This window comes from Grosmannia clavigera (assembly GCF_000143105.1).
Source record: "Grosmannia clavigera kw1407 unplaced genomic scaffold GCSC_160, whole genome shotgun sequence".
Classification (NCBI taxonomy): domain Eukaryota; kingdom Fungi; phylum Ascomycota; class Sordariomycetes; order Ophiostomatales; family Ophiostomataceae; genus Leptographium; species Leptographium clavigerum.
This window is the reverse complement of record NW_014040779.1, coordinates 481,513-595,886: the sequence shown is the minus strand read 5'-3', so window position 1 is coordinate 595,886 and position 114,374 is coordinate 481,513. Positions and strand designations below refer to the sequence as shown.

The 114,374-nt window shown below is 51.5% G+C and overlaps 34 protein-coding genes across 34 annotated transcripts; 16 read left to right on the top strand and 18 right to left on the bottom strand.

The window, feature by feature from the left end:
* Positions 1-15,748: 15,748 nt before the first annotated feature.
* Positions 15,749-16,172, bottom strand: CMQ_4944 (uncharacterized protein; the record flags this gene model as incomplete). Its single annotated transcript, XM_014315880.1, has 2 exons — positions 15,749-15,927; positions 16,127-16,172. The coding sequence occupies 2 exons, from the start codon at positions 16,170-16,172 to the stop codon at positions 15,749-15,751; spliced, it is 225 nt and encodes a 74-aa protein (XP_014171355.1).
* A 1,316-nt stretch (positions 16,173-17,488) lies between these two features.
* CMQ_5087 (uncharacterized protein) lies at positions 17,489-22,003 on the bottom strand (the record flags this gene model as incomplete). The annotated part of the gene is made up of 6 exons (XM_014316023.1): positions 17,489-17,613; positions 17,668-17,749; positions 20,068-20,140; positions 20,214-21,109; positions 21,477-21,632; positions 21,686-22,003. The coding sequence occupies 6 exons, from the start codon at positions 22,001-22,003 to the stop codon at positions 17,489-17,491; spliced, it is 1,650 nt and encodes a 549-aa protein (XP_014171498.1).
* Positions 22,004-22,521: 518 nt separating this feature from the next.
* CMQ_5023 (nb-arc and tpr domain containing protein) lies at positions 22,522-26,657 on the top strand (the record flags this gene model as incomplete). The annotated part of the gene is made up of 5 exons (XM_014315959.1): positions 22,522-22,876; positions 22,943-25,172; positions 25,233-26,242; positions 26,347-26,521; positions 26,633-26,657. The coding sequence occupies 5 exons, from the start codon at positions 22,522-22,524 to the stop codon at positions 26,655-26,657; spliced, it is 3,795 nt and encodes a 1,264-aa protein (XP_014171434.1).
* Positions 26,658-30,740: 4,083 nt separating this feature from the next.
* On the bottom strand, positions 30,741-32,666 carry CMQ_4922 (cholinesterase precursor; the record flags this gene model as incomplete). Its single annotated transcript, XM_014315858.1, has 3 exons — positions 30,741-30,754; positions 31,038-32,135; positions 32,204-32,666. 3 exons carry the CDS (start codon positions 32,664-32,666, stop codon positions 30,741-30,743), a joined length of 1,575 nt encoding a protein of 524 aa, XP_014171333.1.
* A 617-nt stretch (positions 32,667-33,283) lies between these two features.
* Positions 33,284-34,606, bottom strand: CMQ_5040 (aspartic proteinase; the record flags this gene model as incomplete). Its single annotated transcript, XM_014315976.1, has 2 exons — positions 33,284-33,789; positions 33,850-34,606. The coding sequence occupies 2 exons, from the start codon at positions 34,604-34,606 to the stop codon at positions 33,284-33,286; spliced, it is 1,263 nt and encodes a 420-aa protein (XP_014171451.1).
* An 896-nt stretch (positions 34,607-35,502) lies between these two features.
* Positions 35,503-36,223, bottom strand: CMQ_4962 (ketosteroid isomerase-like protein; the record flags this gene model as incomplete). The annotated part of the gene is made up of 2 exons (XM_014315898.1): positions 35,503-35,921; positions 36,178-36,223. The coding sequence occupies 2 exons, from the start codon at positions 36,221-36,223 to the stop codon at positions 35,503-35,505; spliced, it is 465 nt and encodes a 154-aa protein (XP_014171373.1).
* Positions 36,224-37,705: 1,482 nt separating this feature from the next.
* CMQ_5008 (short chain dehydrogenase reductase) lies at positions 37,706-38,771 on the bottom strand (the record flags this gene model as incomplete). Its single annotated transcript, XM_014315944.1, has 4 exons — positions 37,706-37,944; positions 38,000-38,415; positions 38,474-38,627; positions 38,699-38,771. 4 exons carry the CDS (start codon positions 38,769-38,771, stop codon positions 37,706-37,708), a joined length of 882 nt encoding a protein of 293 aa, XP_014171419.1.
* A 289-nt stretch (positions 38,772-39,060) lies between these two features.
* Positions 39,061-40,422, bottom strand: CMQ_4975 (amidohydrolase domain containing protein; the record flags this gene model as incomplete). The annotated part of the gene is made up of 2 exons (XM_014315911.1): positions 39,061-40,114; positions 40,169-40,422. The coding sequence occupies 2 exons, from the start codon at positions 40,420-40,422 to the stop codon at positions 39,061-39,063; spliced, it is 1,308 nt and encodes a 435-aa protein (XP_014171386.1).
* Positions 40,423-41,313: 891 nt separating this feature from the next.
* On the bottom strand, positions 41,314-42,265 carry CMQ_5048 (aromatic ring-opening dioxygenase; the record flags this gene model as incomplete). The annotated part of the gene is made up of 3 exons (XM_014315984.1): positions 41,314-41,542; positions 41,620-41,776; positions 41,881-42,265. 3 exons carry the CDS (start codon positions 42,263-42,265, stop codon positions 41,314-41,316), a joined length of 771 nt encoding a protein of 256 aa, XP_014171459.1.
* Positions 42,266-42,983: 718 nt separating this feature from the next.
* Positions 42,984-45,917, top strand: CMQ_4966 (beta-glucosidase 1 precursor; the record flags this gene model as incomplete). Its single annotated transcript, XM_014315902.1, has 2 exons — positions 42,984-44,038; positions 44,102-45,917. 2 exons carry the CDS (start codon positions 42,984-42,986, stop codon positions 45,915-45,917), a joined length of 2,871 nt encoding a protein of 956 aa, XP_014171377.1.
* A 330-nt stretch (positions 45,918-46,247) lies between these two features.
* CMQ_4936 (urea transporter) lies at positions 46,248-48,629 on the bottom strand (the record flags this gene model as incomplete). The annotated part of the gene is made up of 6 exons (XM_014315872.1): positions 46,248-46,563; positions 46,625-46,812; positions 46,871-47,056; positions 47,133-47,712; positions 47,771-48,482; positions 48,557-48,629. The coding sequence occupies 6 exons, from the start codon at positions 48,627-48,629 to the stop codon at positions 46,248-46,250; spliced, it is 2,055 nt and encodes a 684-aa protein (XP_014171347.1).
* A 2,526-nt stretch (positions 48,630-51,155) lies between these two features.
* CMQ_5050 (uncharacterized protein) lies at positions 51,156-51,413 on the top strand (the record flags this gene model as incomplete). The annotated part of the gene is made up of 1 exon (XM_014315986.1): positions 51,156-51,413. The coding sequence occupies one exon, from the start codon at positions 51,156-51,158 to the stop codon at positions 51,411-51,413; it is 258 nt and encodes an 85-aa protein (XP_014171461.1).
* A 494-nt stretch (positions 51,414-51,907) lies between these two features.
* Positions 51,908-52,543, top strand: CMQ_4950 (uncharacterized protein; the record flags this gene model as incomplete). The annotated part of the gene is made up of 2 exons (XM_014315886.1): positions 51,908-52,058; positions 52,116-52,543. 2 exons carry the CDS (start codon positions 51,908-51,910, stop codon positions 52,541-52,543), a joined length of 579 nt encoding a protein of 192 aa, XP_014171361.1.
* A 142-nt stretch (positions 52,544-52,685) lies between these two features.
* CMQ_4976 (glutamine synthetase) lies at positions 52,686-56,337 on the bottom strand (the record flags this gene model as incomplete). Its single annotated transcript, XM_014315912.1, has 5 exons — positions 52,686-53,485; positions 53,559-53,794; positions 54,817-55,239; positions 55,311-55,818; positions 55,899-56,337. The coding sequence occupies 5 exons, from the start codon at positions 56,335-56,337 to the stop codon at positions 52,686-52,688; spliced, it is 2,406 nt and encodes an 801-aa protein (XP_014171387.1).
* An 872-nt stretch (positions 56,338-57,209) lies between these two features.
* Positions 57,210-58,192, top strand: CMQ_5020 (short chain dehydrogenase reductase; the record flags this gene model as incomplete). Its single annotated transcript, XM_014315956.1, has 3 exons — positions 57,210-57,268; positions 57,329-57,470; positions 57,539-58,192. 3 exons carry the CDS (start codon positions 57,210-57,212, stop codon positions 58,190-58,192), a joined length of 855 nt encoding a protein of 284 aa, XP_014171431.1.
* A 559-nt stretch (positions 58,193-58,751) lies between these two features.
* CMQ_4999 (citrate synthase) lies at positions 58,752-60,268 on the top strand (the record flags this gene model as incomplete). The annotated part of the gene is made up of 2 exons (XM_014315935.1): positions 58,752-59,698; positions 59,773-60,268. The coding sequence occupies 2 exons, from the start codon at positions 58,752-58,754 to the stop codon at positions 60,266-60,268; spliced, it is 1,443 nt and encodes a 480-aa protein (XP_014171410.1).
* Positions 60,269-63,606: 3,338 nt separating this feature from the next.
* CMQ_5015 (mRNA-nucleus export ATPase) lies at positions 63,607-67,042 on the top strand (the record flags this gene model as incomplete). Its single annotated transcript, XM_014315951.1, has 2 exons — positions 63,607-66,233; positions 66,304-67,042. The coding sequence occupies 2 exons, from the start codon at positions 63,607-63,609 to the stop codon at positions 67,040-67,042; spliced, it is 3,366 nt and encodes a 1,121-aa protein (XP_014171426.1).
* A 518-nt stretch (positions 67,043-67,560) lies between these two features.
* CMQ_4927 (uncharacterized protein) lies at positions 67,561-70,383 on the bottom strand (the record flags this gene model as incomplete). Its single annotated transcript, XM_014315863.1, has 3 exons — positions 67,561-67,749; positions 67,817-69,862; positions 69,928-70,383. The coding sequence occupies 3 exons, from the start codon at positions 70,381-70,383 to the stop codon at positions 67,561-67,563; spliced, it is 2,691 nt and encodes an 896-aa protein (XP_014171338.1).
* Positions 70,384-73,214: 2,831 nt separating this feature from the next.
* Positions 73,215-74,758, bottom strand: CMQ_4952 (gram-negative bacteria-binding protein; the record flags this gene model as incomplete). The annotated part of the gene is made up of 2 exons (XM_014315888.1): positions 73,215-74,157; positions 74,226-74,758. The coding sequence occupies 2 exons, from the start codon at positions 74,756-74,758 to the stop codon at positions 73,215-73,217; spliced, it is 1,476 nt and encodes a 491-aa protein (XP_014171363.1).
* A 3,464-nt stretch (positions 74,759-78,222) lies between these two features.
* On the bottom strand, positions 78,223-79,517 carry CMQ_4942 (arginine serine-rich protein; the record flags this gene model as incomplete). Its single annotated transcript, XM_014315878.1, has 5 exons — positions 78,223-78,258; positions 78,312-78,676; positions 78,735-78,950; positions 79,045-79,356; positions 79,448-79,517. The coding sequence occupies 5 exons, from the start codon at positions 79,515-79,517 to the stop codon at positions 78,223-78,225; spliced, it is 999 nt and encodes a 332-aa protein (XP_014171353.1).
* Positions 79,518-79,853: 336 nt separating this feature from the next.
* On the top strand, positions 79,854-81,565 carry CMQ_5043 (proteasome regulatory particle subunit; the record flags this gene model as incomplete). Its single annotated transcript, XM_014315979.1, has 4 exons — positions 79,854-79,937; positions 80,005-80,061; positions 80,148-80,867; positions 80,945-81,565. 4 exons carry the CDS (start codon positions 79,854-79,856, stop codon positions 81,563-81,565), a joined length of 1,482 nt encoding a protein of 493 aa, XP_014171454.1.
* A 208-nt stretch (positions 81,566-81,773) lies between these two features.
* CMQ_4955 (dihydrofolate reductase) lies at positions 81,774-83,478 on the bottom strand (the record flags this gene model as incomplete). Its single annotated transcript, XM_014315891.1, has 5 exons — positions 81,774-82,555; positions 82,626-82,843; positions 83,189-83,219; positions 83,287-83,367; positions 83,430-83,478. The coding sequence occupies 5 exons, from the start codon at positions 83,476-83,478 to the stop codon at positions 81,774-81,776; spliced, it is 1,161 nt and encodes a 386-aa protein (XP_014171366.1).
* Positions 83,479-84,116: 638 nt separating this feature from the next.
* On the top strand, positions 84,117-85,273 carry CMQ_5060 (nipsnap family protein; the record flags this gene model as incomplete). The annotated part of the gene is made up of 2 exons (XM_014315996.1): positions 84,117-84,723; positions 84,789-85,273. The coding sequence occupies 2 exons, from the start codon at positions 84,117-84,119 to the stop codon at positions 85,271-85,273; spliced, it is 1,092 nt and encodes a 363-aa protein (XP_014171471.1).
* A 210-nt stretch (positions 85,274-85,483) lies between these two features.
* On the bottom strand, positions 85,484-86,740 carry CMQ_5036 (37S ribosomal protein rsm22; the record flags this gene model as incomplete). Its single annotated transcript, XM_014315972.1, has 3 exons — positions 85,484-86,242; positions 86,305-86,490; positions 86,675-86,740. The coding sequence occupies 3 exons, from the start codon at positions 86,738-86,740 to the stop codon at positions 85,484-85,486; spliced, it is 1,011 nt and encodes a 336-aa protein (XP_014171447.1).
* A 409-nt stretch (positions 86,741-87,149) lies between these two features.
* CMQ_4984 (uncharacterized protein) lies at positions 87,150-87,885 on the top strand (the record flags this gene model as incomplete). The annotated part of the gene is made up of 2 exons (XM_014315920.1): positions 87,150-87,216; positions 87,299-87,885. The coding sequence occupies 2 exons, from the start codon at positions 87,150-87,152 to the stop codon at positions 87,883-87,885; spliced, it is 654 nt and encodes a 217-aa protein (XP_014171395.1).
* Positions 87,886-88,775: 890 nt separating this feature from the next.
* On the top strand, positions 88,776-90,333 carry CMQ_4932 (tetrahydroxynaphthalene reductase; the record flags this gene model as incomplete). The annotated part of the gene is made up of 5 exons (XM_014315868.1): positions 88,776-88,907; positions 88,995-89,883; positions 89,945-89,998; positions 90,063-90,136; positions 90,196-90,333. 5 exons carry the CDS (start codon positions 88,776-88,778, stop codon positions 90,331-90,333), a joined length of 1,287 nt encoding a protein of 428 aa, XP_014171343.1.
* A 1,670-nt stretch (positions 90,334-92,003) lies between these two features.
* On the bottom strand, positions 92,004-95,098 carry CMQ_5069 (viral a-type inclusion protein; the record flags this gene model as incomplete). The annotated part of the gene is made up of 2 exons (XM_014316005.1): positions 92,004-92,082; positions 92,148-95,098. The coding sequence occupies 2 exons, from the start codon at positions 95,096-95,098 to the stop codon at positions 92,004-92,006; spliced, it is 3,030 nt and encodes a 1,009-aa protein (XP_014171480.1).
* Positions 95,099-96,713: 1,615 nt separating this feature from the next.
* Positions 96,714-98,611, top strand: CMQ_5021 (isocitrate lyase; the record flags this gene model as incomplete). The annotated part of the gene is made up of 2 exons (XM_014315957.1): positions 96,714-97,140; positions 97,212-98,611. 2 exons carry the CDS (start codon positions 96,714-96,716, stop codon positions 98,609-98,611), a joined length of 1,827 nt encoding a protein of 608 aa, XP_014171432.1.
* An 842-nt stretch (positions 98,612-99,453) lies between these two features.
* On the top strand, positions 99,454-101,516 carry CMQ_5074 (homocitrate synthase; the record flags this gene model as incomplete). The annotated part of the gene is made up of 10 exons (XM_014316010.1): positions 99,454-99,477; positions 99,596-99,761; positions 99,833-99,848; positions 99,919-100,043; positions 100,118-100,175; positions 100,244-100,530; positions 100,603-100,733; positions 100,795-100,805; positions 100,965-101,300; positions 101,396-101,516. 10 exons carry the CDS (start codon positions 99,454-99,456, stop codon positions 101,514-101,516), a joined length of 1,275 nt encoding a protein of 424 aa, XP_014171485.1.
* Positions 101,517-103,334: 1,818 nt separating this feature from the next.
* CMQ_5063 (uncharacterized protein) lies at positions 103,335-103,769 on the top strand (the record flags this gene model as incomplete). Its single annotated transcript, XM_014315999.1, has 1 exon — positions 103,335-103,769. The coding sequence occupies one exon, from the start codon at positions 103,335-103,337 to the stop codon at positions 103,767-103,769; it is 435 nt and encodes a 144-aa protein (XP_014171474.1).
* A 267-nt stretch (positions 103,770-104,036) lies between these two features.
* CMQ_4979 (aquaporin) lies at positions 104,037-105,039 on the top strand (the record flags this gene model as incomplete). Its single annotated transcript, XM_014315915.1, has 2 exons — positions 104,037-104,608; positions 104,682-105,039. 2 exons carry the CDS (start codon positions 104,037-104,039, stop codon positions 105,037-105,039), a joined length of 930 nt encoding a protein of 309 aa, XP_014171390.1.
* Positions 105,040-106,787: 1,748 nt separating this feature from the next.
* On the top strand, positions 106,788-107,720 carry CMQ_5053 (duf1275 domain containing protein; the record flags this gene model as incomplete). The annotated part of the gene is made up of 2 exons (XM_014315989.1): positions 106,788-106,989; positions 107,089-107,720. 2 exons carry the CDS (start codon positions 106,788-106,790, stop codon positions 107,718-107,720), a joined length of 834 nt encoding a protein of 277 aa, XP_014171464.1.
* A 1,085-nt stretch (positions 107,721-108,805) lies between these two features.
* CMQ_4970 (iron transport multicopper oxidase fet3 precursor) lies at positions 108,806-112,871 on the bottom strand (the record flags this gene model as incomplete). Its single annotated transcript, XM_014315906.1, has 7 exons — positions 108,806-110,165; positions 110,234-110,321; positions 110,864-110,934; positions 110,997-111,647; positions 111,706-112,412; positions 112,503-112,672; positions 112,757-112,871. The coding sequence occupies 7 exons, from the start codon at positions 112,869-112,871 to the stop codon at positions 108,806-108,808; spliced, it is 3,162 nt and encodes a 1,053-aa protein (XP_014171381.1).
* An 864-nt stretch (positions 112,872-113,735) lies between these two features.
* Positions 113,736-114,075, bottom strand: CMQ_4948 (uncharacterized protein; the record flags this gene model as incomplete). Its single annotated transcript, XM_014315884.1, has 2 exons — positions 113,736-113,891; positions 113,998-114,075. 2 exons carry the CDS (start codon positions 114,073-114,075, stop codon positions 113,736-113,738), a joined length of 234 nt encoding a protein of 77 aa, XP_014171359.1.
* Positions 114,076-114,374: the final 299 nt, after the last annotated feature.

The window sequence follows — 114,374 nt, the reverse complement described above, 5'->3', positions numbered from 1 at the left end:
CCTAGCCTAAAAGAGTTTAGCGCTACACTAAGAAGGTAACGATTAATTAGAAAACGTAGGACTATAACGTCTTTATCTTAAAACCTAACTTTAACGTTAAGGGGGAGCCTAATTTAGACGAAGATCTAGATAATATCTTTAATCTAGAAGACTTTAAGGAGCCTTTACAAGACTAAGCTAGCATCTTAAATCGACTTTAAGAGATTGTTATAATCTTAGATCTAACTTTTATTTACAAACGTATAGTGCTGCCTTAGGCTGCGCGCAATCTAATAGAAGTAGGCAGCGCAGACCTTGTATAGCGCGCACTAAGTGCGTATAATATAGAAAAAGATAAGCTAACTATAAAGAAGGCACTATTAAGAAGCAAGTTAGATTAATAGCGTAAGGCTATATTTAAGAAGATAGATAGCTTGATTGTAAGAGGCGTCTTTAAGTTTATAGACTAACTAAAAAGTAAGAAGATAATTACTAGCAAGTAAGTGCTATAGCAAAAGTAAGGACTAAATTAAGAAGAGATAAAGAAGAAGGCAAGGCTAGCAGCTAAAGGCTTTTAGTAAAGGTAAGGCCTTAACTATAATAAAACCTTTATATTAACTTTTTAATTAGACTTTTAGCGTATGCTTATAGCACTAGCTATCTAGTTTAAATAGACCTTATGTTAATTTAGCGTAATCGCTGCCTACCTATACAAACTACTAGACAAAAATATCTTTATAGAATAAAGAGAGCTATTTTAGTAGTATTTTAAATAAAAACCTAAAGTAGCACGCTAGCTTAACTAGGCGCTAAATCGCGTTATTTAGCTATAATAAGCGTTATACAGCTTAAAGTAAGCTAGCTACGTCTAGCAAAAAAAGCTACGCAAAACTATAGCATTAGCAAGGCTTAAGCCTTTTATAATAGACCCTACTATGTATTATAGTAAAGGCGTAACCGTAGTAACGCACGTTAACAATGCCCTCTATAAAAGAGCTAAAACTAACATTGCTTTGTTTAAACTTAGTATACGTTAGTTGCTAGAGACAAAAATAACACTAACGCCTAAATAGTTACTAGGCGTTAAGATTAGGATTATTACTACAAAGGAGGGTACTTAGATTAGCCTCTCCTAGTCGGCGTATATTTGCAACCTCCTTAAATGCAAGGGCATAAACAAATCGCACTTTATTACAACCTTAATTACTAGTCTAGTAACTTTTAACAAGCATAAGCCTTTAGCAGACAGCTTTTAATATTAGCACGTAAACGGCAAGCTAATCTACGCTAGTATAATAACAAGACTAGACATCTTCTTTACTATACACTAGCACTTAAAGGTAATAAAATTACTTAGGGAAATGTATGCTAAGTTAGCTAAGCAATCGCTTTGCTACCTATAAGGTAAGAAGGACTATGCAATAGTCTACCGCCGTTAGAAGCCTCCTCTAAAGGGGCACATTTGCGTTAAAGGGTAGGTTAATGCATCCTAGGCTAACGATCTAATTAATTGTCACTCTATATACAGCTTTGTCTTTAGGATTTTAAGAGGGCCGGTCTCTTAGAGAGCTAAGAAGCTCTTAACCGTTAGCACCTCTACCTATAAAGCTGAATACGGCGCTGCCTACTACGTAATAACGCAGGCTTGCTAGATTAAGCAATTTATGCTTAAAATAGGCCTTTAAGCTAATATCTAGATGTTTATAGACAATACCTTTGCAATTAGCATTATAAAAAAGCCTAAATTTAAAGAGCGTTTAAAGCACTTTGACGTTAAGTAGCACTACTTTTATAAAAGCGTACTAGGCAGCTTATTAACGGTATAGTACGTAAAGTTTAAGGATTAGATTGCTAATATTATAATAAAGGCGCTGCCTAAGGTAGCGTTTAAGAGGCTATTACCTTGCTTAATAGGCTAGCAGCTGTAAAAAGGCTACTAAGAATAATTTTAGTGCATTGCGGTGCGCCTATATAGCGTATTTAAGGGGAGTGTTAAGCATTAAAATCTGCTATACTATAGCTTTTCTGCCTTACTTAGCTGTATAGGCTTATAATTGGTTAGAAGGTATAAAAGCAAGGCTTAACACTAGTATTAATATAGATCCTTAAAAAGGTTACAATATATTTATTTCTTCCTTAGTATATAACACTCTTTTGCTTATACTAGACCTTATTTAGCCTTTTACTCCTTATAGTGCATTACGTTATATAACTACTATGTATAGCCTTCTTTAACTTTTATAAATACCTATAAAGGTTAAAGAAGGCTATATATAATAGTTATATAATGTAATGCACTATAAGGAGTAAAAGGCTAAATAAGGTCTAGTATAGGCGAAAGAGTGTTGTATACTAAGGAAGAAATAAATACATTGTAACCCTTTTAAGGATCTATATTAATACTAGTGTTAGGCCCCGCTTTTATGCCTTTTAACCAATTATAGGCCTATATAGCCAAGTAGGGCAGAAGGGCTATAGTATAGCGGATTCTAATGCTTAACACTCTTCTTAAATACGCTACGTAAGCGCACTACAATACACTAAAATCATCCTTAGCAGCCTTTTTTACGGCTGCCAGCTTATTAAGCAAGGCAACAGCCTCTTAAACGCTACCTTAGGCAGCGCCTTTATTATAATATTAGCAATCTAATCCTTAGACTTTATGTACTATACTATTAACAAGCCGCCTAGTACGCTTTTACAAAAGTAGTGCTACTTCACGTTAAAGTGCTTTAAACGCTCTCTAAATTTAGGCTTCTTTGTAATGCTAATCGTAGAGGTGTTGTCTACAAACATCTAAATGTCGGCTTAAAGGCCTATTTTAAGCATAATATACTCGATCTAGCAGGCCTACGTTGTTGTATAGTAGGCGGCGCTGTATTTAGCTTTATAGGTAGAGGTGCTAACGGTTAGGAGCTTCTTAGCTCTCTAAGAGACTAGCCCTCCTAAAATCCTAAAGACAAAGCCGTACGTAGAGTGACGATTAACTAGATCGTCGGCCTAGGACGCATTAACTTACCCTTTAACGCAAATGTGCCTCTTTAGAGGGGGCTTTTAACGGCGGTAGACTATCGCGTAGTTCTCCTTGCCTTGTAAGTAGCAAAGCGATTGCTTAGCTAACTTAGCATGCGTTTCCCTAGGTAATTTCATCACCTTTAAGTGCTAGTATATAGTGAAGAAGATGTCTAGTCTTATTATTATACTAGCGTAGATTAGCTTGCCGTTTACGTGCTAATATCGAAAGCTATCTACTAAGGGCTTATGCTCGTTAGGAGTCACTAGACTAGTAATTAAGGTTGCAACAGAGTGCGATTCGTTTATACCCTTGCATTTAAGAAGGTTGCGAATGTACGCCGACTAGGAGAGGCTGATCTAAGTACCCTTCTCTATGGTGGTAATCCTAATCTTAACGCCTAGTAACCATTTAAGCGTTAGTGTTATTTTTGTCTCTAGCAACTAACGTATACTAAGTTTAAACAAAGCAATGTTAGTTTTAGCTCCTTTATAGAGGGCATTGTTAACGTGCGTTACTACGGTTACGCTTTTGCTGTAATACGTAGTAAGGTTTATTATAAAGGGCCTAAGCCTTGTTAATGCTATAGTTTCGCGCAGCTTCTTCTGCTAGATATAGCCGGCTTGCTTTAAGCTGTACAACGCTTGTTATAGCTAAATAACGCGATTTAGCGCCTAGTTAAGCTAGCATGCTACTTTAAGTTTTTGTTTAAAGTACTACTAAAACAGCTCTTCTTATTCTATAAAGATATCTTTGTTTAGCAGTCTATACAGGTAGGCAGCGATTACGTTGAATTAATGTAAGGTTTAGTTAAACTAGATAGCTAGTGCTATAAGCATGCGCTAAAAGTCTAATTAAAAAGTTAATACAAAGGTTTTATTATAGTTAAGGCCTTACTTTTGCTAAAAGCCTTTAGCTACTAGCCTTGCCTTCTTCTTTATCTTTTCTTAATTTAGTCCTTACTTTTGCTATAGCACCTACTTGCTAGTAATTGTCTTCCTGCTTTTTAGTTAGTCTATAAACTTAAAGACGCCTCTTATAATTAAGCTGTCTATCTTCTTAAACATAGCCTTACGCTATTAATCTAACTTGCTTTCTAATAGCGCCTTTTTTATAGTTAGCTTATCTTTTTCTATATTGTGCGCACTTAGTGCGCGCTATGCAAGGTCTACGCTGCCTACTTCTATTAGATTGCGCGCAGCCTAAGGCAGCACTATACGTTTGTAAATAAAAGTTAGATCTAAGATTATAACAATCTCTTAAAGTCGATTTAAGATGCTAGCTTAGTCTTGTAAAGGCTCCTTAAAGTCTTCTAGATTAAAGATATTATCTAGATCTTCGTCTAAATTAGGCTCCCCCTTAACGTTAAAGTTAGGTTTTAAGATAAAGACGTTATAGTCCTACGTTTTCTAATTAATCGTTACCTTCTTAGTGTAGCGCTAAACTCTTTTAGGCTAGGATTTAATTAAATCTACGTCTTTTACAATTTCTTTAAATATATACACGTCTTTTATAACAACAAGCTTACTATAAAGGATAGCCTAATACTTATATAATTAAGTCCTTTTAAAGCCTATAAGCATAGCCTTTTTGCCTTATAGTTTAAGCTTTAAATCGCTTGCCTTCTAAATAACTTGTTTAAGTTCTTAAATTATAGCTTTAAAGCTAATTATGCGTAAGTAAAAGACGTCTAGTACAAAGTTTTTGTCCTTCTTTTAACTATTATTACGTCGCTACTAAACAATTAGCACCTTCTCTTTAAAGTTAGCTATATAGTTTTAAATATAGGTTGCTAACTTACAAAGTTTTAGCTAGAGTATAAGAGGGATACAACCTTAAAGATAAAGTAGTCTAGTGTAAATAATAACCTTCTTAACTGCTTACTTAGCTTCTTTGTTCTTAGCTAAGTTGTATAAAAGGCTAGGGATTACCTTAATGCCTTTTAGCACGCAGTAGCGCTTAATAGCTATAATAGCAATGTTTATGCTATTATTAAGGTAAATTTAAATAGGCTTATAGCCTAGTTTATTTGCGTTTCTTTTAAGCACTACTTTAATTGTAGGCAGTGCTTTTATTTTCTTTTTATGCACTAGCACTTTAATTAAACCTATAAATTTATTCTTAATAACAGTAATATACCTTAACTTGTTATAGCTAACTTACTTAAATTAGCCTAAGTTAACGTAATATACCTCTCTTAGTCTTTATGCATAAATTTTGCGTCTATCTTTTAGCTTAAAGTGCTTAGCCTTTACTAGTTTGCAAAGAGTGTAAACTAGCTTAGTGTTTTCTATAACGTTTTCTAGCTTTATAAGCTCTTCTTTTACTTGCTTTAACGTCTCTTTAAGCGCCCTTTAAGATAGGTAACCTATTCTTTAATAAATAAGGCGTAGTTTTTAGTGCTTACTCAAAGACTATATATAGCTTTTAAGTTAAATTCGTTAAATTTAAGATTAATCTTAGCATCCTAAACAAAGTCTTAGTAAAATTCTTAAGCTGCGTAATTTATCTTCTTTTAACTCTCTCTTTACGTAAAAGAAGGCTTATTCTAAATTAGCATAGAGAAGCTAGTCTTTTTAATGTTAAATTAGCAAAAGGCTGCCCTATTTACAGCTACTAGCTTAGTGCCGTTAATGTAATTACCTGCCTTATAAAAGCGTAAGCTAGATATAATGTTTAAGAGAAAGCCTAGTACTAAGAAAACATAGTTTAAGGTTGCTTTATATACTATACTATCTAGTCCTATTATCTAAAGCACTACTTAGCCTGTAAACTTAGTAATAATAAGGCTACTACTAGTGTAAATTGTAATTATAATAGTATGCTTTATACTAGGTTCGAACTAACTAGGGTTGTTAGTAATATAAATATTACCTTTTATGTTAAACAGCTAGTCGTCTATATAGCTACTATAGAAGTTGTAGAAGAGGGCATAGTAGGCATAACTCTTTATTAGTTAAAGGCATAAATCTAGGCCTTTACAATTTATTTACGTATCTAGCGCGCAGCTATTATTATCTATAGTAATAATGCTATTATATAACTTATAGTAAAGGTTTACGTTTACTGCTTCTTATAAGTTATTAGTAATTATAACTATACTAAAATTAAGTGCTAGTATAAACGCAAGCACTTTATCTATAAGTCTAAACTAGACGGTAGTTATAAAGCTAACTGCTTTGCTAAAGGGTTTTTTCTTTAACATATTGCTAGTTTTGCCTTTAAAGGCCTACTTAGGGCAAAGCTTTAGGTTCTTCTTCTAGCATTTAATAATTATATGCCTAGTGCAATCGTAGTACGTGTATTTTACGCCCTCTTAGCGTTTGCTAAAAGCCTTAGTTTTTAGGTTTTTAGTGCTATAACTACCGTCTTTTTCCCTAGTTGTCTTGTTTTTAGTTTTAATCTTATTAGTGTTAGTGCTACTACTGTTGCCGCTTTTAGCGTTTAGTGCAGCAAACGTTTGCTTCTTACAGCGGTTAGTAACAAAAAGCTTTACCGCTGCGTAGACTTCGTTGTTAGCTATAGTAGTCTATTTACTTTGCTAAAGGTTAAGCACTTCTGCGTTTAGGGCAGGGAACTTTCTGCAAATGCAGCTAATTAGATTTACGGCCTTTTGCTTGCCTGTAAGCGGCTCGACATAGGTATTGTAGCCGCGAATAATTTCTTTAATTCTAGTAAAGAAGTCCTCTATCTTTTTGCTATTATACTAGCGCATTGTTGTCTAAAATTTAGTGCTATAATTAATAGCTAGATTAGCTTCCTATGGTTTTAGGAGCTGTTTAAGCGTTTTGTAAATAATCTTAATGTTATTTCCTTTAGTCTGCTTAAGCAAGCCGTTGTTAACCTATAGGGTTACAGCGTATTTAATTAATTAACGGTTGTTAGTAGCTATTTGCCTAACAGTAGTAAAATCGTTAATGCCTAGCAGGCTAAAGCCTTTAAATACGTTCTTCTCTTATTTATTCTAGTCTGCGCCGCTAGTAAGCGTTAGCACTTGCTTTAAGCAGTAGCTTACAAATAGCTTAATGCATGTCGGGTTAACCTAAATCGGATTAGGCGCCGCTATACTAGCTTGTAACATAGTAGGAGATTCGGGTTTTAGTTCTAGATTGTAAAAAGATTCAGAGGTTTGTAACTGCTAATTAGGTTTTTTACTACCAGCGTCGTTTTTGTTGTTTAGAGTGTCTTCGTTAAGCTTAGCCTTGTAAATGCTATTTTCGTTAGCTACGTAAATGCTACTTCTAATGCTTAATTCGGACTTAGCGTCTAATTCTAATTTAACGATTAAAGGTTTGCTGCTTAGTCTGCCACTAGGAGTTCTGTTCTAGCTAGGCAAGGTTATAAATATAACCTTAGTAATCTTAACAAGGTTCTTTTCGTCCGTTAGATTAGTGCCTAAAGCACTAGGTGCTTTACAAAGCGTATTGTAAAGGCTTTTTAGTTTATTTGTTTAGCTTCTCCCGGTCCTCTTAGGCTGGGCTTATAACCTGTAAAGGTTAAAGGAGGCTATACGTAGCGGTTATATAATGTAATGCACTATAAGGAGCAGGAGGCTAAATAAGGTCTAGTGTAGGCGAAAGAGTGTTGTGTACTAAGGAAGAAATAGATACATCGCAACCCTTTTAGGGATCCGTATTAATACTAGTGTTAGGCCCTGCTTTTGTGCCTTCTAACCAATTACAGGCCTGTACGGCCAAGTGGGGCGGAAGGGCTACAGTGTGGCGGATTCTAATACTTAACAATACCTTAACTTTTACTATAGTTAAGCTTAGCTTTATTGTTTTTAACTTTAATCTTTGCCTTTTTTTTAATTCTAACTTTAGCGTCTATATGCTAGTTGTAAAGGTTAAAGAAGGCTATATATAGCGGTTATATAACGTAATGCACTATAAGGAGCAGGAGGCTAAATAGGGTCTAGTGTAGGCGAAAGAGTGTTGTGTACTAAGGAAGAAATAGATACATCGCGACCCTTCTAGGGATCCGTATTAATACTAGTGTCAGGCCCCGCTTTTGTGCCTTCTAACTAATTACAGGCTAGTACGGCCAAGTAGGGCGGAAGGGCCACAGTGTAGCGGATTCCAATGCTTAACACTCCCCCTAAATACGCTACGTAGGCGCACCGCAATGCACTAAAATCATCCTCGGCAGCCCTTTTCACGGCTGCTAGCCCATTAAGCGAGGCAACAGCCTCTCAAACGCTGCCTTAGGCAGCGCCTTCGTCATAATATTAGCGATCTAATCCTCAGACTTTACGTACCGTACCGTCAACAAGCCGCCTAGTACGCTTTCACAAAAGTAGTGCCACTTAACGTCGAAGTGCTTCGAACGCTCTCTGAATTCAGGCTTCTTCGTAATGCTGATCGCGGAGGTGTTGTCCACAAACATCTGGATGTCGGCTTGGAGGCCCATTTCGAGCATAAATTGCTCGATCCAGCGGGCCTGCGTTGTTGCGTAGTAGGCGGCGCCGTATTCAGCTTCACAGGTGGAGGTGCTGACGGTCGGGAGCTTCTTGGCTCTCTAAGAGACCGGCCCTCCTAAAATCCTAAAGACGAAGCCGTACGTAGAGTGACGATTAACTGGATCGTCGGCCTAGGACGCATTAACCTACCCTTTAACGCAAATGTGCCCCTTCGGAGGGGGCTTTTAATGGCGGTAGACTATCGCGTAGTCCTCCTTGCCTCGCAGGTAGCGAAGCGATCGCTTGGCTGACTTGGCATGCGTTTCCCTGGGTGATTTTATCACCTTTAAGTGCTGGTGTATAGTAAAGGAGATGTCTAGTCTTGTTATCACACTAGCGTAGATCAGCTTGCCGTTTACGTGCTGATATCGAAAGCTGTCTGCCAGGGGCTTATGCTCGTCAGGAGTTAGCAGACTGGTGATCGGGGTTGTAACAGGGTGCGATTCGTTTATGCCCTTGCATTCGAGGAGGTTGCGAATGTACGCCGACTGGGAGAGGCTGATCTGAGTACCCCTCTCTGTGGTGGTGATCCCGATCTCGACGCCTAGTAACCATTCGGGCGTTAGTGTCATTTCTGTCTCTAGCAACTGACGCATACTGAGTTCGAACGAAGCGACGTTAGTTTCGGCTCCTTTATAGAGGGCATCGTTAACGTGCGTTACTACGGTTACGCCTTTGCCGTGATACGTGGCAAGGTTTGTTATAAAGGGCCTAAGCCCTGCTAATGCTATAGTTTTGCGCAGCTTCTTCTGCTAGACGTGGCCGGCTTGCTTTAAGCTGTACAACGCTTGTTATAGCCAAATAACGCGATTTGGCGCCTAGTTAAGCCGGCGTGCCACTTTAGGTTTTTGTTTAAAGTACTACTAAAACAGTTCTCTTTGTTCTATAAAGATATCTTTGTCTAGCAGTCTGTATAGGTAGGCAGCGATTACGTTGAATTAACGCAAGGTTTAGTTAAACTAGACAGCTAGTGCTATAAGCATGCGCTAGGAGTTTGATTAAGAAGTCGATGCAAAGGTTTCGTTATAGTTAAGGCCTTGCCTTTGCTAAAAGCCTTTAGCTACTAGCCTTGCTTTCTTCTTTATCTCTTCTTGATTCGGTCCTTGATTTTGCTGCAGCACCCACCTGCTAGTGATCGTCTTCCTGCTTTTTAGTTAGTCTACAAACTTAAAAACGCCTCTTACAATCAAGCTGTCTATCTCCCTAAACATAGCCTTACGCTATTAATCTAACTTGCTTTCTAACAGCGCCTTCTTTACAGTTGGCTTATCTTTTTCTGTGTTGTGCGTACTTAGTGCGCGCTATGCAAGGTCTGCGCTGCCCACTTTCATTAGATTGCGCGCGGCCTAAGGCAGCACTGCGCGTTCGTGAATAGGAGTCAGATCTAAGATTGTAACGATCTCCTAAGGTCGATTCAGGATGCTAGCTTGGTCCCGCAAGGGCTCCTTAAAGTCTTCTAGATCGAAGATATTATCCGGATCATCGTCTAGATCAGGCTCCCCCTCGACGTCAGAGTTAGGTTCTAGGATAAAGACGTTATAGTCCTGCGTTTTCTAATCGATCGTTACCTTCTTAGTGCGGCGCCAGACTCCCTTGGGCCAGGATTTGATCAAATCCACGTCTTCTACGATTTCTTCGAATATATGCACGTCTTTTGTAACGACGAGCTTACTGCGGAGGATGGCCTAACACCTGTATAGGTAAGTCCCTTCAAAGCCTATAAGCATAGCCTCTTCGCCTTGTAGTTTAAGCTTTAAATCGCCTGCCTTCTGGATGACTTGTTTAGGTTTTCGAATCACGGCTCTAGAGCTAATTGTGCGCAAGTGAGAGACGTCTAGTACAAAGTTTTCGTCCTTCTTTCGACCGTTGTTACGTCGCTACTGGACAATTGGCACCTCCCCTCTAAAGTTGGCCACATGGTTTCGAATGTAGGTTGCCGACTTGCAGACTTCTAGCCAGAGCATAGGGGGGATACGACCTTAGAGATAAAGCAGTCTGGTGCGAATGATGACCTCCTTAACTGCCCTCTTAGCTCCTCCGTTCTTAGCTGAGTCGTACAGAGGGCTAGGGATTACCCTAATGCCTCTTAGCACGCAGTAGCGCTTAATAGCCGTAATAGCAATGTTTATGCTGTTGTTAAGGTGAATTTAAATAGGCTTATAGCCTAGTTCATTTGCGTTTCTTTTAAGCACTGCTTTAATCGCAAGTAGTGCTTTTTTTTTATTGCACTAGCACTTTGATTAAACCTATAAATTTATCCTTAATAACGGTAATATACCTTAACCTGTTGTAGCTAACTTACTTAAATTAGCCTAGGTTAATATAATATACCTCTCCTAGTCTTTATGCATAAATTTCGCGTCTATCTTTTAGCTTAAAGTGCTTAGCCTTTGCTAGTTCGTAAGGGGTGCAAACTAGCTTAGTGTTTTCTATAACGTTTTCTTATAAGCCCTCCTTCTACCTGCTTTAACGTCTCTTTAAGCGCCCTCTAAGACGGGTAACCTATCTTTTAATAAATAAGGCGTAGTTTCTAGCGCTTGCTTAGAGACTATGTATAGCTTTTAAGTTAAATTCGTTAAATTTAGGATTAGTCTTAGCATCCTAAACAAAGTCTTAGTAAAATTCCTAAGCTGCGCAATTTATCTCCTTTTAACTCTCCCCTTGCACAGAAGAAGGCTTGTTCTAAATTAGCACGAAAAAGCTAGTCTTTTCAATGTTAAATTAGCAAAAGGCTGCCCTATCTACGGCCACTAGCTTAGTGCCGTTAATGTAATTGCCCGCCTTATAGAAGCGCAGGCTAGACATAATGTTTAAGGGGAAGCCTAGTACTAAGAAAACGTAGTTTAAGGTTGCTCTGTATGCCGTGCCGTCTAGTCCTATCATCTAGAGCACCACTTGGCCCGCAAACTTAGTAATAACAAGGCCACCACTAGTGTAAATCGTAATCGTAGCGGTATGCTTTATACTAGGTTTAAACTAACCAAGGTTGTTAGTAATATAAATATCACCTCCTATGTTAAACAGCCAGTCGTCTATATAGCTACTATAAAAGTTGTAGAAAGGGGCATAGTAGGCATAACCCTCCGTTAGTTAAGGGCACAGATCTAGGCCTTCGCAATTCGTTCGCGCATCTAGCGCGCAGCTATCGTTATCCGTGGTAACAATGCTGTTGTGTAACCTATAATAGGGGTCTACGTTTACCGCTTTCTACAGGTCATCGGTGATCGTAACTGCACCGAAATCGGGTGCTAGCATAAACGCGAGCACCTTGTCCGTAGGTCTAAACCGGACGGTAGTTATAAAGCTAACTGCTTTGCTAAAGGGTTCTTTCTCTAACATGTTGCTGGTTTTGCCTCTAGAGGCCCACTCAGGGCGAAGCTCTAGGTTCTTCTTCTAGCATTTAGTGATTGTATGCCTAGTGCGATCGCAGTGCGTGCATTTCGCGCCCTCTTAGCGTTTGCTAGGAGCCTTAGTTTTCGGGTTTTTAGTGCCACGACTGCCGTCTTTTTCCTTAGTCGTCTTGTTTTCGGTTTTAATCTTGTTAGTGCTAGTGCTGCTGCTGTTGCCGCTTTTAGCGTTTGGTGTAGCAAACGTCCGCTCCTTGCAGCGGTTGGTAACGAAAAGCTTTACCGCTGCGTAGACTTTGTTGTTGGCTATAGTGGTCTATCTGCTTCGCTAAAGGTTAAGCACTTCTGCGTTTAGGGCAGGGAACTTTCTGCAAATGCAGCTAATCAGATTTACGGCCTTTTGCTTGCCTATAAGCAGCTCGACATAGGTATTGTAGCCGCGAATAATTTCTTCAATTCTAGTAAAGAAGTCCTTTATCTTTTCGCTATCGTACTAGCGCATTGTTGTCTAAAATTTAGTGCTATAATTAATAGCTAGATTAGCTTCCTATAGTTTTAAGAGCTGTTTAAGCGTTTTGTAAATAATCTTAATGTTATTTCCTTTAGTCTGCTTAAGCAAGCCGTCGTTAACCTGTAGGGTTACGGCGTATTTAATCGATTAACGGTTGTTGGTAGCTATCTGCCTAACAGTAGTAAAATCGTAAATGCTTAGCAGGCTAAGGCCTTTAAATACGTTCTTCTCCCATTCATTCTAGTCTGCGCCGCTAGTAAGCGTTAGCACTTGCTTCGAGCAGTAGCTTATAAACAGCTTAATGCATGTCGGGTCGACCTAAATCGGATTAGGCGCCGCTGCACTGGCTTGTAACATGGTAGAAGATTCGGGTTTTGGTTCTAGATCGTAAAAAGATTTAGAGGTTCGTGACTGCTGATTAGGTTCTTTACCACCAGCGTCGTTTTCGTTGTTTAGAGTGTCTTCGTTAAGCTTAGCCCCGTGAATGCTATTTTCGTTAGCCACGTGAATGCTGCTTTCGATGCTTAATTCAGACTTAGCGTCTGATTCTAATTCAACGATTAGAGGTCTGCTGCTTAGTCTGCCACTGGGAGTTCTGTTCCAGCCAGGCGAGGTCATGAATATGACCTTAGTAATCTTGACAAGGTTCTTTTCGTCCGTCAGATCAGTGCCCAAAGCACTAGGTGCTTTACGAAGCGTATTGTAAAGGCTTTTTGGTTTATTTGTTTAGCTTCTCCCGGTCCTCTTGGGCCGGGCTTATAACCTGTGAAGGTTAAAGGAGGCTATACGTAGCGGTCATATAACGTGATGCACTGTGAGGAGCAGGAGGCTGAATAGGGTCTAGTGTGGGCGAAAGAGTGTTGTGTACTAAGGAAGAAATAGATACATCGCGACCCTTCTGGGGATCCGTATTAATACTAGTGTCAGGCCCCGCTTTTGTGCCTTCTGACCAATTACAGGCCAGTACGGCCAAGTGGGGCGGAAGGGCCACAGTGTGGCGGATTCCAATGCTTGACACTAGTCTACGTTAATAACTTACTTATCGCCGGCCCTTTGCTTACTAAGACGCGCGCCGTAAGCACGCAATTAAGTAACATCTATTTACTTTGTTATCTAAGCGCTACAACGTCTTTTCTAAGGCTAAAAATCTTTTATAACCGCCTTAACCGCCGCATCTTTATTAATTAGGCCACTTATATTAATAAGATCCTTAATTATTTTAGTTATTAACATCTTAACAAAGTAACTACCCCTTAGCCTTTAGGTTTTAAGCTTTCTCTATTAGGCAAAAACACGGTCGCTAGCACTAATAATAGCAATAAGACGCTAGCTAAGGCGCCTTCTATCTTTATAAAGTATCTTTAAAACACTAGCTTAATCAACTACCTTGCTATTAGCACGCGCCTTAATATCGCGTACACTATTAGCCGCCTTTCTAAAGGCAATTGCAGCCCCTCCTCTTATTACTAGGCTTTGCTTAAGCACCTTTACTAGTATATCTCTAGCTTAAAGCAATACTCTCTCTACTTTAGTAGCCTAGAATACATTAACAACCTAGGCCTTTTAAGCTTTAGTAACGCCTCTTTTGCAGACAATCTGCCGTCGCGCCGCTCTACCGGTAGCATCGTCGTCCTTGTTGCCGGCAGTCTTGTGTTCTAGAAGTCTAAGCGCCAGCCTTTCGTCACCCTGTCTATGACAAAAGCCGAGTTCATCAACCTAACGCCCTCTAGCCGTGCTTTGCAGCACGTTAATTCGATTTTAACTAACCTTGGCGCTCCCGTCTCCGCGCCTTTGCTCCTATTCATAGACAGTCTTAACGCACTGGCTGCGGTCTTAAACCCTAATAAGCAGGGATGCACTCGTCACATTAATATTCGCTTCAAATAGATTATCGAACAAGTCGCGGCCCAGGCTTTTCGCCTTCAGCACGTCGGTACAGACGAAATGATCGCAGACGGGCTTACAAAGGCTTTGCGCAAGGACAAGCACCACGATTTCATTCAGCTTCTGCGCCTTGATTTGCGCTGATACCTGCTTTATTTGCTCTTTCATAATACCCTTTTGGCTTCAAAACAGACGGATGATTACCTTCAAAGGTTTCCCGTGCGCACTATCTGCGCCCTGTTTCTCATTATTGCTCCACATACGTCTAATGTGCTGATACCGCACACTACCTCCTGTAAGGCCTTGTTTAGGCCGATTTTCATGTATCTTTTCGTTCTTCTGCACTGCGGCAGTGAGAGGCTGTGTTGCACGTGACCTTGTTGGTCACGGTGCAGACTTTTCACTGCCGCAGTGCATCCACTAGCTTTAGCTTCCTTTTAAAAAAAAAATCCCATGCTTTTTTTCCTAGATTAACGTAATTTAACCTACATGCTTTATTGTCCGGTTTTGATGCTGCGGACCAGATTCAGGATCTTCATGATTACCTAGCGTGACTCTAGGCAACAGAGTCTTACATTGTGAGTGGATGGTCAGCCTGCTGGTATTATGAATCCCCCACCCTTTTGAAATGTACCTAGATGGGCAGAGAGACTTCTGCGATAGCGAACTGTATCGATTGTGTTTGGCGGATTCGGGCAAGTCTTGAGCCGCAAACGAGGCGGCATAATTTAGCACATCCGAGCGGCAAGGTATCTAATAGGCAGAAATCTATGCTTTTCATGTCGCTAACAACAGCCATTCTGCCTTGTCTCGCACAACTGATCATTTGGATATCTCGTAAGTGGCTCAACTCGTCTGGCGTTCGAAAGAATGCTCCTGGTCCCCCACTGTTCCTCCACGCCAACGACCAAGTGCAAGTTTTGTTGTAACTGGATGATGGTATTATTAAAGCAGCAAGCAGCATCACTAGTAACGCACAAAGCAGGTGTTGGACTTGCAGAGCAATACATGCAACTAGTTGTATCGGTGAGAGACGTATTTTGTGTTAGTAATCCCCGATATTTGTATATTGCGTGCACGTCATCTTGCACGTGACCTTTATTGAACTGCAAAAGCCCGGAATAGTGTTTGCTTCAACATTTTAACGAGTCTCCTACAAATCGAGCTTTACCGTGTGGTACTGGGTCATTATCTATGTCCCCTGTTGGTTTTTGGTCATTAATGTGCACCCTTTTCGACCATCGACGTTACAAAAGTAGACGTAGGTAGTAGTATGTTGTCAGAACGTCTCCTCAACTTCACGGAACCACCACGTTTTCCTTCCCACGCCAATATGTTTAATCTCTTCTTTGACCTGCTCGTCACTATTTTCTACTATCTCATCTGGCGCAAAGGAAGGCGGATCCTACGGCTTTTCTGCGTTGGCCTGCGGTTCAAGCCATTCCGGCGCTCACAGCCCCCCACCGGCTGACTGCCCTTTCCTCCGGCTGCCTGGTGAACTCATCGTCTGCATATCCAATGCGCTGCCGCCGGAAAGCCAGTTATTTCTGGCCCAGTCATGCCACCAATTCCACTTGCTCCTCGGGACAAATACGGCTGCTGCACTGCGGACAATATCCCAGCTGTCGCGGATAGAGCGCATCGTCTTCTTGTGGAGAGTAGTGCACGACAAGACCGACCTCTGGTGCTGCGAGGTATGCGCAGCTCTGCACCCTGCTTTCGCCCACGATCAGATCTGTGGATGGCTGGACGGCGTGGAGGACATTACGATGGCGATGGCATACATGTCGAGTGGACACAACGGCAAGTGCCGTGTTTGGTTTTCTAAGAATATGAGCAATAGCACATGGCAGTTGGGTGTGAAACACCGGCACATTCAGCTTGCCTTGAAGTATGACCGCATGCAGCACTGCAGCGGCGATGTTGGGTTTTACCAGCGCTACTATCTAAAGCGTCTGCTTCGTCCAAGGTCGACCACATTGCTCGCTGGCTACACACATCTACCGAGGTTTGGATATTCCAACATCCGGTGCTTGCTCTATCCTAAAATTGTCACGTGCCCAATGGATGGACGCCGGCACTTTCTTTTGTTGTCCTTTTTCCCCTTTGAGACGAGTACTGGACCTTCAGATCCAATATTTGATGGCAAAAGGATTCCGGTCTGCCCGCACATTTTGATCGACTATGACCCTAAGCGAGTGTGGCGGCCTGATCCCTCATTGAAGCGCAGCGAAGATTGTTTCTCGCCATATTACTCTGGCCGTGTTGTGATGCGCCAGAACCAGGATGGCGTCATTGTTGAAGAGAATGTGTACCATACCAGCTGTTCCCGCTGTCCCACAGACTTAACCAGGAACACTGATGGATGGTACACGTATCGTGATTTGGGCTCGGAGATCCCTCCAACCGACTTGGCTTGGCAAGTCCATCTGTGCTTCTTGCAAGCCTTCAGTACGGCGATCCCAAAAGAATACAATTTTGAGTCGCAAGGGCCAGTTTTGCACCACGAGGCAGGCAGTGTCCGGGGATTGTATGAGAGCGAGGACAGTGAGTTTGAAGACGATATTATTCTTGGATTGAGTGCAGACCAGCTGGGCGCTTATATTTTTGTTTCAGTCTTCTATTTTATTTTGCTGTTATCTCTCTACTAAAAGACTGGCACTGCAGTCTTCTGAATTTATCGTTTGTCATATTTTCCACAAACCAACACATTGAAAAACGGCATCTTTAGTACACGTAGGAAACCATGATCGTAGGAAAAGTATCAGTGTAATCGTGTCAGACAAGGACAACGAAGAAGACATATTTTCCATGATCGCCGTATCGGTGTTGACCCCAATTGTCCAAGTAATGGAAGCTGTGATCGTCCTGGTCAGACCATAATATGAACAATAGGGACGCCCTTATCTCGAATCGCTTGTGACTGAGGAACAGAAGATTATGCCAACTCCATATACACAAAAGATGATTATGTCATCAAGACCCGGATAAAGTGCAATGATTGGAACGAGTCATTTTGTATCGTTAGCAGAAATTTAGACCAAGACAGCACACAATTGGAAAATATGGAGAAATAGGGAAGCAGCGCCAAGGAAGGGAAGGAAGATATAGTGAATCCACAGACCATTTTACGAGTCTTTTCAAGTCTGGTGCTCGTGTTGGCTTCACCTCGAAGAGGCTACTGGACCCAGCAACCACGTTAAGGTACGAGCGCTGCTGGGACCTATCCCAACCCACCCCTGATAGTTTAACGCCGTGTCAGAAAGGCGGGCTGCAAGAAGCAATAGTTAGCGGTTTCACGCAGGTGTGTGGTTCCGCGGCGAGCGGCGCAACGGACGAGGTGCCAGAGAGTTGGCACCAGAGGCCGCAGCATTGGCGGCGGCGTTGGCCTCGCCACCCAGTTGCCCGGGAAGTACAAGGCCTAGGTTGTGCCGGCTGCGTTCTAGGCGATCTTGCTCGGCTTGGCGCTAGTCACCGAATCTTTGGACGAAGCCGTAGGCTTCGAGAAGCAAGACGACAGCTGCCGTCATGGCGATGCTAGCAACTGCCACTGCAATCTAGGCGACGTCAGACATGCTGACAGGCCACGTGAGGCCGGTGGTAGAAGGAGGGGAGGAGGTGACGAGAGTAAAGAGAGGTGAAGAGTGGTGGTTGGTGGTGGTGGCTGTGTCGTAAACGAGACAGCAGCGTCAGTGATGGAAAATGTGGTTTGTAAAAAAGAGAGATCTGGAGACGGAAGACGAGAGAACAAGGGATTAAAAGGAGTGAAAGAAAGACCGAATCAGCAATCTAGTCCTGCTTAGTATGACGGAAAGGGCAGGTACGGCCTTTGGATACAGTGCGAAAACATCGTGAGACGTGCTCTTTCTCTATCGAGGCACCGATAGTCGGAGCACCGTCTTCGTTATCATGATTTCAGGCGCGTGTCCCCCAGGTCGCAGCGATAAACGGAACATGGACTACAAATTGGAACTCGGTGAATCACTAAGGCAATGGTCCCATGTTCAGGAGAATGGATGCTCGATTTGATCGACTGGCAAGGTACCGTCCGTCATACCTTCGCGAAAAATGATCTCTCTTTTTTAATCTTCAATTTGGATTAGATCGAATTATCACCAAGTTTCGTAAACACCAATCGCCTGCAAATCGACATCCAGAGCCATCATCCCGTACCGCTAGATAACGACACCAAAGCAAATAAATAAACCGATGGCATAATGGTGTGTATTTGTATATTGTATAACACGTCTAAAACGGCGCCCAAAATTCACTGCAGTTGCATCTGATCATCAAGCTGCCCACCATCGTACAGTCCTCTAGTGTACTGCGTCGTATTCGATGGGAAACCTATCGCACCCATTAAGGTATCTGTTTGTGCAGCCGGCGGTAAAGCCGCATATCCATTTGGATCTAGCTGCGCATCGAGATTGCCACCATTGACCCCCCAGGGACCATTAGAATAGGGATAACTTGCATCGTAGTCTTGGCTGCTGCTGATAGTATAAGAAGGACCAGATACAACACTGAGCTCCTCAAAGCTCGCAACCGGTTGAGGCGGTGCAATTAGGTTTTGGCTGGCCTCCGTGTCTCCCAATCCGCAAGTACTTCCAAAAGATGTATATCTAGAGAAAACTATCTCCATCCCATCGCGGGTAGCAGACTCCAGTAATGATTCGAATCCGTCAGGGAGGACCCCCCCGAATCTTTGCATCACAAAGTCTGTTAGATCCCGAATCCCGTGGCTCATGATGAAATCCTGGTAAGTCAGAGCATTTCGGAGTAGCTCGCTGTTGATATACGGCGAACTCGGCCTGGGATGGGCGGGAAACAGTATCTCGAAAACTCCATACCATTGCTGCTCTTGGGTTTGGCTAGCAGGAACCCTTCTCGCCAACTGTCTGCGCTGTATGGCGTTGATGCCGTCCGGTGGCGAATTCGCATTTCTGGAGCAGGATCTTTCCCTTATATGAAGATCTCTCCGGCTCTCATCTCTGAATGTTTCGTAACATATGGAGCAGTATATTGGCATGTCATGGTATCGCCTCAGGTGCTGCTTGACGTCTCGGATTCTTGAGATGATGTACCTAGTGCAATTCCGGTGTTTTATGTGGTCTTTTTTGTAGTACGGGCAGGCAAATGTTTCTTCATTGCTATTCGTTTGTGGTCTCCTCCGTGTACTTGCTGGTAATCTTCGGTTGGTCTGCGTGTTGCCGACGGCTTGGCTCATCGTCTCCTTGCTGCCATTCACCCCTCCAATACTCGGAGTGGGGACTAAGGATATAGCGTCGCCACCTACACTGGATTCGCCAGCGCACATCCTCAGGTGTTGTTCGTATTTTTTCAGGATGAGCTCAACCGCCTCTTCCTTGATGGGAAACAATGGATGATTCGACGGTAAGGGAGCTGGTGGGTCGGACATATCGGAGGTCAGTGAGAAGGCCGAGTCTAGGTCAGTTGAGGCATTGAAAGACCACAGAGAATCCATATCAATCGAACGGGGATATCTAGTCTCAATTTGCGTTTCTCTCGGAATCAAATGCACCGCGCTTCGACTGCTATGCTCTATGACGACCGGCTCTTCTGGAGCTTTGTCTGCTAGTCGGTTCGAGCTTTGCATCATTGCAGATAGCTTCTCGGAGCTCATGCTGAAATCGGAATCTTCAGAACGTGCAGGAGGTGGTTCATTTGATCGCCCACAGCTCGAGGGAATGGGCCGAGTACAGTCGATGTTGATTGCTTCGTTTCCAGAAGCAGTTACTGGAACAGGACAACAGGCTTCGTTTGCTATTGAGTCGTCCCGCCGCTCTGTTTTGTTGCTAGTATCGACAGATTCTTCGTAATCCGAGTGAGCGTCAGCGTTCCACACTTCATGTACCGTTCGGATTTCTGGGTTGCCTGTAATATCTCCAGGACCGAGCGTATCAAAGTGGTTTCCATCGCACTCGTGCCTGCAAAAAGTCATTAGCTTGGGCATCGGAGATGCGACATAAGGATGGGAGGTCCTGCTGCAATCTCACTTACTGAGAATATTTGATAATTTCTCGGTACAATGGTGCCAAAATAGCATATTTTGCATCTTCCAGGAAGGATTCCTGCGCCATGTTGAGCTCCTTAATGGCCAGGCTGCGGAACTCTTGAAATTGTCGATAGACGCAGGCACCGACTGCATCTTCAAAACCAACGCCGATTTCATCTCGAATGCGGCGGGAAGAGAGTAGCTGCTTAGCAGTAAGAATATCCAGCAGGTGCTTGTCCACTGCTTGGAAATTCTCTTGCAAATCTTTCTCAACGAGAAGTCCTGGGGTACTCTGTCGAATCTCTCCGAGAGACTGGCCGAAGGCTAGCTCTATCAAGCTTATGCCAATCTTAGTCAGCATTGGCTGCTGAGACTGGGTTTTCTTAGATGACATCGAATCGGTGGATTTGTCAACAGAGACCTGGAGTGAATAAAAGTCTCGGCCAGGATGTTGACCGCAGTGTGCCTCGCCATCCAAGTGGCCGAAATTAATGTCCCAATTGACCCATTCCCGGAAATCGTCGGCCCACGGAGTAGTCGATAACCGCAAAACGAATGCACAGAACCGAAAAGCGAGATCCAACCGCCTCCCCCGGGTTAGTTTTCTCCTACCGGGTCGTATCAGGTCTTGAAGTGAAGTTAGAGGCACCTTCGACTTTATGTCGTCCAAAAGTTGAAGAAATGATCTGTTTTCCGTCTCCGAAGTACCTGGACGGCGATGGGTCTTCAGCTCACGAGTATCAATCATTTCTGATACGGAAGTCTGATCCTGTGTGGGTGGGCAGCCATGCATATCTCCCTCCGCTCCTTCGGCCGATGGGTTCGAAGCAGCTATGGACGTTTCTGGTGTACGCACGTTGGGCTTCGGAGTCGGTTTCGTCTTCCTTTGTTCTGCACCTAGCTGCTGGTTTCTGAGATTGTCAGCTTCGATTTCCGTGTCGATGTTCAATAGTGTCTGATATATCCACTAACCTGTAGCCTTGCACCGGCATACCAGCCTCACGAGCTTTTATCTTCGAATCGGACATCAAAGAATGTGATAGTGACGATCTTGGTGCGAACAAATAATCGCAGGTCCAGCCATCTTTCCAAGACTCAGACTCCGAGAACCGAACGTTGCAGGCTGAGCAATGACAGTCGTAGCTTGCGACATGGAACCCTTTACAGCTGCAAGCGTAGCCTTCGCTCATGACGTAAAGTGTTTCCATCGATAGGCTTCTTTCGCGGTGAAAGAACAATCGAAAGTTTGGTGGGTTGCAGTGTCTTACAAGATGTGGCAGTGGTATCCACGGGTTGGCCATATAAGATGCAAAGTTCTTGTTGATTGTAGACAGTTTGTCCAAGCGCTTCTGGATTGTTGTCCGTGAAGTTCCAGTACCCTTCCGAGTGTCGGCGACACTTGGTCCCAGCTTGTTCAAAACTGCCTGTAATTGAGTCAGAATTCTGTTGGTCGAGAACTATGACGAGTATGGCTCACAGTTTCGAGATTGGTACTCGTGATATCGTTCTTGAGCTTACTCAGTGTCTTTTGCATAGACTGGAAGTTGGATGCGAGAAGACGGGCGGTCTTGTCTCCCAATCGAGCCTCAATGTTTTTCCATAGACATTCGTCACTGGATGAGGAGTTTGAAACTAGAGTGAGCTTGCAAAAGAACTGGCCATACATGGTGACCTCGTTGGAGACTCGTCTGGCGAGGCTGCGCGACGCACTGTCGAGCTTCTTGAGCCCTTCGACATTCTCGGTCACCTCGGCAATAAGCTGCCAGATGGAGACAATGGTCTGAAGTTCGGACATTCTGAGGAAAGTTATACTAGAGGAAACCAATAGCGGCGATGAAAACGGTCGTTATGTGGAGAGAAGCGAAGACAAAATCGAAAATAATGGTTGGAAAATGGCGATGGCAGGCCCGGTTTATTTTCAATTTGCGAAAAGATGGTGAGGCAGAAACGCTCGCCTCACCCCCACTCCAGAAAGGAGTATTGAGGCGGGTGGCTGACATGCATGATAAGAGTGCCCGTAGGATTCGTCAGAATGTGCAGATTCGAAAAGAAGTTGTTCTTATCCGACCATTCAGCGTGTGCATGAAAGTGTGCTTCGTGATTGCACAAAGTATCTTTCTCTGCAGGATACTTTGTGGCCTCCGCATGACCATAAGCCGCATGAGCGCGGGGGATATTACCGACCATCAGCTTTCTTCGCTTGTATACTAAGTTCATGGCTAATTTTGATTTCGAGCTCTGAATTATTTCTACGCAGACTTTCACCCAAAGCCTCCATACATCCCAACATCCAAACATCAACTCATTCTCGCAATGACTCCAGCAATAAACAATACAGCCAGAAAACTTCAGGAGAGCCGCGGGCTGAGAGCCAGAGCTCCAGTTGCCGCTCAGTTTGAAGACTGTTTTCAGGCCTTCGTTCAGCTTTACGATTCTCTGCAAGCCAACTCCTGCAACTTCGATTCCACACCCAGTCTCCCTCCCGAGAACGGCGCCGACGAAATCCCCCTTCATGAACGTGCCGAGTATTGCAGAAGAACTTTCAGCGCATGGGGTAACGACAGCGGGGCGTCATCGCGCGCGTTGGACCATGCATTGAAGGAATCCCCGTCGTTGATGCAGCAGACGTTGTACCTCCTCGGCGAGCTGTCAACAACTTTGGAACGAAGTATGTCAAAAGTGTCGTGCCGGTCATGCATTGATGCTGTATCTGTATCCAGCTAACGATGACCAGCAAAAGCGAGAGTTCTGCAGATTGAGAACGACAGGATCCTCAGTGGCAGAGTCGTGGCAGACGACCAAGACGCAGAAACCAGCACTGAAGCGTACCTTGATGAGATTCAAGATATTCTCACATGTCTGCTCGAGCTTCTCCCGGTCCTGCGATATCCAATGGTGGAAGAAACCGGCCAGGAACTTCTTCAAATTTACGATCCAGCACTTTACCCTGAAAGAATGTATCGAGACGTCGCAAGGACGATGTTCCCTCATGCGCCTGATTATTTGTGGAATCGTCTCGCCCAGAACAATATACGGGCAAGAAAGAGGCTAGGGAAGTTGCGGTGCAGAAGCAAGGGCCTGATGACGCATGCAGACCATAAACAGCAGACCAACAGTCTCATGTTATCACGGGCTGAGTATCCTCTCTATCCACGGGGTACCTTTAGATCGCCTTACTCATTCTCGTCATCTTCGAACTTTGCTGCAACCGAATCCGATGGTGAGCTGACCGTGAAGGGGCCGCATGCCTATTATGAGAATTCAGGTGCCTCTGATATGGATGCGTCGTCTATGACCTCCACCATGGAATCGCAGCCACATGTGCTGCAACAGCAAATTCTCAACCATAGGCTCCCAGACAATCCGTCTCGCCATGGGGACTACGGAAAAGCCGAATGTCCTCTTTGCCATTTTGACTTGCCAATGGCAGATATTTCTGGAGACCTGAACGACAAGGAATGGGCCGCTCATGCATATCTCGATCTGAGACCATACGTGTGCACCTCTGATCAGTGTGCACTCGATAACATACCCTTCGGCGACAAGGATATGTGGTTCCAGCACGAGATGGACTTCCATCGTTCTAAGATGGAATGGTCTTGTGTCTACTGTTCTGTTGCTTTTAGAGACGAAAAAGAATTCGAGGATCACCTTCTTTCAGCCCACGGCGGTCATGCAGCTTTGAACAACACTTCTCTCCTGATCGATAGTTGCAAACGCTATTCGGCCATTCTCGCCTCCGTTCACATTTGTGATATTTGTCTTGGGCAATATAACAACATCAATTCTCTGAAAAATTGTCTTGCCGGCCACTTGGAGACGTTTGCGCGCGCTACCACACTTGGTATAGACCAGATTGGGGCTGAGCAAAACGACTATGTAAAGAGATTTATCGCAGAACAGCGCAAGATCCATGAAAGCAGCGATTTGGGAATCGATAATGCTCTCTTCAATTCCAGCTTGTCTGCAGACGACAATGAAAGCAAAGTGGCATTGTTCGTCAAAAATCAGCAGCACAACGCCGCGATGCTACGCTGTAACGTCCCCAATCGTGACCACCAGTTCTTTGGCAGACATGACAGCTTGTCGTCTGCACATCTCACTTTGTCAACACTAAACAGGATGTGTACAATCACTGGCCGTCCTGGTATAGGAAAGACGGCCGCTGCTATTGAGTACTCATACAAGTACGAGTCTGCATACTCATACACCTTCTGGGTTGAGGCTGAAAATGAGGGCCGGCGTGCCGAAACATACGGAATGATTGCTGCAAGCCTCAAGTTGGACAAGAATGCAATTCCGGACGAGAACTCCCGGACGTATATCATCAGAGACGCTTTGACAAATACGGACAAAGAATGGCTACTCATCTTCGACAATGCTACCAGTTGGAATGACATAGCTCGATATATTCCACCAAACCTGGCAGCCACAAAGGGTTCTGTACTCATTACTACCCGCGACGATAATGCGCTATCTATTCCGGTCCGGTTTCATCACAAGTCTGTAAGCCTAGACGCCTTGCCGTTGGAAGATGCATGCAGGTGCCTTCTTTCTGCCCTTCGTCCGGGACTGGGTGGAGAAATGTTGGAGTACCATCCAAACTACCAGCTAGCAACAAAAGTAGTTGAAGTCGTAAAAAGGCTCCCACTGGCAATCACCATTGTTGTGGGCTATGTCAACATGTCACGATGTACGCTGGATGAGTTCCTTGAGATGTGGGAGGAAAATGATTCCCGGATGAGGAAGAAAAGAGAGGCGCCAAAGTTGTTCGATGAAACTGTAGAGGTTTACGGCACAATCGATGCTCTGTGGGAGATCGGAATTCGAGAAGTCGACAGGAACAGCAGGCGCCTCCTGGACATCATGTCGTTTCTAGATTCAGAAGGCACGCCGAAAACCCTTCTGATTGGTGATCACAAAGAAGAGTTTCTCGAATTTTTGCATGAGTCCGAAACCATAAGGTGGGCATCGCATTCCTTCCATCTATTCGGTGTGCATGCAGCTAACCTTCACCCTCGTAGTTTCAAAAGAATGATCAAACAGCTGAGCGGCCGTCGGCTGATTCACGTGAAACGGTCTGGGGATGATGAACCGAGCTACGGTATACACAGGCTTCTCCAAAAGCAAATCCACCTTGATATGAATGATTACAGCTTCGCCGACTCTTTCCGGAAAGCTTTTCATCTGTTGCGCAAGCGGTTTCCCCGGGCAGACCCAGCCCAAATCCCTCGACCAGCAACCTGGGTCATCTGCGAGCAGTACATGCGCCATGTGTCGAGCTTTCATCGCACATTCATGAAGAACTCCCACAGAACTACAATCGATAAGCTCAAGACATTAGAACTAGCTGAGCTATTCTATGATGCCGGGTTTTATGTCTGGTCTCGCCAAACTACTGGCTACAACGGCCTGGATTTTTTGGCGAGCGCGGAAGCCATTCTCAATGACAACAACTTTGAGGCCGACGAAATGCTCCGTGCAAACATCCACTGCATGACGGGACTCCTACTCCTGAATATCGGGGTCATGGGTCGTAGGAAGGGTACCGAGCGCCTCCAAGAGGCCAGAAGAATTCGCAGAATCATCTTCAAGAAAGACCCCACCCGGCAAAAAGATGTCATGTACAGAAATGCGACGAATGACTACGCTCTCTGTCTTCTCAACAAGCACCAGTTCGACGAGGCAGGAAGACTTTTCAGAGCGTGCTTCGAGAGATACCAAGTTTGGGGTAGTGAGAAGGACAACCCTTTTGAGTATTCAAAATACTACGGCAACTACAGTGTGATTCTCATGTGGCAGGGAAAGACTCAGGAAGCGATCGATTCTATGAAGAGATGCATGGAGTACACTGAAAAGTTCAGCGGTAGGAAGGCGCAATATTACCGCCGCCAGTTCATGCTTGCCTGCCTTCTACTCCAGCATGGAGATGAGCAAGGCGCACTTGACATGCATCTTACAACTCTCAAGGCTCGGCTTGAGTTGCACGGAAAACTTCATGAATTCACCATGGATAGCACGTATGCGGTCGGTCGTACGTACTACCATATGAGTGATTATCCCAATGCTATGTAAGCCTGAAGTCCTCGCTGTCTGAAGTCAATTTAAAGCTAACGTCCTTTCACAGAAAATATATAGACACTTGTATTGAATGCGCAAAGAATTCCAAATGGCCCGAAGAAGCCCTTGGCAGGGCAAAGCTTAACCTGGCCGAGCTGTACGAAAAGGAGGGAATTGGAGGAGCAAATCAAATACAGGCGTTGCGAGTGGAAGCAAAGGTGGTCTCGGACAAATACTCGCAGTACACTGCGAGGTGTGTTCGTGAGGGTGACAGTGATTTGGCTCTTTTCGACGATTTGCAACCGACGTTCTTAGGGCGATACCTAGGGCGGATGCTTTTGACTACTCTTCAAAACGATTACAGACAAACTGGTACAAACGACGAGTAGTCTGTTTTGGTTTACTTCTGTGGCTCGTTCCATTTTTTTTCTTCCAATCGGAAAGGAAACAATATCGCGGCGATGACATTCGTTGGTATACAATAGTAACAAAATCTTGTGTGCCTTGTTCTTCAACACATTTCTGCTTTATTGTCTACTTTCCCATAAATTATAAACTTATAGTTGAACAGTCCAAATCTTAATAACCCCTTGATCATTTGTATATTCGTATCCCGATTTATAACCCATCGATTACCAAAATCTGTGTTCGATACTGTATCAAACGTAATGTCTTTTGGGGGACTTCTTCGTGAACACTCGAGCGAATCTGAATTCGGCGAGTCAGTTACAGTTGGCTACAATTGGACCAAGAAGAAAATTGGGACGTACTGGTTTGGTTGAATCTTTCTGGTGATGGATGCCAGCCTGTGTTATGCCGCAATTGAGCCCTCTCCGTAGCATACCATGAGCTTCTTGTCGTAAAATACAAGAGAGTCCTTTTCTTGACCGAAATTCGGATCGTCCGTCTGCGTCACATGGGATTTCTTCCAAGGCTGTTCTAATGTTTCCTCTTCCGAGGCGACCTGAACCCATCTTGGCAATATTCTGTTAATACCAGAAGTCACTACGTTCTGGGTTTCCGCTATTGAGCTGGTAGAAGATTCCATGCTGGGTGATAAAAGCGACTGGCGGTTGGAAGTTGAGGCTCATTGGTTGTAATATCGTAATGTTTTCCTTTGCAAATACGGGCTTTAGTCTTGCATTTATATTCATATTGTCAAGCATTGGAATCCGCCACACTGTGGCCCTTCCGCCCCACTTGGCCGTACGGGCCTGTAATTGGTCAGAAGGCACAAAAGCGGGTCCTGACACTAGTATTAATACGGATCCCCAGAAGGGTCGCGATGTATCTATTTCTTCCTTAGTACACAACACTCTTTCGCCCACACTAGACCCTATTCAGCCTCCTGCTCCTCACAGTGCATCACGTTATATGACCGCTACGTATAGCCTCCTTTAACCTTCACACATATTTACCCGCCGTGCTAGGAAGTACTCAAAGGTACATTCCGATAGCACTCCACATTTGTCACACTAAGCAAATTACTTTGGCTGGGGGCTCCAGCTCCTGATTCGTTTTAGTGCCATCGTCTTACATACGTCTATAAACATATAATATACTGCCAGCATCCTCATTTATCAGTTTCTATCATCAGCCGTGGCATTATGCCGAAGTCCCGAAGATGGCTGGCACGGTAACAGCTAAAGTTAACTACTTGAAAAAGTTGCCTCTATATGAAAGGGAAAAACCGTTTCAATTGTTCATTCCTGTCGACAAGAACTCGGCCGATCCCAGGACCTCGAATCTAGAGTTCGAATCGAAAGAACAAACGTTCGTCGACATTAGGAACAGCAGCTCCGTGTTTTCGCTCGATTCTCACGGAGTCCGGATAAAACAGCACCCAACCTCGTTAGGCCCCACAGCATTTGCAGATCGAGCCGTGGTAGAGTCCGACTACCTTCCGGAAGTTGAGCAGATATTAAAAACCATAGAAGGTGGCTACGATAAGATATTCTTTTTTGACTGGAGGGTAAGTGGTTGCTACAATGTACTTCCTATGGGAAACGAAGCTTATATGAAATCCATAGGTCCGCAATTCTGCGATACCCAGGGAAGAAGTTGAATTCGACATGAATGACCTTACAACTTGGCTCCGCCCTTCTCCAACTGTACATGTGGGTAGGTACAACTCGTTGTTCCAATAGTTTTTTTTTTTTCTTTAAATTATTGTCTTGTGCCGTCCCCATTCAAAGGGCAGATACGGATTCTTACCCATAACAGATCAGAGCCCACGCGCCGTGCTCCATCGTGTTCAACTGCACCTACCCGATGAAGCTGACTACCTATTGCAAGGGAGGGTTCGCGTGATAAAGTAAGTTACCACACCCCTTCCCTTTTTCCGTGTTGAAAAGGACCCCCATATTAAATTGGCCATAACAGCGTTTGGCGTCCAATCGAGAACGTTGTCGAGGACTATCCTCTAGCGTTTTGCGACCCAGCGTCTATAGCTGAGAAAGAGCTTGTCGAATGCGACCACGTTAGGCGGAAATTTAGGGGTTCCACCCTCTACTCATACTACAGCCCACTACATTCTTGGTTTTACTTGGGAGAGCAACGACCAGATGAGGTTCTATTGCTCAAGATGTTTGACTCGGATACCACGGTCAACGCAACACGTAAGAGCAATGCATCGTATCTAGCAAGCACAGACAAGCTAACAAGAGTAGGGTGTCTGCATGCTTCGTTTCGCCATCCCGGCTCAACAGAGACTTCTAAACCGCGTAAAAGCATTGAGGTTCGGGCCTTGGTTTTCAATTATCCCAGCCACTAAATATCAACCAGTCCATATAACATACAGTACCTCCAACAATTGTCTTATCAATTTTTCTGTCATAGTTTCAGAGAAGTGACGTTATCCTCATAGAGTAGTATGGCCCACTTTTATGTTCTCCATAAGATCCCGCATCCCCTCCATGGAAGACACCAGCTTTGCGGCTTCGGACGGTTGTCCCGTCGCAATTCTCTCGATGATGGATGGCGGGGCATCCAGGTAATTGATAAGGCGATCAGACAACCCTGTGCTATCCGGAGTAAGACGGCTGTCAGTGTTCTAAATGAAACTCCGATTGTGGACACGACATGAAGCAAGGGCTGATTGGAACTAGTTGGGAATGGTGAACATACTTTGGTAGGTTGGAAGCATTACTTGCATTCACATATTGGCACAAGCAAGTTTTGGCCGGTAAGCCGGGTGGTTTAACGAGCATGCTCCGTATTTAATATGGAATCCTTGATGCAGGCGCTGTGGAACGCTCTACTCAAATAGCTTGTGGCTCCTCTTATACTTTTTATACTTTACGCAAATGCCTACTGATCACATGAACTTCGCCTTTTTTTCCAGAGCACGCCAACTTTCCATCGGCCACGTCGACAAGATGTCTGTTTTCAAGGCGGATCTATCAATCGTTAAAGCAGCTTCCAGGAACTTCGCAGCATATGGCCGAGACAAGATGTGCGCGATGCAAATAAGAGCACACCTGCGGACTTCGCACTCAGTTATATAACTAGCTGTTCATTAGTAAACAGCCCTGTTGTTCTCCGTATCTACAGAGTAACGCGGGACTACGGGACTGGCTTAGCCTAAGTGGGTCTTTAACTGATTATGCGTGTCCAGTGAGCGTGTACGGAGTACTTCCGAGATATGCCGACGTACTGATGTCAGGGCATTCTGCGCCACACGGTACATGATTTTTTCCACCACACGGCACAAGCCCTCAAAACAGCTCAATTTGTCTAGTTCGTACGACAGGTCTCAAAGGCGGATCGACATACCTAGTAACATATATAAAAGAGCACAGCTGTGCTGATGCAGACCACATTTGCGGGTATGTGGTTTTGATCCGGAAGTTTGGATACTTCGAGGTACTTCGTGCTTTGCCAATAACGATTCAGCTGGCAGTAATTTGGTTTCATCGTAATTACCGAAGTGGTCTCAGAAAATAAATTACTGCCATTCATTTACTATGTACGAAGGGAGAGGCCTGTACCACTATTTGCATCGCCCTTGGTGAAACCTAGGTCTATGTCACGAAAAATGGTTTCGTTGCAGCCTGAAGTAAGTCCAGCATCGTCTAACAAGCAGCAATGCACCAATCGCTTTGCACTGCATCGATCCAGGTACGGGCTAGCAGGGCAATGGAGTAATTGGCTTGTTATCAATAGCCTATGTGAAACATTTGATATTGCGACCAGGAAGTTTGTTTTTCTTGGTAACCTGGGCATCGGCTCGAATAAAATTGCGTATGTTCCTACGGAGTAGTGCCTTTACCTTGGCGGTACCTATCGTAGCAAGCTATGGAAAGACAAATGTGTAAGTGTTCTAGCCCTCTCGGGCTAATGCATCTTTGTGCAATAGAGTCTGCCAAATCACAGAATTGGTGGCATATATGGGGCTGTGCAGCCTCTTGACGTGTTCAGATGCACGAGCTTGAGGGCAATCTAAATAGTTTGTTTTAGAGATATCTGCTTATTTAGAGGATGAGCTCTTCGAAATTAGTGTAGCAGCCGGCATGTTATTGTATTGGCTGAATATAGACTGCCGTGATCCTCGAAATCGAAATTGTGCTCCGCAAGGAATCAAAACACTACTTATAGCTGTTTTGGTGTGCTAGATACGAACTTGGTTTGTTCAACAAGTGCTTTTTTGGCCAACTTCATTTCTGTTTCGACGCAAACCCCGAGCCATAAATTGAATCATGATTACAAAAATGACAAGCTGCTTTTTGTAGTCTTGACCAAGTCAAACGCCGTGGATGTTGAAACCGTACCCAAGGCACCCATGGTAATGGTCGAGCACGGCGCGTCGTAGACAGAGGGGCTTGTGAAAAGAGCCTTGGGAACGTTGTTCAGACCCAGCTGAACGAGGGTTTCGCTGCCGGGATCAAACAAGGGCCAGCCAACTCGGGCGAGGCCGTGGTGTGGATCGCTGCAGAAGGCAAACCATGCTTGTTGCATCACAGTGGTGAGCTGACGCTGGTCAGCCGAGGTAGGCAGACCGCTGACATCGGCGGAAGCGCCAAAGATCATGTGCAGATCAACGCCGTGGTAGGCGCCTGAGGTCGGGTACAGACGGGTGTTATTCCAGTTGGCAAAGTAGCGGTAGGCATATGAGGGGATGCCATGCTTCCGTCGAGCGGTCACCTGGTACGAAACGGGACAAGTAAACGACTCGAGGAGAAAAGTGGTGACCTGAGAGGTTGTGGGAATGATGCCTTGGGCATAAGCCGGAATTTGATAGTAGCCATTCTCATTGTCGTTATTTCCATAGAGGATGGGCAGTTTGGAGAAGCTGCCCTTGACGGTCAAATTAACGTAGTCTGAAAACACGAGCTCGTTGTCTGGCTTGGGCCAGAAAGCCGGGATGGAACGAAGAACACTGGTACTCGAAGCTGGCTTTATGGATGCGGCAGCAGACTCGATTGCCGGCCATTCCACCTCACGTATGCATGCCATAGTGTCGACAGCACTAGAACAATTGACTGCTGCCACGACCTTGTTCCAATTTGCCTCTTGGACAGCCTGGGTGTTAACAGGGAAGCTGAAGACATTTCCGGAGTGTGCGATGATACCCTGGGCAATAGGGTCATCCCGATATGCATAGGCCCAGTAGTCCACGCTGACACCACCAGACGACTGACCGTCAATGGTTATCCGAGAGGCATTGCCACCGAATCCGGCAATGTTGTCCCGGACCCACTCCACGGCAGCGCGTTGGTCGCGAAGGCCGAGATTTTGAGTCCCGTTTGGATAACCTGGGAAGCCGAAGATGTTGAGGCGATAGTTGACGGTCACGACAACAATGTCTTCGGCTTCGGCAAAGTAGCGGCCGTTGTAGAAAGGCGTGTCTGTGTTTCCAATGGTGAAGCCTGTAGACATCAGAGCCTCATCAGCATGCGGGCGTAGAAATGTGGCATATCTTGCCATGGAGACTCACGTCCACCGTAAAAAAAGACAAAGACCGGTTTTTTGGCCTTGTTCGCATTAGCTGTCGGCTTGGACCAGACATTGAGCGTAAGGCAGTCCTCGCTCTGTGAGGTGCCGGCTGCCGAAGCAAAGTAGTTGACAATCCTCTGGGCCTGGGGTGTGAAGTCCGGGTAGTCAACTGATTTTGATGCTTTGAGAGGGCAGTCGTCACCAAATGCGGCGGCCTCGTAAGGTTCCGTGGAGACAAACCGCTCTGGAGCTGCGAACCTCAACTTTCCTACAGGGGGTTTCACGTATGGAATGCCGAGATATTCGACGACACACGAAACGTTGGCTGCTCTATGTCCGGTGATAGGCCCGTTGCTTGAGTCGACTATGAGGTATTTTTCTATCCCATATTGACAAGGATTTCGATACGCGGACACGAAGCCTGAGAATAGGGCAATGGCCCTAAATGGGACGGCGGAATGCATGATGAGATTTTTGAATACTCGTGCCCCGATATGGTCTTTGTGCTGGAATTAAGGCGCCTTATATGCAATATGACGGCACATACACAATTTTTTTGCATTGAACTGGTAAGCTGCAATTAGGCGAATCTTCGGAATTTGTATCCCGGCTTTGAGGAGTGGGGTTATACATAAGTGCCGGTTGTTGTATCGCTGCATGAAGTCGGAAGTGAAGGATTCAGACTTCTCCAATTCTAGTGCAGCACACCGATATTGGGCCATTGCCAGCCGGCGCAATACCTGGAGTAGGGAGAGAAACCACATAGTCTAGTTGCAAGATTCTTGTGTCTTATTAGTAGCCTAGGCCGTTCATACTTTCACAGAAGCGCCTAAGTTGAGAACTAGTGCCCCGTCTTTGCAACGGTAGAAGACGAACGGAGAAGGCCGTCGTTGCAAGTGAAAGCTTCAAAGATATCTGAAGGATGTGTCAAACAGAATTTATTTGATTGTGTTTGTTTACTTTCAAGGACAGGATGCTTGTAAATCCCCACTATATAGGCAGGTCCAGGTACTTGCTCCACGTAGTAAGATGCGTACATCTTCGTACATCTACTAGTTCTTAGTACTTCCTTTCTTCGGGCTCAGTTGAGCGTCTTGGCTGCCCATCCGATTGTCGGTACGGTTGCGCCATTGAAGACGACAAATGCGCTCTTCAGAGCGACGTCGCCGAAAATGTTGATACCAAGATCGGAGCTGTCCTGCAGGCCACCGAAGCAGGTGGTGCCTTCGGTATCGACAGGGCCATAGTTCATGTACTTGGCCGGAATGGTAATCTTCAAGGACCCGACGCCGAACGTGAAGGTAGGCAGAGTGGCGCTGCAGCTGAACACGTAGCCGCCGTAGTTGCTGTTATCAGCAGCTCCGCTGACCTTGGCGTAGTATGCCTCGACAATGCTGAGGGGCAGGTACAGCAGAGTGGTGCCGGTGTCAGCAATGCCGACAAGGGCGGTGGTCTTGAAGGTGGTCGAGCCAATGGAGTAGCCAGACGAGGTAAATCTCCAGTAGCCGGGGTAGGTGTCGACGTTGACATAGGAGATGGAACCGGTGTAGAGAGACGAGTCAATATAGCCGAAGTTGTAGGTTCCGGCTGCAAGATTGGTCAGTTTTTTTCCCTTTTCCATTTCCCCTACTCCTTTGTCAGACTTACGGGCTTCATGCTTAAGGTCGGCCGTGAACAGCGGCTTGCTGAGCGAGCTCTTGGCATTGTCGAAAAAGGTCGGCACAGCATCGGGATAGACCGAGTTCAGGGTGTCAAAGCCCAGGCCAAGGAGGCCGTCAACAGCGCTGTCGTTTGTGAAAGCGGACGACACCTTCTGTGCCACCTCGACGTCCTGATTCACAGTGATGCCGGCAATGGTGACGGTGTCAGAGTACACGATGCCGCTGGAGGAGCTCGGGTCATCCACGCTGCCGTAGTTGATGCTCCAGCTGGAGCCGTCCTCGAGCTTGGCCGTGGAGCTCTTGCTGGGGTAGTAGAGCGTCTGGCCGTTGACCTCGGACGTGTCAGTCTCGCTGCTGAAGACCCACATGTCGGACGAGCCGGTATCGAGGTCGAGCTGCAGGACCTGCGGCGGCGTACCGATGCTGACAGGAATGGTGTAGGCATCGTCATAGCTGTCGACGGGCGTGGCCACAGAGCTGCCCTGAGAGCGCTTCTTGACCAGTCCGGTCCGGTCGACGGCAGCCTGCAGGTAGTCCGGGATGGGCTTGCCGAACTTGAGGTACGTCTTGTAGATGGAGACGGCACCGTTGAACTTGTAGTTCTCGTTGCGCACCTGCATCAACGAGGCGGTGCCGTCTTCTCCCGCGAGGGAGGCGGCGCCGATTCTTGTCGGCACGGCGGCGGCCATGCTGGCCAGGCCGGCCAGCGTGGCGGCCGCGAGAGTCTGTGTGAAGGGTGCCATTGCGGTGACGTGGACTCGATCTGGGGGACTTGGAAGATGTGCGACTGTCTGAAGCTCAGGACTACTGATGGAGAAGCGAAAGCATCGCGTCCTTTAAGTAGCTGCGCCATAAGCCATGACGACTGAGCAGTCATATGGACTATTGCATAGACGATGCCAGGAAGGGAAGTCGGCACTCGTCTGCCCATCGTGATCATCCCCATGCTGTTAGGCCAGCTATCACGGGCACTCGTAATGCCATTATAGGCAGCTGGACGGCGACAACGGAATGAGGAAGCCGGCACTTTTGATACTACCTTCCCCGAAATTGGAAAGGCCTGGCCCGCAATGTTTTGCCGACGTGATCAGTCGTGTGCCGATGGGACGACGGCGACAAGCCAATGCACAGACCAAAACGAAGGCCATAGTCTAGACGAAGATCAATTGGCGGTTATAGCGCTGTGATTGGCACGTCCCTTGTACGCTGTAGCGGCTTTAGGGACCTACCGAATCGGCATTAGGCAATCTTGATTCGGTGTCTGTCCACCAATCAGCGATCAGACGGCTTCTTGGCTCGCGATAAGTGACGCTGCCGTGCATAATTGCATCGTCGAGATCAGTTCGTTGCAGGGATTGGCACACGCAACGACGGGACTCTTAGTCACGAGGCTGAGGGGGCCCGGGACTTTTTTGACAGACCACGGTTCGCCAGCCATCCGTTATCGGGCTCATAATCAAGGTTAGAGGTTGGGTTGGAGGTCAGGTTGGAAGCTGTAACTTCCAGATGCGGAAGTTGTTCGTCGCATCAGCATTCCACTCACGCATCTAAAAGGGGCAATGAGCCGGACGGAATCTATTTTGTGGGCTCTGGCAAAGTGTTTTATACGATACAAAAGGACTGTCTGATGTAAGGGTTCTTAGCTTCTCCGGACCCCGTTTTGCACCAGTGGCTTCATGCTCGAGAATGCGTATCTTGCAATCTTCCACTGTCCACCCTCTACCTTCATGAGGAAGAGCTCCTGGTTGGAGTGTGACTCTGTTTCCTGCGTCTTCAGCATCGTCTTGGAACCCTCGGCGGTGGTCCGTGCGAACGCCCATTCGTCCGACTGCACCACAATTTCCTCGATATGGAACGAGATATTGAGCTGAACGCTGGAGAAGATCCGCGTGTACGAGTCGTGCAGGGCCTGTGCACCCACGCTTGCTGGGAAGTGCGGTGCCAGGATCACACCATCGCTGGTGTAGAGCGAGACTGCTTCCCCCACGTTGCGACTTTTCAGAGCCGCCCCATAGGCGTGGAGCGTGGCCGTGATTTGTTCAGTTGCGGTTGCCGTCACTACGACCAGTCAGTCTCTAATTGGTCCGTTGCATGCATAACGACACGTACTTGTCAATGGTTGTGGCTGTTGTCTTTTTGCTGAAGGTGTGATCGTCACGGCGCAATGTCGTAACTATTGGGAAAGACGAGGCTCACAATTTATCATGAATCCTGTCCAAGGAAGAGTGGGGGTCTCCGCCTTCAATGGCTGCTAATGAAGAGAAGGAAGAGCTAAAGACTTGCAAGCAAATGCAGATGTGGATGTGCGAGCAACATGGCTCGTGCCCAAATGAAGACAGGGGCTCGATGCCGTAAATCATAATCTTGTGCCACTACGGTGTTTAAGAATCTTACAACTAAACGATGGAAGGCTATAATCATTGGCCTATCATCCCCAAAGAAAAGAAAAAGAATTTGTAATGCATATATCATCCATCCCGTTGCGTTTTATGCAGACGCGATTCAGAGGCCGCCATTTTCCGAATGCTCCGCCTTAAACGTTTAGCGGCGAAAGCTAGTTCTCCACTCCGTTCCCATTCTCCCACTTTTGTCATTGCAAAGAGAATGGTGCAATGTTCGGACGCTCGGAATATTGCCAGCTACGGAGTACAGCTTGCTCAGAATACCGTTTTCATCCAAGATCGACAAGTGGCTTTCACTGATATCGGCATTTTCAGCAACGATCATCATGCCCCCGCCATAGCATTAGCCATGGCAATTCGTGCAGCAGCAGCCAGAGAGCCAACTCTACGTCTTCGGATCCATGGTAGATACTTTGCGTCGAGCGACATCCAGTGTTTTGCAATAATATCGCGCATATGTGACATAAGGCAATGGCCTTGAAGATGTCTGTTCCCCGGCGAATACCACCGTCGTAGCCACACTCATATTCTCAGCCGCCTGTGAGATGCTTTTCTCGGCGTAGGAATGCGCTAGGGCGTGCATGGCCGTTGGAGAAAATCCCAAGGGGGAAGCCGTCGTTCTCCCCGTGATTGTGGTGCGTATCAATGTCTGGGTCAGAACTGACTAGTGCATGTGGCCGTATCTTGTATCGGTCGAATTCTTTTGTGTCGTTCAGTATGTTGCATCGAAGATCGGATGAGAAAGAGAAAGCCAGAAAGATATGGGACAGCGTATGCTTACATAAGCATGTTCATGGCAGCTTTTTGGAGGCCTCTTCTCAAAGTCCTTGATACTACGTAAAGAAAATGCGTATCGTAGTTAGGCTCGCTATTCGCGATGGTGTCAGTGATATGTCCAATTCGTCTTGGTTCGAGTTAAAAAGCGGCCTGGAGAAAGAACGGAGTAATAAAGAATGGATTGCTGGGTGGTGTAGTCTACGTCTGCGGATACGTGTATATAGCATACGATCCTTAGGTAATCTTGGCCTGTCTTTAATAGCTGCTATCTACCTGGTTATTACTGGCCTGTACTGTTGACCTAAGAAAGAATGACAAACGCATTGATGCCCGATATATGATCAAGGAACATATCAGTGAGCTACGGTAACATCCCTTACTAGTTTTTTTATCACCCTTTTTTTTGATTGAAAGCTACGGCGATCCTGCCAGATATGGAAATGACTGCTTGAGAAAGCTATGGAAGGCTTGGTAGAGACACAATATATTCCACAAGCAGAGCTGCAGATGAGGAGCTACTTCAAACTATAAGGAGTACGGAGTACCGGCGGTATGTTCCGGCATGCGCAGGGGTGTAATTATAGTTTTGTTCTTTGTCTCCGAGTGCTACTAATGCGAGTTCGACCTTTCAGATAGGTCAGCCAGCAGCAAGAGTTCGATCCATTAATCGGAATTGGAAGTCACGCCCTTGAGGATGAGCAGCCGTCCTCCCTCAACACGGACGACCTTTCCGTCCATGAAAGCGCCCGCTTTACTGGTCAGCCACAGCGCCGTGCCGACCATGTCCTCTTCGGTGCCGGCCCTTTTTGCCGGCGTCTCGCCTGCCAGATGAAGGTTCGAATTTGCGTCGGTGGTCGTCATGCCCGACGGGACGATACCTGGCGAGATGGCGTTCACGCGAACTGAAGTTGGTCAGCATGTCACGCGCTCGATCGAATGTCTGTTGTCTTGACGTACTGTAATATTCAGCAAACTCCATGGCCATGATACGGACCAGGTGATCGACTGCCGCCTTGGATGTCTGGTAGCACGGCACAAACTGGTTGTTGTGCACGCTGGCCGGGCTCGAGAACATGATGACACAGCCACGGCCGTCTCCCTTGGCAGCAGCTGCGCCGAGGAGGCCGACCAGACCAGCCGTGAGGTAGTAGGGTGCCAGCACGTTGACGCGGAAGGTGTGCTCCCAGCCCTTGTACGGTGCCGACAGCGTGGCCGCCTCCAGCTTGTCGAGGCCCTCACCCGGGCTGTAGGTGATCTCGTTCATGTACCGGATGGCGGCACAATGGATCAGTGCGTCGAGCGAGCTCCCAGTCGCCTTGATGCGGTCAACCACCTGCTGAACTCCTTCCTCGGTTGCTAGGTCGCCGTGGATACTGTCTGCGGGTCAGCATCGTGCACCAACGGGACAGATGGGCAGAGGGAACAACGTACGTGATGGTGTCGGCCGGTGCCAGGCCGGACGAAGAGCACAGCTCTTGCAGCTCTGCTTTGGCTTCCTCTAGCGCCTTTCCGTTCACGTCCACCAGTATGGTCTTTGCTCCGTTAGCCGTGAAGCCACGGGCCAGCATGCGACCAATGCCACTGGCTGACTCATGGTGTAAGTTTCTTGGCTTTCTCCCATGTATTGTCTTGTTCATATCTGTCGGCTGCTCTTACCTCCACCAGTAATGGTGACTGTGCGTCCAGCGACGTCAAAGAGCTCGCCCGAGAGAAGGTTTCTTGCTGCCATGGTTTTGTCTGCTGCCAGTCGTGATGTTTGACTGAAGAAACCAGCATCACGATTGCGTGACTTGCAAGCTAAGCCAGGTCATAACCGAGTATCCACGATCGGAGTTTCTCGAGCTTTTAAAGTCCTACTCGGTCATTCCCGATCAAGACCAAAGCTGCTTATCGGATTATAACGTTTACATTACAATTTCTACCGACTCCGACAGAGATGTCCGTACACAGAGCACAACAGTGTTATCGCAGAGGCTTGATTTGTACATAACGTCTGATTGACTAGAGATCCAACCAGCTCAATACGCAAACTTTGCCTGTCCATCGGCCTTCCAGACCTTTGCGTCCTTCATGACGAAGCTGACATTGCGAAGTGCGCCGGCTGTAGTTTCCGGATTTTCGTCGACGGCAATGATGTCGGCCTGTAGTCCGGCGTCGAACCAGCCGAACCGGCGGCCGCACCGGTTGCCGCCACAGGCCTCCCAGCCGCCGATGGTGCAGGCCTCGAGCACGTCGGCAAAGGCGACGCCGGCCTCGAGCATGAGCTCCAGCTCGCGCACGTTGTCGCCGTGGGCATACGTCCCAGTGTCGCCGCCGCAGGCCACACGCACGCCCAGGTCAAAGGCGCGCTTGACCTGCGGCAGGATCTCGTGGAAGCGCTTTGCGTGCAGCTTCTCGGCGACGGCCAGCGTCGGCACCAGAATGACGCCCTTGTCGGCCATGCGCCGATACATGTCGTCGGTGGCAAAGTAGGCGTGCTCGATGGAGTCGACGCCGGCTTCGATGGCCGCCAGCGCGCCCTCGAGCGTGCAGCAGTGCGCTGAGACCGGACAGCGGGCCAGCTGTGCCTCGGCCACGATCATGCGCATCTCCTCGGCCGAGAAGACCATGTAGTCCGGGTTCGGCTCCTCGGGTGGGTGCAGCACGCCCACAATGTACGGGTGCTGCTGGGCCGGAGGACAGCGCATGATCCGACGCCGGTAGTCGGCAAAGAACTTGATGATGTCGGCACCGGCGGCAATGCGTCGTCGTACAGCCTGGCGGCACTGCTCCGGACCGTCCACGGCGTCTGCGCTTGACGGCAGACAGTGGCCGTTGCCGCTGTTCTCCGTCCGGCACTCAAACGAACCTGTGCTGGCTAGCACCTTGGTCGCTACAAACAGCCGTGGCCCCGGTGTCAGTCCCCGTGCGATGGCGTCCCGCAGATTGGCGTCACATTCTTGCATGCCCTCCGAGCCGAGATCGCGATACGTCGTATAGCCGGCCAGAAGTGCCGTTCGGCAGTGGTTGACGCCGCGGACGACCCTCTCCGTCATGCTCTCGTCGCGCTTCTGCTTCAGCGCCCCGGCCTCGCTGCAGTCCATTAGCAGGTCCATGCGGCCAATTCTGCTCGGGCTGCCGTCTTACTCGTATGCGTGTAGGAACACGTGCGTGTGTGCATCCACCAGTCCTGGCAGCACAAACTTGCCGCGAAGATCGACATCGCTGGCATTGCATGTCTCTGAGAACGGGACGGCCTCGTCGTCCCGCTCAAACACCCGCACCATCAGACCGCTCTCCACGTCCACTGTGACAGACACATTGTGCCGCACCTGCTTGATCTTGGGGTCAAACAGCCAAGACGTGTGCACAGTGTATTGCGCCATGGTAGTGACGAGCATGTGATGTTACCAAGTCAGCTTTCACAGACCACTTCCATCTCCGTCCCGATGCTTAAGGTCTTCGTCCTTGCAGATAAACCTGAGAAGCTCTCGGCAGATTCCGTTGTCGGTCGCCATTTCCACGCCATTCCCCGGTGGCTTCGTTAGGCTAGGGTGTTAGGCCACTTTTAAAGCCGACGGACGTCTGTTTCCACTCTCTAACCCGCCGTGACTGAATCGTGCTGACACTCTTCACGGATATCTGTACTGTGTGATACGTCCCGAATCAAGGAGAGAAAAGATATTTTCGCCTGCCGCCAGTTTGACCAAGGTCGGAAACAGGCGTAGATAGAAGTGCTATCAGTCATAATGTGTCGAAATAACAAGTTGGCACTGCATATGCTAGCTGCCTCGCAGAAATACAGCCGTACGGAAGTTCTTTGCCCGAATCGAACCGCGTTGGTCTTTTGTTAGCCTTTTACTGCACCAACTTCACTAATGGCTCCCTGCCCATGATGTTTGCCCTCACAACTAGCAATATTGCCAGCCACACGAAGCGGGCTACTCGGCCGCCTTTATCATTGGACCACACTTCTTCATTTCGCACGGGGCCCCCCGTTGTAAAACTGGGTTCAAAGCTTTGATTGTCATGTTCAACATCTCCGCTCTTATGTCGGGTATCTACTACCTGTACATGGGTTTTCTGAACAGGTACAAGGCTGCTGTTCTGGCAAACAGCGAAAGTGGAAACGAACAAGTGGACAACGAAGAGTTCTTCAGTCTAACTGACAAAATCCTGCCGCGCTTTGTGTATTTGATGCGAGATACGCTGTATGTACAGCTTCGAGTTTTCTTCTATCCAGGGGCATATTTGCATATTTAACTTGATGTCTGACCGCCCCGTGCTCTCTCTTAAATCCCACCAAACTGATACTGCGCCCAGCTCAAACTTCCTTCAGGAAGCGTCCAGCGTTGCATTCCCCTATCCTTGCCAGCTGCACCGGCAGCGACAAAGACGGGCAGTAGATGTTCCACACTAGGGTGTGCTTTCCTTGCATCAGTACGCTTCATCAAAGCCACCATAGCTTCCCGTCGATCTTCTGGGCTTGCTGTCGCAGCCTCCTTCAAGGCTTCGTCAAAGCTAGTACAATATCTACGGAGAGTTGTCAGACAAAACTGAGACGGCGGACATTTTCGGGCGTTGACGAGGTTGCTTACGGCATGTTTCTCCCAGTTCCTATTGTTGATCGGAAGTCGTACAAGTTATGAACTGCCATCCCAGCGCCTATTATCATGATGCCTTCGTCACGAAGACTTTCCAGTGCTTCGCCTATACGATAGTGCTGTTCCACGTCGTCATTGGCGAGGAGTGACACTTGTACAATGGGCACATTTAGTGGGTTTTTCGTCGGATGAAAAGCTGTGGATTGAAACCTGTTAAAAACCAATAAAGTGTAAAACTTGGTTTGGCATACATACCGGCCATGAAGCCAACCCATATGCCATGGTCCAAACCTCTTTTAGTTTTTTCGACCCTCATCCCAGCAGCATTCAGTTTCTGGACAACTTTTTCAGCAATCTCAGGACTTCCCTTGTTGGGATAGTCAATTTGGTAGTATTCAGGTGGAAACCCGTAAAAGTCGTAAATCAGATCCGTGTGCTCGGCTGCGTTAATCTTGATCCCCGGAGATTCCTGCCAATGCGCAGAGAATACAACCACTGCTTTCGGCTTGATTTTAGTGGTGATGTCTTTCCCAATCTCTTCTAGCTTGACGTTTGCTGGGTGGGAAGCATTGTCTGTAAATCCTGGCCCGCCAATACCAAGAAAGAACACGGGCATCCTGCGGCCGCCGGTGGAAGTCATGGCGCTCGTTTTGGTGTGGTGAAGGAGATCAGGCACTTCAAGATGCTACAACGTCCTTTCACAGATACAGGGAGCAGTAGTTGTCGATAATGTTCAAATATATACAGTATCGTTTCTCAATAACACGGCTTGGTTTGCAAGACACGTCGCTGATTTGTAAGTTCAGAATCGGAAGCCGTTCGGCGGGTGAATGAGGAGGGTCAAAAGGTCCCCACTTCTGTCTCTCATCCAATGCAATGTGCTGACTGGACCGCTTTCCCTATTACCTAAGCGGCGTACCTGACGTTGGTTTGATTGGACGGTGAGGGCGGATGCAAATCGCCAAGAGAAATCGAAAAGCCATTGCGAAGCTATTAATTCAGTGGCAACCCCATGAACCAACCCTTTGACCTGTTCGCAAAGAGGGGAATAGCGTACGATGTCGCAAGGCACCAATACGAGACATCATGTGCTACTTCACGTGATTTACCTGCAGTTCTTGGCTTGAAAGCTGTAACTTAGGATACGAGAAATTTAGCGGTCGCAACTTCCGCCGTTTAGCGGCTGAGCTTCCCAGAATGCACGCGTCTGGGCCACAAGCAGAGAGCCATTTAAACCACGCGTTTGGCAGATGCATCTCTCCCACGATCAACTAGCACAGGCTCAACAATCCATGCCCTTCCAAACGGACACCGGTCGATAGGAGAACAACAGAAGAAATCCTGGGCCTACCGAAGCTATGGACGAGTCCAGACAGGGCCTCCTCCAACCCGAGAGAGAGGCCCGGAGCTCTTCTGAGGGCAGCGAAAACGATCACGAATCCGATCTCGACGTCACCGAATACCTGAGCTCCGATGCAGAACTCCAGCGCAATTCATTCTTTCTGCTTCGATGGCGCCAAGCCTGCCTTCCTCGACGATGGGTCCGATCCCGACACTGTCTCGTCGCTCTGATCTCGTCTACGGTCTTGATTGCCGTCTTCGCTATTGTCGGTGGATTCGCATACAAAAAGGTTGCGGTAGAGCCAGAGTACGGACTGTCGCCACCTTGGTACCCCAGCCCCAAAGGAGGAACGGCCAGGTCGTGGGCAGCGAGCTACCAAAAGGCATCCGAAATGGTCCGCCGTATGACGCTTGCCGAGAAGGTCAACATCACAACCGGCACCGGCTGGGAGATGGGCCTGGCCGTCGGTACAAATGGCCCTGCGGTCAACGTTGGCTTTCCCCAGTTGAATCTTCAAGACGGGCCTCTCGGCCTCCGGTTCGCAGACAATGCGACGGCACTGCCGGCCGGCATCGCGGTGGGGGCCACATGGAACAAGCAGCTCATGTACTTGCACGGCAAGGTCCATGCTGAAGAGGCCCGCGGAAAGGGCATCAATGCCATCCTGGGTCCGTGTGTCGGCCCGCTGGGTCGATTGCCAGCCGGTGGCCGGAACTGGGAAGGCTTTGGCTCCGATCCCTACCTGCAGGGCGTGGCTGGTGCCCAGACGATCCTCGGCATCCAGAGTCAGGGCATCATGGCCACGATCAAGCACTTTATCGCCAACGAGCAGGAACACTTTCGGCAACCGTGGGAATGGGGCCTGCCTAACGCTCTGAGCTCCAACATTGATGACCGGGACTTGCATGAGGTGTATGCTTGGCCTTTTGGCGATGCCGTCAAAGCCGGAGTTGTCAGTGTCATGTGCAGCTACAACATGGTCAATAACAGCTACGCATGTGGAAACTCGAAGCTGCTGAATGGCATCCTAAAAGACGAGATGGGCTTCCAAGGGTTCGTCATGTCTGACTGGTAAGCTCGCCGTGCGGTGGATCTGCCGATTTGCACGCTGACCTGACACCTCTCCTCTCTCAGGCTTGCCCAACGTTCTGGCGTCTCGACCGCTTTGGCTGGCCTCGACATGACCATGCCTGGCGACGGTCTCGGCTGGCAGAATGGCCAGTCTTTGTGGGGCCCAGAACTGACGCGATCTGTTCTGAACGAGTCTGTCCCGGTCGACCGTCTCAACGACATGGTCACCCGCATTGTTGCGGCATGGTACCAGATGGGCCAGGATGCACCGTCTTTTTTCGATGGCGAGGGGCCCAACTTCTCATCCTGGACAGACAAACAAATGGACAAGCCGTTTCCGGGCAGTCCGTCGCCTCAGACGCTGGTCGAGGTCAACAAGTTTGTCAATGTCCAGGGCAACCATTCCATCGTCGCTCGCCGCGTTGCCGCAGAAGGCATCGTGTTGCTGAAAAACACAGACGGCTACCTACCTCTGGGTGTCGACGGTGTTTCGTCTTCCCAGCACCACGTGGTCAAAACGAAGCATAGATCAAACTCCACAGCTGCCGGCGCAGCCAAGGTGAAAATTGGCATATTCGGCGAAGACGCCGGGAGTGGTCAAGGACCCAATGCCTGCGTTGACCGTGGCTGCAACCAGGGAACGCTTGGGTCTGGCTGGGGCTCTGGTGCTGTCAACTTCCCGTTTTTGGTCCCTCCTGTCGACGCTCTTCATGCGGCCTTTGACAAGGAAAAGGTTGACCTTCAACAGCACCTGATCAACAAACCCAAACCCGAGACATACGCCGATATGGACGTGTGTATCGTCTTTGCCAACGCCGATGCAGGCGAGGGCTACATCTCCTCGGGAGGTATTGCTGGCGACCGCAACGACCTCCTCCTGCAAAACGGAGGTGACGACTTGGTTTATGCCGTGGCAAACGGCTGTGGCCATGGAAGTGGGAAAGTTGTCGTCGTTATCCATGCCGTTGGGCCGGTGCTGGTCGAGCGGTGGATTGACCTGCCCAACGTCAAGGCCGTGCTGCACGCCCACCTACCCGGCCAAGAAAGCGGAAACGCCATTGCAGACGTGTTGTTTGGGCTCGTCAACCCCAGCGGCAAGCTTCCCTACACCATCGGCCGGTCCTTCGATGATTACGGGGCAGGCTCCAAACTCATGTACACGCCAAACGGAGTGTTGCCACAGCAAAAGCTGGACGGAGACATTGACTACCGCTATTTCGACAAAAATAACATCAGCCCACGATTTGAGTTCGGGTTCGGTCTTTCGTATACGACGTTCGAAGTCGGCAACTTGACTGTGCACGGGCTGAAGCCAAAGAGCCCTCTTCCAGCTCCTCGGCCGTCCTCGGCCGTGTCGGTACCAGAATACGACAACAGCCTTCCTGACAAAAAGGAAGCCCTTTTCCCATCTGGGTTTCGGAAGCTGGCAAAGTATGTCTATCCTTACTTGGACTCTGTAGACGACATTGTGGTTCAGCCATACCCATACCCCAAGGGCTACCACGATACCCAGCTCCTATCAGGTGCCGGTGGTGACGAGGGTGGAAACCCTGATTTATGGGAAACGTATGTCACGGTCACCGTTGATGTGCATAACACCGGTCCTCTCTCTGGACAAGCCGTGGTGCAACTGTACCTGGCTTATCCGCAAAACGCTGCCTATGCTGCCGGTGTTGCATTTCCCGTGAAGGTATTACGCGGCTTTGAAAAAGTGCAGCTTGATGGATCCACAACGCAGTCGGTGGCCTTCAATTTGACCAGACGTGACCTCAGCTACTGGGATATACATCGACAAAATTGGGCCATGTTGACTGATGGCCAATATGGGTTTTTAGTTGGACAAAGCTCTCGGGATCTTCCTCTGAAGGGCAGTTGGTAAGGTGTATTCATCAGTCTTTTCGATAAACGCTACAGACGTAACTTTGTAAAAATCGAAGTGTGCATACTCATACAAACTGTCGCTTGAGGCTCCGACCCGCCTCGAAGAATCGTTGGTCTATTCGATCTCTGTGCTTGGTCTGCCCGATGTTTATCTTACGATACAACAGATTCAAGGCCCAATCACCAATTTGTTTTCAAAAGGTTATGGGTATATTGTCTAAGATAATCATATCAAGCGCCTCCACCACAAATCACTGAAAACATTTTCCTTCCTAACACCTCTCGCTCTCCCTGGGTGAAATCTCAAAACCTGGAAAGTGCTGCATTATTACATCACAACAGTCTCTTCCTTGGAAGAATCCTTTTTCTCTGTAGGCGTGACGTCGCCCGTAACAGCAACAGCAGCAGTTTCGCGTTCGGCCTGAATTGCTTTTCCCCGGCCCTTTCCGGTGAGGTCCAAAGCGATGCACTTGAAGGTGTAGGCCAGTGTGCGCCGTCCTTCAAAGACAGGGAAGATGCCCACCGCAGCCAGGGAGCAGAAAATCCAGATAATGCCGACCGTCACCCAGCCGGTAAAGAAGGGCTTTGAGAAGATGTAGCCGGAGCCATACATGGGCATAGGCCAGAGAACGAGGAAGGCGATACTGTGACATGAATTAGTCAGAGGCCAAACAATCAAAGGTTTTCCAACTTCGAGATACGTACGTCAAGAATGCGGTGGAACACCTGCTAATTTTGCTAGCCCGTCGCAGTTTCACCAGCTCTTGCGCAAATTCCGTGTCGGTTTCTTCTTGACCTCCCAGCGTGTTCTCCAAGTCGACACCAGCCGATGCAGCAAGATCGTGGTCGTCGCCTCTGCGAATCGCGAGCATAGACTGCCAGTCATAATGGTCCTGTAAATGTACGCATCAGCACAAGATCTGACAAGTAGTCAATTGGTGGGGCACTTACGACTCCGAAAATCAGAGTGAAAATGGGCACCAAAATCAAGGGCGAAAGCAGAGCAACGACGTTGCCTGCAAGCATGGGGTTGTTTGAGCCGGTGCAGTCCACATCAAGAGACCCGCACTCTTGCTTGGCAGTGACAAGCCATGCTATCAAGGCAAAAGCCAGCCCGAAAATCGGGGTCAGAGAAGCCTAAGACGTATTAGTCAGCAGATGCAATACGGTGTAAGTACCCGATATAGAAATTCTGAATTCAAGTAGAACTCACAGCCCATTTGTTCTGGCCCGACCAGGTGAGGGTCAAGGTGAGGGGCAGGACGGCCGAAGAGACCACGACGCCCATCATGAGGTACAGATAGCCCATGCTGATGCCCGCATACCAAAGGCCAACAGAGAAGCTGGCGATAAAGAGTGCGTACGCGCAGACGATGCAGTGGCTCATCCAAACAAGACTGCGGCCGCTCGCAGCGGGGTTGATGTACGTCCGGTACAGATCGTATGTGCAGATGGACGAGACGGCAATGAGCTCAGACGAGGTAGCCGACGTCACGGCCATGAAGACGATGAGCAGAGTTGCCGCCGCGCCGCCCTTGCCTAGAAGAGCGACGGCGGCGTAGGGAAGAACCAGACCGCTAGACACCTCGGCCTCCGACATGCGCAGAGGGAACGTGGGGAAGTTCGGGTTCGACTCCAGCGCAAGAGCCGCAAGACCCATCGTTGTTGCGGCCAGCCAGGGGATGGCAAACCAACTGAGGCCGCCGATGAGGTAACCAGGCAACGCATGGACCGGAGAGGCAGCAATGGCCTTGTTCCAGTATCCGTTGTCATTGAAGACTGTAGCAAAGTTTCTATGGCAGATGTCAGCACGTACAAAGTCGAAAGTCGATCTAAGATGACTAAGCATACCCAGCGATGTTGATCACGAAGAAGATGCCTCCCTCGCGGGACCGCATGGTGAGGTAGCTGCCGTCCTTGTTGCCGGAGACAGGGTGGGAGGCGGCAGCCTCGACAAGGAGGTCATAGACCTTTGACGGCGAGCCCAGCATGTCGGACGAGGCATAGGTCGTGAGGGCAAAGACGATGATGATGATGAGAAGGATGACGGTGTGGACCCAGTCAGTCAAAATGGTAGCCTTGAGGCCACCGACCAGGGTGTAGGCCACGACGCCGACGGGCAACAGGTAGATGGCCGCGATGGTGTGCATGCCGGTGAGAGCATTGATGGTGGCCGAGCCGCCGATGATGAGCATGAGAGAGACGAGAATGTTTGTGGCGAGGCCGAAGACGAGAAAGACCATGTGGGCGATGGAGCCGTAGCGAGCGCGGATGATCTCGAGGAAGGTGTGAGCGTTGGGCGCGCGGCGCTTGAGCTCGATGGCGAGGGTCGCGAAGAGGAGGATCTGCACGGTGGCGCCGGAGGCATACCAGAACGGACCCGAGACGCCGTAGCGATAGCAGACGGCCGTGCTCTGCAGCAGCGTTGCCGCCCAGGTCCATGAGGAGACGACGGCGGAGCCGACGAGACCGGACTTGACCGTGCGGCCCGCCGTGGTGAACATCTCGGACGTCTGCAGCTCCGAGTTGTAGCGACGCAGGATGAACGTCACGAGAATCATGCCTGTCCCATCGAGACGCACGTATCAGCCTCCGAGACACGATGGAATCACGCACAATGGCAAGACGAGAACATACCCAGCGCAAAGGCTATGCCAAGGCCCAGCACGACGCCATAGCCGACGCCCTGGTCCAGAGAAGGAACCACCATTGTGACCGGCCAGAGAACAATGCAGAGATGTGCCGTATTCAGTTTCAGGAGAACAGAGGCCAACGACTAGTCACAGCTGCGAGACAGCCACCAAAAAAATAGTATATGCAGACGTCTCAGCTTCAGGTACAGCCACGAGGGTGTACCTGGTATGGATATATACGTTTATCCATTATGCCATCCCAAGGGTTGTCAGGCTAACAGCCAGGTTGGATTACTGTTTCGGTCCCATCTGATCTGCTCGTGCACAGTTGAACAACTGATAACAGGATATTGGATCGTGTATGGCTCGATTTGCAATGCAATCTCTGGCAAATCACAGCTTGTCCTTGAAGCTTCATGCAAAGTGGAGAAGGATCTGTACTCCGGCGTAGTTCGGGCGAGAACGGCGAGGAAATCCTAACGCGAAGGCCCCCCCCCACATAGAAGGGTACATTACAATACTCTGTGCTGTATCGGAAGACGGAAGAAAAAAATCTGCCCCTCCGCATCCCCTCTATAAAGTACCGTGGGAGCAAATCTGCTATGTCCGAGCAGATTTACCTTTGTAACAACGTACTATCGCCAAAAGGGGAAATGAGCTAAATAGCGCAATCGGTCGTCAGCAGGAAGAGCTATCTAAGCCAATCAGGACGCAGAATGACACGATGTAATAACGGCAGTCATTGATAAGCCACCGGAGGTACTGTTTTCGAGCAACGAAAAGAGCCCCCCAACCCGATCAACGGCTAATGGGACATGCTAGATAAGACAGCCAGGGTTTTTCCAGCTTTTCCAGCGCTTCAGCAGGCGTGATCGGTAAGATGGGGCGGCCGAGACGACGGGACGGTGGTTAGGCTCCTAGATGCGTTTTCGCTTGTCCATTCTTGGCTTGGCAAATGAGCATAAACTTATTTGCTTAAATTATTCTGCTAATATAAATCTGCACAGCAAAAAACGGCTTTCAGGTTTATTTTAAAAAAAATCTGCACTTCTGAAACACCGTAAGAAATCGTATCCAAAAGTGCATTTCCTGCGTTCTCTACCTGTACTCGAATCTACTCCGTACAGTTGTTTCCCAAAGGGAGATGTGCTGTTTCCGGCAATTACACGCTAGAAAAGCGAGACAGCCTAATGCAACGTAAGATTCACTTGGTGTAGGTTGTAGGTTACATGGCATCTTACGAGCAAACTTCTCATCGGAGAGCTCCGCTCAAGGTGTGTGAGATGAGCATTTCCGGGGTTAGAAGTGGAGAAAGCACGGGCTTTGATGCTCCAGCAGATTGGCCGTGTATCCTTGTACCTTTGGTTGCAAAGACTAACATCCAGACTTTGTCCTGTTACTGTTTTTACTGCCGTAGTAGATACACTGCTAGGATGGCTTTTTCTATTTATCGTCGTGCGAACTTTTCCAAGTGCAAAGAGTTTGATCTATTTACTCGCAAATTTTTTATCGCCTCGTGTCAAACAGTGTTTTATATCACGCATCAAGTGCTGCCATAGCCACACCCAGTCCACCGGGTCGAACCTTTTGTCCCGTAAGCTCACGAACGACAATACGCTTAATTAACGCAGTCCCATACTGAAGGTCATTGCTGCACCTCATATTTCTATTGGCTGGGTCGGAGCAGATGTCTAGCTGTATTATGTATAGGCAATTGTTTCAAAGCTATATAGGTATCACCTTATCTTTGTCTCTTGTAGAAGTGCATCAGCATCTCTACCTGGCTGAAAAAGCTTTCAGAAGCTTCCATGTTTTAGCTTCCGTAGCACGTGCCCAGGTGGTCCGAGAAGGCGTCCAGGACTCTGCTCCATAGCGCTGCCGCGATCATGGCGCGATATAAAACGTGCAGGATCGGCAGGTCGTTATGGAACTTGTGCGGCTCCGCAACATTTCAAACTCTATGCCATTGCTGTAGTCTGCCAAGATGGGCTGCGATGAGCGAGGCTGACCGAGTGGGTGATGCAAGGACTGAGTGGTAATAATAGTCAATGGATGTACAGGGGCTCGCCATAGCTATGCCGTAAACCTCCTGCAAGGCATTTAAGTGTTTGTAAGCCTCAATAGGAACTGTGCTGATATACACTGTTGCCTTTTAGCCATCTCAAGATAAAGAAAGTAAAGCTATTAGAGATACTTTATGCAGGCACATTTAATGACGTGTATGTAGGGAGCAGTCGAGGCAAAGCAAGGTTCTTACTAAGACTTGTGATTGGTTTGTTGGAAGGAAGGAACGAGGGTTGAAGGGGAATTTGACTGAGAGCTGGAATGACCAGTATTAAGCTAAAGTTTAGGAGATTCTGGCTCGTTGCTTCTTGTGCCGAACACTTGATTCTGCTTGCCGCTCAGACAAAACGAAAACGAAAAGAGACGAGACAATAGACCGAACAAAAAAGAGACAAAAGCAAAGAGACGGTATATCCCCCATACCCTTTCAGATCCTGTCCGACCTCCACCTCGAGACGCAGGCGGCTGGCGAGACGTTTGTTCCGAAGTAGACGGCCCCGAACCTGGCCCTGCTGGGTGACATCGGCCAGGTGGCCGACATGAACGGCCGGCTCTTCACCTTTCTCGAAGAGCAGCTGCGCCGCTACTGGAACGTCTTCTTTCTGCTGGGCAACCACGAGCCGACCGGGACGAGCTGGCCGGCTGCCAAGGCGACTGTGCGCAGCTTCGTCACGAGGCCGCCGACACGCACGTCATCGCCAACCAGCGCGGCTATTCTCGGACCCCCGCGGCTGGCTTCGATGCCAAGAAGATTATCTACGTCGGCGAGAGACTGTGCGCAGATGGGGATGAGCTAGGCAGAGCCTGTTCTGAATAAATGAAGATCTGGAAGTCTCTGCCCCCTACGAAGAACAAGAATGGCGATGATGTGAACGAGCCCTACGATACTGAGGAATTGATCAAATTTGATCAATGATATTAAAGGTCAGTGTTTGCCAAAAGCTGTGACTAAACAGCATGATTCGACAGTCTCAAAATAAGTCACCACTTGGACGATCACTGTTATACCATAATGACCTCCACTTCCTTTTACATGGAGCAATGCCGACCAGATATTAATACAGTCCCAAATTGACAGAAAGCTTGCGCAGTGCTGAGTGGCAAAATATTGTCCAAAGGGCCTCAGTAAACTCACAATTGCCACTGTTGAGTTGCGAGGGATCACACTCAGCCTCATCTCGACACTGAAATTTGAAAGCAAAAACCTACCGCATAGTTTCTTAGAATATTGTATCTTCTTTGCATCTGAATTAAAAAAATTGTAAAAATTCACAATACGCTTTCTCCAACTATGGCTGCCTCCATCGTGTCCGTAGCAACGAGTATTAGCTCTGCTGTCTCGTCCCCGACTGGATTTTGGGCTTCCATGGCTACACCTCTGGCCTCTGGGACCCCAGGCATTACAGCGAGCGCACACAACATCTGGCTTGGAGACAACCAAGGTAAGAACTTGCTTGGATCTATTACTCTCAGCTGCTAACTATCATCATTCCTTGTAGGCTGGAAAACGTTCTTCCCTTGCTTCTCTGAGTTAGCCGATACTACGGACAGGCTACGTAGTCTCGTCACGGTCACCGTTACAACATCTCTTGCACCCAGCACCACCGTCACAGCCGAAGTACTTGCAGATATCCCACAAGCAACGCAGGCTGGCACGGCAGAGGAGGCTGAAGAGGCTGATGAGGCTCATGCGCGTGCCCCTTTTCGTGGGGACTGGACAAAGATCAGAAGAATGTGTCGCTACCTTTGTGAGGAAGGCTGGGTGGACGCAGTTCCCGTCTATCAATTTGAGCAGGAGACGGACGGGGGAAGCACCGTCACTGTTATCTACTGCCAGAACTGCGAGGCGTATGGACGCGTCCTAAATGTCACCAGCAGCGACGCCTTGGATGCTGCCATTGTATCTCTTCCATTGGAATCGAGGTAGCCAGATAGCTCTTTTTCCTCTCCCCGATTATCGTAGTGCTCCAAGACGCAACAAGCTCGACCCATTGTCTGAAATCGCTATGTACCGTTTCAACTATAGCACACCACCTGTATATAGTAACAGTAAATACTGCTGAGCCTGGCTATGATTCCCCTTCCATCTTCCGTGTCGCCAGAATCACAGACACGGGCCACTCGATCGCGATCGTGCCGTTGGGCTGCGCATGGACAATCGCCTCCAGCTCCTGCCATTCGTCCACAGCCCAGGTAGTGTCGTCAAAGCCCAGATGGCAGCTCGCCAAGAAGCCGCGAAGCCAGGCCGTGTCCGCCTGGCGGCCCCACGATCGGTCGCACATGTACTCGCGCGCATCCTCAGGCGCCACCTGGCTTGGTGCCTCTTGCCACAGGGCCGCGTCCGGATCGACAAAGCAGAACGGCCGCGGCTCGTCTGGCGATACATTGATGTAGACCCGGCGAGCACCTGGTTCAAACAGGTCCCCCGGCAAGGGCACAAAGTCGAGGCCGGTCATGGACTTGGCCAGGCCCTGTACAGCAGCCGGGAAGATCCGGCCTTCACGTAGGAGCCGCAGCGTCTCGCGGCTCGCGGCGCCGTACCACAGCGTCTCGGCACGCGGGTTTCCCGGGAACAGCAGGCGGAAGCCGTACGTCACGGCAACCAGGCTGCCACCGGGCTTCAGCGTTGCCGCGACCGAGCGGACGGTGGCCTCGCCGTCCATATAGTGAAAGGCCATGCAGACGGACGACAGGTCCACTGATCGGGGAGGCAGCCAGGCGCTGGCCTGCTCGGCGGGACCTTGGTGGAAGGCAAAGCGCTCGGACGGCACCAGGTTGGCTCTGGCCGTCGCCAGGTTGGCCGCACCGGCATCGGACACGACCACCTTGGCGAAGTGGTGGGCGATCACCGCGGCTGCAGTCCCAGGACCTGTTGCAGCAGAAAAAATGACGTTACTCAGCATCTCTCTGATCCTCAGCCCAAACTATGAGGTGCTACATACCCGATCCGAGATCGTGGGCCGTGTTAAGGCTGCCACCGTGACTCTTGTGATGCGCCAGCCACATCGAGAAGAGAGACGCGGGATAGACGGGCCGGAACTGGTGGTAGACGTCCCAGTCAAGGCTCTTGAAGGCAAACGGATACAGCACTTCCCGCTTCCCGTCCGCTGTTACCTCCGTCTCATGCCGCCCTTCTAGGGCTCCTGCTGGATGCGATACCGGGCAGACTTGTTTTATGCTTGCCGCCATGTTCTCGTGTGTTAGTGGTAGTGTAATTTCGAACCCACAATTGCTCTCAGCTTTTGGAGAGACACATACGACGTAGAAGAGGACCAAGAGGGAAGACAAAGAGACCGATGCAACAAAGACGCAACATTCTACGAGGAAGCGCGGCTGCCTTGAAAAGTACCGATCAAGAACGCCTCTAGCTTCCGGACACATCTCCGGCCGAGGAAGGGATGGCACAGCCATAGAGCAACCACCAGCCAGCCATGAGGAGAAGAGGCTAATATAGTAGTGAAACCATGTCAGCAGCCACCCGCCCGGCTCTTCAAATGGCAAGGACAGCGGAACAGGAAGCATCTTGCTCACCGTATTCGGAGAATGATAAGCCAGGAGGCGCCTATTTGTGGCGGAAATAAGCCGCAGATGTGTGGAAGCTGGTAATAGTTCACACTCCCTTGGCACTCAACATTACTGAGCACGAATGCAGTTGCGAAGAACAAACATCCGAGTGGAATGAAATCGAATCTGCTTCGAGCGAGGTCTCGTTTCGACACATGCATATGCACTTGAAGAACCATGGGCGAGTTTGAAAGAAAATGGGGGCCAACGAGAGGAATGCCGATGACAATTGACAACAATTGCCAGGCCTGTTTGGGCAACGCTGCCGCGGAAATGTTCCGCTCTGTCTTCGCTACGCCTCCACCGGTGGCACTGATGTTGCACGCGTCTGCAGCTCGTGCCATGCTTCACCGACGAGACTTCCGAATGACGTGGCAATCCTTTTGCGGTGGAAAACAAGCCCAGCTGAACGTCTCTAGCAGAAATCTTGGCAAAATAACTGTGTATGCAATGTCTATTTCTCCATGCATTTGTCTCCAATCTGCTGGCCGTTGTTGTCACCGGTCCAGTCTTTTAAACATTGCTCGTTCCCGGCATTCCCCTCTAAACCGTCTCGATATAACGCTTTACCTCCCTGAGAATTAAATTCCCGGATTAGCATCAGCGCGTCTTACAGTGGAAAGGGGGAAAGCTTACCAGTCTGTCACGGCTTCGTCCCATTGGCGGATTTCGTGTTCTCTCGTTCCGCCAAAGTGGTCGACAAACTCGTTGCCAAACACCTCCCGGGCAATGCTTGTCGGGGCCATGAAGCGGTTGGTGGCCTCCCGCAGACTGCGGGCCAACCGCTCGCCACCGTCGTTCGTCGTGCCTGCGCCGTCTTGCTTGCCCAGGGGCGGGCACGGTATCGGCAGCTTCTTCTCGACGCCGCGCCAGCCCAGAGCGAGGATGGCAGCAAGAACAAAGTGCGGGTTCGCGTCGGCACCAGCCACGCGCACCTCGAAGCGCGTGGCGCCCGGCTTGGACGTGGGTGGCGAGATCAGCCGGACAGACGCTTGCCGGTGCTCCAGCCCCCAGGACACGGTAACGGGGGCCCAGAAGTTCTCGACCAGGCGCTTGTAGCTGTTGATTTTTGGGGTGCTAGCAGCGGCATGATGTCCGGCAATCCCTCGAGGATACCGGCCAGGAAATACCGTCCCATCTCGGACAAATGCGCAATGTCGGACCATGGCGCATCAGCGTCAGGTGTGTCCCGAGCCAGCAGGTTCTTGCCCGTCTTCTCATCCACCAGGGAAATGTGCACGTGGCCGCTGTTGCCCGGAAGACCTTGGCGCGGCTTGGCCATGAAGCATGGCGTGATGCCGTACTTGACAGCCACCGACTTGACGGCAAACTTGAACAGGCTTGACCGGTCGGCCATTTCCTGAATCTTGCCAAACTCCAGCGCCGCCTCGTACACGCCTGGGCCGCTCTCCGTGTGCCAGCCCTCGATGTCACACTTGAACTTGTTGCACGTCTCGAAGATGTCGTAGTAAAAGTCTTTGTTGACCACCGGTCGCGTCAGACTGTAGCCGAACATGCCTTGTGTCAGTGGTGGCAGGGACTGCACCGGGTTGTTGGCCAGGTACGTGGCTGTGGATGGCTTCCTGTCTGCGCCCGGAGTGTCGGATGGCGTCAGGAAGTTGAAGAACTCGTATTCGACTGTGCGGCTTAGCGAAGAACTGCAAGACAAAAGGATGCGCTGCCAGCAGAGACGGCTGGTGACCCGGGACTGTGCCTACCTCCGGCCATGGCGCCGAAACCCCGTTCTTTGAGCTTGTCGAGCTGGCTGGTGAGCAGGCCGCGTGAGCAGACGCTCAATGGCGCCATTGTGTCCGGGTCGAAGAAGCGAAGCAGAAAGAACGGCACGTTGTCCTCCCACGGGATGCGGCGGAACGTCTGCAGGTCTGGGACGGCCAGGATATCCCGGTACCCGTTCTCCTTGTTGCTGATCCGGAGCTCGCGGAAATACGTCATGTCGTGCATGTCCCAGCCAAAGATGACGGAGCAGAAGCCGAAGCCGCTGCTGACGATCGAGAGGAACTTCTTCTTGGACATGAGCTTGCCCCGCAGCATGCCGTCGACGTCCACGCCGGCCACCTTGACCTTGACATCGCTGCTGAGGATTTGGGGCAGCTTCTCCGCCGTGATGGAACCGTCGTTGGATGATTCCTCGGCCATGGTTTCGTAGCTCTGTTTCCGGTCGATGGCGTGAGATATGATACTCTTTTTTCAATTCTAGCTGCAGGAGGGGACGATATCGGACATTTGAGACGAACAGAGCAAAGTGATATAATGAGTACAGCGGGCTGTCCCCTCCACGGCTGGACGCAGAGATTGTCCTGAAACCGGTCGTATCTGACGAGTAATAACGCATTCACATATTGTAACAGCTATCTTTGGGGGAGGGGCAGGCGATAAGGCCGAAAGGACGGCAAAAGAGACTAGTCGCAAGCTCTTGCAGCTTTTACGTCACGGTTTCACTGAGCGCGATTCTGGCTGGTGGTTGCAAGACGGCAGCCGTCCTGTCCGGAAACGGAAGGTGCTTACGGGTCACACGCCACATTCCCCGAAACGACCGACATCTGCCTCGAGCACGCTGCGCCCAGCGGCCGGGACTCGCACTTGATCGTCGGTAGGAGAGACTGGACATCCAGGTACGGATGGCCTGTTACTTGTCCACCGTGTCGCTCGCGGGCCGACCTCGCCCTGTCAAGCAAGATATATGTCGCGTAATGCGATGCTTTTGGCGGGGCAGCCAGATTAGCTCTATCATCGCAGTGGACCCGTCCAGCCAATAGCCATCCAGAATGGGCGATGTCGGCTAAGCTGCCTGAATCGAGAAACGGACCCCTCTGGGTAATGTAATCTTTTGCGACGCCGACACCGCGCGAGTCTGGTCTATCTTCCTTTTCCACCAAGTAGACATCTTCCATCTCCTGTGTGCCTCCCGGGTCCTTCAAATTGACACTGAAATCCGCCTTTTCCGTCCAGAAAGTCGACTACCAGCACAGCACAACCAGACCAGACCAGTCACATCAAAAACGGACAAAATGGCATCTCCCGTTGGGCGTCTGCAGGGCAAGAATGCCATCGTGACGGGCGCCGCCGGGTGAGTTGTTTCCAGGCGCATGGGGGGATTGGGGGCGAATGAGCTGACAGTGGCGCGAAGTGGCATCGGTCTCGAGACCTCGATCCTGTTTGCAAAGGAGGGCGCAAAGGTGTTGATGGCCGACATCTCGGCGCCGGCGCTGGAAAAGGCGCTGCTGAAGGTCAAGGAGCTCGTTCCTGGGGCGGCACGGGTCGAGACCACGGTCAGTCCTGTTCTTGTTTTGTCCCGGCTCTGTTCCGGTTCCGGGCGCTGACGCTGACGGGATGCCAGACTTGTGACGTGTCCAAAGAGGCACAGGTGCAGGCCATGGTCGAGAGCCTGGACAGCTGGGGCGGTGTGGACGTGATCTTCAACAACGCGGGCATCATGCACGCCAACGACGACGACGCGGTCAACACGCCGGACGCGATCTGGGACCTGACACAGAACATCAACGTCAAGGGTGTCTGGTACGGCAGCAAGCACGCGGTGCTGTCGCTGCGCCGCCACAAGAAGACGCGTGGTTCCATCATCAACACGGCCTCGGTCGTCGCCCTCGTCGGCTCGGCCACCCCTCAGCTAGCCTACACCGCCAGCAAGGGTGCCGTGCTGGCCATGACGCGCGAGTTGGCTATCGTCCACGCTCGCGAGGGCTTCCGCTTCAACTCGCTCTGCCCGGCCCCCCTCAACACTCCGCTGCTGCAGGACTGGCTTGGCGACGACAAGGCTAAGCGCGCCCGCCGTGAGATCCACTTCCCCGTCGGCCGCTTCGGCGAGGCCGTCGAGCAGGCCCAGGCCGTCGTCTTCCTCGCCTCCGATGAGGCCAGTTTCGTCAACGGCCACGACATGGTCGTCGACGGCGGCATGACCAAGGCCTATGTCACCCCCGAGGGCCCCGCCCCGGAGGCACCCCTTAACAACGCGCTCAAGAACACGCTCAGTTAAGCGGTTTTGTTCTCTGTCGGGTTGGCTGTTTGTTTAAGGAAAAAATTAATCTGCATGACTTATCACATTCTGCTTCTGTGCTGAGTCATCCTGCTGTGTTCCTGGACGGACGCCAGACTAAGTCCGGCTTCTCCAGCCCATTAGGCTACCCCAAACTCGGTAAGCATGTGCGCGGCCATGTGCGGCAACAGCGCATTGCCGAGGGTTCGATCGGTTCTTTTAGTGAGGCAGCAACCCGCTGTAACAGGGCGGGGTATTGGGGTACAGGGGTCATCCGTCGTAGCTGTCGACTTCTGCTTTGCCGCCTACCCGTTACCGAATGATAACCCGCCCATAAGCGAGAGCCCTCGGTTCTTTCCCTGGTATTCTGGGCCATGAGCTGCACCGGAGGGGAAGGTACCGCATGTCAGACCGTACCTTCCAAGACAGCGTAAAACAAGCAGCTCGCGCTCGCCTACTCTGTACTGCCTGCTTCTCTTTCGTACTTCCCAGGAAGAGCCCTGAAGATCGAGCATTAAGCACCGCATACCGTATACCGAAACGCGTTCTTTATTTCGCCATGTCTGCCCGTCGTCCTGCGTCGAGGACGCTCAGCGCGCTCTGTGCCGGAGCCCGTCCTGCAGCACGCCGCCCCAGCACGCTGCCGTCCTGTCGGGTTCGCTGCTATTCGGCCTCGACCGAGCCGGACCTCAAGGCCACGCTGCAGGAAGTCATCCCGGCCAAGCGCGAGCTGCTCAAGAAGATCAAGGCGCAGGGGTCCAAGGTGATTGGCGAGCTCAAGGTGGAGCATACGATCGGTGGCATGCGTGGACTCAAGGCGATGCTCTGGGAAGCCAGCGTGGTCGATCCGGACGAAGGCATCCGCTTCCACGGCCGCACCATCAAGGACTGCCAGCGCGAGCTGCCCAAGGGCCGCACCGGCACCGAGATGCTGCCCGAGTCCATGTTCTGGCTGCTGCTGACGGGCCGCGTGCCATCGACGGCCCAGGTGCGCGCCCTCTCGCGCGAGCTCGCCGAGAAGGCCGCCCTTCCGACCTTTGTCAACGAGCTGCTCGACCGTCTGCCGGCCGATGTCCACCCAATGACCCAGTTCGCCATCGCCGTGTCAGCCCTCAGCCACACATCCTCGTTTGCCACCGCCTATGCTGCCGGCCTCGCCAAGGCCGACTACTGGGAACCTACCTTTGACGACGCCATCAGCCTGCTGGCCAAGCTGCCCACCATCGCCGCCAAGATCTACCAGAACGCTTACCACGGCGGCGGCGCCCTGCCGGCCCAGATCGACCTCGACCAGGACTGGTCCTACAACTTCGCCGCCATGCTCGGCAAGGGCGGTGAGGAACACGCGAACTTCCAGGACCTCCTGCGCCTCTACCTCGCATTGCACGGCGACCACGAGGGCGGCAACGTGTCTGCCCATGCCACCCATCTCGTCGGAAGCGCCCTTAGCGATCCCTTCCTTAGCTACAGCGCCGGCCTGCAGGGTCTCGCCGGGCCCCTACACGGGTGAGTCTTTTGCCCCTTCTGCGTCCTCTGCTTCTTGTCTCCTTCCCTCGACACCGTCTGACAGAACCCTACAGCCTCGCCGCCCAGGAGGTTCTCCGCTGGATCGTCCAGATGAAAGACTCTATTCCCGAAAACTACACGACCGAAGACGTCCGCACATACCTCTGGTCCACGCTCAAATCAGGTCGCGTTGTCCCTGGCTACGGCCACGGCGTGCTGCGCAAGCCCGACCCACGATTCGAGGCCCTAATGGACTACGCAGCGTCACGTCCGGCCATTTCCGCCGATTCCGTCTTCCGCATCGTCAAGGCCAACAGCGAGATCGCCCCGGCTGTACTCAAGGAGCACGGCAAGACCAAGAACCCGTACCCCAACGTCGACTCCGCCTCGGGCGTGCTCTTCCACCACTACGGCTTCCACGAGACACTCTACTACACCGCCACTTTTGGCGTGTCGCGCGGCCTCGGCCCGCTCGCTCAGCTGATCTGGGACCGCGTTCTTGGCTTGCCAATCGAGCGGCCCAAGAGCATCGACCTCGCCGGCATCCAAAAGCTGATTGAGAACTCGTAAAAGCCGTTGTTGTGAGCTCTTGGGTGTTCCTCGCAATACATCCGGCTCTGTTGCAATCAGAATCAGCTTTGCTCAGCAATAGCAAAGGCAACCTCATTTCCTCTGAGAGCCCTCGCACATCTTCAAGTAAAGTGGCCTGCACAAAAGAGGGCAGTATGGCCCAATAGCAATAACTTGGTTGGCGAGTTCCCCACTAATAAATGTCTCCTAAATAAGACGGCAAATAAGCTTATATTCACACATTAAAAGAAAGCCAACGCTAGCAAAGTATCGTGTCATAAGATACGAGTGCCGGTGACGAGTTAAAGAAATTGAAAGAAAATTGAAAGAATTCACAGTCTGTTTAGTATGATATCCTTACCATGAAGGGTGACAAGTTTTGGTGGCTATTAATGATGTTTACTTCTTTTGGTACTCCATATTAGCTAGAAGTAACTCTTGCTGTTTACACGTGCGTCTCAATGTATGTCAACAAAAACACATCCACTAAGATCACTAATCTAGGCAGCGAGTATTATCATTGAAAGATGCCTATCGTGAAACTGATATGCAGTGCTTTTGTAAGAGGCCATTCGTAATACGGAGTAGAAGGGAACAGGGTTTTGAAATAGGCTTGGAAAGGCGTTACAAGAGGTGTACTCTGTTCAATAAATTACAAAAAAAGGGCTTTGAATGCAATAGTAGGACGCACGTGATGCCGCGTGGAAGATGTCCTCGAACAACTCTTCTGATAAGACTTGGAAAGTCACAAACTAACGAATAACAAAGTCCGTGTAAGTTCACAAAAGCTAAGTAAGTTCCCCATTTCATAGCCGAGAATGAAGACAACCTCAACATGCTTCTCCTTCCACAAAGACTGGTCAAGACCGTCTGCAGCCTTGAAAAAAGCACCAACGTGTGCTCTAAGGTGATCACACCGGCTGTGACTTGTTGAACTCGTCGGAAAAAACATCAGTCAGGAAAAAAGTCGCGTTATTGTGACAAATGAAGGTAACATGTTCTCGGCCTGCACTGTCGGTCAAAATGTTCTTGTTGTTGAAAGTATCGACACAAAGATCTTCTTTGCACATGCGGCTCGCCGAGATAAGGTTGCAAGGGACAGTTTGGCGAGGGGAGAGAATTCGGAACTATGAACGTAGTTAGAGTACCATCACGTTTCTTTGCTTCGAAGACAGCGGTGCCAGTTAGTGTCATGCGGTCTATACGGCCGTTAGCAGCAACGCCCTGAACTGGAGCTTCCAGCTTGTGAACATCTGCAAACCACTTGGGGGAGTTGAAAACATGATAGGATGAACCACCGGATAGCAAGACTGCGTCTGTGACTTGAATACCACCAGGGATCGCTACTTGCACCGATACAACGTTGAGGCCGAAACTTTCCACACTGCAACTAGGCAGGATAATGACAGTCAACTGTGACTGCTGGGTCTGGCACTGTTCGTTGCCTCGGCGACGTAATACTTGGCGATCAGCTCCAGCGTTTCCCCTCAGCTCAGGGTGTAGTTTAAAACAGCGCGCCTCATCACCAGGATGACAAAATTGGCAATTACTACAGTAACCCCAGTTGGGAGGATGCTGATTACGGCATCCGAAGCAAACAGGCTGATCGGGATGACGTTCCTTGAAATAACCTTTTCTCTCCTCCACACTCATATTGGACACCGCTTTCTTCTTCTGTAGTCTGTTCTTGCGATTGGCACTAGCCGGGAGATTGGTCGTGGAGGTTGGTCTTCTAGCAATTGCTTGATGGAGTGACATTTCCAAAAGCACTTGGAGCAAGGTGGTGCACTGAAAAGTCCCTTTGTAACGGGCAATAATTGCTGGAAAAGCTGGCTCGAATCTGAAGCAGAGAATGCTGCACTTCATCGCGTCAGGGAAATCATAATCGGTTCCTTCCAGCTTCTGTGCAAGTTGCTGAAAGCGTAGCAAAAAGGCGCTGTGAGTAGTGAAAGAGGATAGCTTCAGCCCTGCTAACTCAACACAGGCATCAGACAGGCATCCGCTCCCCAGCAGCAGGCAGGCGCAGATGGCTTCATAATTTCGATGGGGCTCTTTACAGCTGTAGGAGAATCCATGCCGAAGCAAACGCTGATGCATGCCGCTTGTTGTGTTGAAGATGATGTTGGATACTGTAGATCGTGAAAGCTCCCACTTGCGAAATTTTTCAATGCATACAGCCGTGGGTTCGCCTTGCGCATCAAACACCTCCTCTGGAGGGGCAACTGCCTCTGTGTTATGAGCTTCATTGTCTCTATCATAGAGAATAGTGCGAAGGCCGTGGTCCCAGGTGTCGAAGTTATCTTCAGTCAGGTTGGGAATCCGTATGACCAGCCCGATGGTAGTGACCTGATTCATGGTGAAAAGCTTGGAAGCCCCTGAAACTTTCCGCGGCGGGCGAGCTGAGAAAGAAACGGCAGACTGCTTCCCAGTTGTCGAAATAGACGAAGAAGACTACTGGAAAAAGGCTTTTCACCTTACGGTACAGATGAAGCAACGGAAGACAAGCTTCACATCGATAAGCCGAAAGGCCCAGGTGAAGATGCTAGATTGGCTAAAATATCAAAGTCTAACCATTCAAGTATAGATAACGATAAATTATCGTTACTTTGATAAATTCGATGCTTCTTACAAGCCAGGCTGACCTGCAAGTGATGAGCATGTAATATGTACGGAGTACTCTGGTAGATTGTCGATCATCAACTATTAGAGCGAAACTAATAGAGCACAACTTTTGTGAGTACATGACCGGGATGCCTTACTAATCGAATTGCAGCCTGTGATTGGCTAAGTCCCCCCACCAGTCTTCATGCATCCCTATGCCCGTCTCTATGCCAGTTCGTGGGCCAGTCTCAAACGCTGTGTAAATTGTACAGGGAAGAAAAACGTAAAGGGGCACACGCGCGGTGAATGTAAACAACTCAGAGGACAATTGCGGCAGCGTCAGCCTAATACGGAGTCCCCATCTGCCATTAGATAAGCCGGGTGGCGGCCTCGTAAGCCAATCTTGAGGGAGCCAAGTCAGCCGTAAGCATTAGGCGGCAAAATCAGGCTTGCCAGTCTTGACATAAGCACTTCGGCTCGTGTCCGGGGGCCAATAGATAAGGCAATATGTATGTACTTTCGTAGGGGATAAGGCAAAGTAAGATAGAATTTTTTTTTGGCGGGGTACAGATTTTTTTTTGCCGTATTTATTTTCAGTAGTTTGGGCTCTTTCTTTGCAGCCCCCTCTTTTTACATCCTTTATCGTCAACTCTGCGTGCAGTCTATGTGCACTTTCAGAGGCGGCGGCCAACTTTCACCACTCCGAATCATCCATCGGCATTCCAGATCATATTACAATGCCGCATCCGGTTCTGCCTTCCATGAATAAGTCGCTCCCAATCCTCACCAAAGCCGACGGCGATGGGCCTTCGCAAGCAGACATCACTGCAACCCTGAACGAGATTTTCACCGCTACCACGTCAAATGCATCCGTCGAGGCTGCGTATCGCCTTTGCGATGCCCTCCTGAGCAGCCCGGCTGCCGGCTTTCGTGGCCTCACCAAATACGGTGTCGTTGCCGAACTGAAGAAGGCGGCGGGTGATAAGAAGAGCGGTCTTCGCCGGGAAAGTGCACAGAACCTTCTCGGTGCCTTGTTCGAGCGTTTTCCTTCTCGCCAGCCGATCAGCGAGGTCATCTTCCTGATTCAGGATGGCGGCCTAGTTGCTTGTGCGCTTGATGCGCTCGCTGACAAGGGCAGCGTTGTCCGTGATGCCGCCCAATACGGACTCGATGCTCTGTTCACCCAGCTGCATGCTGAGGCTCTGGTCTCCGGCCTCCTGCCTGCGCTCATCACCTATCTGCACAAGAAGACGGGCAAGTGGCAGGGCACAGTCGGTGCTCTGAAGCTGATTCAGCGCATGGCAGACAAAGCCCAGATCGATATCAGTACGACAAAGGCCGAGGCCATCGAGAAGGAGGCCCTGAGAGACATCATGGGTTCCCGGCTGGCCTCGCTCATCCCCATTGTTGAGGCTGGTATGCACGATCTCAAGACTGAGGTCGAGAAGCAGTCGGTGCAGACCATGACGTCGGTCACAGCGCTTCTCTCCAACGACGACGTCGCCCCTCGCCTGCCGCTTCTCATTGACACCATGCAGCACCCGTCGGCCCAGACTCTGCAGAAGGCCATCCATGCTCTTGCTCACACCACGTTTGTCGCCATTGTCACGTCGCCAGTTCTGGCTCTCCTCACTCCTTTCCTCGAGCGGTCGCTTAACACCCCGACTACGGCCCAGGAGGTGCTGCGCCAGACGGTGGTCATTGTCGAGAACCTGACGAGACTGGTTCACGACCCCATCGAGGCACGTACGTTCCTTCCCAAGCTTCAGCCTGGCGTGAAGAGCGTCATGCAGCGCGCTTCGCTCCCGGAAGTGCGTGACCTGGCGACTCGGGCTCTCAACGTCATGGACGTGGCCATGACGGCTGACGAAGCTGCTGTTGTGGAGCGGACCACTGCCGATGACGTGGCCAAGGTCCTGGACGCAGAGATTGCCAAGAAGGGCGGTCTTGCGGCCGACCGTGCCGCATACGACGTTCTTCGCCCGTACATCGGCTCCATGGTGGCAGAGGACGTGAACTTCCGTTATGTCACCCGGGTTTCAACTCAGATCGCCCCATACATTGCCCCAGTGCTGAAGGACTCTTCCGCTCACCAGGCCATTGCCGATGCGGTGCAGGAGTTCTATGTCAGCGAGGATCACCGCAAGTATGGCGAGCCGGAGAAGGATGACGATGGCGAGACCGAAATTGTCAACGCAGACTTTTCACTGGGCTACGGCGGTATGCTTCTGCTTTCGCACACCAACATGCGCCTCCTGAAGGGCCATCGGTACGGCCTTGTCGGCCGGAACGGTGCCGGAAAGTCGACTCTCATGAAGAGCATTGCCGGCGGAAAGCTGGAGGGATTTCCGCCGCAGGACGTGCTTCGGACCTGCTACGTCGAGCACAACCAGGGCGAGGATGCCGAGATTAGCATTCTCGACTTCGTTTCCAAGGACCCAGAGATTGCGAAAGCAGGCCGGGCGCGCATCATTGAGGTGCTCGACGAGTTTGGTTTCACATCTGGTCCTGACGGCCGGCAAGCACAGAAGGTCGGCTCTCTGTCTGGTGGATGGAAGATGAAGCTGGCTCTGGCCCGTGCCATGCTGCAAAAGGCAGACGTCCTCCTGCTGGACGAGCCGACGAATCACCTGGATGTTGCGAACATCAGATGGCTCGAGAACTACCTCAAGACACACCTGGACGTGACCAGCCTGATCGTTTCTCACGACTCTGGCTTCCTGGACGAGGTCACCACGGACATCTACCACTACGAGCCTGGCAAGAAGCTGGCCCACTATAAGGGCAACCTTGCCACCTTTGTCAGCCACCACCCCGAGGCGAAGAGCTACTACACCCTGACGGCCAGTCAGGTGCAGTTCAAGTTCCCACCGCCCGGTCTTCTGTCCGGTATCAAGTCGCAGACTCGGGCTATCATCCGTATGACCAACGTGTCGTATGCGTACCCCGGCGCCACAAAGCCGCAGCTGTCGGATGTGTCTTGCCAGCTGAGCTTGTCGTCGCGGGTGGCGATCATTGGTCCCAACGGTGCCGGAAAGTCTACCCTCATCAAGCTGCTTACTGGCGAGACGATTCCGTCGACTGGAAAGGTTGAGAAGCACCCCAACTTGCGTATCGGCTACATCAAGCAACACGCTCTGGAGCACGTCGAAATGCACCTGGAGAAGACCCCCAACCAGTACCTCCAGTGGCGTTACGCACACGGTGATGACCGGGAGGTGCACATGAAGCAGACGCGTATCGTGTCCGAGATGGACCGTCTGCAGATGGAGAAGTTCATCGAGCCGGCCGCAGGCATGGGCCAACGGCAGATTGAGACTCTCGTGGGTCGGCAGAAGTACAAGAAGACGTTCCAATACGAAGTGTGAGTACAGCCCAACGGCGTCAATCCAACAACACCCGCAAAGCACTCCCATACTGACTGGCAACTTTAGGAAATGGAAGAACATGCTGCCCAAGCACAACACGCAAGTGACGCGTGAGAAGCTGCTCGAGTGGGGCTACGACAAGCTGATCCAGGAGTTTGACGATCATGAGTCGTCACGCGAGGGCCTGAGCTTCCGTGAGCTGCAGCCGGCGACCATCTCGAAGCATTTCGAGGATCTCGGCCTCGACCCCGAGATTGCCAACCACAACGAGATCGGCTCTCTGTCTGGTGGACAGAAGGTGAAGGTCGTCATTGCCGGAGCGATGTGGAACAACCCGCATTTGCTGGTGCTGGACGAGCCGACGAATTTCTTGGACCGTGACTCGCTCGGCGGTCTGGCAGTGGCCATCCGCGACTTCAAGGGCGGTGTCGTCATGATCTCTCACAACGAAGAGTTTGTCGGTGCACTGTCGTCGGAGCAGTGGCACGTGGCAGACGGTCGTGTGACGCACAAGGGTCGTGAGGCCGTGTCGACGGACCGGTTTGAGGACAGCCGCCCGGGCAGCGGGCTCACAACGCCGGGTGTGGCCACGCCGGCGATGTCGAGCGCCATCTCGAGCGCAGTCAACAGCGGCCTGGAGGACAACGCGGTGGGAGACCTCAAGTTCAAGGCGAAGAAGAAGCGCAAGAAGACCAAGAAGGACATGAAGGAGCAGGAGAACCGGCGGCGCCAGCGGGAGATTGTCTGGTTGAACTCGCCCAAGGGCACGCCGAAGCCGCTCGATACGGACGACGAGGAAGATTAGTGTCGGGGCCGAGAGCGTTTGGGGGGGAGAGAGGGGGGAAAGGGATTTGCTATTTTCATGTTGTCATGTCGTGCTCTTGTATGCTCCTTTTTGGCTTGTTTGTTCTTCATTGTTCCCCCCTGTCCCCCCTTCCACACACACATCCACGCAGCCTGTTCAGCAAAAGGTCATAGTTCTATATAGATTGGTTATGCGAGGTTAGACGTTAGAGGGAAACGGAATGCAATTGCAGGTTCTTTGATTCTTCAGGATGTGTTGGCCAGATCATGTGACATGGGTTTGATGAATCACGTGTTAAACTTATGGGCTAATGGGAGCCCAGACGGGCATCCGGTTGACATGAATCTCAACGCTGCTTGCGTGCTCCGTACTCCGTACAACAATTACGCTGTAATAATTAAACCAAATTAATCTATGAGCTGAACATCAATAGTGGCGACAATAGACAAGAAAAAGAACACGCCGATGAATCATGACTGTCATACCCCGAATAGTATCCTAATCACCAAGAAACCTAATCACCAAGAGAATGTCATCAACGCGGGATTGAGGGCGAATGGCAACAACAGATGCGATGCGGAAACAGTTGCCATAGGCAATATGGCAACAAAGTCTTTGATCCTCCAGTCGTATGGCACGAAGGATGCCTCGGCCAGGATAATCATGGCGACAATGGACACCAATGAAAACAGGATTGAAAATTTGAACTGTGGCAGTTAGTAGGCTGATCATGATCAAACAGGTAGCGGAAAGTTTTCAGAAAGGGGTACATACCCTCTTCAGCACTCGTGGGATCTCGATAAAGAAATTAGAGAACTCGACCTCTTTCGATGTGGCACCCCAGGTCATGTTTATCTCAAACATGTGTGACAGCAAGGCCTGAGAGACGTGCAAGGACAGGCCGCCAAGGAAGATGGCAAGGAGAAGGGTCCACTTGAAGTTTTCGTACAGAGAGTAAAGGAGACTCCGCTCGCCGACGCGATACCGCATGATTGCGAGGGAGATGTTGCCCAGGCCGTTGAACACAATGATGATGGAGAACCAAACCTGCCACGAGTCGACGTAGTATTTGTCCAGGTATCCGTTGAACCACCCCATGAGGAAGTAGTTGATCGTCGTCATGACCCACGCTGCACCGATCGCGTAATACGTGCCGATGTACGAGATGATGGTGACTTTAGATGTGAACCGGATGTTAGACCCCAGGAACCTACGGAAGAGAGGGGTGAACGGGCCCTTCCAGATCCATTTGCGAATCGGATTGAAGAGCAGCTCGTTGCAGCCGTAAGCGTATTTTTCCCAGCGAGCGAGCTCATCGTACACGGTGAGCGAGACGCCCTCTTTGAAGCCATCTCCAGCCCAGGCAGCCAGGCGGATGATATAGCCGTCGCACTGCAGACGTAGAGACATGTCGAAATCCTCAGACACATGGCTCTCGGACCAGAACTTTTCGTAGCCGTCTTCGTCAACATATGACACCTGCTGGATGGCGGCCCATCGCAGGACAGCATTGTGTCCAACAAAGGGGGCGACATCGCCGTTGGAAACCGTGTATCGAATGGCCGTGTAGATGAGATTGGTAAAGAAGGTGATGCCGTTTTCAAAGTAGTTGTGGACAACCTGCATGACGCCGGACGAAAACTGCATGATACCGACATCAGGCGACTGCTCCATTTCCGAAACAGCATCCAGAAGACAGTCGGACGGCACACGCGTGTCGGAATCAATCAGCAGGATGTAGTCACCGATGCGGACGTTGCCATCCGCCCAGGCGCGGCCATCTTCCTCGAGCACCTCCTTAAGCGCCTGCTCGTAAGCCTGAGCTTCGTCGTTCTGGGTCCAGTCATGGCCACGGTTGTACAGACTGAGCTTTTCCTCCACCTTGCAAGAGATCATGAGTGCAAAGTTCATATTCGAGGCTTTTTTGAACTTGCCGCGACGCTTGAATCCAGCTTCGCCGTCCTTTGGCCGCGCGACCCAGCCGATGTTATGGTCGGCGTAGAAGTCGATGCGCGCCCGCCGATCTTCGTCCGAGAGAAGTTGCAGGCCGTCGTCATTGACAAACATGTTGGCGGAGCCACCCTGCAGTTCGTAGGTTGATATTGCCTGCTTGATCGACTTGACCGTCGGCTCGATGACAGCAGCGAGACCCTCCTTGTACACCGGGCACTGAACCGTGACATGTGGAAGCATGGATGACTGCAGCCGATGTGGCCGCTGGGCGGAGTAGAACTTGGAGTTGACGGTAAGCTGCCGGATGGGGCCGAAGATCTGGGCCAGACAGCCGATGATGACCTGTGCGAAGAAGAGCGTGAAGAAGATTTGGATGGGAAACAGGGCGACCAGGGCAAGCCGTATGTAATTGTTGTCAACGGAAACCTCAATAGCCAGCTGGCGCCACGCTGCGCCGAGAGAGAGGGTGACGAGGATGATGGTGAATGTGACCAGCCATGTGTTCATCAGATGGATGGGCCGCTTCTCCGCTTTCACTTCGCCGCTCTCTTCGTCGATCTCGTAGTCCGTCACCAAGCCTCCCTTCTCGTCCTCGTCATCGTTGCTGCCTGACCGCCACACCAGGCCCATGAGCTCGGTCTCAATGTCCTTGGCCCTGCTCACGATATGCATCGCATCGTCGTCCCACACGACCAGCAGTCCTTCCGAGGCGATGAAGGCAGCAAACTGGTGCTTCCGGGCCCGTGCCAAATCTTCCACTGTAGGGAGGATCTGGATGCGGAGTCCGTTTAACAGCGGCACATCAACGGCGTTAGGCGTCCATTGGAGAAACGTCTTGATGACTCTCGAGTTGACGGTCATGGCACACTATATCAATCAGTCAACAGAGGTTTTGAAACGGGGCGCCTTGAGGCGATATGTGATAGGCATACGCGAATATTGAGTGCGGCACAAGCAACAGCAAAAGGCGAATCCACCAACTGTGGTGGACATGCCATATACTGTCCCCGAGTCTTGCGAAGCAAAACACCCTCGATCTCACCGCTGCCGTCGGAAACCCAAAGGCGGGAGCATTGCTGCTGATACAGATAGTTCACCATGACCTCATGCTTGATCTCGTCTAAAAAGACGGAGCTGTTGGTTCGATATGAGCTGACCCGAGACTGCGCCGACAATGACATGGGCCTGGAACTTGGTCCAGACGGTGTAGGTGGTGCAGCCGACAGGCCGTACAAAGTCTGATCATGTCCTTGTCTCACGGGCCGAGTCGGAACCTTCTCTGAAGTGATGGGCGGCACGGCACTTCTCGTGCTCGGCGGCAGCTCTGTTTCGTCCTGTGCTGCCTTCTTCGACCCCTTCCTGATCTTGTAGAAATCAGGTAGCCCCATGGCTGCGTCGAGGTCTGTGATGCTGGAGATGCTGTCGAGAAGATATGCGGAATCTCACGACTTCCCCACACGTGAAACACCGGCAGTATGGCAGAACTGTCGCCTCCGTCGCCTCTGTCTAACAACAAGCGTGAGGCTGGGCTGCCAGCTTCTGGGCCGCACTGAGGCGTGCTGGTGTCAAGACAGGAGCTATTGGTGCATCGATTCAGAGAGATAAAGCATGCCCTGGGCTTATAGGCAAGATACGGTCCAGTACCAGAACGGTGTGTCGAGATGAGGCTAGACAGTATGTCCACCAGCGTCGGACTTAGCGCTCTTGCCTGAGTGCAAGTCGAGGACGTCGGAAGTGACGAGAAGTCAGACGAGTGGCTGGAGACGAGAGAGCTGCACTGGGAGGAGGAAAGAATGGGGAGGATTGAGGGGACCTAGGGCAAATATATCGGAAGGAGAGTGGGGTGTATGCTTGCAGGACACAAGGCATAGCGAAAAGAGAGACAATTAGGAAAACCAGAGGAGGAGAGAGGCGTAGGCAGCGAGCAATGGGACGGCCAGAATTGGGGACCACCTGATTGATTGGCAGCAGCCAAGGTATTCTGCTACCAACCGGCCGCCAAAAGTGTTGTCCGGATGGTGGCTGGAGCTATTGATTGCTGGTTCAGCACACAAAGTACCCGTGCTCCACGCCCCGGCTGGACGGGCAGAACGTGCTTCATTTTCAGACGAGTAGTCGGATGGAAAAGGACGGACGGATCCACCTAAAGGATGCTAACGCCTCCTTCAAGCCCAAGTCAAAGTGGGCTTGTGGTCGGGGACAGCGCTTTGAATATAGCACTCAAAACATGAGGCAGGCACCGAGACCAGAGGAAAAATAAAGAAAAACAACTCGAGCAGGGGGGTGCGTGTTGGCCTCGACATTGGCGATAATGGAAATTAGCAAAAGATCCTATAGCTCCCATTTTAGCTCATAGTCATACATACGACGTAGTAGTATGGAGTATCTTACCAAGGCCACACGGGATTTGGCCAGAAGCAACCATGCGCCATACCTTGATTACCCGGGCCCAGGCGCCACCAGAGGGCTGATCAGAGACTGTGGCCATTTCTTGGAGAGCTTTGTGCTCCTGCAAGCGTACTATGTAGGACGCTGTTCTGCGGGAGCAGTCATGAGGTCGAAAAGCTGCCTGCGTGGCCAAATGAAAGGGTGCGCCCAGCTAACCGCTCCGGCATTGCAACCGTATTCCCGTAATACTCTGTACGAGTTTTCGCATCGTGTCTTGCACGCTGTGACGGAACGAGTGGCTAGGCTCTCGCGGCCAAACAATTGAACAGGGGTGTTGGGATAGAAGCAGTTGAGCCAAGAGATGGAACACGAGCTTTTGGGGGAAAACTAGGCACTTGTCGCCTATTGGACTAGTCGAGGACAAAACCCCTGAAAAGGGCCCTGTGGGGAGAAAATAATGCAACCAGGAACGACGAGTACGGAGTAGGAAAGTGCGTTCTCGTTTTTTATTGCGCCTAGCACATGCGCCTTTCCTCTTTGGGTACCCGCCGTTGGCTGGACATTAGTGCTTTTTGTTATTTTTCTTTTATTGGGTTTTATCGTTCACGTTTTTACCTTTTTTTCTTTTTTTTTCGTTTCCCTTCAAGATCAGCGAACCTTACTTGAACTCCACTTCTGAGTCCGAATTACTCGTGCAGATATCGTCACTCTTTTTGTGCGGATAACGTGGTTACACGGATGGACGAGTCGCATTTTCCGCTGCAACATAGGTGGATGAATGTGCCTTGCCCCCCCAAATACTGTACTCTGTAGAAGCAAGTCGTCCGCCGATGAGAAACAGAGCCATCTCGCCCGCAGTATCATCAACCCCAGCTGTCCTATGCAGTCCTTCTCCAATTAATCCAGTTTAGCCGTATCGGAGACATTTCTCGCAAACTCCCGTCCCCAGCCGCTACAGGTCTCATCGTATACGGGTGCCTCGGTGCAGCCACTGTATTACAAGTGCAAGCTGCAGCCGAAATACGACGACATGCAGACCGGGAGCACATTGGCAACCACCCCAATAGTTTGACGTGTACCACCTCGTATCCTTTCCTTGCCTATACGTATACGAGTACGAACAAGCGCAGCCATTTATTCGCCAGCCCCCGATTAGACTTGCATATCACTTGCTGCACCCATCTTTGAATGAATGGCTGGTCGGGATCTGACGATCTTCGATAAGTCCATCTTACTATCTGGAAATGTCGCAGAAATAAAAGAAAAGGCCGAAAAAAGGAATTCTCCGGTCGTCTGTTATCAATGCAGCTTGTCGACCGAAGTACGTAGGCGGTGACAGCGCATCGCCATCCCTGCAGATGTATCGACATGCAGCATTAGCGGCTTTGCCAGCGTAGTTTCGAGATACATAGTACGAAGCTGTATGCAGATCCTACAAAACATGTTTCGTATCTAGAGCAGAGTCTGGCCCAGACTCGTCGAATCAGGATGTCGCCACGCTGTGACATCACTTATTGGATGTTGTTGGCCCTACAGTATCTTCGGTGTTCCTCTGTATCGCAGGTTCACTCGTTCAGCTCGTCCATGACAGATGACAGCCAAGACAATCCACCTGTCTTTCCGAACGGGTCAAATTTCCGAACAATAATCCGCACATGGCGATCGTGACGTTGGTATTTTCATAAGAGATGGCAAGACATTAATGGAATCGCCGCTACCAATCGAATTATGCAGTACCCAAAAAATGGTCGCACCTCGTAGCCCACAACTGCGGCCGTTATCGTACGGTATCGCGCATCTGCAACAAACAAAGTCTAGGCGGGTGATGGGGTCACAGATCTTCGCTCCCGTCACACTGTTGCCACATCTCGACTTTGCTAACCTCCATCTGGGGTTGTTTCCAGGTGGGATACCATTTGGAGCGGGCATTCCAAAAGTCCTTCGGCGCATTCGTGCTGGCGTCCAACCACGGCTTACCATCCTTGTTATCTTTGAACCATCCATTGGTACCTCCCACTGCAACGTTGAGAATCAAGTAAAACTTTTGGTCGAAAGGCGTATTTTTCCGGCCGGTCTCTGCCCATACAGTGTCCACTTCGGTGTAGGTTTCCGATGTTGACTGTGCGGCGAAGTTTCCACGCTCCCACAACGGCGTCTCGAAGTTGGTATACAGCACCTGCAGCAGGCGAGAGTTGACATAGGTAAAAATGTACTTTTCTGACCACTCGATGCCAAATGTGTTGAAGCCTTCCGAAAATGTCGTATGGTGCGCCGAGTGCTTGACATTAGTGCGCCACCAAGCATCGTCAGCCACCGAGGGGCCCCAATGCAGCGTCGATGCCATGACGTTGTTGCCGCCAAGAGTATACGTGTGGTTGTTGCCGCGAGACTCCATGATGTCCATCTCGCCGGACGCCGGCCAGGTCCCGTACGTGTCCTTGACGGGCATCATCCAGATAGCAGGCCACAGCCAGTCGCCCGCAGGCAACTTAGCAGTCACTTCAACGCGACCGTACTTGATGGAGACGCTGCCCTTAGTGGTGATCCGTCCGGACCGCGTGGGCGGCACGACGCTGCTGTTGCCGGCGGTCGTGTTGGTGGCGGCGACACAGTCCTTGAACACAGTGGATGTGCAAGAGCCGTTTGCCAGGAGATCGATGAGAGTGTCCTTCTCCATGAGAGTCGCATCTTGGAGAGTGGGCATGATCCAAAGATTGCCGTCACGGACGAAAACATTCTCGTCGTCCGCCGTTGTCTCTTCAAACTCGCCGTTGCTGCACGCGTGACACGTATTAGTCAGTGATGCAGAAGCACGAGAAGAGCGTGGCATATAGAAGCCTACCCAAATCCACCCACCTGGACCTCTTTGGTCCAGATGTCCTTTCGAAAGCCTTGCGTGAAATCGTCGACGAGCACCATGCAGTACTTGTGCTTGACCACACTCTTGAGGCCGTCCCAGATGAGAATACCCGAGAGGGCCAGTCCGACGGCGATGCCGATGAGTGGCAGATAGGTCACCCATTTCTCCCTGGGCACTTTTTTCCCCAGCCACGGCTTCTCGATGTCGCCCTTCTGGATGCGGCGGCTGTAAAAGTAGCGATGGGACTGCTCATCCAAATGAGCATCGAGCGCACTGGTGCCGCCGGATGACCCAGGCCGAGAAACACCTGGGGTGGCGAACGGGTCGAGAGTGGCGCCATGGCTAGCAACAGCGGATCTGTAATCGTTGCCATCGTTGAATGGGCTTTGCCCAGGGCTGTCGACAGAGTCGCTGAGCGAGGCTGGCGCCTGGGTGGAGGGATGCAGTGATGCTGGTGCTGATGGGCCTGTCGCAGATCGGCCATGATCACGTGGGGCGTTACTGGTTTGCTCCATCTCTGAGAATGCAAAATACAGGCAGTGTGTTTTCCTTGCAATTGTCGAGAAAACTGCCAACAGGCTGCAAGCAGCCAGCAAGGGAACAATGGAGGAGACAATGAAACAAATTGGCCCAGATCGCAGGAAGAAAAAGGGGAGATAACGAAGACGCTCAGAGGTTTTGGATACTGAGGAGAAGCTGGGCTGGACAGCAAACGGGGCAAACTCGTCACGCTGCGCTTCCCTTGGCCACAGCGGTCGCTAACAGAGAGGGTCGTAGGTGCATTCCCTGTTATATTATAGCGAGTCGGTAAACCTGCCTGCCGCTAAAGCCCCAAATATTGGTCGGTGTATACTCCATGCCGGATAGTGTCTCTCGGGGCTTCAGCACACCCCAATCTAGGCCTTGGCTCGGATGTCTCTCAGCCAGGGTGCGCCACTTGTACACCGTACCTGACCAACGTCAGCAAAAGAAAACTTTCCGAATATCGCTGACAGAGATAGTATTGGTAAGATACAAAGTATGCAGGTGGCTATAGCCTTCCGTCGATCAAGCCCGGGTCACAAACCAAGAGGTAGCAAAAAAGGCTAGCTATTCCGGGAAGCATAGGTTGTCCCGTTTAGGCTAGTCATATCTTAACGCTTCACCCCAAAAATGTGCCAGACGGGCTCCACTCCGCCCTCACTTGCGGTACGGAAGGATCGCAGCCTCCCAAATAAGACCAGAAATACAGATACGGCTACCAGAAGCGGACGCCCAACAAGGAAGGAGTCAGCCAACATCTTACGCGAAAGCTGCTTGTGAGAAGCGCCGAGATTACGGAGGACTCGCGGTCTCCTTTAGACTCCGGGTGCCCTTTAGAACAAAATAGCATGTATCCCCGCCGCCTTGATCGATAATTGGGTGCGCCATCTCTTACATATTCGTAATCCGTACAGAGTACTCCGTACGCGCCCAGGCTTTGGTCAAAAAGTACGCCACGCAGCTGGACGATGCGAGCAAGTCCAGCTGGCAACTCCGACTTGTGGAGCTCTTCTGCATATTCGTACATGCAACAAAGCATCATTCAGCTACCCGCTAACGCATGTGTGTGGTGCCAAATCTCACTTTATTGAGCAGGCTTCATGCGTACTCCATGCGGTCTTTTAGCCTGGTAAAAGACTGCTCCACAACAAGAAGGACCGCTTCCCAAGGTCGTTTACCCATTCCATCTACGGATACACGTGCGCAAACGTATATATGAGAGCGCGGTCTTTTTAGGAGATTTAGCCTCAAACTTTACTTGTGGAGACTGCGCACTTCCCTGCAAAAGCCCGATCGACAAACCATTGCCGACAGCCTGTTCTTTTTTTTTAGTAGATATTGAGGACAAGTTGAACGAACCGTTCGTCGGTGCCAAGCTGGCGGCGAGCAATATCTGCACTGTTGGCGACTAGCTGTAAATAGCCTAAAAAATATCTTTCTTTCAACTCCGCCAACAAAAAGGATGCCAATGCCCTAAAGCAAGCTTCAGCACTAAGACAAAATACCAACAGCTGTGTTAATCGACGCTCGAAGGGCGACGGCAACTTCTACTTATGTGCTGATGTGCTTTGTTAGGAAAGACGTACAACCCTTTCCAAAAATAGAAACAGTTTGCTCGGCTATCCAGTACGCCTTACCGGCCAGTATTGAGGCCCATGGCTTTCGTCATGGCTGTGCAAGGCTGTATCCTTTCAACTCAGCGGCCGTTGTCATTGGAGCAATCTCTACTCCGTACAACAGCCTAGCTTCCGATCAAAATTGATTTATCACTAATGTGTGCTTTCAATTGCAAATATAGAGAGTTCGTTGTAGTATTCTAAGGCGACTGTCTTCTAACTCCCAAGTCGTCCAGTCTTGTGTCTAATGAATTATGCAATCTTGTCCGTTGCGCAATTTGATATGAACGACTTACAATCAAACACCAGGTGAAATATATGCATAGCGCAATATAATAATTGTTACAGACAATCCCGCCAAAAACCAAGTTCTATGCAGTTTACAACGGCCTGCGTCGTAAAGGGTCTCCATCCAGTGTAGACGATGATCGGGTTGGTGATGATGCAATCTCTTGGCGATGTTATTCCGCACTGCTTACCCACATGCTGATAGGTATTTCACTCAAACCCTGCTGCGCTCTAGGAGTCTGATAGAAGTGCGCGGAGATAGGTTTAGACGGGTACGATTGTCTGGGAAGATGCATGCTTGTCCATTGTCGTATCTGCGCGGAGTAGGCGGAGGCGTCGGCCCTCCCGAACCGCCACCTCCTGGGTAGATGGGACCCGGACGCGGCCTCGGGGCGGGTGATGGCGGAGGGTTGGGAATCGGGAAATAAGATATTCTTGTGGCCGGCCATACAGGAAGAGCAGCAGCTGATTTAGCCGTTTCCCGAGCGTGGCCTAAATCTTTATGGTTGTGATACTGCTTCTTCATCTGCGTGGATAGAAAGGCAGAAGTGCTGTTCCGCAAACCATGGCGAGTTCGAACGTTTGGGAGGCACGTCGAGGTCCACAACACGACCAAAACTGGAGTGTAGCTGGCAAGCATTGTCGAGGTGAATTTATAAAGAAACCCGGCGATTTGTGTTGTGATGAGACGAGTTGAGAACGGATATTGGCGTAGAATGGCTCAGATTGTGTGGGAATAGGTGTAAGGGAATGTCTTAAAAAGCCGATTGCAAACAAAAACAGAAGCTTCTCGTGAAATCAAGGACCACGAAAAGGTTTGGAAACAAGCTCTGATGCCAAGAAAAACAAGCTGGCATCGAAGTTGAGAATGCTGTGCCCTTTTATATCGCGGCATGTTGAGCTGCTACGCAGAAGAGACCGGCCCGTGAAGACTAGTAAAACTAGAGCAATTGTAAAAAAAACACAGAGGCCCGTCAATGAAGCCATGTTAGACATGCTGATATTTAGTTCGTCAGTCATGCGCAAGTTGAAGAAAATGTCTTGATAATAGGCGCGCCAGAGTTTGGCCGGATCTGAGGCCCAAGGTGGCGAAGTAGCAGGCGCCACACCTTTTGCTGCAGGGACGCAAGTCCTGGGGATTCTGGGGTTGCCTTTCTATTTTAGACATTGCGCTCGTCTGAATGGTCAATTCGTAACGCTCAACGGCAATAATTCAAGAAGAGAGATTCCTGACAGATGGCAAATTGTCGCAAAGTGTTTTGGTGGCCATGAAAGCCTACAAACACATAGCTAGCCTAAGAAGTCTGTAGCTATATATGAGACCATGACGACAAAAAGGGACCCTAATAAATTAACCAGCTGACATTGGAAGTGCTATGCAGCATGCTTCATGAGAGCTTGAAAGCACTCAACCGGTATCACATGCATACCATGCAGCATTGACAGGATGATCGATCAGCCTTACGTGCGGGCCGTTGCCAATCTATGCAGGCGCGAGAAGAAGGCCGTTGATAGTTTGCTAACACAAGCAGTGAATTTAAAAATAGAACCTGTTAACCGATAGAGAACACGACACGCTCCTTTTCTGCCTATTGCGGCACTTTGAGTGGCTGGTCATTGGCCTTTCCATAATATATCGTACCATATTACACTTTCCCACATCAGCTCCTGCTCCTGCTGCGTGATATTGACCGATTCCGCTGTCCGTAGCCATCTCGGCCACGACCCCGTGGGGCCTCGTTTTCATAGCTCCTTCGGCCATTAAAGCCGCCATAATCACCTCCAGCGCCTGGACGAGAGTCCCGGAAGCCGGCACTGCCACCCCCATTTCTGCCCCGTCCGCCAAAGCCGCCTCTTCCTTGTCCTTGCCGTCTGTTCCACCCGCCTTGACGGTACCGCTGAGGCGGAGACTGTGATCGCGACCGGCTAGAGTGGGCAGACCGACTGCGGTATCGGCGGTGGCCATCATCGGGGGATCTGGAACGGCTTCGAGACATAGACGGCGGCCTGTATGTATCAAAGTTACGGGAGTTGCCAAAACGACCGGGCGATCTCCGCCCGCGACCTCCTCGTGGAGCTGCGTTGGGAGCGTTCCGGTTATTGAAACCACCGCCACGTCTTGCAGCAAGCGGCGGTGGGGGAGAGAACTTCTGGCGTGGAAGAACAATAGAGACGTTGATGGTGGCGCCATCGAGCTGTGCCTCGTGCATGTGTGCAATCGCAGCTTCGGCGTCCAGCTCCTCCACATAAAGGATGTAAGCAGTTCCGCGGTTTGTACCAGCTGCATGAAAGCGAGAGTCAGCCCCGAGCAGAAGATGGAGATGAACAACAGGAGTGCATCGCAATAACGGGTTTCCTTGAGCCGTTGCGCTTACATATGCGACTAATAGGTAGATCAAGGTCGCGAATGTGTCCGAACTGGCCGAATATTTCGTACAAATGGTCCTCATTAACGTTCTTTGTGAGTCGCTCTACAACAATCTGTGCATACATGTCCAAATTAGCGGCGGCCTCGTGACGCATCACCAAGCGAGCGTTTGCTGCTAACTTTTGTGCTTCGGACAGGCGTAGCGCTTCTGCTCCGGCCGCCGACCTTGCTGTGCCGGTTAGAATCCCGGCCGGCGACAAGGCTATCATGCCGATGTTCAGTTCCACGTCCTGGTGGAGAAGCAGAGCCTCCACCGTATCTAGAGGGCGAGCGAGAATATCGTTGTTGCAGCGGCGAGTTTGAACGAGAATGACCGGGTTTGGGAGAGAAAGAATGCGGCCGACTGCGACCTCGCGACGCTGACCGAGACGGAGAACGAATGTCGTATTGCGGGAGTGGGGATCGCCCTCGAGAAGTCATTGTGAAAGATGGTTGTTAGAGATATAAATGAAGACAGGGAATTGTCCGACATACTGAGAAGGTAAGAACGCGAACGTAAACGCGACTGCAAGTGATCTAGAGTCACGTGACATTACCTCACTGGTGTGGGGCACTTCACAGTAATAGGCAGAGGTGTGTTGCGTGGGCTCAGCCGTCTTCTAGCCTCCAAGCACTAGCCACGATATTGCTTCTGACTGTTCTTGCAACCCACACTGAAAAGCCGTGTTCGCTACAGACACGCATAAGGCTGCCCTCATCCTCACCCTCGCCTCTACCGCTCGCCTCATACTGTGCCCCGAAACACGATCTTCCACCATGTCGGAAGCTGCGTTGAAGCCGGAGAAGGACTTCTCCAAGGAAGCCGCCAAGCAGATTGCTGAGTGCACGGAGCTTGCAAAGGTTCGTAATGCCGGCCACAGCCTACTTGGGACCTGCGCATGATGTTTGCTAATGCGCCATCTGACAGACCGACATCCACGCTGCGGTTGAAAAACTGGGCCTGCTGGAGAAACAGACTCGCCAGGTAAGCATACGAGTTGCCTGCGAGTGCCTTACTTTGAGTCTGCATCGAGGGCTGGCGGCGAGCTGACGACGGCGAAACGACGATAGGCATCGGATCTGGCTTCTACGGCAAACATATTGGTTGCCATCGTTACGATTTGCAAGGATGCCGGCGACTGGAGCTTTCTCAACGACCAGGTCCTGATTCTGTCGAAGAAGCATGGCCAGCTCAAGCAGGCCATCACACGGATGGTGCAGACCGTGATGGGCTTTCTCGAAGATACACCAAACCCGGCCACGAAGCTGTCTGTGATCGAGATACTGCGGACGGTGACGGAGGGAAAGATCTTTGTGGAAGTTGAGCGCGCTCGCGTGACCAAGATCTTGTCGGACATCAAGAAGAAGCAGGGCGACTTGAAAGCGGCAACAGACGTGCTGTGTGAGCTGCAGGTCGAGACGTTTGGGTCGATGAGCCGCAGAGAGAAGACAGAGTTTATTTTGGCGCAAGTCGGTCTGTGCATCGAAATTGAAGACTGGACGCAAGCGGCAATCCTCAGTCGGAAGATCAGCACAAAGTACTTGTCCAGGAAACCGAAGAAGACGGCCGAACAGCTGGAAAAAGAGAAGAAGGAGCGAGAGAAGAAGATCGAGCGGGGCGACGAGGTGGAGGAGGAGAAGGAAGATGATGTGACAGACCTGAAGCTGCGTTACTACGAGCAGCAGGTCATCCTGGCCAAGCACGAGGACAAGTACCTCGATGTCTGCAAGCACTTCAGACAGGTTTTGGACACGGAGGCGGTTGAGACGGACCCCGCAAAGCTCCACGCGGTATGCTGCCCCTCTTTCCAGGCTATGGTCCTGGACGTTTACAAAACGAGTTGGTTGCTGACTATTCTTGTCATTAGGTATTGCAACGCATCATTTACTTTGTCATTCTCGCCCCGTACGACAACGAGCAAAACGACCTGCTGGAGAGAATCGCCAGGGATGCGCGAAACAGCCAGATCCCAAAGGACGCCGAACTGCTCAAGTTGTTTACGGTACAGGAGCTGATGCGGTGGCCGGAGGTGGCCAAGGTGTTTGGACCGTATCTTACGGAGACGGACGTGTTCGATGCAGCCGAGGGCGACTCAGACGACTCGAAGGCGTTCAAGCGCTGGCAGGATCTGCGCAAGCGGGTCATTGAGCACAACGTCCGCGTGGTGTCCAAGTACTACACGCGCATACGGATGGGCCGGCTGACCCAGCTGCTGGACCTGACGGAGGACGAGACGGAGAAGTACATCAGCGACCTGGTGACGTCCAAGACGATCTACGCCAAGATCGATCGGCCGGCTCGCATTGTGAGCTTTGCCAAGCCAAGAGATGCAGACGACATCCTTAATGACTGGAGCTACGACATGAAGAGCCTGCTGGGTCTGTTGGAGAGAATCGACCACCTCATCACTAAGGAAGAGATGATGGCGCGTATCCAGACAGGGGCATCTGGGAAGGCAGAGAAGAAAAAGGCGGCTGTGGTGAAATAGAAGAGGTTTCTTAGTCAAGCCGCAATGTACTTTTGTCCCCCCTCTTGTGTTCAGCGAGATAGAACGACCTCATGTGTAAGGGCAAGGAGGAAGGGTCGGTCGTTCTCGTGTGGTTTACAATGGAGTTGTTGCCAGTGAACGCCCTGATTGTATGTCTATGTGTCTAATTTGTAATCGTAAAATGTATTGCAGCCGGATGCAAAGCAGTCTATGCTTTCGCCTTAATGGGTTCAACCTCAGCCTCGGGCCCAGGTTCTTGGACGTGATCCTTGATGAAGCCGACCAGCGGCATGATCCACTGCTTGCTGACAGGCACAAAGTGGCCGCCAGGGTGGATGACGACGGCGGCATCGACGCACCGGTCGATCAGGGCCTGGCTGCGGCTCTCGTCGACGACGGTGTCGAGGCTGCCGATGTACTGCAGCGTGGGCGTGCGGATGGCGGGCTCGAGCAGCCAGGCGACATCTTCGGGCGGGGTGTAGAAGCCGCTGTAGATGACGGCGAACTGGAGGCCGCTCTGGTTGTTGGCCGCGCGCACGGCATCAACCCAGGGCGAGTTGGCAGGTGTGTCGTTGGACGATGACGACGATGACGACGACCGCTGAGTCCGCGGCGGCTGTTCGAGGGCGGCCGCGAGAAGGGCAGCGAGCGCGCCGCCCTGGCTGAAGCCGAGGACACCGTCGATGCCACCGGCCGCGGCGATGGGACCGGCCAGCGACATCATGCCCTCGTCGAAGAAGCGATACGTGCCCGAAGCCTCGTCAAAGCGCCACCAGGCCCACGCGTCTGCCTCTTCGGGCGTCGTGTCGTCGTCGCCGGCACCCTCTCGCGTCTGCGGCTGGTAGCCGGGGATGTCCCGGGGCTGCAGCCGGATCGGCGCCGTCGGGTAGATCAGCACCGGCATCAGGTTGTGGGGCGCCAGCTGCTTCTGCAGCAGCTTCTCGAGCGCGCGCGTCTTGCTGCGAAACGACGGTCCCGACTGGGTGTATCCTTGACGGCGGGCCACGTCAGCGGGCGGCCTGACGCCACAGTCGACAATATTGACACGGCAGCCGCTCACCGTGCAGCATCAAAATCTTGACGTCCTTCTTCGGCACCGCCGGCTTCGGCGCGCCTGGCTTCTTCCCCATCGTCGCCATCGTCGCCATCGTCGCTATTGTGCGGCTGTACAGCGGCAGGGCGTTTCGCGCACGGAATCGGCAGAATAGGACCGCACAGGATGTCATGTAGTGAAAGACGCCGTCGATGGTTGTGCGGGGGAAAATCAAGACTCGTCTCCTGCGGTGGTTGTGTTCGGCTGCGACAGTTCACGTTGCCCTCGGGCCGAGAAATCAATCGCCGCTCGCTAATGAGTCACCCGTCGGCCAAAGACCGAATCGGCTTGTCCGGCGTCCGCTCAAGCCTCTACTGCAAGACACGTGCATTCTACACTCTCATTCTCACGGCTTCTTCTGACTGTCAAGCACACATGATTTGTACCTTGCAGAGTTTTAATTTACATTTTTAACCTTGCCGCTTTGCACGGCCAAGCAGAGCAAGGCGTCTGATGCCGTACACCGGACTCATAGCAGCCCCCCAATCCTTGCTCCAGGCCGTGTTTAGTGCTTGTCCGCCTTTGCGTACACGTTTCTCGGGTCGTTCTTCCACTCGGCCGCTGTTGGAAGGGAAAAAGGAAAGTCAGCAAGACTGTCTCCGGAGGAGGAATTGGCCGTCACACGTACTCTGCGAAAGGGCGTTCTGTGCCGAATTCACGCCATAGGCGATGACAATGCCGGCGGCGAAGAACGGCCCGTACGGCCGCACTGAGGACTTGTTAGCAGGCAGCTCGGACTGCTGGAAGGCAAATGGGGAGCCATTGACGTACGGAAAGGCGCCGGGAACTTTTTCAGCGGGGCAACACCGAACCAAGACATCGCTATAGATTGAAACGGCTTGTTTGAGTCTGTGGAGGGAGGTCGAGAACGGTCGCGGTGGTTGCAGCGGTCGGGGGCGTTGATTTGATGGTGAAGGTGCAGGCTTCCTGTTTTTTTCCCCCCCAAAACACCTCAATTGCTTAGATCCCGCGACAGCCCGAGCCGGAACTGCCTGCCTTAGGCAAGAATGGAAGGTCACGTGCTTACTACGCTAGTCCAAAACTGACAGCTATTGGTGACATCACAGTCAGCTGCCAGTACTACCCCAGCTTCCGAGACACAGCTTCCAGCGTGCGGGGAGGGAGGGAAGGTGCTATTTGCCGCGCTTCTTACCGTAGCATCTCCTCTTCACTCTGAAAGAAGCTTGCAGGCCTTGGAGAGCTTTCATCCAATTACCCCGCGACTTTGTCCTCCTGACACTTGCTCAGATTCCAACATCGACGTTTCTACGTATTAGGTGCAGCTTATTGGCCCGATCGTCTTGCTGCTTCTGTTGCTCGTCTGCCTACCCAACATATCTGCTGAGCTGAGCCTGAATATTGAGAAAAGCTGCTTATTTTACATATTTCATCGACCTGCATCTTTCAGCGTCCCTTCAATAGCCATTCTTACCACATTGCCACTACCAACGGCACAACATGTTTACGACGAAGCCTTTTCTTCGGGCCACGGCCTGTTCCGTGCCGTTTCGCAGTGTGCGGGCGTTTGGCAGCACGGGCATAGTCCTTGACAAGAAGCTAGTGCCAGTTCCATCTCTGGCAGACATCGAGCCTGAGAACACGGCTCAGTTTAACAGCAAGCAAAGGGCCTTCCGAGAGCATCTTATGCAGGCTCAGAAGGCCAGCGATGCGAGTGCGTTGTCCTCTGCATCTTCTTCTGCTACGGAGACAAACGGTTCTGCCGCTTCTGCAAAGGGCTTAGGCTCACTGAGTACTGCTAAAGGAAGCGCCACCGGGGCCTCTGACACGGCCTCCGGCCGCAAACAGGGCCCAATCTCCAACTTGATCTACGGCACCAAAGAGGGACGCGAGCTTGACGCGCAGATTGAGGCTAGCTTCAGTCAGCTACTGGCGCGAGGAAAGTATATGCACTCCATCATACTCCATTTCCTGGTGAAGCCAGACAAGGTGGAAGAGTATGTGCAATTGATCGGAAAGTGGTATCCCAAGATCGCCAGCATACCAGAAAATAAGGTGCATCTGGTTGGAAGCTGGCGCACTGAAGTTGGCGATTGCGACACGTTTGGTAAGCCGCCTTTCCCTTAGTCTAAATAAGCACGCTCGTATGTTTGCAACATCTGACCGGTTCAGTACACGTCTGGGAATACCAGAAATACGAGGGCTACCATTCGTCGATCAAGTCGGTGTCTCGCCATCCTGACTTCCCCGAATTCGACCGTACACTCAGGACGCTCATCAACTCGGAGAAGACCTCTCTGATGCAGGAATTTTCCTTCTGGCCCACGACGCCGCCGCGACAGCTGGGCGGTATCTTTGAGCTTCGATCCTACACGCTCCACCCGGGCAACCTGTTGGAGTGGGAGACGCACTGGCGGCGTGGACTCACGGCCAGGCGGGAAGTCATGGAGGGCGTGGGAGCTTGGTTTGTCCAGATCGGGGAGCTCAATACCGTCCATCATCTCTGGCAGTTTGCCAATCTAGAAGAGCGCAAGAAGCGACGGGAGCAAAGCTGGGAAATTGAGGGATGGAGCAATACGGTGCACAAGACCGTGCCTCTTATACAGTCGATGAAGTCACGCATCTTGGTCCCAATGCCCTGGTCGCCCGTGTCTTGATGACATTCGGCGTGCCACAGCGTGACATCTGTTTCCTGTCTTTCGCCATGGTCGCATATTCACAGCTTTGTGCGGTGGCCTTCTTATGGTCCTATTTCAGTTTGAAAACCAGCAGCATAATGAATGTTAGAACTCAGATGCATTGCATAAAGATAACCCCTGTGACAAAGTGCTAGATAATGGTAGAGCCCGTGACGGCATAAAGACAAATCAATCCTCCAGCTCCTCGCCCATGACGGCCGCAAGATTTCGGCGTACCAGAAGTAGGGCATGATTCAAAGCACCGAGCTTGGCGCTCAAGCTCATCAAGCTAGGGTCTGCACTTTCTATTCGAACCTTTTCCCGGACATAGACCTCAGCCGGCCCCTCGGGTCTTGGCTCATCCACGTCGGACGTGGCACTTCCAGCCGGCTGTGGTGAGTGCAGGCCCTTGGCCGTGCCATCCTCACAGCTGTACGTGAACACCTTGTCGGCCTCGTCATGCTCGATACGGCGAGCAGTTCCAAGAGCCAGGGCAAACTTCATCCCGAAATTGAGAGGGACGCCGACGGGCTCGACGGCACGCAGCCAGAGGACCAGCTGGCTGTCCTGAAGGCCGATGTAGAAGCTGACGGCAGACGGCAGCGCCGGCGAGAAGTGGGACAACGACACCGACCGCGTAGACCATGCGGGATCGCCTGGCGTGGGGGCTGGGCCCTTGAGGAGAGCCAGAGCATCGGTGAGAGCCTGTGCGAGCACCCGGAGCTGTGTGGAAATAAAGGTATCGTTTCTTCCATGCAGTGGTAATGTTCCTGGCTCTCCAGGCGGCGACCGTGGCGGCGGATAGGAGTACGCCAGGGTCAGGGCCAGGAGGTCAATGGAGCGGGTGAGAAGCGTGTGCAGAGCAGCGAGAGGGCCGATGGTGATGGGTTGCCGAGGATCAATGGTCAGGGTCTGGTGGGGAAGCGTCCGGAGGCGGATGTGCATGCTCTGGGACTGGGTCAGCGACAGGAGGAGGCGCAATGAGAGACACGAGTAAGAGTCTTGCCTACCCCTCTAACAATCTGGGTGCCGAGCCGTGTGATGTGGCCCTTGACAGCCTCGTTTCGAGGCGTGCTCACGACAAGCGTGTTTCCGTTACCATCGGGGCCGAGCAGCTTGTAGCAGTCTTCAAGGCTCTGCTTCAGGTTCGTGAGAGTTTCCCTCAGTTCGTCGAGCTGCCAGTCCAACTCTCGCTTCTGCAAGCCGGCACCCACTCTGGTCAGCATCTCATATTTCCCACCATCGCACAAGCTCTCATTGCGGAGGCAATACGGTGCTTTGGCACACAAGCCAGTCCCTGGAAAGACAACCACGAGAAGCCAGGACGTAGCTTCTGGAAGAATTGACATTGTTGCGCATAGAAGAACAAAGACTGCATACCTCGGTCGCCTGAAGCTCCTTTTGTAGTTCCGCAAAGGGGAGATGTGGCCAAACTTCCAGCGACATGATGCCGACCGTGTCCTCATTCAGAGTTGGCCGTTGCCTACGTTAAGCGATCACCGATGGCTAAAGTGATGGAGACAGGCTAACATAATACCTCTCGTCTCTCCCTGCGGCAGTACGTGTGGCGTGAGCAAGAACCAGCTGTGGTCTATTCGCCTTTCTTTCGTCGGGATGGGAATGATGTCTCCTGTGTTAGCAAAAAGGGCAACCTCTCCGCCTGGAACTCGGTATTGGATGCTCCAAGTCGGCGACGATATGAGGCTGATCTGCCAAGTGGGCAGCTTGGTTCTACAACTAGAAGGCGGTGAGACCATGCAATAAATTGCCCCACAAATTCCTACGTCAAAGCTCGAAATCGCGATTACTTCTTTTCAGCACGGCTTCCGCGTCTACCAATGGCGATTATGCAGCAATGGGGGAGAAAGTCGCTCCGATGGTAGCTGAGAATCAGCAAAAGAAGATGGGCCACCTGCAACCTGGTGCGTGTCTCTCACCTGGCCTCAGAGGCGGCGGCTCTGATGTGTCACTGGCTCGTGAAATTGGTTGCTAACTTTTTTGCAGGCGTTATTGCTCGCCGGAGGCCCATAATTGGGCGTGGCCATCCGGCATCAGCGTTTGGCAAGCCGCTTGGAGTGATTTATGTCTCGCGCCAGGCGGCCTTCATGTCTCTCGTCAACCGTGCGATCAAGCTGCTGGACGAGGGGCCTGGCGGCGCCAAGTGGTCCGCGACGAGAGTTTTGCCGCTGAACGAGCGCGCCAAGGCAAACCGACAGGCGATAACAGGCCCGCCTGCTTCGGCGAAACGGTCAGACCTGCGGGCGGTGCGCCAGCGCGAGGTCCATCTTCTTGCCACAGGCCATGCGATCAGCAAACTCACCCTAGTGGCGGCCTGGTTTCAGCGCCAACAGGGTTATGTGGTGGAAGTACGGACGCGCTGGTCAGCCACGGTGGACGATCTCTTAATACCTGTGGGCGGGGACAGCAGCGACGGCAGTGGCAAGGGAGAGACCGGTGGCTTGGAACACCCACAATCAGACGAACAGGATAGAGAGCAGGACAAGACGGGCGATACTGCGTCCCAATGGCCAAGACACGAGACCCGGCTGAGAAATGTCAGCTGTCTGGAGGTGGCCATCCGGCTGGCATAGCTGCCCGGCCGTACACTTTTCGAAGTATCCAGAGAGACTGACGGGAAGTATTGCGATACTGACCCGACTTCGCACAATTGTGTCTGGTGTGCGACGAGGCTTGCCTTCTTGTCGGACTCTATATGGAGAGAAACGCGGGCAAATCCCGTTCAGGACTAGCGCAGAGCCAGCTTCAAGCACTATCCAGTTCTGTTTCCCTTGGAGACGTTCCTGCATAAGTTGTCTGCAACAATTCAACGATGCAGGTTTTTACCCGATTCTAGATGCAAAAGCAGAGACATCAAAATGACGTCAGAGTCCCCGTCATCTACTGTAAGTAAAGGATACATAGCCGTTGCTCCGCCGAAATGCAAAAAAACCTGCCGGCTGAGAGCATAAGCTCACAACAAAAGCTCGCTGCAACGTGTTGCAACTCCCGAATAACAGCGGCGGAACATTCTCGGAGCTAAAAATTTACCTCCGGCTACCGCGAACTGGTCTGTATATATCATGCGCTTATGGCTGTGCAAGTCCGCGAGCCCGGACAAACGTTGGATTTCCCCATCCAGAGTCCGGCGGCAAGCAACCACACCTGAAAGCGGAAATACGGCCCAGAATACGGAGTACACTGTACGCCTTCCATATGCAGCATGCTCGTTCTGAGCTGAGGGGTTGGGGGTGTAGACTCACGAGCCGAGATTTGCCAGGCGCATGGAAGTTGCATTTGCAAACCGCGGCAGAATCGTGGACTCTGAATAAAACGGATCACAACCGGAGCACCGAATAGCCGACTGATGTCCGACATCTGAGCAACCAGAGGAGCACCCCGTTCAGCTGGAAGGGGGAAGGGAAAGCACGTATTGACAGGCCAACTAAGCTGATGTAAGCACACTGATTTCTGGCACTATGAAATGGCGCCCAGGAGCTTGGAGACGGCCACGCCGCCGCCATCCGAGCGCTGTCATATCCATGCCCCCGGGCTGGCCTGCCGACGGCACCAGCAGCAGGTCAACACGACGACGGGGCAAGCCAGGAAATGTCCGGTCCTTCTGTGCTGGGCTTCTCCAACATCGTCCGGCGGGCCCAACGCTCCGCCCAGCAGAAGAGAATATATATCTGCATCTTAACAGCCAGGTGGAAGGCCCAATTCAATTTACCATCACATCGCAGACCCAAGAGCCTCGGTTCAGCACCATCTCATCACCACTCCCTTGTTATATATTTCCTCCTATCCGCTTCTCCTCTCAGACCAGCTGTTCATCCTGGCCAACTTGATCACATACATCATTCAAGCCATTATTCGTCTCTACCGCGCAATCTTCCGTCCCAAACGCCAGAAAGAGAGCGTGCTGCCCATCTCGTCCTCAGCCATCTCGACCGAAGCATTCAGCAACCACTACAACAGCACATCCGCTAAGATGCCTGCCACCACGACCCCGGCCGAGAACGGCAACGGCAGCACCAGCAGCAAGTACGATGCCATCCCGGGTCCGCTCGGTCTGGGTGCGGCCTCGCTAGCCGGCAAGGTCGCGCTGGTCACGGGTGCCGGCCGCGGCATCGGCCGTGAGATGGCGCTGGAGCTGGGCCGCCGCGGCGCAAAGGTCGTGGTCAACTACGCCAACAGCGACTCGTCCGCACAGGAGGTCGTGGCAGCCATCAAGAAGTCGGGGTCCGACGCCGTTGCCGTCAAGGCCAACGTGTCCGACGTCGACCAGATCGTCTTCCTCTTCGCCGAGGCCATCAAGGCCTTTGGCAAGCTCAACATTGTCTGCTCTAACTCGGGTGTCGTCAGCTTCGGCCACGTCAAGGACGTCACCCCCGAGGAGTTTGACCGTGTCTTCAGTGTCAACACCCGCGGCCAGTTCTTCGTTGCCCGCGAGGCCTACAAGAATCTCGAGGTCGGTGGCCGCCTCATCCTCATGGGCTCCATCACCGGCCAGGCCAAGGCCGTCCCCAGACACGCCGTCTACTCTGCCAGCAAGGGCGCTATCGAGACCTTTGTCCGCTGCATGGCCATCGGTACGCAGACTGCCCTCTCTGTCCTCTCCACGTCACATCTGTGCTCCTGCTGACAAGCTAGACTTTGGCGACAAGAAGATCACCGTCAACGCAGTGGCCCCCGGTGGGATCAAGAGTAAGTCTGACCCCAAGACGGACAGCTCTCTGAAGGCGAAAACCTGCTGACACTCTAACTACAGCCGACATGTACCACAAGGTCTGCCGTGAGTACATCCCCGGCGGCCTGGGCTTTACGGATGAGGAGACAGACGAGGTAAACAGTGCCATTGTTAGAGAAGATTCGCAAGAGGCTTGGCTAACAACATGCTACAGTATGCTGCCGGCTGGTCACCGATACACCGTGTCGGCCTCCCGATCGATGTAGCTCGTGTTGTGGCCTTCCTGGCCTCCCAAGATGGAGAATGGATCAACGGAAAGGTCCTTGGCGTGGATGGCGGTGCTTGCATGTGAAAGTGGGCTCGATCAATACACATAGAGCGCTCGATTGCACAAGGTGAATTCCAATTCAGCATCAGCGCAAGCTACAAGGGGGTTGACAGTTGCGGAATGATGAGAGGCGACGCAATCCTTCATAGCTTAAACTTCGTAGAAACCTGTATATTTCTTGTACCCTTTGCAGTTTATTTCCATGTGAAGTCTTGGAATAAAAAATCATGTGCGTGTACCTGTGGTTGGAGCTTGGGACGCTGCTCCAAAAAGAGGTTAGCAGCGCACTTTCAAATAGCCGGAAGCCGGACGACATATCTTACGATTGTTTGTGCTATACTTATCACGAGGTTCGTACGTCGTAAAGCGGTTTTTATCACCGCCTCGGAACCCCATAATGCACTTGTGGATATTGTTCCCGGTGGTTCCGGAGCTCTCCGTTTTCCCCACTGCCGAGGAACGGTGGAGTATGTGTACACTTCTTTACAGAGTACCTCGTACCAGTACGGAGTAGCCGTGGCCTTACTCTTGTGGCTAGATCTACAAGATCTATCCTGACTTTAGACCTTGGCAACATGGAGACTGAACTGTACGGAGTATAAGCCCCTCTTTAGCGCTTACGCTAGAAAGCCCCAGATGCGTCTTTTCGGCTTCTGCAGGAATCCCATGCGTGTCAATGGATTGATTTATTATAGATGACAACAGATACTCGTGTTCCGACCCGCTCCTATGTGTTGTTCTTTTTTACCCGGAACAACGGCCTATTATGGGAGAATAGCTGAAATTACGTTTAAACCTACCTAATCCGTACTTGGAAAACGGAGTAGGCCCCATCTACATAGCAGATGACTGCAATCATACGGCCATTCTGCTTTTGAATTTGGTACTTTGTCCCTGTAAACGTCTTGACTGATCAGATCGCAGGGGGTCAAAAAAGTTCTCAGACGGGTCCAGCATTCCATAAAGCAGACGTGTTAAAAAGAGGGGTGCACTGTACAGAGTACGAAGTACGAGCACCTATCGCATACACATATTCAACGTGTTCTCATTGCATCAAATAACATTTAGAATCCCCTTCATCATTCATCGCATACAGCACATATTCAGTTTCAAGCGCATTTACAAACAAAAGTAACGGCTTATCTATTTGTAACTATGTATTCTGAAAACTACAGTGTCATTATTACATAATATACTGTGATAGACCTCCAGACCTGTCACCTTCAACGTCTTACCGCTCCACAACCTACGGCATCAGAACAAACGGGGTGAAAGGCCCGTCATGCACGACTCTGTCTCGTGATTTCTAGGCACATGCATGATTTTGTGGGCTCGGCGATCCAAGACAGGCCCAATTCTGGTTCGTGCGCGCGAGTACTCCGTATATACGATAAGAAAACAGTTTGAATGAATGTATCCCCATGATCCCAATTAGCTCCAGGACTATACCCTCAAGCAAAGCTCCGCCTAAATATTCCACCCAACGTAATGACCAAGAAACAAATTTATTCAAGATACAAAGGAAATCCCCGGGTCGTAGCCCCAATGCTTGTGTAGACTGATACAACAGAACAAAAGATTGTACAAGATACCCAATATACAAATGTCGATACATTGATCCAAAAACCCTTTTGCTTACCGTCCTTACATACCAAACAACAATACATTTACATCAACAATATTCGGACACATTATCAAGAATCCTCGTCCGACTTGCGTGAGTTGCGAGACGAGCTTCGAGAAGAGTATAAATCAGACTTTTTGACAACCTGGCTATTGAAGTGAGGAACTCATGTCAGCAATGGAAGTAAACAATCTGGGTCGGGAATAGCACTTACAATAATCTTCGGTCTGACGAGTTTCGTACGATTACAAGTTCATCCTTTGATGACTTTCCCTTTTTCTTGCCGGACGATCCTCCCGACTTTTCGGACGTAGACCGGGCACGCAATGTCGCCAGCTGTCCTTGCAGGGTAGCTATTTCATCCTGAGACGTGGCATATGCTGCACTGATCTGCCCCAGCTGACCGCTTGTACCAGCAAGCTGACCAGCCAGGATGTCGTGCTGATGCTGCAGTGGTTCTAATCTTTGGACTTCTTGCTGCAGGCGCGCCACCTGATCCGAATTGCTGTCGGCTAGTTGTTGTAGCTTATCTCGCTCATCTAGGATTTCGTGGTTGCTCTTCTCCAGAGCATCTTTCTTGGCACTGAGCTCAGTCCACTTCTTGCACAGTTCTTCGTGCTTCTTTTCTAGTGCGGCAAGATTCTCAGCCAATTCTTTGTCTGTCTTGGCCGGCAATTCGTCCTTTAACTTATCAAGCTCTGAAACGAGAGCTGCCTTTTCTGCAACGAGTGTAGTGTTTTCCGTAATGAGCGTAGTACTTTCCGTAGTGAGTGTTGCGGTTTTCGTTTCGAGTGCCGAGCACTCCGTTGTTAGTGTTGCAATCTGCTCCGTGAGAGCTGCGATTTCCAGTGTGAGGGTAGCATTATTTTCAGCCAGAGAAGCATTCTCTGTAGTGAGAGATGTGACTTTTGTACTGAGACGTCCGTTGTCTGAAGTGAGAGTTGCGTTTTCGGAAGACATGGTGTCTTTGTCCGAGCTGAGGGCTGCCTTATCCTCTTCGAGTTGGCTTATGGTGCTGTTTAGCGATGATATGGTCGCCTCTGATTCCTGGCGTTCAGCATTCAGACTGTTTTCCATTTCGTTCTCCTTGTTTGATAGCTGGGATTTTAAAGCTCCGGTTTCGTCTTGAAGCCGAGTTCTGTCTCGGAATAGCGAATCGATCTCCTTTTGCTTCGATTCAACTTCAGCTTTAAGGCCACTGACTTGGTTTTCGATCTCGGAAATGTGCTCCTGGAGGATTTCCCGCTCTGCAATCCATTCGGCCCTTTCCGCTTCGAGTCTCTTCAATGATTCGGCGATGAATTGCTTCTCGGTTTCCAGAGACAAAACGTTGGACTGCAACTCATGTTTTGCTGCCTTTAGCTCTTCAAGCGACTCCTCGAGCCGCTGAAAGCTCTCATCGCGCTGCAATTTTTCTTCTTCAAAAGCCTCGAGCTCAAGGCCTTTCTTCTCTGCCTCCTCTTTATATTCGTCACGGGAAGCAGTGCAGCTTTCGAGCTCGGCCCCCCTGTCGGCCAGGTTTTGCTCCAAGATATCGAGACGCGTCTTCAGAGCATCCCGAGTCGATTCCAAATTGGAAATCTGCATCAGAAGAACACTCTGGAGCTCTTTTCGGGTGTCACGAGCGGAAGACACTTGACCTTCCAAATCTGCGTACCTTACTTCCAGCGTGGAACGCGTTGCGTAAAGGGATTGCATCTCAGACTTTTCCTTCACTAGAAGCTCCTGCGTCTTCTCCAGCTCTGTGCACCTCTCCTCCAATGCCACCTTTAGCCCGTTCAGTGCCTCTTTCGACTCCTCCAGTGCCTCCTTGGACGCCTGCAGTGCATTCCTTTCCGTTTTCTCTCGAGCCAGGGCGTCTTCGACAGCCAGTAGATCGTCCTGTAGTGTCGTACTTTCCATTTTCTCTTGGCCTAGAGCTTCTTCCAACGCTCTCAAATCCTTTTGCAAAGTCCTATTAGCCAACTTCTCCTGGGCCAGAAGCTTTTCTACAGCTTTCAAATCGTCGTGAAGTTCGGCGTTCTCCCGCTTCTTCTGAGTCAAAAGTTCCTCTACAGAATGCAAATCTCCTTGAAGCTGGGTGGCCCTGTTCGCATGCTGCTTAGAGTCCTGACGATAGGATTCTTCGATTTGGCGATGGTTCTCGAGCTCCTCATGAAAGGTTTTGTTTTTCTTCTGAAGAGCTTCAACCTTGTCGGCAAATTTAGAACGCTCCTTCTCGATGTCCGCTTTTTCCAGCTTCGTAGCCAGAAGTTTGCTCATCGTATCTTTGAGTTCCGCTGAAAGAATGCTATGTTGTTCTTCCAGGTAGTTTGTCTTTTTCTCAAGCTTTGCCATCTCCTTGGCATGTCGTTCATTGGCAATAGCGTTTCTACCAGACGAGGAGTTGGTTTCAACCTGGATGTCGGTGTTTGGGTTTTCGTCAATGTAGCGATTGGTTGGGGTCCGGGACAGAGCTCGCCGAGATAAGGGTGAAGTCATGGTGTACAGTTCTTGGCCTGTCCCAGAGAAAGATCGCCGTCTCGAGGATCGTGCTTCGTAGCAATATTCCGTACTCACCGTCGTAGCTTGTGAGCTGTCCGAAACGAAAGATGAGGCATCCTCATACTCGGACGCAGAAAAGACGGCAGAGCTTTTGCTATCGGCCACAGATTCGACTGGATCCGGATCTCTGAACCGGATGGTAGGCCGGCTCCGCAAAGGAGCATAATTGATGGCAAGCGTCTGAGGCTTTGGTGGAGGAGGCGCAAGATAGGTCGAATCGTCTGATGCTTCGGAATTCGCGTAACCAGGCTCTACCCGGATCATGTTCGAAGTAGGCGTCTTCAAGGGGACCGGGAAAGTGGGGGGCTGGAACAGAACCTCGGGGCGTATATTGAAATGGACTCTGGGTCGAGGGATTCGAGACAGCTGAGTTGATGGCTGGCGGCCAGGTAGAGCCATAGGAGACAGGCGTGCCAGAGCTCCATCCTGATCAGATTCGACGCCGACAGTTGATTTGTTTGAAGTCAATGATGACGTTGACGTCACCGAGCCACTGGACTGTCGCCTCTGCAGCTTGAGTTGTGGCTTGGGAAAGCCGAATTGGGACTCTCCCTGCCGCTGCTGGGGACGGAATGTGGTGGCCCTCGCGGTCCGGCTTCGTACATCTGTGTCGCGGTTCATTGGTGATTGCGGTAACAGTTCTCAGTCCGGTGTGTTTGGAACAAGTTCGTAAGCAGCGCTTAAAATGGGCAGTCTGCTGGTATGATTGGGAAGCTTAGTTGGGGTGCCTTGAGCGATAATTGGTGCAATGTAGATGTGTGCAAATGGGAGAAAATGCTGCTCATCACGCACAGGAAATTAGGGCAGGTGAGATTGACGCAGTCGGAAGCGGTTGTATTGAAAGATACGAGGCCTTGAGCGGTGTCAATCGTGCAGGCAGCGGAAATCGGCAAGCATATAAGTGAACTGGATTTTGTGAAGTACAAGTGACATGCATACACGGGGGTGTGAGGAGGTCAACGGTCAACACGTGTTTTCGCTGAGGCTGATTTAATCATATTGATGACTGGACAGGGCATTGCTGCTGTTCTGGCCCTTGCCCGTCTGTTGGGTTTGATTCATGCGATTTTATTGCTGCCACGAATTCGAAGGACGCCGCACTGAAAAGAAACGGTGACGCTGGCAGCCTAAGATGGTGTGAGGCCCGAACTTGCGGGTTGGGCCGCAATGCCCTGTCTGACCGGTGGCGAGGTTGGCCGAAAGTACCCAACATCCTTGTACCGCGAGACGCCCGTTCCTGGAGAAGAGGTTTTCAAGGGCCCAGGAGGCACGGCCGAAAAGCCGCAACTAACCACTGCAGCGGCTTGTTGCAACCAAAGAGGACATGTGGCAGGTGTTGTTGGGCTCGGGGTAGAGGCGCAAATGGGGTTGAGTCATATGTCTCTGCCACTCGGAAGAAGGCCTGACTGTCGTGGCTACCTCCATTCGCTGGCATGAGGTTTTAAGCCGGGGCGTTGCAGCTTTCGCATGCAGCAGCCACAGGCCGCAAGAAGTACCGACCGGGGTTGCGGACATGGTGCCTAACTTTGATCTTCCTCGCTGCAGATCAGCTGATTCCGCACCGCAGTTGTGCACATAAATAAGGAGGCTGTGGCAGGTTGAAAAAACCCCGGGCCCGGATATTCAGGGTTCAGACAAGGCAAAATGACGCGTTGCAGCATTTGTAGCGGCCTTCTTTGCTTTTTCTCCCAACGGGCGTCAACTGGGCTGCTAACAGGGCTCGACCCACAACGGCGTGGGCGACAGCAAGAGGTCGACGACGAGTAGGTCAATAGGAGCCGCAAGACCCAGACTGGAGCCACAAGGTTTGAAACAAAAAAAAATATCCGCCTAATTGCCGTTTCCCTCAGTCTGTCTCGAAATTTCCAAATTGCTTGTTTCCGCCAGATATCGCCAGAAGGGAAGGATGTGGCCTGCCGGACGGAAAAATAAAACTCCGTGCATGGGGCTTCCCCGCAAAACCTGCACGATTTGTCATCAGCTGGAGACCAAGCGCCACTCCTCGGTTAGTTCAGCAAAAGGGCAACGAGCCGGCAGCCGTCGGTAAACGATGGCCCAGAACGAAGTACCGAAGATGTCGGCCGTTGACAGCTGACTGAGCCGATCGCATATGTGCTGCGAAGCACCTGCTACATGACCTCGCCCAAATGTACGGGCAAACAGAACCTCTACGCACCAGACAACGACGAAAAAGGCACCGAAAGACCCACTGAACAGAAGAACAGAAGAACAGAAGATGCTGAGACGCCCTGTGCTGTTTGCGGCCGCCCGACGGACGACCTCATCGCTCGTGCCGCGGAATCCAAAGACGTTCAATTTCGTTGCTGCACGACTGCTGTCGACAACCATGGCCCGCCGAGGGGCTTCTCTACCTGTGGTGCAGCCACCGCTGACATCCACACATGCGGCTGACGCCTTCCAGTTGCTGCCCGAGGCAGAAAAGGCGGGCGCAGCAGAAGACTTGCTGTACGAGCAGCAGATCAAAGATGTGGAGGCATGGTGGGCAACACCACGCTATGCTGGCATCCGGCGGCCCTATTCGGCCGCAGACGTGGTCTCCAAGCGCGGTTCGCAGATGCAGACGTATCCCAGTTCTGCAATGGCACGCAAGCTCTGGAATCTCGTCCGCGAACGCGAAGCCAAGGGCGAGCCCATCCACACGCGTAAGTGCAACCGCGATGATGCATGCTATTGCACATCGAGCCTGCTGACCGTGCCCTCGTCTCTCTTTCAGTGGGCGCCATCGATCCTGTCCAGATGACACAGCAAGCCCCCCACCAAGAGGTGCTGTACATTTCCGGCTGGGCCTGCTCGTCGACCCTCACGACGACAAACGAGGTGTCGCCCGACTTTGGCGACTACCCGTATAACACAGTGCCCAACCAGGTACAGCGCATGGCCAAGGCCCAAAGCATGCATGACCGCAAGCAGTGGGACGCACGGCGGAAGCTGACGGCGGCGGAGCGAGCCAAGACGCCATACACCGACTACCTGCGGCCGATTGTGGCGGACGGCGATACGGGCCACGGAGGCCTCTCGGCGGTGCTGAAGCTGGCCAAGCTGTTTGCCGAGAATGGGGCGGCGGCGGTGCACTTTGAGGACCAGCTGCACGGCGGCAAGAAGTGTGGCCATCTGGCCGGCAAGGTGCTGGTGCCGATGGGTGAACACATCAACCGTCTGGTGGCGGCACGCTTCCAGTGGGATGTCATGGGCACCGAGAACCTGGTGATAGCCCGGACGGACTCGGAGTCGGGCCGGCTGATCAGCTCGGCCATTGATGTGCGCGACCACGAGTTCGTCCTCGGTGTGGCGGACCCGTCAGTCCAGCCGTTGGCCGAGACGCTGCAGGCCATGGAAGCCCGCGGCGCCTCGAGCGAGGAGATCGACATCTTCGAGGCTGAATGGGTCAAGAAGAGCACGCTAGTCACCTTTGACGAGGCTGCGGTGGCGCACCTGCGGGCCGAGGGCGTGGCCGAAGCGGACGTGGCCTCGTACGAGGCGGCCGTGGCAGCCAACCGCGACATGGGCATCTCGGAGCACCGGGCTCTGGCTAACAGCCGCGCGCCGGCCGGCCGCCCAGTCTACTTCAGCTGGGACGTGCCGCGCACGCGCGAGGGCTTCTACCACTACCGCGCCGGCATGGCAGCAGCGACCAAGCGGGCCCTCGCCTTTGGCCCGTACGCAGACCTGCTCTGGGTCGAGACCGGTGACCCGTCCGTGGAGGTGGCGCGCGATCTCGGCCGGCAGGTCCGGGCGGCGTATCCGGGCAAGGGCCTGGTGTACAACCTCTCGCCGTCGTTCAACTGGATGGCCCACGGCTTCTCCGAGGAGACGCTGCGCTCGTTCGTCTGGGATATTGCCCGCGAGGGCTTCGTCCTGCAGCTTGTCTCGCTGGCCGGCCTTCACACCACGGCCACGGCGACGTGTGCTCTGGCGCGCAGCTTCCGCAGCGATGGCATGCTGGCCTATGTCAACCTGGTGCAGCGCCCCGAGAAGGAGCTTGGATGCGACGTGCTCACGCACCAGAAGTGGAGTGGCGCCAGCTACATGGACGGCATCATGGGCGCCATCCAGAGCGGAAGCTCGGGGAGCAAGAGCATGGGCGAGGGCGGCACAGAGTCGCAGTTTGAGTAGTCGCCGCGAGCATAGTACGAGTAGCCGGAGATGCACGAATAGAATCAGACTTATGACGTACAAGCTTAACGGGCCTCCACTGTCTCCTGCAGCTTTTTTTTTTTTTTCTTTTTTTGGCGTTGCTTATTGGCCTGATGCTTGGTATACGCTCTTCCGAGTTCGGCCCTGTCCGGCAGTTTTATCACGAGCTCCTCTGGCGGCGTTAACCACCGGACATTGCCCGGCATCAGAATCACGTCCTGTCGGTGAGGGTCCGCTGTCGCTGCAGGAGACCAGGCTGGGGTCTTTCTTTGTCTTTGGCTTCCTGTTATTGCCCGTCGTTCGCAAGCTGTTTCAGGCCTCTCCACCTGTGCGCCCCATTGCGACGTTTCGTGCTCGTTGAAACAAAAAGTAGTCGACAACCCTGAAATGCTGGTCTTGCGTATAGTAGGGGCATACACCAGCAAAGTCTGGCCAGCTGCCTTCAGCACAATGCTTGGTGTGGTGGCATGCCTATTTTTTTGTGCATTGCGGGGTGGCATCTTGCAGATCAGTATGTCCCTCTGATTGGTCAGTGGAGACCCACCCCTCCATCAGTGGGAAAAAAAACTTTGCCCACCCAAACCCCGATGTCAGGAAAAATCTGATTGACCAATAATGAGTCACTCACTTTTTTTGCTGCGTATATCGGCAGGCACAAAACCCCTCCACAAATCTGTTCCACCGCCTTCAGACTTCCTCCTCTCCCCTTAACGAAACATATACCACGATCGAACACACCGTCTCGCTGATTGAAGGATCTGTAACATCTGTATTTTCAGGCCATTCGAACCACACCATTTCCTCACCACAATACTACAAACATGTCTCCGTCAGCAGACCCCACGGTTCGTCTCTCCTCTCGAATGGTTACCTTCCGTTCCCGCCTTCTCCAGCGTGCAGCCGTGGCCAATTGCATGCCTCCCTTCCCCAGAAGCGCTCAATCTAATCGTTTCAATGATACAGAGCGCAAGTTTGCCCAACACCTCAGGCCAGCATCAGCAGCCGTCCACACAAGGCAGCAACCCGTACCAGCCGGTTGGCGACTTTTTGTCCAATGTTTCCCGCTTCAAGCTCATCGAGTCTACTCTGCGTGAGGGCGAGCAGTTCGCCAACGCCTTTTTCGATACTGGTGAGTCATACTGCTCCCGGGACAGTGGCCGTCTGGAAGGAGCGATACTAATGTAGCATTCCCGAGTACAGAGACCAAGATCAAGATGTACGTCCCGTAGCGGACCTCACACCTCTCACTGACTGGCATCGGAATGACTGACACGTGCGACTTGTAGTGCCAAGGCTCTGGATGACTTTGGTGTCGACTACATTGAGCTTACCTCTCCCGCTGCTTCTGAGCAGTCTCGCCTGGACTGCGTGGCTATCTGCAATCTCGGACTCAAGGCCAAGATTTTGACCCGTACGCTTGACTTTTCCCAGACAGTTGGTGTGACTGGGGGGCTAGGTCGTTCTGTCTACTAACCGCTTACGCAGACGTCCGGTGCACAATGGAGGATGCTCGCATCGCGGTCGAGACCGGTGTTGACGGCCTGTAGGACACACCCTCCTCACTCAAACTCCTGACCCCTTGTCTGCTCAAGTCTGACATGATTTTTCCAGTGACGTCGTCATCGGCACTTCTCACTTCCTGCGCGAGTTCTCGCACGGCAAGGACATGGCCTACATCACCAAGAGCGCCATTGAGGTCATCAACTTCATCAAGTCGAAGGGTCTGGAGGTCCGCTTCTCGTCAGAGGACTCTTTCCGGTCCGATCTCGTCGACCTTCTCTCCCTCTACCGCACAGTCGACAAGGTTGGCGTCAACCGTGTTGGTATCGCAGACACCGTCGGTTGCGCTACTCCCCGCCAGGTTTACGACCTTGTACGGACACTTCGTGGTGTTGTCTGTATGTTTTACTCCGCCCACCCCCTCTGTTCTTTTTTTCTTTCTTGTGCTGCATCGTTTCTGACTCGCACAGCTTGCGATATTGAGTGCCACATGCACAACGATACTGGCTGTGCCATTTCGAATGCTTTCTGCGCTCTGGAGGCCGGTGCGACACACGTGGACGTGTCTGTTCTTGGCATTGGTGAGCGGAACGGCATTACAGTAAGTTTACCATCCCATTGCAGCATCGCACAAGAAAAACATCTGCTAACAGCGTTGATAGCCTCTTGGAGGGTAAGTGATAACTGAAAGACCGGGTCCTTCTGTGTTCCAACCCCCGTTAGCACGTCATTTGTCCAAGACGAGTGCCGAGCTGGTAAAACGCGGGGTGCTTTGCGTATCAGTCAGTTCGGCGGCGATCTGTGTGACAAGTGCTAACATATCACCATCTAGTTTCCTGGCGCGCATGATCGTGTCGGACCGTGAGTACGTTACCAAGAAGTACAACCTTCACAAGCTCAAGGAGCTGGAGGATATGGTTGCCGAGGCTGTGCAGGTCAACACGCCGTTCAATAACTACATCACCGGGTTCTGTGCCTTCACGCACAAGGCTGGCATCCACGCCAAGGCGATCCTGAACAACCCCAGCACCTACGAGATCATCGACCCTGCCGACTTCGGCATGACCCGCTACGTGCACTTTGCTTCGCGTCTGACGGGCTGGAACGCGGTGAAGACTCGTGTGGGCCAGCTGGGTCTGACCATGACTGACGAACAAGTCAAGCTTGTGTACGTTGTGCCTGCACCACGCACCCTCGTTGGCGTCCCTATGTTCCACATAATTGGCTTCTGGAGGCTAACTTACAATTTAATACTTTGTACAGCACGAGCAAGATCAAGGACCTCGCAGACGTTCGGCCCATTGCCATCGACGATGCGGACTCGATCATCCGGAGCTTCCACCTCGGTCTCGAGGCCAAGACCGCCCCCGCACCAGCGAACTAAAATGGACTGGGATTGGTTACAGGGAGTTTTTACGGGACTGTCCAATTTTTTCGTCATTTGGAAGGCGTCTAGGGAACACGACAAAAAAAATTACATGGCTGAGCATTGGGAAACGTTTGTTTTTGTATATTTGCAAGCTTTTTGCGCTTTTTTGGCTTTAAAAAAAGCATTGGCAGTTTGTGGGTCAAGAAAATTCAATTTGCATGCTGTTTATTCCGATACCTTTGATTTGGTCAGACATTGCCGCTTGGAAGGGATTTGCAGTATCTACGTACGACGTTGTCGTGGTTGGGTGAAACACTGGAAACTATTGATGTCCGTCAGAGGAGGGACTAAAACAATGTAAACACAGTAGGCCGAGACTACGAAACACGTGTTACTGTAGCCAGTCAGACACGAGGCGAATAAGATGTGTGTGACAAGAATTTGTGTGCAACGAATCGGGATGCTTATGCATGCCACCATCCGGTACTCCCATTAGAATTTGAACGACACTGCAATATTGACACCGGCTTACATTTACATCTCGGCACTTGCGGAATGTCTGTTACCCAAGTCGGATATTCGGCTTCGACCGAGAGGCGGAGGGAGAGGGAAAACACAAAGAGTCGAAGCCGAATATTCGACTTGGGTAACAAAGACCGACGTGATCGACGGCTGGAGCGGGTGGCGCAAAGTAATTTTTGAAGATCGTGAAGATCGTCGCAGCACGGCCAGCGAGCGATCTGTGTTGAGATCCGCGGGGTGTGTTCCAAAACGAACAAAGAGAAGAATGTTTCGCGTGCAGTTCGGCCGACCCACAGTGAGAACTAGACGCAAGCGGCTCTTGTATTTCTTGTAGCCAATGTTTGCTTGTCTCTGGAGCGATCGATCTTGCTAATGGCTGTACTCCGTACACAGTAACATCAATCAATGCCGATCCCAAATCTGAGCCCAGAGTGCGCCATAGCGATACTATGTAGCTAATAGCAGGGGACAACAGCAGCGATAGGCTAGACAGGGGCGGCCTGCTAAGGATCCACTGGGCGGCAGATATGCTAGTGGGTGAAGACGGAGAGGGCGGGTGGCTCTGTAAGTGCTAGCGTGGCCTGGGAACGCCACGTAACCGGTGTAAAAAAAACTCACAGTGAGCAGAGTAAAGGGGGTAAAAATACAGCCTCTGCTGAAGAAGAAAAGTCTGCTCACGACAGAACGTGTTTTGTCTGATTAGCGGGCAGGCACGCCCTGCCGTTGGAAGCTCAAGCGTGATTGTCGCCAGTCGCGACGTGCTTTCCGCATGAAGAAATGGACAATCAGCTCCTGCATTGTGAAATTTGCTGCTGATCCGGGTAGCATTCCTTTCCTTGCTCTCTCGTACGACAAGATCGGATCCAATTGTAAGGAAATCCGTCCTTTTTCATGCACACCGTGCAACCATTCTTCGCAGCTACAGGACAACGAGGACGTGCGGTCGCCTTTGTAAGATACATTCCAGTCGGCTTTGAGCGAATACGAAAGCGGCTCTCTGCTAATAGGATGACGAAGACGAAAAACACGATGAAAAAAAATAAAAATAAAGCCCTGGGGCAAAAAAAGCCAGCCGCGGCAGTGTGGCAAGAAAGACGCCAGGTCGAGTTCACGAGCGAACCGTCCAGGCCGCTAGGAGGAGCCATGACATGTCATAAATACCAATGCTTGCCGTATGGGCCTCTGAACAAAGAAGGGCCCTTCCGGTGCTAGCAGAGCGTGGAGCCGGGTCCCCTCGAGGGAGGATCTGATACAACCCAGAGTGCTGGCCTCAGCTGTTGGTTTGCTGACCAGCGCAGCCGGCCACCCGCAATGCAACCACCAGCAGGGATAAGGGAGCTGAACGCAGGCTCCACGGGCAACCTCTACGTCGTACGCATGGCTCCGTATCTGGCGGTGATGCCCTTTGCCCTCAATTATTGGATGGTAATATTGCCGTTCATGCTCGTCTTCTTTATTGCTTCCTTTTTCGTCTGCACTTCACCGACGCCTTGCTCCGTCCTCGTGATGGGAAACAGGAGAGGAATCGAAAAGTACATGACCGGTCGCCATGGCTTTAACACCCCTCCCCTTGCTCTCCGTAACACTAAGCACAGTCAACAACACACATACACACACCCCTCAAACTCTGTCGTTCACACCAAGCAGCTGGTCATGATGCCCACTAGCTCCACACAAAACAGCACGACTACTGTCCTAGGGCAGGTCCATCAGCTGGCCCATCCATCCATCGGCCAAGTGCAGTAGTGCTGTCTGCAACACTGTGCATGAGTCCACGCAACCTCACTACTCCCGTAGTGTGAATTTTTTTTCCGTCTTTTGTCTGTTGGCCCCCCCTTGCTCGTGGCCGTGGATGTCTATATATACTTGTAGTGGCTAATGCCCATGCCATGCTCATTCCCAACCGTCTTCCTTTGTCCTTGACAGCATCATCCCCTGCGTCTCCTTGCACCATCATCCGGGATACCTTCTCTTCTTCAACTGCCCAACCCTCTCACATCCTCATCCGTCAAGATGGCTCAAGGCAGCTCATTCGCCCAGCGGCTGCCGCAGACGGTCAAGAACCACTTCGTTGCTGGTATGGCCGAGTTTGTCGGCACCTTTCTTTTCCTCTTCTTCGCCCTCGGTGGCACCAATGCCGTCAACTCGGCTGGTTCCCAGGAAAAGACGTTTGTTCTTGCATCCGACCCCGCCGAGCTTCTGTACATCTGCATCTGCTTCGGCTTCTCTTTGGCTGTTACTGTCTGGCTGTTCTTCCGTGTCTCTGGCGGCCAGTTTAACCCTGCTGTCACCCTGAGCCTGGTCCTGGTCGGTGCCGTTGGCCCCGTCCGTGGCTTCGTCGTCTTTATCGCTCAGCTCCTCGGAGGAATGTCTGCTGCCGGCGTGCTGTCCGCTCTCTTCCCCGGCGCGCTCCAGGCCAGCACCACGCTGCGCTCCGACACCAGCATTGCACGGGGCCTCTTCATTGAGGTCTTTGCTACCTCCATTCTCGTCCTGGCCGTCCTCATGATGGCTGTTGAGAAGCACCGGGCCACGAGCTGTGCTCCTCTGGTCATTGGTCTGGCTCTCTTTATTGCCGAGCTTGTGTAAGTTGCTGTCCCCTTACCCGCTTCCCATGGTTGTATATGCGAACAACTGCTTATCAGCATCGTGCTACAGGAGCATTCCATACACCGGCGGCAGCGTCAACCCTGCCCGTTCGCTTGGCCCTTGCGTTGCTACGCGCAACTTCACCCACTACCACTGGATCTACTGGATCGGTCCGTTTCTGGGTGGTCTTCTCGCCACGCTTTACTACAAGATCATCAAGGTTCTTGAGTACGAGACTGTCAACCCGGGCCAGGATGATGACGGTCTTCCTCGCTACATGCCCAAGGAGCACAACAACGGCCTGTTCCACCCCGAGGAGAAGCGTAACGGCACTGCTGAGCGCAAGCTGAGCGGCGACACTCGTTTCGGTGAGGGTTTCCGGACTGCCCCCGGTCTGGAGGCAGGTCAGAACGTTGCCAACGCATAAACACCATGATGTGCTGCGATCCGAGCACGACAATGATTGTTTTCAAACACGGACGCGGCGCCAAGTCCTTGCAGACAGCGAGAGGGATTTTAGCCGTTTCTCTCGAATAAAGACCGTTGATTCCGGCCCCTATTTTCCATCTCTAATTTCTTTTCTTTTCGCTTGTCTTACTACACGGAGGATTAGCAGGCAGCTTCGGGTGCATAACTGCTTCACGGCCTACATAGAATGAACTAATATGTATAATGTAAGGGGTACGGGGGTAGGATGGGATAGGATACGGAGGGAGCATCAAAAAAAATCAAACATCCAATCAAACAAAGAATTACAAGTTACAAACTCGCGTTGCTTATAACAGTTGTCAAAAAGGCTGTAAGCGCAGAAGGCGGGATCTTCCCCGAAGAGGTTAAAGAAGTAGCTATCGTCGTAATGCGAGGGGACTATCTACTAGCATAGATTGATCCGACTTGTCCGTGCATACATCGTGCTGTTCTCCACGGACTCTAGCCATCCTCCCAGTGTCCGGCACTAAATTGCGGCTTGCATGGGTTTCGTCCAATACGAGCCTTCAAGCGCTTCCCTCTTGCTGCGGGCCCGCTTCGGTAGCCAATGTGTGTCGCGGTACCCCTGGAAGGCAAAATAACAGGACTCATCGGTTAGTAGTCGATTAGCTATGGGGGGGGGCACAGCCGTGTGCACGGGGCAGTGAACCCCGGCTAGACGGTGCAGACATTTCGTCATGCAGGACGCGCAAGGAAGTTCAGGCAATGGAGGCTTCAGCTTGGGTGGTCAACTGAAAACATCGCGTTGCCCCCACATGATTTCGGTGTGGCATTCGACCTTGCCTGCTGGAATTGCTAGGTGCAGACAGCTGTACTAGATATGAGAAGCCGGGGGGCCGAGGAAGTGGAAGGATGGAAGGGCGAAATTAGGAGAGTGCGGCTGCACAAACGACTCTGGAACCGTTGAATTGACTGGCAACTGGCCACGCAAAAGCTTCCACGGTAAACGACAATAGCGTTAGGAAGGCAGAGGAAGCCATAAACCTTAAAATCGACACCAAGTAGCACAAGTTTTGGCCTTAGCCATCTTCTGATCCGTGTTGCACAATCTTGCTGTACGGTCTCTGTAGCGAAAGACAAGAAAATGGCGGGATAAGAATCCTTCCATAACAAAAAGAAAACAAAATACCCTTGTGGAGTACTACTAGAAACAGCTCATTATATTTGCTTTTTTCTCAGTACGTTTCGATCTTGTGTTCTTGTCTCGTCTTGCCGAATACTACCCTACCAATTTACAGTCCGATGAACACGTAGGAGCGCCATTCTCCATCTTCAAGGAGAGCTATAGGCAATACGGCTAGACTGGATGGACCGAAAATCAAGACAAAAAGTTTGGGGGTTCTCCGAGGATCGAACTCGGGACCTCTCGCACCCTAAGCGAGAATCATACCACTAGACCAAGAACCCGTTGTTGTCCGCGTTGAACAGGGGATGTCGGGTGGGTAGCAGAAATTACGCTCATGTAAGATGCGCCCGAGCCACGGCAGAATATCCCGCACGTGCTACTGATTTAAGCTTTGCTGCAGTTGTTCGTGCGACGTAAGACATCATTTCACGTGACCGTCAGATTAATTTGCGCTCGATGACGAGCTTACTTTTTGCTTTTCTTACCCAGTAACCATTTCCAAAGGCTCATCTTGCGACGGGCGGGCTTTACGCGCAGTAGAAACACATTCAGTGAGAGCCATGGCCGACGGAGCAACGGACGAGCTGCCGCCGCCGGCAGCATCACAAAAACCGGCGCTGAAAGGAAGCTGGACACAGGCCCTGCGCGACGATGTGGATGTGTCTTTTACCTACTTCCACCTGCTCGCGTGCTGCATCATCTCTGGGCTATCGGATAGCGTGGCGTTCAATGCGGCTGGTGTCTTTGTCAGCATGCAAACCGGTAAGGCTATGTGGTCGGCAATACATTGTCATCGCGACGTTTCCGAACGCGTCTAGTGTGTATCTGGACTCACCGTGTTTTTTTTCTCCCGCCTACCAGGAAACACCATCTTCTTGGCCTTGGGCGCGTCCCACCTTCCGGCTGGCCAGTCCAAGCTCTGGCTGAAGGCCATCGTGTCGATCGCCTTCTTCCAGGCCGGCTGCTTCTGCTTTTCCAAGTTCCGCTACTTTGGCGCCCAGCGCAAGGCAGTCATGTTCGCGTCGACCTTTCTGCAGACCGTCTTCGTGGTCGTGGCCGCGGCCCTGGCGCAGTCCAAGGTCGTCGCGGCCTTTGGTGACACGCGGCTGAGCACCGTCTCGACAAACCCGACCCGGCAGAAGCAGGAGGACGACATGATCATCCTGGTGCCGATCGCCCTGCTCGCCTTCCAGTTTGGCGGCCAGATCGTCATGAGCCGGGTCTTGGGCTTCAACGAGATTCCAACAAACGTCCTGACGTCGCTCTACTGCGATCTGCTCTCGGACCCGAAGCTGTTTACAGCCGTCGGGGCTAATGGGAAGCGCAACCGCCGCGTCTCAGCCGCCGTGTTGACACTGTGTGGCGGCATCATCGGCGGCTGGCTGCAGCGGAGTCGAGGAGGCATGAGCTCGGCGCTGTGGGTCGGCGCGTTTATCAAGCTCTGCCTCGCACTCTCTTGGCTGGTCTGGCCCAGCAAGAAGAATTTCAAATAAGGGCAGAAGTGTTGATTATGTGGTTTTTAGACTTAGTTCTCATATGTGCTCATGGCACTTTCATTCGTTAAACTAGATTGACATCATCGAGTGTTGTAACCTATATTTTAGAAATACTCTAGATAGAGCCTCCGCCGAGAGAGGATACAAAGACTTGGGCCGTGCATCACATCTGGTGACTAGCAGCTATCGTGCCCACCACAAGTCTAAATTCTGCCTCGGACAGAATATTTATAAGAATCCTGACAACTTCGTGCATCCTTCTACTCGCAGACCGGCAAAGCGAGTTTAGGTACTCGATATAGTAAGATACTTGATATTCGTTTTTCGTCCTGGTATCCACCTCCTGATGTAGTCTCTGTTAGTTCCGGCTTATTAAAGCAAGCTATTTTCTCTGTCCAGAGGCTGCTGCGTGATTTGACAGGTTAAGAAGATAGTGCCTCTCTGTGGTGATAAAATCTACTAGTAGGGCTATACGATGCCTCGCGTCAATGGTCAAGGTCTTTCGCCAACAAGTCTTTCATCAAAGTCAGAGATGTGGCAGACGGTAACTGGATCGGAGCTTTGGTAGCAGCTGTGCGGGCTCAATTTCCTTCTGTTTGAACCACCATTACTTTAACTGATTCGTAGTCAAAATCCGAGTTGGGTTATATATATAGCCATAGAGTTGTTTCGTGCTGACCCTTTTTCTTGTATCATACAGTTTTGGACTCAATAAATGCCTTGCAAACTTTTAAGGAGCATTCTAACCCGACTTTGTTTCTCGGAGTGTCCAGCAGTAGAAAAACAGCACCACTCCTTCTCTCTATCTTTAATTTTTTTTGAAGTTTATATAAACGTCTGTATCTCCATAAATATTTGTTGGCCATTCAAAGATAGAGCCGTGTACCAACTCGGCTATGACGAAGCTCGAAAGACGGAGACCTTCCACCTCCGAAACTGGGAAGCGCCTTGACAGCGACAGATGGTTATGTTTACTGACGAGATACGAGGACCTGTTTATCGCCTTCCACCGAAGACAACACACACAACGTAGAAAAGAAAAACTCGACATGTAGCAACTAAGCTTGTTTGGCACTGCAAAGCTACAAGAACGTGAGCGAGTCCTTCTTTTGCTCGACAACGACCCAGCCGCGCTCATCTGTCGACGGCCTGCCGTCGTCCTTGCTGCCATCCTGGCTGCCCTTCCGGTCTCCTAGCGGATACTTGCGGATATTCTCAATGGCCCAGCGTGTCTTGGCATCGAGGATTGGCGGAATCCTGCCCTTGCCGTCGAGCTGTGGGAGACCGGCCAGACGGAAGAGGAAGTCGAGGTAGGCGGCGGTCTCGCCAGAGTCCCACTCGACGTCGTGAAAGTTCTTGTCCTCCTTCTTCCGCAGCGCCACGCGCTCGCTCTCCCAGCGGCGCTGCTCGTCCTCAGGCGGCAGCCGCGCACGGCCGGCCCAGACGCGCGCAATGGCAATGGCCTGGTACTCGAACGAGCGGAAGGTCAGGGTGCGCGGCAGGCCGATGACGGCGAGCGTGGCCAAGTCGTGCACAAAGGTGTGCTGGAAGGTGCCGACGAAGCGGTTCGCGTCGTAGTCGTACAGCGGCCGGCCGTTGGCCTCGACGTTCCAAAAGGGATACGAGGCCTTGTAACCGGTGGCGTAGACGATGACGTCGATGTCCTTGGGGCCGAGAGTCGATCCGTCGGCAAAGATGATGGTCCCGTCCGACGTGTACTCGGTGATGATGGGCTTCCAGACGAGGCCGGCCGGCGGCTCATCGCCGTCCCAGCGCGAGGTTGAGCGGCGCGACTGGTAGAGTGGGCTCCTCACTAGGCCGGAGCGGAGCAGCTGGTCTGTCACGTCGTGGCCGGACGCCGAGTTGCCGATCACCAGGACGCGCTTCCCAGCAAACGGCTTCGGCGAGCGGTACGTCTTGGAGTGCACCACCCGGCCGGGAAATCGCTCGAGATAGTCGGCGAGGCCGGGCACAAACGGGACATACGGAACAGAGTAGTGTCCGTTGGCCAGGATGACGGCGTCAAACTCCTCCTCCCACCACTCGTCCACGTTGCGGGTGAGGTCATGGCGCCGCAGGGTCAGGCGCCATCGGTCGTGCTTTTCACTGCTCGCATTCGGCAGTCGTGTGATGTCTTCGACGGTCGTGTTGAGGACCAGACGCCCGTCCTGGCCGTGGGTCGAGATGTACTGGCGAATGTAGTTTTTCGGAATCCAGTGTGGGACAAAGGGGCCGTATGGAAACCGCTGGTCCGAGAGGGACATGGCGATCTCGGGTACGTTGGTGGTCAGATCGTCGTATATGGGCGTGATCGCATAGCGCTCCTGCATCGAATGCGTCGTCGTCCTCGGCAAAGCTGATGGGATGGCCAACGGCTTGTCGATGACAGGAGGTAGAGCTCCCGGAGTGAGGCCGAAGCTGGGAGGCACTGCGTCGTAGATCCTGCAATATTTCGTCTCCGTCAGACCGGGTCGCATATTTTCCAAGAACCGGTACGATGATGCACTGACCATGTTCCACCGGGATCTTCTCGCCTCTCAAACACCTTGATCACGTCGAAGTGCTCCTCTGCGGCCAATGCCGTCACAGCTGCCGCCCCTATAATCTCAATCAACACCGTGACGAACAATCGGAGAGGCCAACTTCCATACCGGCGGCACCAGCACCCACAATGGCAACTGATTTGATCACAGACATGAAATAGAACCTCGTCTCCCTGTAGACAGAGAACGGTACTTGTATGAAGCAAGACTGCTCGATATGGGTCGGGATGGGTCTAATATAATGCAGACGAATGATCCGCCAACGGCGACCGTTTGCCGGCTCGGGTACGCCAACTGGAGCAATGCGCCATGGCAAAGTGGCCGACAGCCGGCTTGTCTCAGACCATGAATGCATTTCGTATGGCGCGTGGGGTTGCATCGTACTTTCGTCAATGGCCATGCATATTCGCAATCGACGTGGATGACGTGCTGGGTGTTGCAGCTGTTGCTGAGGTTCACCGTACGGGAAGCGCTAAAAGCACTGTGACTGGGTGAAACACAAGATAAGCCAGCACCTTTATAGCGTGGTGATCACCAACCGCTAGGGCTATTAGACGCTAAGCGGTCTTTCCATTTGTAATCAGACCACTTTTGAACCCCCTTCCTCCGGTATCAAAGGCTGGCTCTCGATGCTCGTCTCCTCTATGGCTGCCTTTATCAAGCTATGCCTGTGACTAAATTGGTGTTAGCGAGTGTCCGTGGAAGAGATAGCGTAGTTCACGCAGCTTACTTGGCGATGTAAGCCATGCCGAGCATGGCGACAGCGGTGATGAAGAAGAGCGCGATGTAGCCCTTTGACGTGAAGCGCCTGTACAGTGGTGGCGGCGGCGGCTTGTTCTGGCCATGGGGATTGAGCACATCGTGCGTGTTTCCGGCGGCGTTTCCAGCCGTGGGCGTTCCGGCGGCGGCACAGGCGGCGAGGTGGTCGGGCGGGATCGAGAGGCCCTGCAAGGCTTCTGGTGCCTCAACAAAGGTGGCGATGAGGCCCTGTTCCATGTGCCACTCGATATGGCAGTGAAACAGCCAGACACCGGGGTTGTCGGCGCGGAACCGGACGACCACGTTGCCGTTGGGGCACACAGAGACAGTGTCGCGACGCATCGGAATGGCAGGAAGGGCAGGCGAGTTGCTGTTGTAGTCGCCGGCGTCGTCTGCAGACCGCGAGACGACCTGGAAATTGTGACCGTGCAGGTGGAAGGGGTGCATGCCGTCGTCGCCGTTGTTGACGACAACCTCGACGACGGCGAGATGTGGCAGCACCTGTGGGATGGCGTACGTGCCGTAGACCCGCGAATTGGTCGCGTTGGCTGCGCCGACCGTCAGGGCAGAATAGAGCGAGGGCACCTTGGGGGCGACGTAGGTCAGATCGTTGAAAAAGGCGCTGGCAGGTGTCAGCACTAGGAAGAAAACAAAAAGTTTCAGCTGGCAGAATCTCATACTAATTTGCCCCGTCGCGGAGGTTGTCCATCTTGACAGCCAGCGTGATGGTCAGGTCAACGTGGTCTAGCAGCGCCTGGCGATCGTAGGGAACGAGGCCAAAGTCGTCGAGGTCGTCGAAGCTGGCCAGAGGCGTTGGTTCAGGCAGCGGCTTCGCCCTGTCATAGACCAACCAGCCGCTGACGTTGGCAGCGAGGCCGTCGGGGATGTCGTCAAACAGGTCGCAGTCCATGGCGGCAACCATGGCAAAGTTGGCCGCAGCGTCGCTGCGCATCGTTAGCAGGACGCTGTAGCGCTGGGCGGCCGCGATGTAGAGCACGGAAGCATCGGCCGGCTCGGTCCAGACGCCGTCCACCTCGACGACGCGCATCGAATGTCCCTCGAACCAGAGGCGGAATGCGGCAAAGCCGGCCACGTTGGCGATGTGAACAAGATACGTCTTTCCCGGCTCGACCGGCACCTGCAGGTTCTGTGTGTCGTTCAGCAGCGCTGCTTGAGGCACCGGCTCAGCCCCGGTCGGGTTCCCCGGACTGATCAGATCGCCCAGCAGCTCCGAGCTGAGCCGATGATACCAATCTGACAGGCTCAACACAATCTCGGCGTCATACTGGTCCTCGTGGGGCCCGACCGGGTCGTGCACCACAATCGTTCCTCGCAAGCCGTCCAGGTACTGGCCGTTGTTGTGTGCATGATACCAGTATGTGCCTGGCTGCGTAAAGTAGAGGCGAGTCAGCTTTATCAGCTCTCAGCGAGCTCCCAACAGAGCTCCGGTTAGCTCTCGACGTCTTGCGTGACATACCTCAATATCATAGGTAAAGGACTCATCCGGTGGAATGCCACACTGGGTCACACCAACAGCCCCGTCCATGTGGTTGGTGCCGTTTTGAAAGAAGCCGTGGAAGTGGATGCTGGTGCTCGCGTTTCCCAGCTCGTTGTAAACGTTGAGGACGAGCCGATCACCGACCGAGGCTGTGATCAGCGGCGGCGGTCACTCGCCGTTGATCGCAATCACCGGCCGGTTGCACGCATCATCTGGATTCGCATACGCCCAACCGATATGAAAGTCACGCTCCGCCGTCTCCGACCGGACGCCCGAACTGAGCAGACCGAAACAGACCGCAGCCAGAGCCGCTGGCCCACCATTGCCGAGAAATGATGATGTCTTCATAGGGTGGACTGACTCCCGTGTGTGTGCGCATAACGAGACAGCTGCCGAGGGCCACAAATGGGGTTTTGATAGGCGGAAAATATCGTCGTATTCGGGAGAAGACAGGGCGGTACGGAGTACGGAGTACGCTGTATATAAAACGTCCAGAACAGATCCACCTTATGTAAGCGAAAAAGGCCTTGATAGCGCCCCACTTTCATCTCCTGTGCGAGTCCGCCTTTCGATTCTTTACAGTATGAGGTGCAGGGACATGCGCCTGCTGTCGGTGCCGCGCACAGGGATGGTCCTTTGCGGTAAAGCCAGACGGCAGAAAAGCAACACCCCGCGTCAGTAGGCTGCTTCCAGGTCCGCCAGTGTTAGCTATGCCGGCGTGAGAGCACAATGGTTGAAAAGACGTGCCCATGGGCGAGATTATGACTGGTGAAGCCTATGTGGAGGTACGGCAGCTCTTCCCACACAGCGGTGCCAAAAAGGGCAGTTAACACGTCATGCAAGAGGACGGAATAAGGGAGGCTTTCTAGGGGACGTGCCACATAGTCAAAAGCAAACGGTAGAACCAGCGAGACGACCTGTTCTCCCAGGTCGCAGGGATTGGATCATGCCTACGTGCAGCCCCTACATCCATGCCCTGGTACACGCGAGACGCGTGGCTGGATTCTGTAGTAGCCGCGGCCGGCACTGGTTCGCTGGGCTATGTCGCGATGATGATGATGTAGCACATCGTAGACGTAGCCATTTCTTCGGCCAAGGCAGGCAAAGAAACACTATATTTCATCCGATAAGACAGAAGGACAAGACCATAGTCTTCTTTCGTCGAAAACGACAACAGGTCGCCAGGCTCGTACTCGAGCCGTAAGAACGCTCCTAGAGTGGCCGGCCGTACGAGAAGAGATTACGCACGGCTCCTGACGAACCCGTTAGATCACCGAGGTTCGAAGTAGCAAACACGTCTAGCGTGTTCAGCTTGTGGATGGGGAGGTACAGGTTCTGCTCAGTAGACTTGGCGCTAGAATCATAGTGCTAGTTCAGCGTGAAGTTGCCTATCTTTGAAGTTGTGTAGAGGAAAAATGGAGAGTCGCGGTCGACCGTCCCTTTTAAGCTCGCTGTCCTTCAACGACGGCTTCACCTGATCCACCACGCTGACGATATCCTCGATGGCGGCCGGGTACTCGCTCTGAAAATCAGTCTCTGGCTCCGTTCGCATCTCGATAAGCTCGGGGTGTTGTACGTGAGCATTTAAACGAGGCCGGGGCTGTCAGCTCTGCAGGTCTGCAGTAATCGGCTATGCGGATCTGGTTCTTGACGTTGGTGCTCCAAGCGTCGACCACGATGTTTTCGGCATGCCCTACGGAGGGGAGTCTACCCATGCGCGTCAGCCGTGTATATGCCCAGCCAGTGACGGGTGACAGGTTTGTTTAGACTACGTAGATTCCGTGGCCGATGACAAGCTATATGATAGCAAACGACTTGCCAATCCCCGAAGGGCCGACGATCACTGTATAA